The sequence below is a fragment of the Aegilops tauschii genome, chromosome 3, assembly GCF_002575655.3.
Source record: "Aegilops tauschii subsp. strangulata cultivar AL8/78 chromosome 3, Aet v6.0, whole genome shotgun sequence".
NCBI lineage: Eukaryota > Viridiplantae > Streptophyta > Magnoliopsida > Poales > Poaceae > Aegilops > Aegilops tauschii.
This window is the reverse complement of record NC_053037.3, coordinates 499,849,765-499,993,943: the sequence shown is the minus strand read 5'-3', so window position 1 is coordinate 499,993,943 and position 144,179 is coordinate 499,849,765.

Here is a 144,179-nt window from a genome sequence, read left to right as displayed (position 1 = left end):
ACCCAACAAACACCTTCGGAGATCTTTGTAGAGCATCTTTATAATCACCCAGTTACGTTGTGACGTTTGATAGCATACAAGGTATTCCTCCGGTATACGGTAGTTGCATAATCTCATAGTCGAAGGAATATGTATTTGACATGAAGAAAGCAATAGCAATAAAACTGAACAATCATTATGCTAAGCTAATGGATGGGTCTTGTCCATCACATCATTCTCCTAATGATGTGATCCCGTTCATCAAATGACAACACATGCCTATGGTTAGGAAACTTAACCATCTTTGATTAACGAGATAGTCTATTAGAGGCTTACTAGGGACACTGTGTTTTGTCTATGTATCCACACATGTAACAAGTTTCCGGTTAATACAATTCTAGCATGAATAATAAACATTTATCATAATATAAGGAAATATAAAATAACAACTTTATTATTACCTCTAGGGCATATTTCCTTCAGTCTCCCACTTGCACCAGAGTCAATAATCTAGTTCACATCGCCATGTGATTTAACACCAATAGTTCACATCTTTATGTGATTAACACCCATAGTTCACATCGCCATGTGACCAACACCCAAAGGGTTTACTAGAGTCAATAATCTAGTTCACATTGCTATGTGAACACCCAAAGAGTACTAAGGTGTGATCATGTTTTGCTTGTGAGAAAAGTTTAGTCAATGGGTCTGCCACATTCAGATCCGTATGTATTTTGCAAATTTCTATGTCTACAATGCTCTGCATGGTGCTGCTCTAGCTAATTGCTCCCACGTTCAATACATATCTGGATTGAGACTTAGAGTCATCTAGATCAGTGTCAAAGCTTGCATCGACGTAACTCTTTACTACGAACTCTTTATCACCTCCATAACCGAGAAACATTTCCTTAGTCCTCTTTAGGTACCTAAGGATAATTTTGACCGTTGTCCAGTGATCTACTCCTAGATCACTATTGTACCCCCTTGCCAAACTCATGGCGAGGTATACAATAGGTGTGGTATACAGCATGGCATACTTTATAGAACCTATGGATGAGGCATAGGGAATGACTTTCATTCTCTCTCTATCTTCTGCCATGGTCGGGTTTTGAGTCTTACTCAACTTCACACCTTGCAACACAGACAAGAACCCTTTCTTTGACTGATCTATTTATAACTTCTTCAAAAAAAATTGCCAAGGTATATATACTTTGTGAAAGGCCTATTAAGCGTCTCGATCTATCCCTATAGATCTTGATGCCCAATATTTAATTAGCTTCACTCAGGTATTTCATTGAAAAATTCTTATTCAAGTATCCTTTTATCCTATCCAGAAATTCTGTATCATTTCCTATCAACAATATGTCATCCACATATACTATCAGAAATGCTACAGAGCTCCCATCCACTTTCTTGTAAATACAGGCTTCACCGTAAGTCTGTATAAAACCATATGCTTTGGTCACCTTATCAAAGCATACATTCCAACTCCGAGATGCTTGCACAAGTCCATAGATGGATCGTTGGAGCTTGCACACTTTGTTAGCACCTTTAGGATCGACAAAACCTTCTGGTTGCATCATATACAACTCTTCCTTAAGAAATCCATTAAGGAATGTAGTTTTTGACGTCCATTTGCCAGATTTCATAAAATGTGGCAATTGCTAACGTGATTTGGATAGACATAAGCATCGCTACGGGTGAGAAAGTCTCATCGTAATCAACTCCTTGAACTTGTCGAAAACCTTTTGCGACAAGTCGAGCTTTGTAGATAGTGATATTACTATCAGCGTCAGTCTTCCTCTTGAAGATCCATTTATTTTCAATTGCTTGCCGATCATCGGGCAAGTCCACCAAAGTCCACACTTTGTTATCATACATGGATCCTGATGACCCACAAGTATAGGGGATCAATTGTAGCTCTTTTCGATAAGTAAGAGTGTCAAACCCAACGAGGAGCAGAAGGAAATGACAAGTAGTTTTCAGTAAGGTAATGTCTGTAAGTGCTGAAATTGGAAGTAGCGGAGTAGTTTGATAGAAGATAATTTGTAACGAGCAAGTAATGATAATAGTAACAAGTATGCAGCAAGGTAGCCCAATCCTTTTGAGGCAAAGGACATGATAAAACGGTCTCTTATGATAAACAAAGTGTTCTTGAGGGTACACGGGAATTTCATCTAGTCACTTTCATCATGTCTGTTTAATTCATGTTCGCTACTTTGATAATTTGATATGTGGGTGGACCGGTGCTTAGGTGATGTTCTTACTTGAACAAACCTCCTACTTATGATTAACCCTCCCACAAGCATCCGCAACTACAAGAAAAGTATTAAGAATAAATTCTAACCATAGCATTAAACTTTTGGGTCCAATCGGTCCCTTACGGAATAGCGCATAAACTGGGGTTTAAGCTTCTGTCACTCTCGCAACCCACCATCTATTTACTACTCCACAATGCATTCCATTAGTCCCAAATATGGTGAAGTGTCATGTAGTTGACGTTCACATGACACCACTAAGGGAATCACAACATACATACCATCAAAATATCGAACACATATCAAATTCACATGATTACTTGCAACATGATTTATCTCGTGACCTCAAGAACAAAAGTAACTACTCACAAATAATAAACATGCTCATGATCAGAGGAGTATTAAATAGCATCATGGATCTGAACATATAATCTTTCACCAAATAAACCATATAGCAATCAACTACAAGATGTAATCAAGACTACTAGTCACCCCCTAGCACCAATCTATAGTTCCGGTAACAAGATTGAATACAAGAAATGAACCAGGGTTTGAGATGAGATGGTACTGTTGAAGATGTTGATGGAGATTGCCCTCCCCAAGATGGGAGAGTTGTTGGTGATGATGATGACGATGATTTCCCCCTCCGGGAGGGAAGTTCCCCCGGCGGAATTGCTCCACCGGAGGGAAAAAGTTCTCCTGCCCAAGTCCCACCTCGAGACGGCGGCGCTCCGTCCCGAAAGTCTTCTCTTTATTTTTTCTAGGTAAAAATGACTTATATACCAGAAGATGGGCACTGGAGGTGGGTCGAGGAGGGTACAACCCACCAGGGGCGCCTGGGCTCCCTGGCGTGCCTGGGGTCCCTGGCGCGCCCAGGTGGGTTGTGCCCACCTGGTGGCCCCCCTCTGGTAGTTATTTGCTCCAATATTTCTTATATATTCCATAAAAAATCTCCGTAAAGTTTCAACGTGTTTGGAGTTGTGCAGAATAGGTGGCCTGACGTAGATTTTTCAGGTCCAGATTTCCAGCTGCCAGAATTCTCTCTCTTGGTGTGTACCTTGCAAATTATGAGAGAAAGGCATTAGAATTACTCCAAAAAGCATTATTATGGAAAAAACATTATAAATATCAGTAAGAAAACATGATGCAAAATGGACGTATCAACTCCCCAAGCTTAGCCCTTGCTTTTTGTCGGCGTCCAAGGAACGGGGGTGCCCAGACTTGCCTGCCTGTGGCCCACGACGTGGCTCCACCAATGGCCCGATATGGGCCAGCTTCGACAGCAACTACTCAAGACCCTCGCGAGGGGCCAAGCCTCGCGAGGCGGACGACACCAAGACCTCCCTGGGGGCGGCCTCGCTAGGCTGGCTCCCGAGGAGCGGAGATATCTATGCAGGGGGCACCTCACGAGGTTCACATGACGTGAGCCGTGACGACCAAGGCCAGGCGGGCATCATCGGGCGTAGTGTACCATTTTCCTCTTTGGTGCTAAAGGGGCAAGCGCAGGCGAGGAGTCCCGAGGCATCAGGCAAAGGTTTCCATATCGGTGCAACAAGACCAAGACCAGCAGGACGGCAGGACGGAGGTCATCGCGGAGCCCACAGCAGCGTCACCACCAGAGGCTTTGGCAGGCGAAGACTGCTTTTGTCAGGATAGCTTGTACTAGTTGTCTCCCTTCAAAACTGGCCATTGTGGGATCCCTTCCCACCTACATTTGGGAAGAGGACCAGGGCCTCTATAAATAGGACTTAGGCACCACCGTAGGAGGCATCTCATCTTGGATCGGATCCATTCCATCCTCACACACACACCTGCTCATCAGGCTCAAGAAAACCTCACCTCTTGAGGTTGTTCTTCCTCTGTACTAGTTCATCCTCAGCCCCCCGAGGCAATCCGCCACCACACTGGAGTAGGGTATTACACCACACGGTGGCCCGAACTAGTATAAACCTCTGTGTCTCGTGTTCTTCGGGTTCGTCGAGCTAGGTCATGGAATCGTTGGGTAGGCAGGCTAGGGAGAAAGAGTCCTTCGTGCGCACCCCAAAGTTCGAACCTCTCAAGGGTCCGCGGAACCATGAATCCAACATTTGGCGCACCAGGTAGGGGTGCGCTGAAGCTTTCTCCTCCATCGATCGACCCGCCATCACCCCGTGGTTCCGATATCTGACGATCCGAGGACCCATGCCGACTACTGGGCTGCCTGGCCCGCCCAGGCGCCATCGTCCGCTCAAGAAGACCTCAACTCTGCACTCCAGGCAGCCCGCGCACCGCCCAACACCCCCGGGCGCAGGCGGCGCGGACCGGCGCCCTCCGCCCTCGCGCCGCGGTGCACGCGCTCCACCACACAATCTTCAGGGTACGCTGCGGCAATGAAACCACACACCCGACGGGAGAAGGTGTGACACCCAAAAATTTTTATTTGGCTTTTTCAAACTTTTATTTGATTTAAGGGAGGTTATTTAAATTATTTTTTCTAAAGAACTCTCCCTCTCAAAAATCTTCTTTTATGACAAGTATTTTGTTTGGATTCACCCAAGACTTGATCTTTGGTCCTGGAGGCTTTTCATCTCATGTTGGCTCAAATGTTTTTCATTTGGATTTTTTTGAAAATCTTTTAAAATAGCCTATGGCATTTGGAGTGATCCTTTTCCCTTTCAAAAACTCCTCTTGCCATGACATGAGTGGAAATCCCCTCCCAAAAGCCATCTCCCATCTTTGGGTCAAGATATACTTCAAATACAACAAGTTGAACCTCCCCATGATTTTTCTTCCATTTATTTCTTATCAAAAATAATTTCTGCCCTCTACTTTGGCTCTTGGAGATTTACAAAGGAACTACCTTTTCTCCTTTGAGTTTTGCCTCCAAACCATTCTCCCTGGCTAGTCCTTAGAACCCTCAACCAAGATCCATGATGATCCACTGGTCTCCAGTTCAAATATTTCAAATTGTGCTGGCTGCAAGTTTGGACCATATTTGCCAAATTTGATGAAATTCAATTGTTTTCTCCTCCTAAAAATCTGAGAAAATTCAGGCAGCCTCTGGATGCATTGAGAGGTCACCTCACCAAGTCCCAGCTCCAGAATTTTTTTTCTCCATGCCAAATCATTTCGTCGAACACCTGAAGGGCACTGTTACTGTCAAATTCAGAAAGTTCAGTAAACAGTTGCAGAAGCTGCTGTCGTTTTCTTCAGAACCCCTTCTCGATCTCGCCAGTGGCCGCGGTGGTGCCGTGCGCCCTGTGCTTCCTTCTTATCCCTGCGCCGCACGATCGCCTGGAGGTTTGCGGGCGTCGGCGACGAGCAGGAGGAGGTGCGCCACCCCGTGAGCGATGGCAGCAGCGGCCTTTGCGGCTGCCAGAGACAGGCGCAGCATTGGACGGCACCATCCAGCGCCGCCCAAGCCACCAGAGGCCACCGCGTGGCCATCCACCCACCCGTGCACGCTGCAGTCAGTCGTCGTGAACTGGTAGGCGCGGAGCGCGCTCCCTGCCGCCGCCGTGCCCGTACGGCCGTCCCGTCGAGGATCGGCGCATTACGCCTAGCCCGACCGAGGTTTAGCGGGGGAACGGCACCAGTGATCCTCCCTGATGGTGCCTAGCCGCTTAAACCCCCTGCCCAACCTCTGCCTCGCTGTAATTGCTCGCCGGAGCTACCCGTTCACGGCCACCCCCTCGGATCGCCTATAAAAGGAGGTCCCGAGCTTGAACTCGAACCCGCACCACCTCTACACACCACCAATACCACGCCAAGCCACTGGGCAGCCCCCGAGGGAGTCTTCTTCCCCAACTCCGGCCGCCCCGACCCGCTTCGGGACCCAGCTCGATTCACCCCCGTGCGTGCACCCCTATCCCTCAGCTCTTGCCAGTAGCCTCCTAGTACATCCACTCTTCTGACCCGCGCATCAATTTGGAGTTTGCAGCACCCACCGGAGTACTCCACCATCGCCCGAACCACCGTCCGCCGGAGAAAGTGTCGCCGTCGACGTGGTGCTCTCCGACGGCCAAGTCCACCACCCACCGACGCGGAAGATCACCCTGAACCTATTGGTACCCTCCGATCTCTCTGCCTCGCCGTGGTTCAACGCCGGCGACCACCGCAGCCTTCGGGCGCCGGCGAGCTTTGTTGGGAGTTTTAAACCTGACGGGTGGGACCCCCCGTCAGCCTCTCTTCTTTCCCCCCTCGAACCGTTTTCTGATAGCGCCTTCGGGCAAAATGCGTTTTCTCTTTGGGCTGGCACATTTCATTCCGAACCGTTTTCTGTTTTCTCAAACAAGTCCCTGGATCTTTTCTGTTTCATCACAGATCAGTCCCTGGACTAAAACCCTTATATCTTTTTAATAAAAGATGATTTTTTGATTGATTCTTTTTCTGTCAGTCTTGTATTCTTGTCTAGTTTTTTATAGTATTTATTTGGAAATTTTTTGGAACAATTTTTATGCACGCAACGATTTTCACGTTAGTGTACGGTTTCGTTATACCGTAGGTTCCGGAGGAGGTGACGGAGCCGCGAACTTCGCCGAGCTAGGCTTCGACTTCTCCGAACCAGGCAAGCATGTTTGAACCTTTGATATGATAGGTGTTTTGCATGTTTGCTTGAATGGTTCATGCATGGCATGTGAACATCGGTGAGTATTACGTTGCAATGCAAGGCAACCAACCGTGTGTTTCAAAGTTACTGTGATCTTTGATGAGAGATGACCTGATCATGTGGTGACATGAAAGGTAGTAAGATGGTATTGTTGTAGCATGCCAGTCTTACGTCATCCGATAAACTCCGACGTTAACGTGGACTGAGTCACGTTACCGTTCTTCCCCTTTCGTGCTGCCACATGTCTTCTGCAAAGAATACGGTTTAGTAAGTTGTTAACCTCTTTCCTTGTACACACCAAATAGAGGGGCCAGGATGAGGGTTCCATGGCCCTGGATTAAAGCCAGTCATCCGGTCAGGGGGCATGGGTGTTTCCGGTTGGGACCGAGAGGGGGGCACCCCTTAGAGCGCGCGGTATAAATTTGATCCCATGCTACGCGAGGTTGTAGCCTCCCCGTCTCAAAGTTTTTCTTGAACGTTGCCGAGGGTGATTCCTGGCATCGGAATGTTGAATGGGTGTGTACTGGTTAGATGTGTTTCTCCTAAAACACCGTAAACGGAACTAGTCCCTTGTGACTACTGAAATCCGTTGGCTGTGGTTAAATAGTACAAACTCTGCAGAGTCAAATCCTTCCGAGTCATCGTGTCCATGGTCAAGGACCATGGCCAGTATATCCATATCTATGTCAGTCCTCGTGGTAAATCCCCGGTGAACAAGCTTGAGTGGAAAACCCGGTTGAATTGTTATTCCTGTGGATGGACTAACCTTTTATTTATCTCGTATCTGAATATTTCCCTTGCAATGATTTAAATTCATGAGCTACTGAAATATTAAGTTATGAAATATAAGCCCTTTATGTGATGTCGCTTAGACGTCCGACTGTGGCACTCTTGTCATTTACCTTCAATATAAGCCCTTTATGTGATGTCGCTCAGACGTCCGACTGTGGCACGCCCGTTATTTACTTTTGATATAAGCCCTTTATGTGATGTCGCTCAGACGTCCGACTGTGGCACGTTCGTTATTTACTTTTGATATAAGCCCTTTACGTGATGTCGCTCAGACGTCCGACTGTGGCACGCACTATTATTTATTTTTCCATTATAAGCCCTTTATGAGGTGTCGCCTTGACGCCCGACTGCGGCATTGTTATTTCATCTGTATCCTTTCGAGGAGTCATTCAGACACTCGATTGGCCTTCAGTACTACATTGGGATTTCGGGAGGACTACCGCCCGACTTCCCTTTTATTTTCCCATGCATTGCTATCTCATTCTCTGAGTGCGCTTTGTTAATCTGTTCATATGCATCATGTTTACATTTGTTATATCTTATGTCCGAACTGTCTTGCGAGTACTTTCATAGTACTCACCTGGCTTGTTGATTTGGCCAGATGTTGACGAAGGCGATCTCATGGATGAAGAGTTTGATAGTGAGTCCAACGCCTAGAGGAATCCCAGTCAGTCCCGTGCGATCCTGGATTTTGGTCACTTGTATTATATACGCTTCCGCCACCCACAATAAGAATCCTCGAGCCTCACTCCGACGCTCGAAGAGCTGTTAGATTCAGGAGTCTTGTCACCCACTTCACTGTGATATATCCACCACCGCTTTTATTGTGAGCCGGTAGTTATGCCACCCTATCCGCCTTTATGTGTAATATCGGCGTGCTTGTAATAAATTGTTGAGCCGTCTCCGCTCAACCTTGTATTATATTTAGTACTCCTGGTTTTTCTTCTGTGATCAAGAAATTGTCTGCCAGTGAGGAGGATTCTTCTCTACTGGTCCGTAAAAGGGATCGGTTTCTCAATAAATATTTTTATTGGAAAACCGGTCGTGACAGAAGGCGAACATGCGAGCCGCACTCATCGTAGCGCGGGAGCTGCTGCGATGCAGGTTGGCGGAGAGTGGCCGCGATGCACAGCTGGGGCGCGTCGCCGAACTGCTAGACGCTGCCTGCAGAGGTACGCCACCTTTCTGCTCCTTGGCCACGCCTCAGGTTGTGGCGGAAGCGCGCGCAAGGCCCCGGCGAGCTCGCGCACCCCTGGGGTGCCAGGGGGATCCGACAACACCAGCACAGACCTTGGCGCAGGCCGTCCTGCCTGGACAGTGCCACCACCAGGAGGGACAAGTGCTGGCGGTCCGCCACGAGGATGCGCTGGAATGCCACCCAGCGGCCACCAGGGCCAAATGCCATGACTAGCGCCTCAAGGTGCGGGGCACCTTGGTGACGGTTCCAGCGGGGCGGCCGCGGACGCCTATGTGCCCCGCATGGTGAACCTGGAGTACTTGCCGGGGGAAGGCCCCAACCCGTTCCCCGAACCAGGATGGGTGGGTGGAACGCCCGAGGCGCGGGCCTTCCATGAGTCGCCCGGAGGCTTCTGATACATCTCCAACGTATCTACAATTTTTGATTGTTCCATGCTGTTTTATTATTAATCTTGGATGTTATATCATTTTTGGTACTAAACTATTGACATAGTGCCAAGTGTTAGTTGCCGTTTTTGCATGTTTTTTACATCGTAGGAAATCAATATCAGACGGAGTCCAAATGCCACGAAACTTTACGATGATTTTTTATGGACCAAAAGGAAGAAGTTGGGCCTTGGTTGCACCTGGGGGGAAACCCACCAGGGCACGCTAGGAGGCCCAGGCGCGCCTTGGTGGGTTGTGCCCACCTCGGGTGCCCCCCGGACCGCCTCTTTGCTCTATAAATACCCCAAAAATCCAGAAACCCTAGAGATGTCGACAAAATGTTCATCCAGCCGCCGCAGAGTCCAGAACCTCCAGATCCAATCTAGACACCATCTCGGATGGGGTTCATCACCTCCATGGTGCCTCTCCGATGATGCGTGAGTAGTTCTTTGTAGACCTTCGGGTCCGTAGTTAGTAGCTAGATGGCTTCCTCTCTCTCGCTGAATTCTCAATACAGTGGTCTCTCGGAGATCCATATGATGTAACTCTTTTTGCGGTGTGTTTGTTGGGATCTGATGAACTTCGAGTTTATGATCAGTTATATCTTTTTATATCCATTAAAGTTATTTGAGTTTCTTTGATCTCTTATATGCATGATCTCTTATAGCCTCGTATTTCTTCTCTGATATTTGGGTTTAGTTTGGCCAACTTGATCTATTTATCTTGCAATGGGAAGAGGTTCCCGGTAGTGGGTTAGATCTTACGGTGCTTGATCCCAGTGACAGAAAGGGAAACGACACGTATGTATCATTGCTACTAAGGATAAAAACATGGGATCTATATCTATGCAATAGATTAATGGATCTTGTCTACATCATGTCATCGTTCTTATTGCATTACTCCATTTTTCCATGAACTTAATACACTAGATGCATGCTGGATAGCGGTCGATGTGTGGAGTAATAGTAGTAGATGCAGGCAGGAGTCGGTCTATTGATCTTGGACGTGATGTCTATGTAACGATCATTTCCTGGATATCATCATAATTATTTGAAGTTCTACCAATTGCCCAACAGTAATTTGTTTACCCACCGTTTGCTATTTTTCTCGAGAGAAGCCACTAGTGAAACCTACAGCCCCCGGGTCTTCTTTCTTATATATTTGCTTGTGATCTACTTTTCCTTTGCATTTTTATTCAGATATATTAAACCAAAAATACAAAAATACTTTGCTGCACTTTATTTTATTTGCAATCTATTATTTCAATCTATTACAAATTTCTGGCATCGTTACCCGAAAGGGATTGACAACCCCTTTAACACGCTGGGTTGCGAGGTGTTGTTATTTGTGTGCAGGTGTTGTTTACGTTGTGTTGCTTGGTTCTCCTACTGGTTCGATAACCTTGGTTTCATCACTGAGGTAAATACCTAACTTCGCTGTGCTACATCATCCCTTCCTCTTTGGGGAAATACCGACGTAGTCCTAGCAGACAGGAGCTTTCTGACGCTATAGTCAGGGAGAAATCAAAAGGAATTTCTGGTGCCGTTGCCGGGGAGGATCTTCAACATAACTAGGTTCCTAATCACAAATCTCATCTCCTCGCAATTTACATTATTTGCCATTTGCCTCTCGTTTTCCTCTCCCCCACTTCACAAAATTTGCCGTTTTATTCGCCTCTCCTTTTCCGTTTGCCATTTTCTTGCCGGATCTGTTTTTGCGTGCATTCTTGTTTGCCGTTATGGATAGTTCTTCCTCTACTGCTTGCACTCCAGAGGATGAGGTCCTCAACTTTAAACAAATGGGAGGAGAAAATTTAAAAGATGCTTGGTATAGAATTTGCAATGCTCATAATAGATCCATCCGTAAGCAATCTACCGTTGTGCTTCTGCGTTGTTTTATGTTGGCATCACCACTTGGTATAGATTTGTCCTTGATACGATTACCAGTGAAAATTTCTTAATGAGTCCTCCTTTTGATGCTCTTAATGCTATGGGAAATTTAGTGGGCTCACCATCTTATGGTTAATGAAACAATTTTGACTCTTGAGCATGTTATGGAAAGATTAGATGCTATCGAAAAGAAAATGCTCACTGAAGATCATATGGAAATTATACATAAAAAGATGCATAATTTTTCTACTAATCTTGGGTCAAAAGTGGGCGATATTTTTAAGTCGTTAAAAGAGAGGGGTACCTTAATCCATGAAAGAATAGAAGGAAGTCCGTCTTGGAACGATAAGTTGGAAGAAATCTTTAGTAATCTAAGCACGGCTTTTACTACCACTAAAATTATTGAGGAAACTCCCGTAAGGAGTAGGAGATCTAGGAACAAGGGTGCAACTTCTAGTAATAATGATAAGGGAGACCTTAAGATGATTAGCATCCATCCGAATTTTGTTGAAGTGATAAGAGATCCTTTTTGTAAGAATGAAATATTTAAATTTACTCTGAGGAGTATTGCTATTGAAGGTATTTATGCTAAATATTTGAAGGATTCTAAGTGCTTGATTGAAGAGTTGGACAAAGATGACAAAACTTAGATCCTTGCTTTATGCCTAGCTAAGGGCGTAAAACTATAGCGCTTGTTGGGAGGCAACCCAATGAATAAAATTTATTTTTGCTTTTTGCTTTCTGTTCTTGAGTGTTTACACAATTATGCTACTGGTATGATTGTGTTTTTATGTTTTAATTAGTGTTTGTGCCAAGTAAAGCCTATAGGATTTTCTTGGGTGATAGTTGTTTGATCTTGCTGAAAAAGATAGAAACTTTGTGATCACGAAAACAATTGTTAAAAATCACTAGAACGTGATAAAATGCCAATTCTTTTTGAAGAAGATTAATATAAAAATTACGCAGGTCGTCCTATTTTTTCAGAATTGTTGGAGTTACAGAAGTATTTGCAAATGTCAGATTACTACAGACTGTTCTGTTTTGACAGATTCTGTTTTCTTTGTGTTGTGTGCTTATTTTGATGGCTCTATGGTTTTCTTTAATGATTTTTTGCCATAGAAAAGTTGGAATACAATACATATAATACAAAAACAAAATATGAATTGGTTTGATACAACACTTATAGTAGTGGTTTGCTTTCTTTTACTAACAGATCTCACAAAGGTTTTGTTGAGTTTGTGTGATTGAAGTTTTCAAGTTTTGGGTTATCTTACGATGGATGAAAGAAGGATAGAAGAACCTAAGCTTGGGGATGCCCCGGCAATCCAAGCTATTATCCAAGAATGAGCAACCAACTAAGCTTGGGGATGCCCCCGAGTGGCATCCCCTCTTTCTTCTAATGACCATCGGTATTTTACTCGAGGCTATATTTTTATTCGTCACATGATATGTGTTTTGCTTGGAGCGTCTTGTATGATATGTGTCTTTGCTTGTTTTATTTTGTGTTTTAAGTCATGAAGCCTTGCTGGACACACCTATTTGAGTGATCCAAAATTATATCATGACTTGTTAGAATTGCTCTCTGTGCTTCACTTAAATATTTTATGAGCGAGGACTTGCTCTAGTGCTTCACTTATATCTTTTTGATTACGGTGTGCTTAGTATTTTTGAAGGAATGCTCTCTTGCTTCACTTAGATTTATTTGAGAGTTAGTAGAATTTTGAAGAAATTCTCTCTTGCTTTACTTATATTATTTTGAGAGAAAGAAATTTTTTTATGCTCATGATCTTCACTTATATTTGTTTGAGCTTATGAAAAGCAACACATGAAAATCAGTCCCAAAGTGATAGATATCCAAGAAGGATAAAGAAAAAAGAAAAAATGTCATGAAGATCATTGGACAAAATAAACTTGATTCTTAGTAATAGTTTTGAGATATGATGATGTGATATGTGAGTTATGTTGACGAGTAATTGTGCTCTAGTAAGAATATTGGTGTTAAGGTTTGTGATTCCGTATGCATGCACGAAAGTCAATAATCATGCAATGAAAATTATATCCTACTTGTGGTGCATTATTCGGTGTTAATTATGCTTAATGCTTGCTTATGAGATTATTTGTTTCTTGGTTGGTCACTTCTCAATCTTTTTGCTAGCCTTCATCTTGCACTAAGTATGACCTCTACTTGTGCATCCAAAATCCTTTGGACCAGTTTTGCCACATGAGTCCACTATATCTACCTATATGCAGTATTCTTTTGCAGTTCTAAGTAAATTTCTATGTGCCATCTCTAATTTTCAAAATAAACTTCTCTTTTGTGTGTTTGTTTCGCTCGCGGAACGGTAATGGGTGGCTAATATTTTCCATGCTGGATGTGTTATTCTCACATGAGTGTTTATTCACTTGTCATTGCACGAGAGTAAGGCAAAGGTTTTAGGGATTCCCAGTCCCGAAATGCAAAAATGAATTTACTTTATGTTGTCAAATAATAAATTCCTTGGAAAGTGTTGGTATGGAAGGCACCCGTGGATATGGTTAGCCATGGAAAGTGAAAGTATGGTGGAAAAAGGAATAAACTTTATTTTCTATTTGGGAACCGCCTATGGCATATCTAGCATGGAAAGTGTTCGTAGCTCTACGTCGTTTTTGTTGGTGGGAGGGATACACCTCCCAAAATGTTTTTATCTCTAATTTTCTCGCTTTGAGCTCTGTCACCTCTACAAATCCCTACTTCCCTCTGCGAAGGGTCTTTCTTTTACTTTATGCAATTTTTATTTTGAATTTGAGTCTCCATCTTCTCTTATAAAAGCACCAACTAAGAGGCAATATGATCATGCTTAAGTATTGGGTGTAGCTAATATTCGAGTGTGTGTCATGAATGGATCAATGTTTGAGCATGATGGGCTAGGGATAACTTGTTTTAGCGTTGATATTTTGAAAGACATGGTTGCTTGTTGATATGCTTGAGTATCTAAATTGTTATGTCAAAACTGGACTATTGCTTTGAATCACATAAAAGTCCAAATGTCCATGCTATAAAGAAAAGAATATGATATGACATGATAAACATCACTCCACATCAAAAATTCTGTTTTTATCGCTTACCTACTCGAGGACGAGCAGGAGTTAAGCTTGGGGATGCTGATACGTCTCCAACGTATCTACAATTTTTGTTTGTTCCATGCTGTTTTATTATCAATCTTGGATGTTTTATAATCATTTTATAGTCACTTTATATCATTTTTTGGTACTAACCTATTGACATAGTGCCAAGTGCCAGCTGCTGTTTTCTGCATGTTTTTTACATCGCAGGAAATCAATATCAGACGGAGTCCAAATGCCACGAAACTTTACGATGATTTTTTATGGACCAAAAGGAAGAAGTTGGGCCCTGGTTGCACCTGGGGGGAGTCCCGAGGAGGGGACAACCAACCAGGGCGCGCCAGGAGGCCCAGGCGCGCCCTGGTGGGTTGTGCCCACCTCGGGTGCCCCCCGGACCGCCTCTTTGCTCTATAAATACCCAAAAATCTAGAAACCCTAGAGACATCGACGAAATATTCATCCAGCCACCGCAGAGTCCAGAACCACCAGATCCAATCTAGACACCATCTCGGATGGGATTCACCACCTCCATTCACTACAAAAAAGACACATCCGTGACATTTTCGGCCGAACAATTTTTTTTCTGTCATGCTTATGACACTTCTATGATGATAATTGTGACAAAACCCGGTATCATCATAGATGTGGTGGGCTCCTACTTCTATGACAAAAAATCATGATAGAAAATGGGCTTTTCATCCTGGGCGGGCCGGAGAAGCAGCTGCATGACATTCTTTGGGCCGTCCATGACGGAGAAAACCGTGGTAGAAGCGAGGGCGAGGAAAATATCGAGGGAGTTCCCGGTTACGGTGGGTGGTCGGGGGCCGAGCGATGCGCGTTTCTCTCACACGTACGCGCGTGTGTGCGAGCCGTTGCGCTCTAACTGAACCCGAGTGAGGCGTTGGGCTCTAACTAAACCCGAGCGATTGCACTGCAGACTACGCGTTACTGAACCCGAGCGATCGATCGATCCCTTGTTGTTAACTGAACCCGAGTGATTCCTTCGCTACTGCTGCTAACTGAAGCCGATCGATGCTGCCTCTGGATGAACAGTGAGCGTTGTTGGGGGGGGGGGGTTGGATGAACAGTTCCCGGTGGGGGGTTGGATGAACAGGACCCCGTGGTAGTAGAGGCCGTTGCCGCTAGATGAACATGACCCCGACCGATCGAGCCGGTGGATGAACAAGACCCCGTGGAGGGCTGGTTGAACAGTAGCCGGTGGAGGGCTGGTTGTACAGTAGCCGGTGGAGGGCTGGTTGAACAGTAGCCGGTGGAGGGCTGGATGAACAGTAGCCCGTGGATGGGTGGTTGAACAGAACCCCGTGGAGGGGTGGTTGAACAGAACCCCGTGGAGAGGGCTGGTTGAACAGTAGCCGGTGGAGGAGCGCGTAGTGGAGGCTAGATGAACAGGAGCCCTTGGATGAACAGTTGTAGGTGGAGGCTGGAGGAGGTTGACGGTGGATGAACAGTAGCCCGTGGAGGCTGGAGGAGGTCGATGATGGAGATGAACAGTATCCCGTGGAGTCCCGTTTTGCAGTACGCCACACCCCTCCTGATGAACAGGACCCCCATTTCGACCGTAGCGCTCCAACACAAGTCTGTTTCCTCCGTTTTGCGGTACGCCACACCCCTCCCGATCAACAGGACCCCGTTTCGACCGTAGGAGGTCCGTTTCCTCCGTTTTGCGGTACGCCAGACCCGTCCTGATGAACAGGATCCCGTTTCCACCGTGGCCGGTCGAACACAAGGCCGTTTCCTCCATTTTGCGGTATGCCAGGCCTCGTTTCCATCGGCTGTTCTGTCCAAGCCAGTTGGCTCCCGATGAACAACACGCGTTCCGTTGGCTCCCGCTGAACACGACGCATTCCGTTGCCTCCCCATGAACACGACGACGACGCAGTTTCTCTGTTCCGACCCAGCCACAACCATGTACATGAGCCCTGGCCGTATGTATGCGCGAGTAGGTGTTCGAAACCCCGCTCGCATGTACGTACGTGGCTGTATTTACTTTCTTGCACCCTGGCCGCTATACGTACGTGTACATGGTACGTGCGCGCCTCTACTACGACACGCACGCGCCTCTACTACCACACGTGCGCGCCTCTACATCGACCAGTATGTACGTACACGTTCATGACCAGAATGACAATGCTACGTACGCTTCGACCGGGTGTGTCCCGACTGTCAGGCACTTCCTTGCGTGCGAAGATGTAGCTGGTGGGTCCCAGCAGTCGGGGGGCAAATCATTTTTTTCCTGTAATATGGACGCACTTCCTTGCGTGCGAAGATGCACTACAAAAAATACACTTCCGTGATGATACGTGTTTGTCACAGTAGGTCGCATTTTTGTCATGCATGTACATCCATGACAAATTTATGACAGAATCAAGATAGTCATACCTGTGCTGTCGTAGAAGTGTTCCATGACATTACCAAAATTATCATCACAGAAGTGTCCACTTCCATGACGATAAATCGCGCGTCACAGAAGTGCTTTCGTCAAGGGTGACCAACACGTGGCATCCACTGTAACGGAACGCCGTTAAGCTATCAGGTCGGGTTTTGGATCCGATAACCCGTTAACAGCCGCGACCAATGAGGATTTTCCACGTGTAAAATCATCATTGGCTGGAGGAAACACGTGTCGGCTCATCGTTGGGACAAATGTCATCCACTCATTGGACAGAAGGCGCCTATGATACGTCGACACGTGGCACGACCCATCAAGTTTAAATGGGCCGGCCCAACTAAAGGCCCACAAGATTTTTGCGGACCATAATGGGCCGGCCCAGCTAAAGGCCCACGAGATTTTGCGGACCATAATGGGTTGGCCCAGCTAAAGGCCCACAAGATTTCGCGGGCCATAATGGGCCGGCCCAGGTAAAGGCCCACAAGATTTGTGTGCCATAATGGGCCGGCCCAGGTAAAGGCCCACAAAATTCTTGCGGATCATAATGGGCCGGCCCAGCTAAAGGCCCACGAGATTTTGCCAACACTAATGGGCCGGCCTAGCTGTAGGCCCACAAGATTTTGAGGACCCTAGTAGGTCGGCCCATTAATTGGCTGCCATGTTTTGGGCCAAATGCCGGCCCATATTTGATCCGGTCCATTAATGGCCTGCCACGTTCCGGGCCTAATAATGGCCCATATGAGATCCGGCCCGTTAAAAGCCTCCCACGTTCTGGGCCAAATCACGGCCCAGATCAGGTCCGGCCCTTTAAGAGGCTTTGGCCTCAATTATGGCCCATATCAGATTGGGCCCGTTAACTGAACGCTATGCTTTTGGGCCCACTTGCTAAAGGCCCATTTAGTAATTCGGCCTGATATTAGTTTCGGCCTGTTAAGGGCTCGTTTAACATTTCGGCCCTATATTAATTTCGGCCTGTTAAAAGCCCGTCATATAGTTGGGCCTAACTACGGCCCGGTTTGCATCCGGCCTGCTCGCAGCCGATATCTGATTGGGCCAAACAAGGACTGAGACAAGTTTGGCCTGTTAAAAGCCCGTGATTTGATTCGCACAATCATGGGCCGGGGTCCATTTCGGGCTGCTGCCGGCCCGTGAGCTATTCGGCACGTTTCAGGCCCAACCTACTTCTCAGCCTCCTAAAAGCCCATTGAGTTTTCTTGCGAAAAGAGGGCCGGGGGTTACTCGGCCTATTAAAGGCCCGAACCTACTAGTGATGCGGACCATACATCGTGATTGCATGACGGCCCGATTATGTACCGTAATTTTACAGTTTGGCCGGTTTACTGCGAAGACAGGATATATATACAGTAAAATAACTGTAGCATCGTGAATAAGAAAAAACCTAGACTATACAATAAAGAAATTACGGCATATTACATCCACTGGGCATCAAAGTTCGCCACTATGATAATAAAGCACAAGCAGACATCAGATTACATACACTGGGCATCAAAGATTGCCACCAGTGCAAATAAACACGCCGACAAAATAATATACAAAACCGACAGCACTTCAATAGAGTTCAAGAAAGGTTAGCCCTGCTGGCGAGCTGCAGCGCAACCACCTGAGCAAGATGATGAGACTGCGCTTGTTCAACACTTATATCTTCCTCACTCTGAAAGATAAACAAGCAGACAGATGACAGGTTTTGCACATAAAAGTATCAGTGCTGACAATTCATCACATTTCTTACTGACGAATAAAGTGACACAGTTTAAAATTGCATTAACACAATATGGTATTGTTCAGGTCAAGACATGGCAGGAAATGACATTGTGAAGGAGTTGGCAGCTTCACGACACCACTGGATTACAGATCAAGAACTCATAAGTATCAATGGTTAGTGTGCTGTCAATTTATCCCATTTCAGATTGGCAAATAAAGAGACGGTTTAAATAATAGTAGAATGATATGACATTGTTCATAGTTAAGACATTGCAGAATATGACATTGTGTTGTAGTGGGTAGGTTCACCACACCACTGGATTACGGATGAAGAACAGAAGTATACATGCAGTGCAAAAGAAGATCACTTGCTCTGTATAGTTTAATTTACATGGTATGAAGAAGGAACTTGGTTGTACAACAAAAAACTTAAATTGAGAAGGACAAACTTTTGTTTATGAGCTACATAATAAACTTTAAACATGCAATTTGATGCAAACACCAAAAATAAACAGCTGTTGCAGTCATGCCTAACCAAATATACACAACAAAGTTTGAAGGCTTGAGAAGGACAAACTTACATTACTGGTGAAGACAGGCTCTATAAAGCCCTTGTCCATGCTGATGGGGGGGGGGCAATTCAAGAAGTTTACCACAGAATCTTCTTCATAAGCATTGCCTTTATTCTACATTTTGTTAAGAGTAAATATAGATGTGATAATATACGAAAAAATGGAGAATATTTAAGATAAGATGAAGAGTGATGCTACATAACCAAGTAGCTATAAATGTATGTGCAGCGATATAGGCAAAAGGCACAGCCAAGAGCAATGCACAGCTAAACTTCTTCAGTACCAACCTTATGGTAAGAGTAAATATAGATCTGATGTGTAGAAAATGGAGGGCAAAGGAAAATAAGCTGCAGAGTGATGGTACATGAACAACTACCTGTCAATATAAGTACACTGATAAAGGACAGCATGTACTTACAAGAACAATGCAGAGCTAAAAAAATTGTTGGGATTGGATATATTCTACACTAATGTAACCATTCATACAGATCAGATAATTTGGAGCAAACAATTGATAAGCAAGCTATCATGCATACTGCTGTCACATAATGAACAAGGTATGTATGCAAGTATAGTGATACAGGACAACAGGTACTAACAAGAGCAAAGCAGCGGGCAGCATATTTGTGATATCCTGTCGTTCTTTTCAAACCGGAATTCTTCTTCGAGCAGATTTCCTGCAAAAAAGATCCATAAGGCACATGCGGAAAAGTAGAAGTTCAAATTGTCATTTGATTTCATAGACAGTACCTCATCCTGGGAACGAGACCAATGCATAACAAGGTTTTTCCATTCAATGTCTTCTAAATTTAGCACAGGAGACTTCACCGGAAATTTGTTTATAGACTTGCCATCAAAGTGTGATTTCCTCAGGTAACACCGATACTGCTGCAATGCTTCCTTGAAAAGCACATGCAAGCTTTGCTCGTCATGACTATCCAGATTGACACTCGCCTAGTTACAACAATGTAATGTAAATCATTGACGTGTTCGATCAGCAGAAAACAGGAAAATAATAACCATGAATAATAGCACTTACACGTAAGTTGGACAGGAAGATGTGAAAATGGTGTTTGTCTTCACTATAATCTTCCCATGATGGGAATATATGCACGTAGTCCCGAACAACATTGAAAGCATTGTCTTTTAAACTGGGAATAAATGGAAAGGGGTTCCAATCTGCAGGAATTGGCCGTCTCTGCAGTTGGGATAGGTCTTCGGCCGGTGGACTTGCTGTACTTTTTGCTGGAGTGGGATTTTTCTGTGGTATAGCTGGTGCTATGGCAAATGAAATCGGTATACCTTTTGGTGGAGTGCAGGTCCTGTGTGGTGGGGCTAGTGGTGTGGCCAATGAAGTATGGGTACAGTCTGCTGGAGTCGGTCCTATGTTTAGTGTCACTGGTTGTACAACCAATATAAGTGGGGCGCTGTGTGATTTCTCTAGCACCACCACGTTTTTCAAGGACTTTGCTGGTGCTCCTTCAGGTTCGGCAATCACCCTCTTCCTTTTTGATGTCTGATGCACAAGAAAAACATTTGAGTGGAAAAACATGGTATGATGACAGATGGAATATGTATTGTTAATGGATGGGCATGGCATCTCGAGTTATATGATGAGTAAACTAAGCATATGGCGGTGCAACAAAGTAGAAGAAATGTAAGACAACATATGCAAGATACGTGCAATCAATAAAACCTTGCCAAATTAGAACAGGCACCTTGATGGGTGAACATGACAGGCCATCTGCCTTTGACTCCTCGAGGTTAGAATAGTCATTAGGATGATATTCTGAACAAGAATCAACAGGTGGGGAGCGTATGAGTTTCATTGCTTCCAGAATGGCACTCAATGCCTTGGTGCTAATTTTGTAAGTCATTGCAGTGTTCCACAATATTCTTCTGATGCGCGGATTTTGATATTCACTGTAATTGCGTATAATATCTGAGAACCATGAAAACATAAATAGTTGTGAGATTACCTTTGTAATGCAGATGATATTCTAATATAGGGGCGCCCATGTAAACACTTGTGTGCTATCACTGGATTCTGATGAGAGAGCTCATGTGTGCTGTAATATGGTGCGTGCATTTATATAATCTGGCACAAGTACACAAAAAATAGGCTCTAGAAGTAAGGATAGCTGGCAGATGATAGGTTCATAATATACTATATAGAGAGTTTATTGCCAAACCATGATAACAAGAGCACAGAACAACTATGAAGATCATAGTGTACATAACAGGGGAGCGTATGAGTTTCATTGCATCCAGAATGGTACTCAATGCCTTGGTGCCAATTTTGTAAGTCATTGCGGTGTTTAGCTTCAAGAGTGGACTGCTGCTAGTGCGACACAAAGCAGCTACACAGATCATAGTGTAGATATAACAGGGAAAACCGTAAGCATCAGAGTAAAATCAGCAAAGTGGAACTTGCTGGAATATATGTGCTAGTATTGCCGGTACGGCTAGAAAGGCTTCGGATACCAGCTCTATTCAAGTGAAGGTGCGGTACTGTTAATATTAGTGTTACTCTCAAAGGCAACACAACTCCCCGCATTTCCTTCCTATTCTTATAGGATTCAAGTGGGCAGGTGACTACAAATCCTATTCCTATGTTTACAAGATCCTACGAATCAAAGAGGCTCAAAGTGTCCATCACAACCGACCGTATAGACCTCTACACTGCAAAAGTCCCTGCTCATCTTCAGTACAAGGAACATACTGTACCACTATCATACTCCCTCCGTTCCAAAATATAAGTCTTGGTAGAGATTTCCACTATGGATCACATACAGATGTATCCAGATACATTTTAGAGTGTAGATTCACTCATTTTGCTCCATATGTAGTCCATGGTGGAATCTATACAAAGACTTGTATTTAGGAACGGAGAGAGTACATATTAAAGAAGAACGGAAGAGGAACATGGTAAAGAAGAGCAAGCAGATTTTGGATAATAAAATGTTGGTTGCGCAGTGCCCACACATGATGAACCAGAGCACATTAAGAATGCAACTCCCAGCTGTCTCTCGACCATTTCAGGCGGTTGGATGAAGATCCTACGTCTCCTAACCCATCTTCTTCCTCGTCTCTGATTCTTCCCATACAGAACACCGCACGGGCTGCCGGCCGGACCACCGGCCCGCCGCCTGTGTTCCTCCGCCACCCCCACCCCCACCCCCGCCCCAACCCCCACCCACGTCGAGTTTTCTTCGTTCGGCGAGGCCCCACAACCACCCGAGCCCCTTCGTTCGCACCGGCGAACTCCGGCGAGCTCTGAAAAATCGACTGACCCAATTTTGAAATTTAGTCTACTGTGATTTAACTAGTGTGGAATATAAAAGGGGAAAACCATAAGCATTGGGAGTATAGTGTTGAGCGTGCCATGGCGGATCTGAAGGTGCAAACCGGACAAAGGCAACTTCACAACCAAGACAAGAAATCGGAGTAAAGCAGTGGCGATCTATTTTCTTGCTGCGATAAATAAGTTGAGCAGATACGAAAGAGTACCGCCTCTGGTGCGGCGCCGTGTACGCATCTGCTGAGAATTTGACGGTGCTGCGGTAGCAATGGCTGTCGGCGGCGTGGAAGCAGATCTAGGAGGGTAGATGGTGGCGGCGGGGCGCGGTGGACGAGACGGTCGTAGGAGCGGCGTCGGCAAGGTGGACGACGGCGGGGATGAAGCGAGAGGACGGGATGCAAGGATCCCGGTCCGAAGCCGTGGATGAGAGAGGTCGATCTCTTGTAATGGACAGCGGCGTCGGGGTACCAGCTCCGGCATGGTGGAGGAGGACGGCGGTGGATGGGGTGGCGGACAGCGGCGGACGGAGGAGGGTGGGGTGGAGAGGGTGTTTTTGCGCCCATGGAGTACGAATGGGGAAAAGGGAGGTAGAGAGGAAGGGGGGAACCATGTATTCAGGGTGCGCTTGTCTCAAATGCGAGGAAATCTATAAACTTAGCCCCCGTTTCAAATTTCTACTACTTCACAGCAACATTAGTCGGTTGGGGATAGGACGGTAATCTCGCATACACCGAATATTTGCCGACGAGAGTTTGTTTTTGGCACCCACCGTGTATGAATATGAATCGGGGAGGGAGTCGATTTCGGCCGAGGACACACTGTGTTTTGGCGCCCACCGTGTATGAATCCGGGTGAGAGGCGGTTACGTCACGTTTGGGTGAAATTACAAACCTACCCCTATCAAAACCTATAGAAATCCAGCAGATAGGCTTTGCGTGGCAGGGATAGGCAGTAGTGATTTCCATCTCGCAGATTTTGGTTTCAGGCGGTTACTGCGACTTTCCCCGCTTCGTTCAAATTTTGTAGAGTGCACGTTTACCGTGCCAACTCAATTCGAATCCCGTTTGTATTCTATTTTTTTCGGGCGGGATCCATTTTCAATTGGAATTACATTCTATATACATCATTTTTTATGTATACTTTCAAAAGCACAACACCATTTATACATAAATATGGTTTACAAATGGCATGATCTCAGATTCATAAGGTTGTATCCATCAATTTGGATTTTCAAATATTTGAAACCACTTTATGTTGAAATCCAATGTATGAATTCCTCGCTAACTGTCTCCAATTAATGCGTGTTTCATGCGGTTTTTTTTACTTCTCAAACATGTATAATGTGTTTCACACACGCAACATATAGTGTAATCCCGTTTAGACATTAATTGCATATAAACCATGCATTGTTTGTTTTGAAGAATCTATTGATCACCAATATCGATAAACTATATAACATTACACGTGTGCCCAAATTCAAATGAATATGCATGTTTGATACACCAATTTGCGTTATGATATTATCGATGTCGTGATCTCCAGTTTAAATATTTGAATCCCCTTTAATCCAGATATTCGTCTCATATAGCTGTCACTCATGCTTATATAGGACTATCTCTCTGGACTTATACGCGTTCATCGTCTCTCAGGTATCTCTCGTGCTACCTGTATGTCGACAATGATCTTTTATCTTCGTAACACACTGACGGTACTCTCTCCCTCGACCTTCATCACTCTATCTCTCTCTAAGTATATCTCGCTCCCTGCTATGTGTCTCTAACTATGATTCTCCATGTGGAATCTCTTTCTCTCACACAAACACAAAACTTTGTCTCCCGGGGTCTCATTTCTCTCTACTATTCCCATGTGTGCCACTCGCACACCCCTCATACAGAGATGTCTTTCGCTCCTTAGATATGAGAACCTACGACTCTTCCTCTTCAATGTCTCTTTCTCACACACAAACACAAACTCTATCTCCCAGGGTCTCATATTTCTCCATTTTTCTCTTGTATGTCGCTCACACACACCCTCTCTCCCTAGAGATATCTTGCGTTCCCTCGTATGTCTCTCTAGCTATAACTCTCGTTGTGAAATACCTTTCTCTCTCGCAGACACAAACTCTGTCTCTCTGGATCTCATTTCTCTCTGATATCTGTTTGTATGTGACTCACATGCACCCTCTCTCTATCTCTCTCACACCCACACACATAACCCAGCCTTCTGATCCACTCGACTCCTATCTCTAACGTACACTAGCTAGCATCTTTATCTTTCTATTTATCTGTTTCCCCATCAACCTTCTTTCTCGCCCTCACTCTTGATTCCTATCATGCACACTACATATGTTTCTCTCTACATGCAGTCAAGTGCCCTCTCACACACATATATAACTTCACCCTTGGAACCACCCGACGGTCATCTCCAACACCCAAACTAGCGGATGTCCCTCTAGCTAGCATCTCCATCTCTGTATCTATCTGTAGTTTCTCCGTCAACATTTCTTTCTCGCACGGAGTCTTGCTTCATATCACCCACACTATATATGTCTCTCCATACATATGCATTTATAGGTTGGTATCTTTTGCACAATCGTTGCGCCTCACTCCCTCTGCTCGCCATAGATGCATGCTCCTGCCCACGCCACTATCTCTTAAAGACAAAAACACATGCTCAATTGTCGGGCCTTCTTCCCTGCATTCTCACATGCATGCATATTGTCATACCGATCCGTCTCTCCCATGTCGTTGATCTTATGACTTATGTCTTCTTTCTTTTATCTCGATCATGCGCGCGCGCACACACACACATCCCACGTATACATGTATACCTCTCACACATGCACGTTCAAGGTCTCTATGTCTCCATATGTAGTTAATTACCCTCAATCCTAACGCCACATCGAATCGTTCTCCTCTTTTGTGCACATAACTTCCGCCTGGATGGGTTAAACACACACTCACACTTAACAATCTCCTTCTAGCTACCCCCCCGCCTCTCACTCTTCCCCTATATCCCCGAAACCAATAAGACCATCCCTTTGTTTAATTCCCGCCTACATGCACCATCGATATATAGTAGTCTTCCTCGGTGTCTCTCGAACAAACACGTTCTCTCGATGTCGACTCCTCTCACGCGCACACACCTTCTCTTCCCTCTCTACGGGCATTTTATCTCTCGCACCCCATCGTTGGTGGCCTCTGCCATACACATCACCTCTCTATGATGAAGCCATGCACACTTAAATTACATCCGCCACAGAGGACCCCGCGACACACACACACACACACGCACACACACACACACACACACGCACGCACCCCCCACACACACTAAGACTCCATCTCTCTCTCTCTCTCTCACACACACACACACAAACACACACACACACGCACGCACACCCCCCCCCACACACTAAGACTCCATCTCTCTCTCTCTCTCACACACACACACAAACACACACACACACACACGCACGCACCCCCCCCACACACACTAAGACTCCATCTCTCTCTCTCTCTGTCAGACACACACACAAACTATGACTCCATCTCTCTCTCCTCTCTCTCTCTCTCTCACACACACACACCCCACACACACACACTAAGACCCCATCTCACACACACATGCTCTAGGCGGAGCATTTGTTCCTACCACCCTTCATCCAACCTTACCCGTATGATAAACAATCACCTTTATTTACTTGCATAACATGGACAAATTCCACTTTACTTTAGTAGTCAGCAAACTTATCATCTGTACCCTTATAAACAAACGAGTTGGCGGTGATGGTGTGCCTGCCATCTTGTAATACAGACCGTATGATCTATATCTAAGGATAGAAAGCAAACTATGATAATTTTACAAAAGATACCCGCACCTCTCTCCACATCATTATCTCCCGCAACCTCATTGCTCAGCAACTAAAAAAGGAATATGTCTCTGGAACAATCTAGCATGCATGGTGGCCGCTGCTGCCTGCCGGCGCCGTCCATCCCCATGCCTCCGCCCATTCCAACCACCAGTCACCACCACGCTCCACTCCTCCTCGCCTTATCTCTCATCTTTCATTTTTTCGATGACATTCTCGAGATACCAGTTTTCCGATAAAATTCTCGAGATATCATTAGTTTTTACACATGGGATTACTCCTGCATGGGTCAATCACAACAGGTGTTCTGTAAAAAAATGCATATTGATGTTCCGTGCAATGCACGAGAATCTTGCTTGTAATTATATAACGCAAATCACGAGCAGGAAGTGACATTTTTTTGACACAACCACGTTAACATGGCCACGTAAATCACTAGCTAAAGTAAATACCATTATACTTATATCCCGATGCAAAAGGTTGAGTACATGTCCGAAGAGTAGAGTCGCACACACGCACTCTGTCTCTCAGAATGTCTCTCACACACACACCAGTTACGTGACGCCCACTTAAGCATACACGTATGTTACAATTTGTGCACCCGCGGGTACACGTGATGCTGCGCATTTATTTAAGCCGGAAGGCGAACCCAAATAGTAGCTGCATTCATTCCCCTCCCGCCGCCTCTTCTCTGGTCGCCGTCGCCCGGTAGCCATGGGCCGGCCGAAGGTAACAACATACGCCATACTCCCGCCGGAGCGACGCTTTAATATGGAAATTTCAGTGGTCATGCATGCATCTTTTTGTGCTAGCACTCCTATATAAGGGTTGACCGGTCGCTTCCCGCGGACGTGCACAGGCGGTGGAAGAGGAAGGAGAAGGGAAGCGGGCTGTGGAGTAATCTTTTTACCACAATTTCTTAGGAAACTGAGTGCAATAATTGAGTAGTTTTGCAAACTACCAGTACTACACCTGAAACGGTTCAAAACCTATACTCCCTTGCCAGCGCGCGCTTCCCGCGTGAAACGGTCAGCGTCGCCCTGGAGCGTCAGTGCCGCATTAATGCCCGGCTAGAGCGGAGGTGACCTCTCACTGCCGCCGGCTTTGAAGTGGCGCGACGGCCGAGAGAGCGCCGCTTCCCGGTGCACGCGACTGCTCCGCGTCGAGACTGGCCATAGGCCTGTTTGGATCCATGGGTTAGAGTTAGTTTGAGCTAGTTGGGGCTCAAATAGCCCTAAAGTATCCAAGCATGAGGGTTTAAATTGGAGCAAGTTGCACCGAACCCACAAAAAAAAAATCCCACCCAAGAGGTGCTAACTGGAGATAGTTCTCATTGGGACCACTGAAAAATCACTTTTCTCTCTCCATGAAGTGCATTTATTGTCAATCTAACCCTGTCACCCAAACACCTCTTTGGCTACAGTTAGTTCAGGGTTAGTCATGAGTTAGTCTAACCTCTAGCTAAGTTAGAGTATCAAACAGGAGCAGTATAGGACATGCAAGTTGCTCAAAGCATACAGGCAAATTCGTACGTGAAAGGATTTTTTTCTTTTTGAAAATGGAACGTGAAAGGAATTTTTTTTAGAATGCTCTTGGAATGTCACTAACATGTGATAGTTAACCGACCTCAATAGACGGCAGAAATGCCAGCCCGCCGCGCTTTGATAGATACGAGGAGGGAGAAGCGATACAGGCTGCTGGATTACTAGAGATAGGTGTCACACGGAAGCCAAGAAATATGGTGATAGCGTGGGTTAGCCATGTACTAGTATGATGTAACTACACTGGGCTGCCGTGTTTCGTACTCTTCCAGTCCACTGTGGAGATGATTGGTTAATTTTATATCGCTGAATAATATTAAATATTATGAGTGCAGACGCTCCACCACGAGGTTCCTTGCTCCTTCTTGGTTGTCCGGAATCTATGTTCTTCCACTCTATCTTTTTACGTGAGCTTTGTTCATCCTTTTGCCAACACGCGAGACATCTAGCATCAAGGTGCACGTGTTATGCAAGGATCGTTCCATCTATATGAAGAACACGTGGGACTGGAACTACGAGACGGACATGTACCCAGGAGTGGACGTACGAACCCGAGTAATGTAGCGCAGTAAGTGAAGTAGAAAGGCACAAATGGTATGAACATGCGTGGCATATAGGGTCTGTTTGGTTGCGTTCTCATCTCAGCATAGTCGTTCCCTCTTCATGCATGCTCTCTTCATGCATGCTTCTAGTGTACTAGTGTGGACTCATGCACCCTCCATACACTCTACCAAACACCCAAAAGTAGGTCGAGAAGGGAACTCTTGGGCGACATTTGTCTCTTACTACGTACTACCACTAAATGTTGTACGTGCAATGCACGGTGATGTTATGGAGTACGTGCCTAAGTACTCTACTACTACTATATTAGTTGGAGGCACATATTAACTTTTATATTTGTTTACGTGTATGCCCCGAGACCTTCCAACTAGACGTGTCTTTCTCTCCAGGTCGCACTTTGTATCGTTCATACCACTAAGTACTACTACGTGTGGTCTCCGACCCAGAAGTGGAAGAAGTGGAGACGCTCTACCATGCTGTTTTTTTTACGCTGGGCTCTACCACGCTATTCATGTCCCACTCCTTTCGCTGACGTGTGGGACATCAAGCACGTGCCGTTTTTGGCACCCTTCGTCGTAAGAGTTGAAACGCTAGCATTCATCAGAAATAAAAAATAATTATAAATCGGCAGTGATACTATTTTTTGCGAACCAATCATCAGTGATACTATACCACGCGGTTTCCTTGCTCCTCGATATCGGAAAGAATACTTCTGTTCGCCAACATGTGGGACGTCGACCATCCTGGTCCACTTGCCATGCACGCAGAACTCCAAGGGAGAGTCACCCAGGTCGTCGCTCCGCAGTAACAATGACTAATGAGCTGTCAAATCACAGGCCCACTTCCCACTTTGAAGTTGCTCGGACGAAGGAACCATCATGACTTCGTTGAATTCCGCTTCGTGAAGAAAACTACTGTACCAGCAGTACTGCTAGCTACAGTAGTTACTCCAACAGAGGCCTCCTTTCGTTCATAGGATAGGAATATGAAAATCATAGGAAGTGAGATGACATGCATCTCAATTCCTATAGAGAAAGAGATGCCATTTGATGCTTAGGATAGGAATTTTTCCATTTAGTCTAGGCTAATGTACTGGTAATTTGCTCTAAAAACTACAGTAGTAACTAGTAGTATTGGTACATGCTCGTACTCAAACACAGACACACACACTAACTACTAGTACTACTACTTCTCACATGCTGGCCAGACGCCGTCGTTCTCCTTCCCGGCTTTGTCGGCGACACCCCACCGTGCTTGGATCTCCGCCGACCTCTCTGCAGCAGCGCGTGCGTCCTTTTATTTCTTGCGGTGGCGGGCCTCTCTTTTCTTGAGTGCTTTCTGACTTTTCCGCTCCCTCTGTGCGGCTTTGGCCGCCTCTTGCTGTACCGCCCATTCGGCCTTGGCATCTTCAAATTCCTCCCACATAGTTGTGAGGTCGCGAGCGGTGATGAACTCGGCACATCGGGATGCCATCGCTTCCCTACCATTTTGTGTGCGGTCGTGGGCGGTGAGGAACTCGGCGCGGCGGGATGCCATCGCTGCCTTACCGGTTAGTGTGCGGTGCGGTGGCATGAACGACGCTTGGTGAGTGCTCTGGGGTGGAGTGGCCGGACAACCGTATAGTGCATTGGTTTGTCAAGAGCTCAAGGACGGAAGACGAAGCAAATTTGGATTCCCCTTCAATCCTGGTCATTTATTACCGAGTAAAATGCATTGCCGGTCATCGAACTTGTCTTGATAGCTCACTTTGATCATTGTATACGAGATATGGTGATTATACAGTCACTAGCTCAGCGTATAGCTCCGTATTTGTCTGGTTGACCAGTCAAACAGTCCGCATGCGCCTCATCAGCTCGTGTTCTTTATCTATCTATGCGGGCCTACCTGTCAATGGAGAAAGAAATACTGTAAAAACCAAAATTATGCGTATGTGGGTAATCAAACCACGGACTCGTCACTGCAACGCACCCTCGTCAGCCAAATGAAAATGAAATACTTCGCGTCAGACACTCACGCTCACGCTGTCAAAGCATGCTAATGCATGCACGTCGCCCTCTAAATCAAAGTCCTGCTCATGGCGCAACGCAAACGGCGAGCCCATCACCTGCGTGCCCCGGCGGTGCCTGACATTACTGTTTAGACGTTTGATGGAGGCCTACGCGAACGCTGAGCATGTATTCACCTGGCTCAACACCAACGGTCATACTCGGACCGCCTTGCTCATGTATATCGTCCATCACAACGACAATCTATAAAACAGCCTAAGCTAGAGAGGGTACTATGGTAGTATGGTACGGAGTATGTACTATCGTGAGCGACCGATCTTAGTGCCACTGCACACCGAAACCCCTTCCATCGCTAGCGTGCGCTTCCCGCCTGAAACGGTCACCGTCTCTCTAGAATGTCAATGCCGCATTCACCGGACTTAACTGCAGGTGCAATTGGTGTGTCACTGACATGCGGGCCAGATGCCCGTTGGGCCCACATGTCAGTAACCCAAACACATCTGCAGTTAAGTCACTGAAGCAGCGTCCGCATTCACGCCCGACGAACCTACTCCGGCGCCAGTTGTCCGTCCGTCTGCCGCGGCTCATTGCCATTCGCCCGCTATATTAACTTGAGCCCCAGCTCCCAGCCATAGCCAAAGACCCACACTTATTCTCCTCCAGTCCCTTCCTTCTGTCGGCACCACTTCAACCATGGCCTCCTGGCGCTCCGAAGCTCTCTTGGACGTACTGTCGCAGGAGCAGACGAGGGACATCGGCGGCTCCGCTCCGGGCGCGCTCCAAAGCTCTCTTCGACGTACTGTCGCAGGAGCAAACGAAGGAGATCGCCGGCACCCCCCCGCCCGCCCTCCGCCGCCATGACCACGAAGCCGGCGCGCATGCGCGGGCACAGCCGACAGCGAGGAAGAGTAGTACACGGTAGGTCGCCGCCGCTCTGGAGGAGGAGGTTATCGAGGCGGATGAGGAGGAGGCAAAGGCAATGGCCGGCTTTCTCGGGTTCATGGCCGGACATGGTGGTCGGGCGCCGGCGATCGTTTAGATTAGGTTTACAATAGATTTTAGTATGGTTTGTGCGAAATATGTAATGAATTTCGTCCAGTTTGTAGGAAAAGTTTTTGAAATGTAATGAATTTCATCCGGTTAATTTGAAATTTGCTTTGTTTGCACGAATTTCGTCCGGTTAGTTCATATAGTTGTCGAAAGGTATGCGGGCAGCATCGGATGGCATCCATCAGTGTCCTCAGACAGATGCCGGTGTAAATTTGTGGGCCAGCGCTGGAGATGCCCTAACTATCATGCTATAATCGCTAACAATCCTCCATTATTTGGCAGGGAACAGTTATCCCTCGATCAAAATCAGATCCGCGGTGTTTCGCACTCCTCCAGCGTACGAGTGTAAAATCTTGCTTACATAAAAATGGAGCAAGTGGACGGCACTATAGCACGTCATATCACTCGAACTAGCCCGCCTAACGAGCGGGAAAGCACCGCCCTCGTCATTTTGTTCTGGATTTCTATCGATCGATCGCGCGAAAATGTTACGCTTCGCAAGTTCTAAAGGAAAAGGCGGCACACTTACGACTCGTACGCGTCGCAACCCCGACAGTCCGGCTCGCACGCCGCTCACCAGAGGGGACACGCGTTGTCTTGCAATTTCACTGACATGTGGGACTGTAATTGAATAAACCGTCGATAGCCGAAATCTAATCGCTCGGCGGGCGTCGGCTGAGAAGAGAGAAACGGGGGAGGGAGAAGAGATCACCCGCCCGCCGCGCACGGACTCCAAGAAATATATGGTGATAATGTGAGGTGGGCCATGCTGGAGTCCGGACCGCTTCCGGAGCCCGCTCTCACCGCCCTGGCCCCTCAAGATGCCAGCTGCCCGCCGCATGCATGCATAGCAAGTAGTACTCCTTATGTGGAGGAGAGAGAGGCATTGACAAAGTCAAGGAGTGGGCTCTGCAAGAGCCTGTCTCTACACGTGCTCCTAGGTATAAAGAAATAATTCTAAAAAAAGGCATAAAAACAATTGTGTCTTAAAAAAGAAAGGTAAAAAACATTTGAGAGGAAATAGATAGAGAGAAAGTGAGAAAAAGCTGTAACCTGGGCATTACATGAGGAAGGAGGGAGTGGTGCCAATGCCAAGTTCACTGGGCTGCCGTGTTTCACACTCCTCCGTCGTAACAGTGGAGACAATAGCTTTCATCAAAAATAAACAATGAATACTCGTTGCTCGTCCTCTATATCGGAAAGAATACTTTCATTCGCCGACATGTGGGACGTCGACCATCCTGGTCCACCCGCCATGCACAAAATTATCCTGGTCTACCCCGGTCGTATCGCAGGCCCAACCTTTCCACTGTAAGTTGTTCAGACGAAGGGGCCATCATGACTTCGTTGAATTCCGCTTCTTCAAGAAAACTTACTGTACCCGCAATACTGCTACCACACGCGAAGACTGGACGACACTGTACCACGTCATATCACTGAAACCCACTAGGCCAAACTAGCCCGCCTAGGTCATCTATTTTGGAACGGAGGGAGTACGTCTCTGCACTGCTATGATTTTGTGTTGCACGTTCTCTGTACTTTTGCTACGATTTTCCTACCCTATGAACCAAATGAGGCCTGAATGTATGTCGACTATTGTCTGATCGATCGCTAAGCCTACAATTTTAGGAGCTAGGGCTATTGGTCGATCGACGAGGGATAAGTATAAGCGTACCACGAGCTCATCAGCCCCAACGTTTCTCTTCGGTGAGTGTTTTGCAAGTACTATAGCTCGCACAGTAGCTAGCCTACTAACACCAAGAATCATCAAACAAGCCCTGCTGATATGATAAACAGTTCAAACTTACATCTAAGCATGCCATATATTACATCAAAAGCTGGTGAGGATACATCTGTTTCCATAACTCGGAGAGGGTTCGCATGATTCATCGCATGATTCACTATCAAACAAAAATTAATGCATGAGTTTAATTAGGGTAGTTTTGTAAAGTACGAGATACATTCCTCCAATCGCAAAATGCCTTGGTTCATGAGATTTGAGATTTGAGCCCTATAAACCGGAAGGGAAGGAGTACTGCACACGGTGTAGTCTAGTCACTTGTTGAAATCTCTAGAAAGGAAAATACTCCTTTCCGGTTTACAGGGCTATACTACTCCCTCCGTCTAGGTGTATAAGTCATCTTACGAAAACCAAATAGTCCCAAAACACTTAGGCGCGGTGCATTAACTTCTACCTTGTTTCTTGTTTCTTGACATATCAACCAATAAGAGATGAGAGGTGTGCATGCTTTTAATGACTTGCAATGGCTAGTTCATTGCATGCAATGCTATTAATTAGCAAATAAACATTGGTGACCCCAGGAGGAAACGGTGCTAAGCGCGTGGACCTATGCAGAATGAGTATCAACCAATGGATAATGGAGTTTAATTGTTAAACAATAGCAATTTTGTCTCATGCAAGAGCCTGGCTAGTACTCCAAGGAACCGCACCACGCGAGCGTTCGCAACTGCCACGTTCGTGTTGCGCTTGGCTCTTCGCCTCTTCGAGAAGACGAACAATGATGTTACTCCTACTTCTACAGTATCGAATCCACTGCTGCATGTCCGTCCACCTCGTGCGGGAGGGATAGCGTGTAGCGGAAGCTTCTACTTACTGCTCTTGCTTTTGCGTCTATGACAGGTGGGCCCAACAGGTGGTTGGCCCTCCTGTCATGCAGCCAAAGGCAGGTGCAGTTAAGGCACTGGATCTCAGTCCGTGAGGGAGAGGGCGTTGTAGTAATCAAATTTCTCGGTCTTGTACGAGTTGACACGACAGATCAAAGCACTGCACTCGATATAAGTCTTTTTACACATTTAGAATGGGCTACTTCGTATGTAGGAGTAGACATATTCTGCTTCGTATGTAGTCACTTGTTGCAATCTCTAAAAAGACTTATATTTGGAAACGGAGGGAGTACAACGCATGCATGCATGCCGTGACTTTCCTTTTGATACTTGCATGTGTTGATTTGATGCACCTTGCCAAATTTTGACTATAAATTTAACTAACCAAATTTTCATGCATGTCACAAAAAATTACGGGGCTGTTTGGATTGTGACTATGTTTGTCTTATGTTGCCACATTATTTTTCCCACACTTGCCTAACCTGAGTTGCTCAAATTGTTAGACACACTTTGGCTTGCCTAAGGGAATATTGCCACAATTTTTGTGTCTATGACATGTGGGGTTCACTGCTAATAAAAAATTCTTGTCTGAGGTGTGGCTTATAAAAAAGACTTATATTTAGGAATGGAGGGAGTAGAAAATATAAATAATAATGCATGTTGGGGCAACCCACGTTTCCGCTAATTTTAGCCGTGGGCTTGTTCACAATTTTTACGAGGGGTTGGTTGTTCATTTAATGGAGGGACTTGTAGTACCAGACTTGAACGATACAAAGTGCGACCTGGCACACCGTAACACCACTTCGAACAAGCGGGTAGCTATCTCAAAAAACAATCAACAACTAAAAAAAACCACGACCTGGCATGTAGTAGTACACAATTTTAAACGATTGTTTTGATGGAGTGAAAAAGGAAAACTACCCCACTACGTATATATAGGCCGGAGCCTCCGTGCTTGCTTGCTAGGGTTGCTCTATTCACACACTCTCATCCTCTCCAGATCTAAACAAGATAGGGGTCGTAACACTGTCTTTCTCCCTTCAAAAAACACTGGCTTTCTATCCTCACCGCTGGTTACAGATCCGGACGTATCCCCCTCCGTCGGTGAAGGGGATGAGGGGCAGCGTTTAGGCCGTCGTCGACAGCGAGGGAGGAGACCCACTGCCGGCCGCACCATTATCTCTGGCCGAGCGCCAGCGCGGGAGGTCCTCCGATCCCTTCGTCGTTGCCTGTGGGCGGATCCGGCCTCCCGCCGCCCACCTATCCACATCCCGACGACCTTCAGGTATATCTTTGTTTGAAACCGCCTTAGCTCTACTTCCCCAGATCACTATGTCGCTGCATGTGCATCATTTTCTACCTCTCAGCCCCTCTCGATCGGATGGTCCAACGTCACATATTTTTTTCTTCTATTGTTAGAGGTAAAGCTACTTCATGGAGTCGAATCTTGTACTCCCTCCGTCCGAAAATACTTGTCATTGAAATGGATGTATCTAGATGTATTTTAGTTCTAGACACATCCATTTTGATGACAAGTAATTCCGGACGGAGGGAGTACTTGGTTCAAACAAGAAATAAAGTGGGGGTGGGGGAATTTAGTATGTACTCCCTCCGTTCAGAATTACTTGTCTCGGAAATGGATGTATCTAGAACTAAAATACATCTAGATACATCCATTTCCGCGACAAGTAATTCCGAACGGAGGGAGTACATCAGACTTGGTACAAACAGGAAGGAAAGGGAGTGAAAGTAGTACAGACTGGTCATCCAACCGGTCTCTTGGTCGAAAAGGGAAATATAGGGGTAACGCTGTACACAGTGGTATGACCAGGACTAGATTTGCTATCCACACATAGGAGTAGGTGGCTAGAGTGAACAAAAATGGGACCAACCCAGATATGTTTCTTGGATGTTTGTTTCTCGGGGCAACAAACTATGAATCACCACTTTATGCCCCTGTTTACGTACATGGTGCTGGACTGCTGGTGCACCCACTGTCCCATGCCCTTATACCAAATATTTAGGCTCCGTTCGGAATAAAGGGGCATAAAACATAGGTCTTGATGAAAATAGAGGAATAGGAAAGTAATGTAGGTATAAAACTATGGAACAGCGAACCGGAGGAAACTCTCAAGAGAATGTGTTCGAATGGACTACGAAATGTACAGATTTGTTTTTTTAGAGTAGCATGCTTGGCAGTATGAGATGCTATTTGTTTATTCAGCTGCACAGTGACTACTCCTGTCCTCACCTCACGTACCACACATAGGTTGATTTTTTTATTCCGGCCACACAGCACAGCAACCTGTCTAACGCATGGCAGCGAGCGCGTGCCTCGGGCTTCCGCCCAAAAAATGAGCAGCGCGTGGATGGTTCTAATCCTATTGAATCAGTACTACCAGACCAGCTTTCCTATGAAACACTATTCACCTTTCCCGTGTTCCGAACGGTTGGAAGGGAAAGAATACCGTAGGAATTGTGTTCCTACGAAAATCCTGCACCAAACCTGTGAACCGAACGCAGCCTTAGCTGTTCTTAATCTAATGTCCCTGGTAAAAATGAAGCCATGCCACTGTTATAAGCCATGACAAGTTTAGCCAAATGTTTTTGCCTGTATTTGTTTGAGACTCTGACTGTTTCCTCTGTGCCTTTTTGTGCAAACAGGGATATCCGATTCACCTGGTTGCTGTTGTGACCTTTTGGTGCACTGCACAAAACTCTTCTTAAAAGAAGTGACTTTTGTGCTGTTTAACTGGAATGTCAGAATGGAACAGTTGGTTCATTTTGGTGGACCTGCACAAAGGGAGATCTGTGTTCCAATCCTCATCATCCATATTGGCGCCATAACCTTCCTTTAGGTAAGAATGATATTTAATGCATGTGTTCATCTCTATTTTTCGACTGCCATGAGAAAATAATGCTGTTTTTTACTAGTACACTTGTACTCCCTCACTGACAAAACCAATTCTGAATTAGAAGGCCAATCATGTACTTGGTTTCACCAACTGGTGAGGAGAAAGAGAAACAGAGCATGAAGAGGAAGAAGAAGAAGAATAAACAGTGCCAAGGCGATTTTGCTGAAGCCAGAGGCCTCAGTCGAGGCCATTCAAGGGCTCCGGCAACGACTTCCTTACATGTGAGATGATCCTCCAGGGAGCCCTTTCACTTCTGCTGTCTCACTTAATTAATTAGGAGTACTTAAGTACCACTAATTTATTACTGCCTAATTTTCCTGTTGGAGTTAAACAAATCTTTAGTAGGACCCTATGCTGAATCATGTACGTGTGTATGTTTGTCTATGGAGGTGAATCATGTGGTGGAGCAGGGAGGGAATATTATTAGTGTCATGACATAATAGTGCTATTGTTTTGCATGTCAATTTATTGCCATTGGTTCAATGAGGCAATGTTTTGCGTATTGTCCATCATGAATTTGATGCTACTGTTTGAGTAATATGCTAATGTCTTCCTATCCTTTCTCACTAAGCTAATGAAGGTTTCACCTTGTTCCTACTTGTGCGAACAGGGATCATGTTGTGCCAATCATACATTTTAGTGGAACTACACAAGACAATACAATGAACTGTATCCCAGCCAGTGCTTTAACTCTGCTGGAAGTTCTTGATAATCTTTCGATATAATCTCAGCACTGGTAAACAAGAGTGATTTCAACCATACATTTGAAGTGCACAAAAATATATGCTATTGTGTGATTCCAGTGAGTGCTTTATCATCTCTTATGGGACTACATGAATAAGCTTTTTTTCTCAGGTTGGTACGGGCCTAAGGCCTTCATCCATATTAGTTTGCTGTCATCTCTATTTATATCGTGCTACTATCATGAGAAACTCCTTTATCTTTGCACGTTAAAGTTTTGCAACCTATGATAAATGGCAATGCTTTGAGTGTTGAGTTGAGCTAATTGGCACCGATTAAATAAACTAATACCTCTCTTTAAGCAAGACTACTATGTTGCTAACTTTACCCATTAAGATAATGAGGGTGCTTCTATTTGTTAGTGTATGTTTCATCAACTAGTCCCACTATTACAGTAATCTCACTCTCTCAATATATGTGCCAACAGGGATGCTCGATTTTGGTGGAACTGCACAAAAACTTTGGGGTGCTTCATTGCCTCGACAGCTTCCGTCCTTTCCCGTCAGTCGCTAATCTCCGCTTGCTTTCTTCCTTTGCTGTCAGTTGCTTGGCTTATCTCGGCTTCCAGTCAAAGGAAATAGTAATTGATATGCTACCTCACACAGGTTGGTACTGATCTTTATCCTGATTATTGTGCCTGTCATATGTATTGGTAATTTGGTATTGTGCTACTGTTTGCTGATTTCATAAAGGAGTAATTTGGAGCCTAAACTCGCAGGCAAATCATTACATTGGGTGATTTCAGTAGAACTGCACAAAATGATCACATGGACAGGTACTTATGCTGCTGCTATGTACTCCAAAGTTCACTCAGACAAGCATCGATGTTGACAAGAAGTGCCTATATTCATTTGAGTATCAACCGGCGTCAACCAATTGTCAAACTCCAAGTATTAGGAGAGTGAACGCCAAAAATATTGCTTGGTGCATAGCCCAGAAAAACGCAGTCCAGTCTTTGGTCCCAACTTGTGCCTTTTGGTTATCGGCACATATGGTAGCAAACTATATGGCATGGAGTCTAAAGATTCCAGACAAGTTGGTTGACGCGTATATTCATCTGGCACTTAATCAGTCTGCACGCCAAGGATGTTCCATTTCAGTTGAACTGCACAAAAACTTTGGGTGATTCATTTTCTCAACCGCCTCCTTTCTCGTCTGCAATGTAGAATTTTGGCGAGATACAGGACCAAGACGAGCCAGTAAACTAGTTGGATGAAAGGAGTGGCCAAGTTGCTCAAACCTCCCTCGGCACGAGGCCACTATTTGAGGATAAACCTACAAGCAAAGTTCAGATTGTCTGTGCTGCCTCTTATGTACTCGAAAGTTTACTCGTACAAGAACTAATTTTAGCAAGAAGTACCTCCGATTGAACACCATTTACCAGTCTGTACCCTAGGTAATTAAAGTTCGTCCATGGATCATATTGGCTGTGATCTCAATCATTTGGATGCATAAACATACTGAACATGTGTATATCTGAATCTTTTTGTGAATTATGTATGAATATTGTCGTGTGATCTATCAATCATTTGGATGCATACATATGCTGAGCTTGTGTATATATGAATCTTTTGAGTTGTTCATAGTGAATGTTGGCTATGAATATGAACGTGTCCTGTGAACCTGAGTTTGATGTGAATGTTTACCTTTTCTGTTGTATTTGTGTGTGAACTTGTTAGTTGCCTACTGTGGGGTATAAAACGCAGGTCTCTTATAAAAGTAATGCTGTGTCCAATTTATGTTTTCCCTTCTAACCACATTATATATATTTATATTATTACTATTATCGTATATTTTATAGAGACTTATATATACATTATAAAAACATCCCACGTGTTATTAACTTATAAAAGTAAATGTTTAACGGAAGTTGGCAAGGAAAATCCTGGTTGTTTTTGACTCACAGGCAAGGAAAATCCTGGTGATTACGTACAAAAGCTTGCGAAGATTTTAAGGACCAATTTAATTATAACACGCTCATTTTTATTTTGAGCAATAACTCGCTAATTTCTTAATTATATATATATAAATGTGCCTCTCCGGTTTATTCTTTGATATTAATTGCTCCTTCTAACATAACAATATATATATATATATATATATATATATATATATATATATATATATATATATATATATATATATATATATATATATATAACGAGCCCACCTAATACGTGTATTTCAAGGAAGTGCAAATGGGCCGGGTTTTCTTAGAAAATATAAATGGGCCTGATTGACGCGAAATTATTTGTTCACCCAGCCCAGCAAATGGACTGTACATTCTAGAAAACATGGGTTAAATATATGCCACATTTTTGCAGGCTGACATGTGGGCCAATAGGTCGAAGCCTACGCAGGGCGTTGTCAACTTGGTCAACAAATGATTGTGTCATCCACAGCCATTGGATTTATATCCAACAGCCGGCATGCACCTTCAATCTCTCGTCTTCTTCCTCCAGCGTCGCCGGGACCGCCTGGTCCGGCCTCCGGCGGCTAGCGGCTCTGCTTAGCACGCATCGCTGTGAAGCGCTACCCCACCGCCGGCCAGGCTATCCATTCACCCCTCGACACCTCCTGTTATTCTCCACAGACTACAGCCCCACGCCTCAACAGAACCAGTTATAACCCTTCTCCTCCTCTCAATCTGTGACTCCACTGCCGCGTTTTCCCATCTCCGAGTCGTTCCCGTCCGGGGCCTCGCCGTCGTCCACCGCCTCGCTGCGTTCGGTGCGGCGTGGTCAACAAACGAGAGTCATCGGAAGAGGACTGTACGTGGAGAGCCTGACGGCTGGGACCCACAAGGTCCATGGTCGCACGCAAGGAAAGTTCCTCCTTATTAAGCTGAAAAAATGTTTCCTCCACCTGACAGCTGGGACCCACTGGCTGTATCTTCGCACGGAAGGAAGTGCCTCCTTGTTTTGCGAAAAAAATTATTCATCCCGTTGACAGCTGGGACCCGTCAGATTTGGTGACTGACTTGTGGGCCTACTAAGCAGACGTGTACGCACAGCTTTGTCAACTTAATCAACAAATGATTCTAGCAGCTGGACCGTTGGATGTTAATCCAACAGCCGTGCTCCTTCTTCAACCTCTGTTCTTGCTCCTGTCTCCCGTGGGCGGCACCGCGGCTGTGCTGCCGCGCACCCGAACCAGTGAAGTTTCCCACTCCTCTCCATCTGCGATGCCACTGCCCCATCTTCCCCATCTCCGGGTCGTTCCAGTCTGGGTGCGCTCAGCACGGTGTGGTCAACGTGGTCAACAACCGAGAGTCATCGGAAGATGACTGTACGTGAGAGGCTGACAGTGGGGACGCACCACGCCCATGGACGCATGCATGCAACGGAACGCGGCGAGGTCAACGTGGTCAAGGAACGACTTCCATCGGAAGTATACTGTACGTGGAGAGTCTCAGCTGGGTCCACGGCCGCAGCAACTAAGTGCCTCCTTATTACGCGGAAAATAATGATTCCTCCAACTGACCGCAGGGATCCACTGGACGGGCCATCGTATTTTGCAAAAAAACGTTTGCCCCCTGACTGCTGGGACCCACCTGATGGGCCACTGTATTTCGTGAAAAAACGTCCCCCCCCGCTGTCAGCTCGGACCCACGGAAGTGCCTCCTTATTACGCACAAAAAAATGAATACTCCCCTGCTAGCTGGGACCCACCTTGGTGGGAGGCTGACTTGTGGGCCTACTAAGTTGACGGGGACGAAGGGCTTTGTCAACTTAGTCAATATGAACGATTCTAGCTCCAATGACCGTACGATGTCCATCCAACGGCTGTAGTGCTTCTTCAACCTCTGGTCTTCTTGCTCCAGCCGCCCAAAGCAGCGTCGGTCGTGCCGCATGCTCCTGCCTCCCGTGGCCGGCTGTGCTGCCGCGGAGGCCTCACCGCCCCCTACTATTCCCACCGCTGGCCAGGCCCTGCGGCGACGGCAGCCTCGCACCGTAGCCGAACCAGTGAACCCTCGTACTCCTCTCCGCGTGGGCTTCCACTGCCGCGTCTTCCCTGGCTCCGCGTCGTCCCCTTCCTAGGCCTCGCCGTCGTCCACCGCCGTGGTGCTCTCCGCGTGGCGTGGTCAACGTGGTCAAGGAACGACTTCCATCGGAAGAGTACTGTACATGGAGAGGCTGACAGCTGGGTCCACGGCCACAGCCCAGTTTTTTTGTGATTTGCCAAGTAAGTCACTTTGTCAGGCCTATTGGGCTGCAAATCTTTTAAGACGAGGAGAGCTTTCATTCGGCTGGCCGAGAAAATGACCCATCAGTAATGAGAAATGGGATGTACATTTTTAAAACACATCAAACTGGCAATTAGATTCAAATATGTTTTTTTTTCATCTCGAGATTTTAAATTACATTAATTTTTATGCGTGGAGAATTTGTTGGATTTTATATTGATATACATTTATTTTTAAAATCAGTTTGAATGTGAGTCGAAATTTTGGGATTAAAAACAGTTCGGACCGCACCAAAATATGCAAAATTTCGTATAATTTTGTAACCGTGGCCACAATATGGGCTGTAATGCTAACAAAAAGAATATGGGCTCCAAAAAAACCTTAATAATTAGCAAATGGGCTGTATATTATTAGAAATAATGGCAGATGGGCTGTATGCTGTTTTCCACAGATTTGAGGCTTTCCTAAAAAAAAGGTTGACGCGCAAGCAGTGACTGTTGGATGGCCATCCAACGGCCGTCGTGCTTCTTCAATCTCTGCTATTCTTGCTCCAGCCGCTCAAACAAGCGCCGGCGGGACTGCTTGCTCCCTCCTCCCCACGGCCGGCTCTGCTGTCGCGCAGGCCTCACCGCCCCACCGTACTCCCATCGCTGGACTAGCCATCCGTCTACTCACTCACACCTGCTGTTATTCTCCGACGACGGCAGACAAACCAGTAAACCCTCGTACAGTCGTACTCCCCTCCGCGTGGGAAACAACTACCGAGTCTTCCCTGTCTCCTTGTCGTTCCCTTCCTAGGCCTCGCCGTCGTCCACCGCCCTGGTGCTCTCGGCACGGCCTGGTCAACATGGTCAACGACCGACATGCATCTGAAGTGAACTGTACGTGGAGAGGCCGACAGCTGGGTCCACGGCCGCACGCAAGGAAATGCCTCCTTATTACGCGCAAAATAATGATTCCTCGACCTGACATCAGGGACCCACCGAAAGGGCCTCTGTATTTCGCGAAAAAAACGTTACCGCCGCTGACAGCTCGGACCCACCAGCTATATCTTCGCACGCAAGGAAGTGCCTCCTTATTACGCACAAAAAAATGAATACTCCCCCTGCTAGCTGGGACCCACCATGGTGGGAGGCTGACTTGTGGGCCTACTAAGTTGACTGGGACGGGGGCCTTTGTCAACTTTAGTCAATATGAACGATTCTAGCTCCAGTGACCGTACGATGTCCATCCAACGGCCGTAGTGCTTCTTCAACCTCTGGTCTTCTTGCTCCATCCGCCCAAAGCAGCGCCGGTCGTGCCGCATGCTCCTGCCTCCCGTGATTGGCTGTGCTGCCGCGGAGGCCTCACCGCCCCCTACTATTCCCACCGCTGGCCAGGCCCTGCGGCGACGACAGCCTCACACCGCAGCCGAACCAGTGAACCCTCGTACTCCTCTCCGCGCGGGCTTCCACCGCCGCATCTTCCCCGGTTCCGCATCGTCCCCTTCCTAGGACTCGCAGTCGTCCACCGCCGTGGTGCTCTCCGCGCGGCGTGGTCAACGTGGTCAAGGAACGACTTCCATCGGAAGAGTACTGTACGTCGACAGGCTGACAACTGGGTCCACGATCACATCCCAGTATTTTTGTGATTTGCCAAGTAAGTCGCTTTGTCAGGCCTGTTGGGCTGCAAATCTTTCAAGACGAGGAGAGCTTTCATTCGGCTGGCCGAGAAAATGGCCCATCAGTAATGAGAAATGGGCTGTACAGTTTTAAAACACATCAAATAGGAAATTAGTTTCAAATATCTTTTTTTAATTTCGAGATTTTAAATTACATTAATTTTTATGCGTGGAGAATTTCTTGGATTTTATATTGATATACATTTATTTTTAAAATCAGTTTGAATGTGAGTCAAAATTTCGGGATTAAAAACAGTTCGGACCGCACCGAAATATGCAAAATTTCGTTTAATTTTTTAACCGTGGCCACAATATGGGCTGTAATGCTAACGAAAAGAATATGGGCTCCAAAAAAACCTTAATAATTAGCAAATGGGCTGTAAATTATTAGAAATAATGGCAGATGGGCTGTATGCTGTTATCCACAGATTTGAGGCTTTCCTAAAAAAAAGGTTGACGCACAAGCAGTGACTGTTGGATGGCCATCCAACGGCCGTCGTGCTTCTTCAATCTCTGCTCTTCCTGCTCCAGCCGCTCAAACAAGCGCCGGCGGGACTGCCTGCTCCCTCCTCCCCGCGGCCGGCTCTGCTGCCGCGCAGGCCTCACCGCCCCACCGTACTTCCATTGCTGGCCTAGCCATCCGTCTACTCACCCACACCTGCTGTTATTCTCCGGCGACGGCAGACGAACCAGTAAACCCTCGTACAGTCGTACTCCCCTCCGCATGGGAAACAACTGCCGAGTCTGCCCTGCCTCCGTGTCGTTCCCTTCCTAGGCCTCACCGTCGTCCACCGCCCTGGTGCTCTCGGCGCGGCCTGGTCAAAGTGGTCAACGACCGACATGCATCTGAAGTGGACTGTACATGGAGAGGCCGACAGCTGGGTCCACGGCCGCACACAAGGAAATGCCTCCTTATTATGCGCAAAATAATGATTCCTCCACCTGACATCAGGGACCCACCGAAAGGGCCTCTGTATTTCGCGAAAAAATGTTACCGCCGCTGACAGCTCGGACCCACCAGCTATATCTTCGCACGCAAGGAAGTGCCTCCTTATTACACACAAAAAATATGAATACTCTCCCTGCTAGCTGGGACCCACCATGGTGGGAGGCTGACTTGTGGGCCTACTAAGTTGACTGGGACGGGGGCCTTTGTCAACTTTAGTCAATATGAATGATTCTAGCTCCAGTGATCATACGATGTCCATCCAACGGCCGTAGTGCTTCTTCAACCTCTGGTCTTCTTGCTCCAGCAGCCCAAAGCAGCGCCGGTCGTGCCACATGCTCCTGCCTCCCGTGGCCGGCTGTGCTGCCGCGGAGGCCTCACCGCCCCCTACTATTCCCACCGCTGGCCAGGCCCTGCGGCGACGGCAGCCTCACACCGCAGCCGAACCAGTGAACCCTCGTACTCCTCTCCGCGCGGGCTTCCACTGCCGCGTCTTCCCCGGCTCCCCGTCGTCCCCTTCCTAGGCCTCGCCGTCGTCCACCGCCCTGGTGCTCTTGGCGCCGCGTGGTCAACGTGGTCATGGAATGACTTCCATCGGACGTGGACTGTACGTGGAGAGGCTGACAGCTGGGTCCACGGCCGCAGCAAGGAAGTGCCTCCTTATTACGCGGAAAATAATGATTCCTCCACCTGACAGTTGGGACCCACCAGACGGGCCACTGTATTTCGCGAAAAAATGTTTCCCCCTGACTGCTGGGACACACCAGCTACATCTTTGCACGCAAGGAAGTGCGTCCGGGCAAAAAAAAAAAAACGATTCGCCCCCCTTACTACTGGGACCCACCAGCTACATCTTCGCAGGCAAGGAAGTGCCTGACAGTCGGGACCCACCTGGTCGAAGCATACGTAGCATTGTCATTCTGGTCGCGAACGTGTACGTACATACTGGTCGATGTAGAGGCGCGCACGTGTCGTAGTTGAGGCGCGCACGTAGCATGTATACGTACGTACAGCGGCCAGTGTGCAAGAAAGAAAATACGGCCACGTACGTACATACGAGCAGGGTCTCGAACGCCTACTCACGCATACGTATGGCTAGGGCTCGTGTACATGGCTGGGTCAGAACGGAGAAACAGCATCATCGTCGTGTTCAAGGGGAGCCAACCGGCTGGGTCGGAAAAATGCGTCGTCATGTTCATCGAGAGGGCTTGGACGGAACAGCCGATGGAAACGAGGCCTGGCATACCGTAGAACGGAGGAAACGGCCTTGTGTTCGACCGGCCATGTTTGAAACGGGATCCTGTTCATCGGGAGGGGTTTGGCGTACCGCAAAACGGAGGAAACGGACCTCCTACGGTCGAAACGGGGTCCTGTTGATCGGGAGGGGTGTGGCGTACCGCAAAATGGAGGAAACGGACTTGTGTTGGTGCGCTACGGTCGAAACGGGGGTCCTGTTCATCGGGAGGGGTGTGGCGTACTGCAAAATGGGACTCCACGGGACAATGTTCATCTCCACCATCGACCCCCTCCCGCCTCCACGGGCTACTGTTCATCCACCGTCGACCTCCTCCAGCCTCCACCTGCGACTGTTCATCCACGGGCTCCTGTTCATCCAGCCTCCACCACGCGCTACTCCACCGGCTACTGTTCAACCAGCCCTCTCCACGGGCTCCTGTTCAACCACCCCTCCACGGGCTACTGTTCATCCAGCCCTCCACCGTCTACTGTTCATTCTGCCCTCCACGGGGTGGTCCTGTTCATCCTGCCCTCCACGGGGTCCTATTCATCCAGCCCCAACCGGCTCGATCGATCGGGGTCCTGTTCATCCAGAGGCAACACTACGGGGTCCTGTTCATCCACCCCCACCGGGAACTGTTCATCCAAACCCCCCAGCAATGCTCACTATTCATCCAGAGGCAGCATCGATCGGCTTCAGTTAGCAGCAGTAGCGAAGGAATCGCTCGATCGGGTTCAGTTAACGGCCATCGATGGATCGCTCGGGTTCAGTAACGCGTAGCCTGGAGTGCAATCACTTGGGTTCAGTTAGAGCCCAACGCCTCGCTCGGGTTTAGTTAGAGCCAATGCCTCGCACACACGCGCGTGCGTGTACGAGAGAAACGCGCATCGCTCGGCCCCCGACCTCCCACCGTAACCGGGAACTCCCCGAAATTTTCCTCGCCCTCGCTTCTACCATGGTTTTTTCCGTCATGGACGGCCCAAAGAATGTCATGTAGCTGCGTCTCCGGCCCGCCCAGGACAAAAAGCCCATTTTCTGTCATGATTTTTTGTCATAGAAGTAGGAGCCCACCACATCTATGATGATACCGGGTTTTGTCACAATTATCGTCATAGAAGTGTCATATGTATGACAGATTTTTTTTCATTCGGCCCAAAATGTCACGGATGTGTCTTTTTTTTGTAGTGTTGTAGCTAGTGGGTCCCAGCAGTCAGGGGGAGAAAACATTATTTTTCAGGGTAAAAAGGATGCAGTTGCATGCATGCGTCCATGGGCGTTGTCGTGGTGGGCGCACGGCAGATGCCAAGCGATGGCTAAAGAGAGGAGGAGGCTCGAGGGCGCTGGTGGACTCCAGAGGCGAGGTTGGCATGAGCGGGCGCGGGACGCCGGGCATGCCCAGGTTCGGGGCTCTGCGGAGAGATAATACCCCTAGTCCTGCCGAGTGTAGTTGGATGATCGATAGTACAATGTTGCTCCTGGAGCTGTATGGAGGAGGAAGGAAGCTGGCCAAGGCTTGGGCTGCTCCTTCTCTCCGGTGTTGCTGTTTTGTGGCTAGTCCTCTCGCTCGCCCCCCGAATGATCATGGCCTCCCGGGGGGTTTTATAGTCCAACCCCCCGGGGGTACAATGGTAATGTTACAAGTCGGTGGGTCCGTATTGTCGGTGTCCGGGGACCCGGGCTGGGTCCTGCTGAGGGCTTGTGGTTCGCCGGGTTCCCCTAGGTGCGGGCCCCGCAAGCCTAGGGGGACTGTGCGCCGTCTTGTCGATTGTCAGGGCGTGGCCGAGTTGAGTCGCGTACAGTGCTCTCCGTCAGGTTGCCGCTTGCTGTCGCCAGCGTTGAGGGCGGGGGCACTGTAGCCACGCCGGCCCTGGTCAGCGGGTAGGTGAGGGGCACTGTTGCCACATTCCTGCTGACCAAAGGCATGGGCGGGGCACTGTTACCTCGGTCATCGTTGATTGAAGTCTCGTCCCCATCATATGGCCTGGATGGGACGGGAGTTGACCCGCGGCTGGATTGCGTAGCACGCTATGGGTAGCGCTAGCTTGTTGAGGAGGCTTTGGCCGTGCTGGGTTCGGCTGTCTTGCGCTAGTTGTTGAGGCCGAGTCAACGTGGCTTGCTGGGTCGGCTAGTCTGGCCGGCTTGCGGGGCTTGGCCGGGTCGAGCGACCCGGCCAAGCGCGTGCCGATATTGAAGGGCGGTGCCAGCCCCGTTGTTTTTTGAAGGGGATCCGGGTTCCGTTGCCTGCCCGGGGTCCATCCCCCCGACAGTAGTCCCCGAAGCTGTGAAGGTCCGCCGTCTTCGGATGAGTGGGCCTTCGCAGTTTCCCCCTTAAGCAAGGTGGATTCTGCGAGCGCCGGGTCCGGCAACACCCACTGTGTGCCGGTTTTCTCGGAAACCGGATCGTGGCATCCCGGCCGTGGCGGGGACCGAGAAGTCTGCCGAATCTTGGGGCAATCCCTCGGGCTTTGCGCGGGCACCACGTGGTGCCCGGAAGTCGGAAGGGCCTGACAGGCCACGCGCGTGATGGGACCGGGCGACGGGCTGGGGCCCACCGCCGCGCGCCCTCGGCCCAAGCGCGCGGATTTATTGCGGCATTCGGGGGCCGGTTGCTCTTCCCCTGGCAGTTACTGCGCATGTACGTGCGCACTTATTGCGGGGTAGTGGAACGGGCGCATGCAGACGATCCCACTTCCCCACATTCAAACCGAGGGTTATAAATCGGGGGGCGGCGGACATTATTCTCGCTCGTGCCCTCCTGTCCCTTTGCACTCGCTCCGCTCTTTGCAACTGACGCACTGCGGCGCCCCCTGCTCCGAGCAGAACTCCTTCGCCGTCCATCTTCCTTCTTCTTCCTTTGATCATGTCGCTGCCATCGGGCTCCTGGATGGTTTCGAATGTCACCTCCGAGGACATCACCCAACTCCGGGCGATGCGGCGCCTGCCGCGGGAGACGGACGTCGGCGTCCGCCTGCTGCGTGGCGAGCAGAGGCCTCGGCCCGAGGGGCAGGAGCGCGTGGTCTTCCTCACGCACTTCGAGTGCGGGTTCGGGCTGCCGGCGAGCACCTTCTTCCGCGCGTTCCTGGAGTTCTTCGGGCTCCAGCCGCATCATCTTGGCGCCGACGCCATCCTCCAGCTCTCCGGCTTCGTCACCCTCTGCGAGGGGTACCTGGGGGTCGAGCCTACGATCGACCTCTGGGCGCGCTTCTTCTCCTTGAAACAACAGGGCCCGTCGGCCGGGGAGTTCGCCGATTGCGGCGCCGCCGTCATCTCGAAGCGGTCGGGGGCGGATTTCCCCAAGATCTCGCTGGAGGATTCTGCCAAGAAGTGGCTGAACTCCTTCTTCTACGTCCTCAACCTTGGTGCGGATCGGATCAACCTTCCGTTCTTCGCCATCACACCGCCGCGGGCGAAGACGAATTGGGGCTACTCGCCTAGGGGCCCGTCGCAGGAGATCGTCAATCTCTGCGAGCTGGTGACGGTGATGAGGATGCAGGAGGGGCTCACCGGCACCGACCTCCTCGCCGCGTTCATCATGCGCCGGGTCCTTCCGCTTCAGGGGCGCTCCTGCCTCATCGGCGAAATGGTCGGCCTTCAAGACCCCAACCGCATGGGGTCGACGTGGCTGTCCGCCGAGCAGGTCGCGCGCGGCGTGAATGACATCTCCAAGGCCAACCTTGGGGAGAACTTGCGGTTCGGCAAGGCGCCGTACAACCAGTCGAACCCGGCGCCGTAGGTGAGTGTCTGGTCTTCTTTGCTGCCGCACACCTTCTCATCCGTCCCGACGCGACGCAGGGGGTACTTCTGAACGCGATTCGGCATCCTTACGCCCGGGCCCCGTCGCAGGTGGAGCCGGTGGCGCCAGAGGAGCCCGCGGCTCATGGCGGGGAGGAGGAGGCCGAGTCCGATGCCGGCGCTGGGCGTCGCGCGGGTAAGTCTTGTGTTTTTCTTCATGTGTCTTGAATTGCTGACCGTGGCACGGAACGGTCGGTGCTGACGCCAGTTGTCGGTGTAGTGGCGCTGGGCGGGGGAGGCGGTGACGCGGGCGGAGCCGGGTCCCCGCACGGGCCGGCGCCGAGCCGCCCGCATGGGAAAGACAGCGTCGCGCCGCGACCCCGGGCCCCGAAGCGCATGGCGGACCCGGCCGGGGCCGGGAGGCCGACCAAGAGGAAGCGCGGCGGCGGGCACGGGAGGCCAACCCCGGTCCCGGTCTGGGCGGGGTAAGCTTCATCTCTCATTTGCGCTCGGATTTTTTTCTTGAGCTAGTCTTGTTTCTTTTCTGCTCAGTCTGTCTTCTTCTCCAGGTCGCCAATCGCGCTGGCAAGGGCGGCGGCGGAAGCCGCGACCATCAAAGGGGCCGCGTTCCGCAGGAGCCGGCCCGACCTCGCCGACCAGGCTGAGGTAGAGGGACGGGCCGACTCGGACCTCGGCCTGGATCCGAACGACGCCGAAGCCTTGGCCTGGCGGGCAGGAACCGGGCCGAGGCGGAGCTGGAGGCGCCGTCGGTCCGCGCTTGGACCGATGCGGCAGCGGCACGGGCGCGAGCCGGCGCGGAGCCGTCCTGGCGCGAGATGCCGGAGGGCACGGTGGTGGCGGCGACGGTCTTTGAGCCGTCGTCGGTGAGGGAGCGCGGCCGTGGAGGCCGGGCTGAGGTGGTGATCCCCGACCGGGAGGTCGTCGAGGTGGAGGATGACACCCCGCCGCGGGCCGACGTGGTCGAGCGAGCGGGGACTGATGGTGGTGGAGGCAGCGTCGTTTTGGAAGAGACGCTGCGGGCGGCGGTGTCGGAGGCGCCGCTGGTTTTGGAGGAGGCACCGCAGGCGGCGGTGCCGGAGGCCACCCCAGCAGCTGGGCCGGAGACGGCGACGCAGGGCGTCCCGGCGTCCGGGTCAGAGACGGCGACGCAGGGCGTCCCGGCGTCCGGGTCATCGTCGGCGCTGGGAGGGGCGTCGGACGAGGTGCTGGCCGCGTCGCGAGCGGCCAGCGGGGAGTACGCCTTGGTGCCCCGGCAGGGAGGGCGCCGAGCTGCCGTGCCCAGCCGGCACAGAGCGGGGGCGCCGTTGTCTTCAGGCCTCAGACCCAGGAGGAGGCGGCGCTGGACGCCGTCAGTCGCCGCCTGTGAGGCCGGACGGAACGGCTCGAGGCCTTCACCCAGGCCGAGGTGGAGCGGTCGCGCGACCTGGAGCGCGCCGTTCTGGTATGTCTTCTTGTAATTTCTTCTTTGTGGGGGCGCACCAGCGCACCCACTGGCTGTAGCCCCCGAGGTTCGGGCCAACTACGTAGTAGTTGGGTCGAATCTTTAGAGTGTTGGCCTTGGTCTGCTTTCTGCTTTCTTCAGCGTCTCGACGCCTTCCGGGTCGCCGCCTACAATCGTCTCCTGGGCAAGCACCGGGAGCTCATGGAGCAGCTTGCCACCAAGGAGGAGGAGCTCCGCGTCGCCGCAGGTATTCTTGTGCTCTTTTCTAGTGGGGGCGCGCTAGCGCACCCACTGGGTGTAGCCCCCGAGATTTGGGCCAACTGTGTAACAGTTGGGCCAAATCTTAAGTCTTGCTTTTTTCTTCTGCCGAGTCCTTTTTCGCAGCCGAGGTGCTGTCCTGGCGGACTCGTCTGCTCCGGGCCGGTCATCACTACGACCGGCTCGTTGCCGACACCGGCCGTCTTGGCGTCGAGGCGGCGTAGGCAAGGGCGGAGGCGGCTGCGGCTCGGGGGTCTCTCGACGAGGCCAACCGGCTGCATGAGCAGCTGGCGGGTCACAAGAGCCGCCTCGAGCGCGTAACCACCCGGGCTCGGCATGACTGCCGGGTGATCCTCCCGGGTCCAGGTGATCGATCGATCCGACCAATGCATGAACTCCGGCTTGGCCGGGGCGACGGTGTTCACCTCCTACCGAAGGAGGCGCTCGCTGCGCTTGTCGTCGCCGAGGCTGGTGAAGACGACGTAGGCCGCGCTCTGGTCCGGGTAGGCGTCATCGCGCCGCCAGCTGGAGGCGGCGGTGGAGGCGGAGGCGGCTGTCCCGTGCCTGGAGCCGGAGCCGGAGGGGGCGGGACGTCGCCCCTCATGATGCGCTTGGTGATGGCGCACTACCGAAGCGTGTGCGTGGGTCTTGCGCCACTATGGTGCTTGCGGGGGCGTCGAGCATATGCTCGAAGCTCATGGCAGGTTGCCATGCCATCTTGCCGGTTTGCCGGCGCTTCGCCGGGTCCGCCGTGGGCTCGGTGGCCGCGACGAGCCGGTTGTCGTGACGCGGCGCCGGCTGGTCGGCCTTGCGCTTGTTGTTCTGGTGATGCTGCTGCCGGCTGCTTTCGCCGGCCGGCTTCGGAGGGGGAACCAGCTTCGCCTTGCCGGCTTCATCCAGCGCCACCTGGATCTTCATGGCGGAGTCGGCGTTGGCGTACTTGTCCGCCGTCACCATGAGCGCGGCCATGGTGGCCGACTCGGAGCGTAAGAGCTTGTGCTTGAGGAGGGTGCCATCTCGGCACCCGCTGACGAAGTACTGGATCGCCTGGACTTCATGGACGCCCTCGCAGCTGGTCCGGAGCTCGGTCCAGCGTGCGAGGTTCTCGCGACCGGTCTCCATAGGCCCTTGCACGCACATGGCGACCTGGCTAGGGCGGCCGGGTCGCTTGTAGGTCCCCGTGAAGTTGCGGACGAAGGCTTCCTCGAAATCCACCCACGTGTTGATGCTGCCCATTGGCAGGCTGTTCAACCATGTGCGGGCCGACCCTTGGAGCATGAGCGATGCGTAGCACACGGCGAGACGACGATTGGCACCGGTGATGCCAATGGCCGTGGTGTAGTCGGTGAGCCAGTCTTCTGGCTTCACCGTCCCGTTGTACTTGGGGGTGTCGCGGGGGAGCATGAATCCTTTGGGGAAGGGCTCCTCCCGGATGCGCGGGCCGAAGCACGCCGGCCCGATAGCGTCGCTCTCCTCCACCTCCAGGGAGCGAGCGAGCTGATCGAGGCAGTGGCGAGCGTCGGCGTTGTCGATGGCGCGCGGGCCGAGTCGACTTGCGGCCAGGCCACGGGGGGCCGGGTTGGTTGGAGCCGGACGCCGACCATGCTGGCCGGGTCCACGCTGGATCTCTAGGACGGGCTCATCGCCCAATCTGCCGGCGGCTGTAGCGGCCGGGTCGCGCCGAGTCAGGACTCGGCCGGAGTGCGCCTCGCCGGGTGGCGAGGAAGTGATGTGCAGAAGTTCGCCAGGCCCGCCAAGGCGGGCGGAGCTGGATCCCGCCGGCTTGGCGAGCTGGTTGAGGCGGTCCTGCTGGGTGTTGGCGGCGTGGAGGAGTTCACGCATCCGCCCGATGCGCTCTTTCAGCTCCTCACCCGTGAGCTGGTCCAGGCTGGCTGCGGTCGCCTGGGCAGCGTACATGTTCTTCGCTGGGGTCTCGTAGACGGTTGGGACGGCGCCGAGGGCCCGGCCGATCGCTCCTCCCCGGGCACGCACATCGGCGACCCGGCTTGGCTCGACCGCGGCGGGCGTGAATCCGTAGGTGGCGTCGCGCTCCAGCTGAGCGGCGTCCAGGCGACGCTGAGTGGCGGCGAGCATCTCAGATAGGTCCAGCATCTGCTGGCGCCTTTCCTCGAGCTGGGTTCGGGCCTCAGTGACGTTGGTGGCGTCAACGTCGGTGCCGATGGGGGTGCAGAGGCTCTGCATCGCGGCGCGCAACGGATGGGACGGCTCGATTCGATCCACTGTGGCCCTGGCTTCGGCAGCCTTCCTCGTCTTGCTCGACGAGGAGGAGGCGCCGTCGCCGGTGACAAAGACCTCCACAAGGACGTCCATTGCCCCGGCGGAAACGCCGCCGCCGAGGGAGAGGGGAGAGTCGGAGTAGCTGAGCACCTCACTGGGGTACTCGTCGGCCACGAACACATCGAAGATGCGCAGCGCGGCGAAGGAGGCGGCAAGCGCACCGACGACGTCGTCCGCCAGCGCGACGGATTCGTCGGTGTAGGAGAAGGGCCCCGTCTGAAGCATGCTCCCGGCCAGCTCCTCGAGCTGCCCCACGGTGGGCGCCAACTGTCATGGTGGGCGCACGGCAGATGCCAAGGGATGGCTAAAGAGAGGAGGAGGCTCGAGGGCGCTAGTGGACTCCAGAGGCGAGGTTGGCATGAGCGGGCGCGGGACGCCGGACATACCCAGGTTCGGGGCTCTCCGGAGAGATAATACCCCTAGTCCTGCCGAGTGTAGTTGGATGATTGATAGTACAATGTTGCTCCTGGAGCTGTATGGAGGAGGAAGGAAGCTGGCCAAGGCTTGGGCTGCTCCTTCTCTCTGATGTTACTGTTTTGTGGCTAGTCCTCTCGCTCGCCCCCCGAATGATCGTGGGCTCCCGGGGGGTTTTATAGTCCAACCCCCGGGGGTACAATGGTAATGTTACAAGTCGGTGGGTCCGTATTGTCGGTGTCCGGGGACCCGGTCTGGGTCCCGCTGAGGGCTTGTGGTTCGCCGGGTTCCCCTAGGTGCGGGCCCCACAAGCCTAGGGGGACTGTGCGCCGTCTTGTCGATCGTCAGGGCGTGGCCGAGTTGGGTCGCGTACAATGCTCTCCGTCAGGTTGCCGCTTGCTGTCTTCAGCAGTGAGGGCGGGGGCACTGTAGCCACGCCGGCCCTGGTCAGTGGGTAGGTGAGGGGCACTATTGCCACGTTCCTGCTGACCAAAGGCATGGGCGGGGCACTGTTGCCTCGGTCATCGTTGATTGAAGTCTCGTCCCCATCATACGGCCTGGAAGGGACGGGAGTTGACCCGCGGCTGGATTGCGTAGCACGCCATGGGTGGCGCTGGCTTGTTGAGGAGGCTTTGGCCGTGCCGGGTTCGGGTGTCTTGCGCTAGTTGTTGAGGCCGAGGCGACGTGGCTTGCCGGGTCGGCTAGTCTGGCCGGCTTGTAGGGCTTGGCCGGGTCGAGCGACCCGGCCAAGCGCGTGACTGTATTGAGGGGCGGTGCCAGCCCCGTTGTTTTTTGAAGGGGATCCGGGTTCCGTTGCCTGCCCAGGGTCCATCCCCCGACAGGCGTGGTGCGTCCCCACTGTCAGCCTCTCACGTACATTCATCTTCCGATGACTCTCGTTTGTCGACCACGTTGACCACACCGTGCCGAGCGCACCAAGGCCGGTGGACGACGTCGAGGCCCCAGACTGGAACGACCCGGAGATGGGGAAGACGTGGCAATGGAGTCGCGGATGGAGAGGAGTTGGAAACTTGACTGGTTCGGGTGTGCGGTAGCACTGCCGCCCACGGGAGACAGGAGCAAGAACAAAGGTTGAAGAAGGAGCTCGGCTGGTGGATTAACATCCAACGGTCCAGCTGCTAGAATCATTTGTTGATTAAGTTGTCAAAGCCCTGCGTACACGTCTGCTTAGTAGGCCCACAAGTCAGCCACCAAATCTGACAGGTCCCAGCTGTCAATAGGAGGAATAGTTTTTTCGCATAACAAGGAGGCACTTACTTCCGTGCAAAGATACAGCAGGTGGGTCTGAGCTGTCAGTGGGAGGAACATTTTTCAGCTTAATAAGGAGGAACTTTCCTTGTGTGCAACCATGGACCTCGTGGGTCCCAGCCGTCAGGCTCTCCACGTACAGTCCTCTTCCGAGGACTCTTGTTTGTTGACCACGCAGCGTCGAGCGCAGCGAGGCGGTGGACGACGGCGAGGCCCCGGACGGGAACGACCCGGAGATGGGAAGACGCGGCAGTGGAGTCGCAGATTGAGAGGAGTACAAGGGTTATAAGTGGTTCTGGTGCGGCATGGGGCTGCAGTCGGTGGAGAATAACAGGAGGTGTGCAGGTGTGGAGGGATAGCCTGGCCGGTGGTGGGGTAGAGCTTCACAGCGATGCGTGCTAAGCAGAGCCGCTAGCCGCAGGAGGCCGGACCTAGCAGTCCCGGCGACGCTGGAGGAAAAAGACGAGAGATTGAAGGTGCATGCCAGCTGTTGGATATAAATCCAATGGATGTGGATGTTATAATCATTTGTTGACCAAGTTGACAATGCCCTGCGCAGGCTTCGACCTATTGGCCCACATGTCAGCCTGCAAAAATGTGGCATATATTTAACCCATGTTTTCTAGAATGTACAATCCATTTGCTGGGCTTGGTGAACAAATAATTTCGCGTCAATGCGGCCCATTTAATATTTTCTAAGAAATCCCAGCCCATTTGCACTTTCTTGAAATACACGAATTAGCTGGGCTCGTTCTATATATAGTATAATGTTAGGTTAGAAGGAGCAATTAATATAAAAAAATAAAGCATTGCGACAAATTTTTTATATATAAAATTAACAAATTAGCGAGTTATTGCTAAAAAAATGAGCGTGTTATTATTACATTGGTCCTTAAAATCTTCGCAAGCTTTTGTATGCAATCACCAGGATTTTCCTACCTGTGAGTCAAAAACAACCAGGATTTTCCTTGCCAAGTTCAGTTAAACATTTACTTTTATAAGTTAATAACACGTGGGATGTTTTTATAATGTATATATAAGTATCTATAAAATATACGATAATAGTAATTATATAAATATATATAATGTGGTTAGAATGGAAAACATAAATTGGACACAACATTAGTATTCTTATATATAGATAAATAGAACAGAGATCTGCGTTTTATTAAGAAAATACATTGGGCTGCCGATCTTTAAGAAAAAGTAAAACCTACGCTGGGAGGCCCATAGGCCGGTATGGACCTAAAAAAATAAGTTGAAACCACTGTCTCCGTATGTCGTGGGCTACGCATACCTAGGCCTAGCTGATACTTGTTCGCCCTCTGGAAAAAAATGATACCAGCTAGATCCCCGAGCGAACTAGATTAAAGAGGGGGCCGGCGGCGCGACTGAAGAAGCACATCAGACACAAATTTTTTTCTTCAGTGGATGGCTCTCGATGATGTTTTTTTACTTGCCTCCGCACCATACAACTTGTATTTTTAGCCTCCCAGCCCGTGGTGGACCAGCAGCCCATTTGCTGGGCAGGCCAACCTACAGAAACTAGCACTCGATTTTTCATCAAGCCCCAAAAACAACGCAGTACTATGCTTGTTTTGAGGCCGAAAACATTACGACATGGGTTGAGCGGGGGAGGGGGAAAGACAGAGCAAAAATATTGAAAAGAGCTAATGCGCCGTTGCTACCCTAACAAAGCAGGTGCAATTCTTCTCGGGAAGAAGGTGTGCCGTTGACACCCACACGTCACAAATCCCACAGTAGACATACTAACAAGTTCACACACAAGTACAACAGAACAGGTAAACATTTGTATCAAACTCAGGTTCACAGGACACGTTCATATTCATAGCCAACATTCACAATCAACAACTCAAAAGATTCATATATACACAAGTTCAGCATGTCTATGCATCCAAATGATTGATAGATCACACGACAATATTCATAGATAATTCACAAAAAGATTCAGATATACACATGTTCAGTATGTTTATGCAACCAAATGATTGAGATCACAGCTAATATCATCCATGGACGAACTTTAATTACCTAGGGTACATACTGGTAAATGGTGTTCAGTCGGAGGTACTTCTTGCTAGAATTAATGCTTGTACGAGTAAACTTTCGAGTACATAAGAGGCAGCACATACAATCTGAACTTTGCTTGTAGGTTTATCCTCAAATAGTGGCCTCGTGCCGAGGGAGGTCTGAGCAACTTGGCCACTACTTTCATCCAACTAGTTTCTGGCTCATCTTGGTCCTGTAGCTCGCCAAAATTCTACATTGCAGACAAGAAAGGAGGCGGTTGAGAAATGAACCACCCAAATTTTTTGTGCAGTTCAACTGAAATGGAGCATCCCCTGCGTGCAGGTACTTCTTGCTAAAATTGATGCTTGTACGAGTAAACTTTCGAGTACATAAGAGGCAGCACAGACAATCTGAACTGTGCTTGTAGGTTTATCCTCAAATAGTGGCCTCGTGCAGAGGGAGGTTTGAGCAACTTGGCCACTACTTTCATCCAACTAGTTTACTGGCTCATCTTGGTCCTGTAGCTCGCCAAAATTCTACATTGCAGACAAGAAAGGAGGCGGTTGAGAAAATGAACCACCCAAATTTTTTGTGCAGTTCAACTGAAATGGAGCACCCTGGCATGCAGACTGATTAAGTGCCAGATGAATATACGCGTCAACCAACTTGTCTGGAATCTTTAGATTCCATGCCATACAGTTCGCTACCATATGTGCCGATAACCAAAAGGCACAAGCTGGGACCAAAGACTGGACTGCGTTTTTCTGGGTATGCGCCAAGCAATATTTTTGGCGTTCACTCTCCTAATACTTGGAGTTTGACAACTGGTTGACGCCGGTTGATACTCGAATGAATATAAGCACTTCTTCTTGTCAATGTCGATGCTTGTCTGAGTGAACTTTGGAGTACATAGCAGCAGCATAAGTACCTGTCCATCTGATCTTTTTGTGAAGTTCTACTGAAAGCACCCAATGTAATGATTTGCCTACGAGTTCAGGCTCCTAGTTACTCCTTTATGAAATCGGCAAACAGTAGCACAATACCAAATTACCAATACATATGACAAGCACAATAATTAGGATAAAGACCAGTACCAACCTGTGTGAGGTAGTATATCAATTACTATTTCCTTTGACTGGAAGCCGAGATAAGCCAAGCGACTGAAAGCAAAGGAAGTAAGCAAGCCCAGATTAGCGACTGACAGGAAAGGAAGGAAGCTATCGAGGCAATGAAGCACCCAAAGTTTTTGTGCAGTTCCACCAAAATCGAGCATCCCTGTTGGCACATATATTGAGAGACTGAGATTACTGTAATAGTGGGACTAGTTGATGAAACATACACTAACAAATAGAAGCACCCTCATTATCTTAATGGGTAAAGTTAGCAACATAGTAGTCTTTCTTAAAGAGAGGTATTAGTTTATTTAATCAGTGCCAATTAGCTCAACACTCAAAGCATTGCCATGTATCATAGGTTGTAAAACTTTAACGTGCAATGATAAAGGAGTTTCTCATGACAGTAGCACGATACAAATAGAGATGACAGTAAACTAATATGGATGAAGGCCTTAGGCCGGTACCAACCTGAGAAAAAAAGCTTATTCATGTAGTCCCAGAAGAGATGATAAAGTACTCACTGGAATCACTCAATAGTATATATTTTTGTGCACTTCAAATGTATGGTTGAAATCACTCTTGTTTACTAGTGCTGAGATTATATCAAAAGATTATCAAGAACTTCCAGCAGAGTTAAAGCACTGGCTGGGATACAGTTCATAGTATTGTCTTTTGTAGTTCCACTGAAATGTATGATTGGCACAACATGATCCCTGTTTGCACAAGTAGGAACAAGGTGAAACCTTCATTAGCTTAGTGAGAAAGGATAGAAAGACATTAGCATATTACTCTAACAGTAGCATCAAATTCATCATGGACAATACGCAGAAGTGGAAGGGCTCCCTGGAGGATCGTCTCACATGTAAGGTAGACGTTGGCGGAGCCCTTGAATGGCCTCGGCTTCAGCAAGATCACCTTGGTACTGTTTATTCTTCTTCTTCTTCCTCTTCATGCTCTGTTTCTCTTTCTCCTTACCAGTTTGTGAAACCAAGTACATGGTTGGCCTTCTACTTCAGAATTGGTTTTGTCAGTGAGGGAGTACAAGTGTACTAGTAAACAATAGCATTATTTTTTCATGGCAGTCGTAAAATAGAGATGAACACATGCATTAAATATCCTTCTTACCTAAAGGAAGGTTATGGTGCCAATATGGATGATGAGGATTGGAACACGGATCTCCCTTTGTGCAGTTCACCGAAATGAACCAACTGTTCCATTCTGACATTCTAGTTAAAAAGCACAAAAGTCATTTCTTTTAAGAAGTGTTTTGTGCAGTGCACCAAAAGGTCACAACAGCAACCAGGTGAAATGATATCCCTGTTTGCACAAATAGCTACAAAGGAAACGGTTAGAGTCTCAAACAATTACAGGCAACAACATTTGGCTAAACTTGTCATGGCTTCTAACAGTGGCATGGCTTCACTTTACCAGGGGCATTAGATTAAGAATAGCTAAATATTTGGTATAAGGGCATGGGACAGTGGATGCACTAGCAGTCCAGCACCATGTACCTAAACCGGGGCATAAAGTGGTGATTCAGAGTTTGTTGCCCCGAGAAACAAACATCCGAGAACTATATCTGGGTTGGTCCCATTTTTGTTCACCCTAGCCACCTACTCCTATGTTTTTTTGGAAATGGAGGCGTGCCCTCGGCCTCTGCATCATAATGATGCATGCAACCATCTTATGTTGTGATAGCAAATCTAGTCCTGGTCATACCACTGTGTACAGCGTTTCCCCTATATTTCCCTTTTCGACCAAGAGACCAGTTGGATGACCAGTCTGTACTACTTTCACCCCCCTATCCTTCCTGTTTGTACCAAGTCCGATGTACATACTAAATTCCCCCACCCTCACTTTATTTATTGTTTGAACCAAGTACAAGATTCGACTCCATGAAGTAGCTTTACCTCTAACAATAGAAGAAGAAAAATACTCCCTCCGTGCCAAAATTCTTGTCTTAGATTCGTCTAGATACGGATGTTTCTAATACTAAAACGTGACTTGATACATCCGTATTTAGACAAATCTAAGACATGAATTTTGGGACGAAGGGAGTATGTGTCGTTGGACCATGCGATCGAGAGGGGCTGAGAGGTAGAAAATGATGCACATGCAGCGACGTAGCAAGCTGGGTGATGACCCACAAGTATAGGGGATCTATCGTAGTCCTTTCGATAAGTAAGAGTGTCGAACCCAACGAGGAGCAGAAGGAAATGATAAGCGGTTTTCAGCAAGGTATTCTCTGCAAGCACTGAAATTATAGGTAACAGATAGTTTTGTGATAAGGTAATTTGTAACGGGTAACAAGTAACAAGTGTAAATAAAGTGCAGCAAGATGGCCCAATCCTTTTTGTAGCAAAGGACAAGCCTGGACAATTTCTTATATGAAGGAAAAGCTCCCGAGGACACATGGGAATTATGGTCAAGCTAGTTTTCATCATGCTCATATGATTCGCGTTCGGTACTTTGATAATTTGATATGTGGGTGGACCGGTGCTTGGGCGCTGTCCTTACTTGGACAAGCATCCCACTTATGATTAACTCCTATTGCAAGCATCTGCAACTACAAAAGAAGTATTAAGGTAAACCTAACCATAGCATGAAACATATGGATCCAAATCAGCCCCTTACAAAGCAACGCATAAACTAGGGTTTAAGCTTCTGTCACTCTAGCAACCCATCATCTACTTATTACTTCCCAATGCCTTCCTCTAGGCCCAAACAATGGTGAAGTGTCATGTAGTCGACGTTCACATGACACCACTAGAGGAGAGACAACATACATCTCATCAAAATATCGAACGAATACCAAATTCACATGACTACTTATAGCAAGACTTCTCCCATGTCCTCAAGAACAAAAGTAACTACTCACAAATCATGTTCATGTTCATAATTAGAGGGGTATTAATATGCATAATGGATCTGAACATATGATCTTCCACCAAGTAAACCAACTAGCATCAACTACAAGGAGTAATCAACACTACTAGCAACCTACAAGTACCAATCTGAGGTTTTGATACAAAGATTGGATACAAGAGATGAACTAGGGTTTGAGAGGAGATGGTGCTGGTGAAGATGTTGATGAAGATTGACCCCCTCCCGATGAGAGGATCGTTGGTGATGACGATGGCGATGATTTCCCCCTCTCGGAGGGAAGTTTCCCCGGCAGAACAGCTCTGCCGGAGCCCTAGATTGGTTCCGCCTCATGGCGGCGGTGTTTCGTCCCGTAAGCTTGCTTATGATTTTTTTGACTGGAAACTGTAGGGGAAACCCCCACAGCATATCTTCACTTTATTAAGTAAAAGATTTACAGTACAAGTACAAAGGAGGATTACAAGAGGTAATCAAAGTAACTAGGGGAAGAAGGAGAAAAAACAAGTTAAAAGGTACAAGTTAAAAAGATACAAACTATTGGCCTCAAGGTGGCAGAAATGAAATCCAGCGAAGGAGATCATCTTTGAAGGCAGCTTTCACTCTATATTGCATTAAAGTGATGTCATGGATGAAAGCAGATCTCCATCTATTAAATCTAGCCCTCTCATGCCTGAAGACCTTAGCATTCCTGATGATCCAGATATTCCAGCAAGCAATGAACACCACTTCAGTGAAGAAGGGCTTCCTAAAACTCCTGCTAGCATTAAGAACCAGATGAGCCATGGAGTCACCAGAAGCCCAATCAATTTGTAGATAGTTCCAAACTCTGACACTAAAGTTGCAATTGAAGAACAGATGATCCCTGGTTTCCCTAGTCTGCAAAGGACAAAGAACACAGTTTACTCCATCCTCCAAATGCCAGTGTCTCCTATCCACCATGTCCTTGGTGTTCAACCTGTCCATAATAAGCATCCAAGCAAAAACTTTGATTTTCATTGTACAAGAGGACTTCCAGATCCAAGCAGTCAAAGGGTTGAAAGATGCTGAAGCAAAAGTGTGAGAGTAAAACAACTTTGGTGAGTATCCCTTTGCAGTGCCCTTCCAAAACCAAATATCCTTGGACCCAGGTGTTCTATTAAGGCCACCCAACATGGACTAGAGAATATTCAGATCATCAAAAGCCTGGTTGGACAAAGGAAGGTGGAAGTGCTGGAAAATGTCCTGAGAGTCCAAGAACTCAAGAATAGTGATCCAGGGGTCCTTAACATAGGAATAGAGCCTGGGAAATCTGTGTTGGAGGGTAGACACCTGACCATCCAATTGCAAATTATCTGACCACATCAGGGCAGTGTCCCCTGCATTAATCTGAACCCAAGCACACTCCCTAAAATGATGCATGACCTTGCAAATATTGTTCCACCAGAAAGATCCACAATCAGAAGTTCCCTGGGGGACCCTATTATGATAGTAGGAATCCCAAATCAAAGAAACCCAAGGGAGCTCCTTTTTATTAAGGAAGTTATTCACATGTTTGATCAAAAGAGCAACGTTCTGAGAGCCAAGGTTGAGAATATCAAGACCTCCCCTGTTTTTTGGCCTGCATATAAGGTCCCACGCAGCTAGGGATGGGGCAGGCTGACCCCTATTCCTCCTCCAGAGGCATTGTCTCTGGATTCTCTCCAATTGCTTAAGGATTCCAGCTGGGACAGCCAAACTGCACAGGAAGAAAATTGGCATAGATGACAGAGCAGAGTTAAGAAATTGCAGCCTTTCCCCCTGATTCAAAAAGGATGAGCTAGCTGTCATTCTCCTCTCCATGCAATCAACTAATGGCATAAAATCCACCATTTTAGGCCTAGTAGTTCCCACTGGCAACCCAAGATAAGTAAAAGGCATTTTCCCAATCTGGCAGCCAAAAGCAGAAGCTAATTCAGTCAAGGCAACAGTGTCCAGATTGATGGGAATAATGAAGGATTTATGATAATTCACATCCAGACCAGTGGACACAGAAAAGACCCTGAGCATGTCCTTGAGAGCTATTAGATGGTCCTTGACCGCAGGCAAGATGATAAGAGTGTCATCAGCATACTGAATCACAGGGTAATCCTGATCATGACAAGGAATTGGTAACTGAAGAATGCCCCTTCTGAACATGTCATTAATTACAGTCTGCAGGAGATCAGCAGCTAGGACAAAAAGGAGGGGAGAGACTGGGTCACCCTGTCTGACACCCTTTTTGCACCTGAACTTCCTACCAGGGACTCCATTTAGCAAAACTGATGAGGTACCTGTGGATAGAAGTTGCTTCATCCAGAGGATCCACTTGTCATTAAAGCCCTTATATTTCAAAATTTGCACAATGGCCTCATGCTCAAGGGAGTCAAAAGCCTTTTCAAAATCCAACTTTAGAATCACAATAGGTCTCTTGGACTGGTGGCACTGGTGCAAATATTCAAAGGTCCACCCAATACAATCTTGAATTGTTCTGCTTTTTATGAAACCATATTGGTTCTTGTGAACACACTTCATAATCACCTCTTGAAACATATTGGCAACCATCTTAGACAAGAACTTAAGACTCATTCCAGTTAAGGAGATAGGTCTGAAGTCACCCACCTCCTCAGGGGAGGGCTTCTTAGGCACCAGAGTTATGTAAGAGTCATTGATATTTTCCAGATGAGAAGTACCCTCAAAGAAAGCCTGGGCCAGTTCATAAAAATCATGTGAAATAATGTGCCAGCACCTTTTGAAGAAAAGACCATTAAAACCATCTGGACCTGGAGCTTTATCAACTGGCATATGCTTGACAATCAAGTCCATTTCCTCCTTCTCAAAAGGCTTAGTGAGAGTATCCAATCCCACAACTGGTTCAATGAGGGAAGAAAGATCAAAACCCATATTAATTACCCTGGAAGAACCCATTCTGTTCTTAAAACAATCCCAGATAATACCCTCCATTTGTGAATGATCAGTCACCACCGTACCATCAGACAATTTTAGGCTAGCAATAGAATTCCTTCGATACCTCTCTGTGGCCATAGCATGAAAGAATTTGGTGTTCTCACCACCCAATTTTATGTATCTGATAGTACATCTTTTCTTCCAATAGAGGCATTGAAGGTGAAGTAATTTCTCAACATGGGTTTTGACCACTATCCTGAAATTAGATTAATGTCTGTAGAGAGGTCTATATTCCTCAAGCTCATCCAAGAGCAAGATAACACTATTGCATTTACAAATTAGAGTTTTCAGTTTGGAGATGTTCTTCTGCCATCTCTTTAGACACATCCTCAAGGACTTAAATTTGTCAGCTATCCTGGCAGTAATATGGCCCTTTCTGGAGTGTTTTTGCCATGAGGAATCAACACAGTCCATAAAACCCTCCAACTCCAACCAATAATTCTCAAACCTAAAGATGTTAGACTTGGGAATAGAAGTTTTGATTGTAACCATACATGGCACATGGTCAGAAGCAGTTCTGGCAAGAGGTATCACTTCAGTCATGGGATAATCAGATATCCAATCGACAGAAGTAAAGAACCAATCAAGCTGCTCAAGGAGTGGAGAATCCTGCATATTGGACCAAGTGTAAGACCTGCCTTTGATGGGCAATTCCAAAAGGCCGAGGTGTCCAATAATCTCATTAAAGATGAACATGTCATTCAAATCACCACCAGGTAGATTTCTGTTATCCATAGAACGTAAGAAATTAAAATCCCCCAGTAACAGCCAATTCTCATCCACAGGAATGTTCAGGTGATACAGCCAGGATACAAAATTGTCCCTAGCCTCCCCCTGACAAGGACCATAGACCACCACAAGAGTCCACCGCTCATTGTTTTGCCTGGAAACAAACTCGATCACCACTGCAAATTGCTGGACTTGCAATAAAGTCCCACCAAAAATAGCCGAGTTCCAAACAACTAGAATTCCACCAGAGGACCCCAAGGAAGGAGAGAAAGCAAAGCTGTCAAATCTCTTGGGGCAAAAACTTTTAAGCATTCTGGAATCGAATGAAGCACATTTAGTTTCTTGCAGACAAGCAATAGCACAGTGACTTTCGTCAATCTTTTGTCTAACAGCTCGTTGCCTAGCCTCAGAGTTTAAATCCCTGATGTTCCAGCACAGGACATTCCAGTTTCTACAGTGATTATTCATAAAGGAATAACATAAACAAGTCTCCCATGCATATGACACACAGTGTCAGAGGCCCAAAAGCACATAAAAGTTCCGAACCGACATTATTACATATCCAAGGATCAGAAAATGAAAACCAAACGCATAAAGCAGATTTATGGGCTTGCCAGACCCAGCAGAAAAAGAGCACACTATTCATTGGAAGCTTGAGTTGCAGCAGCAGCAGGGTCCACCATAAGTGCATCCTCCGATAGCAGTGTTGCATCAATCTCCAGCTCCTTGCCAATAGCTTGTAAATGACTGATGGGAGTAGGTGGAGGAGCATCTCCAAATGCCGGGTCATCAGACATCTCTGCAGAAAGGGGCTTGGCCTTGGGCTTCTTCTTCTTGGGCTGCAGAACTAGCTCATGGAAAGTGGGCTTAAACCCATCCCGCTGGGCCGAACTTCTGGTACACCTTCGAACAGATGTATCAACAAGAGGCGTTGGCGCCAGAGTTTTGCGTGGCCTCCTCGTAGGTGCACGCGCAGAAGGAGAAGGGACAACGGGCGCAACAATATCAGCATCATCAACAAACAAAGCTCTAGCCTCAGGTCGAGCAGATGCCGGCTCCTTCCAAGTCAGTAAAGGAAGATCATCCTGCTGGAACGCAAAGTCCCAGTTTCTCTTGGCCAAAATTACAGGCGATAGGGGTTTGGGCAGCAGAGGTTTTGGCACCTCGAACAACAATGGAGCATTCAGCAGGTTTTCAAATGAGTGCCTCCAAATCATTTCAGGGGGCAGAGGGGGACCAAAGGGGATCTTAACCACAGGCGGATCCAGAGCTTGGACATCAAAAGGAGGGGGTTGATAAACCACAATAGCCCAATTACTAGCATCCTCCAGGTCTGGTGCAACCTCCATCAAATCATACAGGTTCTCCTGTGGAGACCCATCAATGAGAACAATAGGTGCAGGGGGCACCTGAGGTTGAGCTTCAGAACTTTGGTGAGCAGAACTGGGTTGAGCCGAGGCATTCAACACCACAGATTCTTGATTGTCGACTGCAGGCACAGCAGCAGGTTCCTCCCAGTTTCCCCAATTGTCCTCATGCACCTCATTATGTGCAGGTTCAGGCGGAGGTGGCGGCACATCATTCCACCCCAGAGCCGGGAATGGAGGCAGAATAAAAGGTGGCATCTCCGGGAAGGGAACACCAGGCAGAGGATGAGGATTGCCATTGATGGGCATCTAGTCTTCATCTTGGGGCATCTGTTCAGCAAAATTGGCTCCAAGGATATACAGAGGCACCGTCCAAGACACCCGAGCACCACCCCAGGCAGCATAGTCCATGAACACTACATCTCGTGGCACCAAAATATCTTCTGGAAAAGATGCAAAGACCAGAGTGCGCACAAGGTATGGATCCTCACTAATCCAATGATGAAACTTCCCAAAAGTGTTGACCGCTGCCCGAATGCTATCCGTATTGCGAAGATCAAGCGGGATCCCCAAGAACATGAGCAGACCCTGACGGAAACCCTGAGCACCTCTAAAAGATTCCCCCTCATCATGTTTCATAAAACGCACAAAACGATCGTTGCCAATAGGTTGGGGCGGCATCTGAAGAAGAGAAAACCTGACCGCAGCATCCCGAAGCTCAAAAAGACCCACCGATCTAATCCAAGGCTGAGCAGACCTCACCAAGACCCCATGAGCTTGCAACCATTGAACCACTTCCTCTCTAGCAGCACCAATCTGATCGGGAGGGGGGATGGGCATTACCTCAGCAAGCATAAATTCCTCATGGCGGCGCACAAGTGGGGTATGTGGCGTCACGTAGGTCCGAGGAAAACGAGCATCTCCACCATCCACAATGTGATGGCCAGCCGGCACATACAGCAAGGGGTCAATAGGGAAGTTGGCCATCGGAGGGGAACAACCCGGGCTGGAAGCAGACGGCGAGAACTCCGGCGGAGGAGGGGTCTCAGGCGGCGCGGTCGAAGGTGTTTTGGGACCAGGACTGATGGAACAAGGCGAAGGAGTAAATGCGGAAGTGCAAGAGGAGTCCAAGTTTGGTAAAAGCTGTGTCAGAGAGATATTCTCGGTGGAAGCTGGGCGATCCTCGGAAGTTGCAACGTTACCGGGTTTTGGTTTCCAAACTAGACCCAAAATCCTTGCAAACTTGTTACAGTCCTTTTTACCATGCCCCACCCGCAAACAAGAGGTACAACGTAGTTTAGACGTGCACGCCACAGCAAAATGACCCTTAGCCAAGCAAAACTGACACGTTAATATTTCGTCCACCATACCCGATACCAAGTTATCAGAATCTTCTTCAGCTTGCTGAGAGGAAGGAATGGAAGGCCCATAAGATAAGCCCGGCTCCTCCAGGACCGAGGAACGTGAAGAAGACGGCCCAACATGGGATGGCACATCCACATTCGGAGAGCCAAAATTTCCGCCCGAGATAGATGGCGACCCATCCGCAGCTGTTGGAAGATCCCTAACCGTTCCGAAAGAAATGGAGGGGGTAGTCGACGTCCATCGGAGTTCAGCCGGCGGCGGGGGGTGGATGACCACCCTCTCATGCGCCGAAAGCGTGTACCCCGCCTCCTCAACAGTCTGGATGCAATTTTGCATGGCCGGATAACGATAACCACGACAAGCAGGATAATTCTGGAACTTTGAAAAAGATAGCTTCTTGGCAGGGGCATGGGATGATCTTATCGAAGATTTACGCGGCTTGGAGTGGATAGCCAACATGCCAAGGGTAGCTCGACGTTTGGAAGGACTAACAATGATCCATTCAGCATCACATTCCAATTTCCAAAGTTTAAACTCACGGCCCCAATTTGGGCCACCATTACCCCAAAGATGAAAGAAACATTTAAAATGATCACAAGAGAAAGAACGGAGCTTGAGAATGATCAAAGCCACAGCCTTGCACGAAACTTGAAAACCAAAAACCCTATCCTTGATCATAAAAACCATGAACTCAATAGCAGAACATCCAATGGCCGCCTCAAGTGCCGCTGCCACCGAATCCTCAGTCAAACGAAAATCATGCCGACCAAAAGAAATTACCATGGTGAAGAAGCCCGTGTCATCCATGGGGTGCACCGGAAAACCCGTAGATTGAAAAACCTTTTCCGCGAAAACCAAACCCTTGGAGAAGTCCAAGCCAAGGGTGGATCCATCAGCAGAACCCATTGAAATGGGTATTAGAACGTAGATCTCAGAGCGCCGGAGAGATCTATTGGAGAGGAAAGGAAACTTGGTGGCTAGGGGAGGAGATCACCGGAGGAGGTGGCGATCGCCAGGGTGGGGGTGGGAGCGCCTATCATCTAGATGTAGCTCCAAGTCCCTGCTTATGATTTTTTCCAGGGTAGAAGACACCATATAGCCAAAGATGGGCACCGGAGACCTGCCAGAGGGCCCACGAGGCAGGGGGACGCGCCCAGGGGGTAGGGCGCGCCCCCCACCCTCGTGGCCTGGGTGTGGGCCCCCTCTGGTATTTTCTTTGCTAAGTATTTTTTATTAATTCCAAAAATGACTTCCGTGGAGTTTCAGGACTTTTGGAGTTGTGCAGAATAGGTCTCTAATATTTGCTCCTTTTCCAGCCCAGAATTCCAGCTGTCGGCATTCTCCCTCTTCATATAAACCTTGTAAAATAAGAGAGAAAAGACATAAGTATTGTGACATAATGTGTAATAACAGCCCATAATGCAATAAATATCGATATAAAAGCATGATGCAAAATGGACGTATCAACTCCCCCAAGCTTAGACCTCGCTTGTCCTCAAGCGGAAGCCGATAACGATAAATATGTCCACATGTTTAGAGATAGAGGTGTCGATAAAAATAAAATACGGACATGAGGGCATCATGATCATTCTTATAACAGCAACAAATTTATATTTTGTCATATGATTTCTTATGATAAAGTAACAAACTATTCACAATGTCAAGTATGAATCAGAAACTTCATTGAAAACTAACAAGCTATAATCTCAGTCATTGAAGCAATTGCAATTTATCATAACCTCGGAAAGAGTCTATGTAAGAGCTTTTCAGCAAGTCCACATACTCAACTATCATTTAGTATTTCACAATTGCTAACACTAACGCAATACTTATGGGTATGGAGTTTTAATCGGACACAGAGAAAGATAGGGGCTTATAGTTTCGCCTCCCAACCTTTTACCTCAAGGGCAATGTCAACAATAATAGCTCATGCTAACTCACATCCAATTGGATATATATCAGGATCTTTCCAACACAAGGTGCTTGCCAAAGGATAAAATGTAAAAAGGAAAGGTGAAGATCACCATGACTCTTGCATAAGGGTAGAAGACAAAAGTAAATGATAGGACCTTCGCAGAGGGAAGCAGAGGTTGTCATGTGCTTTTATGGTTGGATGCACAAAATCTTAATGCGAAAGAACGTCACTTTATATTGCCACTTGTGATATGGACCTTTATTATGCAGTCCGTCGCTTTTATTTCTTCCACATCACAAGATCATATAAAGCTTATTTTCTCCACACTAATAAGTCATACATATTTAAAGAGAAATTTTTATTGCGTGCAACGATGACAACTTACTTGAAGGATCTTACTCAATCCATAGGTAGATATGGTGGACTCTCATGGCAAAACTGGGTTTAAGGGTATTGGAAGCACAAGTAATATCTCTACTTGGTGCAAAGAATTGGCTAGCATGAGGAAGAAAGGCAGGCTCAACATGTTGGATGATCCATGACAATATACTTTATTTCAGATATAAGAAAACATAACCCATTACGTTGTCTTCCTTGTCCAACGTCAACTCTTTAGCATGTCATATTTTAATGAGTGCTCACAATCACAAAAGATGTCCATGATAGTGTATTTATATGTGAAAACCTCTCTTTCTTTATTACTTCCTATTAATTGCAATGATGACCAAAACTATGTTTGTCAACTCTCAACAACTTTTAATCATCATACTCTTTATATGTGAAGTCATTACTCTCCATAAGATCAATATGATCTCTTTATTTCTTTTTATTCTATTCTCTTTCTTTTATTCCCTCAAGATCATAGCAAGATAATCAAGCCCTTGACTTAACACTAATCTTTATTATATATAGCTCACGGACTCGATTACATAGAGGGATCATAAAGCAAAACTCACAACTAGATAATACTAAAACTTTATTCTACTAGATCAAGATATTACCAAAAGGATCGAACTAAGAAAAAGGTAAAGATAGGAGTGTGATGGTGATACGATATCGGGGCACCTCCCCCAAGCTTGGCAGTTGCCCAGGGGAGTGCCCATACCCATGTGATTATGTCTCCTTTGCTGGTGAAGAAGATGGTGGTGATGATGGATAGTCGCACATCGAGCGTAGGAGATCTTCCAATTTGCGGATAATGCCCTTGAGGCGATGATATGCTCCTTCAACAAAATATTTTCACGTGTGAGATACTTGTTTTGTATACGAGCTAACTCAATCATCTTGAAAGCTTGAATCTCAATTGGGGTAAGGAGATTGCGATGAGGTGGAAGGATGTCTTCTTCTTCTGCTGCCAGAGTTTGATCCTCCGTGGCCTCTTGATCCCATCATCCTTGTTGATCTCCCCGGGTTCTTCTCTCTTCAGCTCTATCTTCATTAGCCAAGCATCGTTGCCCTAATCATTGGAGGAGGGGGATGACATGATGCCTGGCCTTCACGACTCTGACAGAAAACAACTCGAAACAAGAACAGAGGATATTTACGTGATACAGGGGTCAAAACCTTGGGAGATTATATAATGAATTTTTACCGACCAAAAGAAGTATTGTGCAAGAAAACGGAGTCCGGAGAGCGCACGGGGTGCCCACGAGGCATGGGGCGCGCCCAGGGGGTAGGGCACGCCTCCCACCCTCGTGGAAGCCTCGTGTCCTTGCCGGACTGCTTCTTATTTTCCTATTTTCTTAAATATTCCAAAACGGTGAAAAATTGCCATTAGAACTGTTTTGGAGTCGGTTTACTTACCGTACCACGTACCTATTCCTTTTCGGAGTCTGAGACGTTCTGGAAAGTGTCCCTTATGTACTCCTCCGGTGTTACGGTCTCAATAACATTGGTTTCAACATTGATTGGATTACCTGAGCTATAATGTTTAATTCTTTGACCGTTCACCACCTTCGGATTTGTGCCTTCGAAGTTGTTGATTTTTATGGCACCAGAAAGATAGACCTCCTCGATAACATAAGGGCCTTCCCATTTAGAGAGAAGTTTTCCTGCAAAAAATCTTAAACGAGAGTTGAATAGCAACACATAATCACCTACATTAAACTCACGTTTTTGTATCCTTTTGTCATGCCATCTTTTAACTTTTTCTTTGAACAGTTTGGCATTCTCATAGGCTTGGGTTCTCCATTCATCAAGTGAGCTAATGTCAAATAACCTCTTCTCACCGGCAAGTTTGAAATCATAATTGAGCTCTTTAATAGCCCAATATGCCTTATGTTCTAGTTCGAGAGGTAAGTAACATGCTTTACCATAGACCATTTTATATGGAGACATACCCATAGGATTTTTATATGCAGTTCTATAGGCCCATAATCAATCATCAAGTTTCTTGGACCAATTCTTTCTAGATCTATTAACAGTCTTTTGCAAAATTAATTTGAGCTCTCTATTGCTCAATTCTACTTGACCACTAGACTGTGGGTGATATGGAGATGCAATTCTATGATTAACGTCATACTTAGCAAGCATTTTACGAAAGGCACCATGAATAAAATGTGAACCACCATTAGTCATTAGATATCTAGGGACTCCAAACCTCGGAAAAAGGACTTCTTTAAGCATCTTAATAGAGGTGTTATGATCAGCACTACTAGTTGGAATAGCTTCTACCCACTTAGTAACGTAATCAACATCAACTAAAATATGTGTATACCCATTAGAGGAAGGAAACGGTCCCATATAATCAAAGCCCCAAACATCAAATGGTTCAATAACAGGTGAATAATTCATAGGCATTTCTTGATGTTTACTAATATTACCAATTCTTTGACATTCATCACAAGACAAGACAAACTTACGGGCATATTTGAAGAGAGTAGGCCAATAAAAACCGGATTGCAATACCTTATGTGCAGTTCTATCTCCAGCGTTGTGTCCTCCATAAGCCTCGGAGTGACACTTGCGTAGGATCTGTTCCTGTTCATGCTCAGGTATACAACGCCTAATAACACCATCTACTCCTTCTTTATAAAGATGTGGGTCATCCCAGAAGTAATGTCTCAAATCATAGAAAAACTTTTTCTTTTGCTGGTATGTGAAACTAGGTGATATAAATTTAGCAACAATGTAATTAGCATAACCAGCATACCATGGAGTGGTACGAGAAGCATTTATGATAGCTAATTGTTCATCCGGAAAGCTATCATCAATAGGTAGTGGGTCATGAAGAACATTCTCTAACCTAGACAAGTTGTCTGCAACGGGGTTCTTAGCTCCTTTTCTATCAATAATATGCAAATCAAATTCTTGTAGCAAGAGAACCCATCTAATAAGTCTAGGTTTAGCATCTTTCTTTTCCATAAGATATTTGATAGCAGCATGATCAGTGTGAATATTTACTTTAGAATCAACAATATAAGGTCTGAACTTATCACAAGCAAATACAACTGCTAAGAATTCTTTTTTAGTAGTAGAATAATTTCTCTGGGAACTATCTTGAGTTTTACTAGCATATTGGATAACATTTAGCTTCTTATCAACTCTTTGTCCTAGAACAGCACCTACAGCATAATCGCTAGCATCACACATAATTTCGAAGGGTAAATTCCAATCAGGTGGCTGAACGATAGGTGCAGAAATCAAAGCTTTCTTAAGTATTTCAAATGCTTCTACACAATCATCATCAAAGACAAAAGGTATATCTTTTCGTAATAGATTAGTCAGAGGCCGAGAAATTTTTGAGAAGTCCTTAATGAACCTCCTATAAAAACCGGCATGACCAAGGAAACTTCTTATACCTTCGATGTTCTTAGGACACGACATCTTTTCAATAGCATCAACTTTAGCTTTATCAACTTCAATACCTCTTTCAGAAATTTTATGCCCCAAGACAATGCCTTCATTAACCATAAAGTGCCATTTCTCCCAATTCCAGACAAGATTAGTTTCTTCACATCTCTGCAAAACTCGATCAAGGTTGCTCAAGCAATCATCAAAAGAGGATCCATAAACAAAGAAATCATCCATGAAAACCTCACAAATCTTTTCACAAAAGTCAGAAAATATAGCCAGCATGCATCTTTGAAAGGTAGCAGGTGCATTACATAAACCAAAAGGCATATGTCTATAAGCAAAAGTACCGAAAGGGCAAGTAAAAGTGATATTTTCTTAATTCTCAGCTGACACAGGTATTTGAGAGAAACCAGAGTAACCATCTGGAAAGCAAAAATGTGTATGTTTGGATAATCTTTCTAGCATGTGATCAATAAAAGGAAAAGGGTAATGATCTTTTTTACTAGCTTTATTTAGTTTGCGGAAATCAATTACCATCCTATAACCTGTAATAATTCTTTGCGGGATCAATTCATCTTTATCATTAGGAACGACAGTAATACCTCCCTTCTTAGGGACACAATGGACATGACTTACCCACTGACTATCAGCAACGGGATAAATTATACCTGCCTCAAGGAGATTTAATATTTCCTTTCTTACCACTTCTTTCATCTTAGGATTTAGCCGTCGTTGGTGATCAGTAACTGGTTTGGCGTCTTTCTCCAAATTTATTTTGTGTTGACATAGAGTGGGACTAATGTCCTTAAGATCATCAAGAGTATATCCAATAGCAGCACTGTGCTTGTTCAGAGTTTTCAATAATTTCTCTTCCGCCTTCTCTGAAAGGTTATCACTAATAATAACAGGATATATCTTCTTTTCATCAAGATAAGCATATTTAAGAGTATCAGGTAATGGTTTAAGCTCAAACACGGGACCACCCTTGGGTGGAGGAGGATCCCCTAGGATTTCAACAGGCAAGTTGTGTTTCAGAATGGGTCCCTGTTTAAACAATACTTCATCTATTTCCCTTCTTTCATTCATAAACATATCATTTTCATGGTCAAGAAAATATTGTTCTAAGGGATCATTAGGAGGCACGACAATAGAAGCTAGACCAATAATTTCATCTTTACTAGGCAATTCCTCATCACGGGGTTGTCTACGAAATTTAGCAAAGTTAAATTCATGAGACATATCTCCCAAACCAATAGTAACAATATCCTTTTCATCCTAGCTTTAACCGTGTTCAAGAAGGGTCTACCAAATATAATGGGACAAAAGCTATCTTGTGGGGAACCAAGAACAAGAAAATCAGCAGGATATTTAACCTTCCCACACAAGACTTCAACATCTCTAACAATCCCAATCGGTGATATAGTATCTCTATTGGCAAGCTTAATTGTAACATCAATACCTTCTAACTCAGCGGGTGCAATATCATGCATAATTTCTTCGTATAAAGAATGAGGTATTGCACTAGCACTAGCACCCATATCACATAAGCCATGATAACAATGATCTCCTATTTTAACAGAAATAACAGGCATGCCTACAACAGGTCTATGTTTATCTTTAGCACCAGGTTTAGCAATTCTAGCAGTTTCCTCATAGAAATAAATAACATGCCCATCAATATTATCAGCCAAGAGATCTTTAACCATAGAAATATTAGGTTCAAATTTAACTTGCTCAGGGGGTTTGTGTGTCCTAATATTAATTTTGTTGACTACAGTTGAAGCTTTTGCATGATCCTTTATTCTAACAGGGAAAGGTGGTTTCTCAACATAAGCAGTAGGAACAATAGGATCATTATAAGCGATAGTCTTTTCTTCAACTTTAATAGGTGCAACTACTTTTACTTCAATGGGGGGATTATATTTAAACCACTTCTCCTTAGGGAGATCAACATGAGTAGCAAAGGATTCACAGAAAGAGGCTACTATCTCAGAGTCAAGTCCATATTTAGTGCTAAATTCACGGAAAGCATCGGTATCCATAAAAGATTTAACACAATCAAACTTAGGTGTTATACCTGACTCTTTACCTTCTCGAGGTCCCAATATTCAGAGTTGCGTTTAATTCTTTCCAATAAATCCCATTTGAATTCAATGGTCTTCATCATAAAAGAGCCAGTACAAGAAGTATCGAGCATGGAGCGATTATTGAGAGAAAGCCGAGCATGAATTTTTTGAATAATCATTTCTTTTGAGAGCCCATGATTGGGGCATGAATATAACAATGACTTAAGCCTCCCCCAAGCTTGAGCGATGCCTTCTCCTTCGCGAGGCCAAAAATTATATATATAATTACGACCACGATGAACAAGATGCATAGGATAAAACTTGTGATGAAATTCCAATTTCAATCGTTTGTAGTTCCATGATCCCATATCATCACATACCCTATACCATGGCAATGCCTCTCCCTTCGAAGATAAAGGGAAGACCTTCTTCTTGATAACATCATCGGGCATACCTGCAAACTTAAATAATCCACAAACTTCATCCACATAGATTAGGTGTAAATCGGGATGCAATGTTCCATCTCCTGTAAAAGGATTAGCTAGCAGTTTCTCCATCATACCCGAAGGAATTTCAAAGTAAACATTTTGAGTAGGTTCGGTAGGTTGAGGAGCAACTATTTGCTCTACCGGTCGGGGTGAGGATACCCCGAACAAGCCCCTCAAAGGATTACTTTCCATAGTGACAAGTGACAGTAAATTTCAGCACACTATATAAATTTTTCCTTACCAAATTCCACTTACCAAAGGCGCTTCTCTCCCCGGCAATGGCGCCAGAAAAGAGTCTTGATGACCCACAAGCATAGGGGTTCTATCGTAGTCCTTTTGATAAGTAAGAGTGTCGGACCCAACGAGGAGCAGAAGGAAATGATAAGCGGTTTTCAGCAAGGTATTCTCTGCAAGCACTGAAATTATAGGTAACAGATAGTTTTGTGATAAGGTAATTTGTAACGGGTAACAAGTAACAAGTGTAAATAAAGTGCAGCAAGATGGCCCAATCCTTTTTGTAGCAAAGCACAAGCCTGGACAATTTCTTATATGAAGGAAAAGCTCTCGAGGACACATGGGAATTATCGTCAAGCTAGTTTCCATCACGCTCATATGATTCGCGTTTGGTACTTTGATAATTTGATATGTGGGTGGACCGGTGCTTGGGCACTGTCCTTACTTGGACAAGCATCCCACTTATGATTAACTCCTATTGCAAGCATCTGCAACTACAAAAGAAGTATTAAGGTAAACCTAACCATAGCATGAAACATATGGATCCAAATCAACCCCTTACGAAGCAACGCATAAACTAGGGTTTAAGCTTCTGTCACTCTAGCAACCCATCATCTACTTATTACTTCCCAATGCCTTCCTCTAGGCCCAAACAGTGGTGAAGTGTCATGTAGTCGACATTCACATGACACCACTAGAGGAGAGACAACATACATCTCATCAAAATATCGAACGAATACCAAATTCACATGACTACTTATAGCAAGACTTCTCCCATGTCCTCAAGAACAAAAGTAAATACTCACAAATCATGTTCATGTTCATAATCAGAGGGGTATTAATATGCATAATGGATCTGAACATATGATCTTCCACCAAGAAACCAACTAGCATCAACTACAAGGAGTAATCAACACTACTAGCAACCTACAGGTACCAATCTGAGGTTTTGATACAAAGATTGGATACAAGAGATGAACTAGGGTTTGAGGGGAGAAGGTGCTGGTGAAGATGTTGATGAAGATTGACCCCCTCCCGATGAGAGGATCGTTGGTGATGATGATGGGGATGATTTCCCCCTCCCGGAGGGAAGTTTCCCCGGCAGAACAGCTCTGCCAGAGCCCTAGATTGGTTCCGCCAAGGTTCCGCCTCGTGGCGGCGGTGTTTCGTCCCGTAAGCTTGCTTATGATTTTTTCCAGGGTAGAAGACACCATATAGCCAAAGATGGGCACCGGAGACCTACCAGAGGGCCCACGAGGCAGGGGGCCGCGCCCAGGGGGGTAGGGCGCCCCCACCCTCGTGGCCTGGGTGTGGGCCCACTCTGGTATTTTCTTCGCTTAGTATTTTTTATTAATTCCAAAAATGACTTCCTTGGAGTTTCAGGACTTTTGGAGTTGTGCATAATAGGTCTCTAATATTTGCTCCTGTTCCAGCCCAGAATTCCAACTGCCGGCATTCTCCCTCTTCATATAAACCTTGTAAAATAAGAGATAAAAGGCATAAGTATTGTGACATAATGTGTAATAACAACCCATAATGCAACAAATATCGATATAAAAGCATGATGAAAAATGGACGTAGCACTGGGGAAGTAGAGCTAGGGTGGTTTTGAAGGAAGATATACCTGAAGGTCATCGGTTTGTGGATAGGTGGGCGGTGGGAGGCCGGATTCGCCCACACTAGGGCAACGACGAAGGGTTCGGAGGACCTCCCGCGCTGGCACTCGGCCAGAGATAACGGTGCGGCCGGCAGTGGGTCTCCTCCCTCGCTGTCGACGACGGCCTAAACGCTACCCCTCCTCCCCTTCACCGGCGGAGGGGGATACGTCCGGATCTGTAACCAGCGGTGAGGATAGGAAGACCGTGTTTTTTGAAGGGAGAAAGACAGTGTTACAACTGCTATCTTGTTTAGATCTGGAGAGGATGAGAGTGTGTGAATAGAGCAACCCTAGCAAGCAAGCGCGGAGGCTCCGGCCTATATATACGTAGTGGGGTAGCTTTCCTTTTTCACTCCATCAAAACAATCGTTTAAAATTGTGTACGTGCCAGGTCGCCGTTTTTTTTGAGTTGTTGATTTTTTTGAGATAGCTACCCGCTTATTCCAAGTGGTGTTACGGTGTGCCAAGTCGCACTTTGTATCGTTCAAGTCTGGTACAAGACCCTCCATTAAATGAACAACCACCCCCTCGTAAAATTTGTGAACAAGCCCACGACTAAAATTATCAGAAACGTGGGCTGCCCCAACATGCATTATTATTTATATTTTCTATGTGGGAGTATCCTCAAAACAAAATGTGAGAGTACAATATGTATTGGGCCCCTTTGTAATTGGTGCTAAATTTTGACCAAAGATTTAACTCACAAAATTTTAGTGCATGTTAACAAAAATTATATCGTTTGGTTCGTATTTGAACATAGTTTTCAATTATGTAATTTTTTGTGACATGCATGAACATTTGGTTAGTTAAATTTATAGTCAAAATTTGGCAAGGTGCATTAAATAAACACATGCAAGTATCGAAAGGAGAGTCACGGCATGCATGCGTTGTAATTAATGCATCGGTAAACATAAATTATTGAAATATATCGAGTGCAGTGCTTTGATCTGTCGCGTCAACTCGTACAAGACCGAGAAGTTTGATTACTACAACGCCCTCTCCCTCGCGGACTGAGCTCCGGCGCCTTAACTGCACCTGCCTTTGGCTGCATGACAAGTGGGCCACCCACCTGTTGGGCCCACGTGTCATGCATGCAAAGGCAGGAGCAGTAAGTCAATGAAGCTGCGTCCCTCCCTCGCCCATGAGCGTGGTGGCTGGCAGGACTAGGAGAAGCTTTCATTGGCTACACGCTCTCCCTCCCGCACACGGTGGTCATGCAGCAGTTCAATCGGTGTCAGATGGCCAGAAGCATGCAGTAGTTCTCCATCATTGTTTGACTTCCCGAAGAGGCGAAGAGCCAAGTGCAGCCCGGACGCTCGTGTGGCAGTTTCATGTGTAGAGTAGTCTAGGATAGCATGTACCGTGCCTGTAAGCTTAAAATCGTTGGGGTCGGCTCCATGCTTTTTTTGATTAAAATAATCTTCTGGCCCTACCTGTCATCCTGGTGATTGTAGTTTGCACGCTCATCTGGTCAAGACAGGAATATATATTTTAATTTGTGGTGGGGTAAATGTTAGAGGTTGCAGCAAATGGAGTATTGTACACCGCGTGTCTTTCAGCCAAGTTTAGAGACAACCATGTGGGGACAGTGCTATGATGCGTCACGTCAACTCGTACAACGAGGAGAAGCTTAATTTTACTACTACACGCCTTCTCCCTCACCCATGTGCGCGGTGGCTCGCAGACGAGGACAGGCTATTGCTTAGGCTGGTCGTAATGGAATACTAGTATCATGCATATGATACTAATGTATGATACTACACATCCGTAGTGCATAGTATCATATGTTAGTATCATCGATGACTTCATTTATTAGCATGCATGACACATAGTAGCACAACATTTAATATGATACGGTATCATGATATGATACTCAACCCTCTCTTTCTTCATTTACTTCTATGCCACCTCATCAAATTTGCTTAGTTGGCATGCATGATACTCCCCCGTTCCTAAATATTTGTCTTTTTAGATATTTCAAATGGACTACCACATACGGATGTATATATATACATATTTTAGAGTGTAGATTCACTCATTTTGCTCCTATGTAGTCACTTGTTGAAATCTCTAGAAAGACAAATATTTAGGAACGGAGGGAGTACTACCTATGATACTCCCATTACAACTAGCCTTATAGAGTACTACAACAAGCTATCCCCCCCCCCCCGCACGCGGTGGACGGACATGTAGCAGTGGACTCGATACTGTAGAAGTAGTAGTAACATCATTGTTCGTCTTCTTGAAGAGGCTAAGAGCCAAGCGCAACCCGAACGTGGTAGTTGCGAACGTTCGCCACAGTGTGTTTGGTTGCATTCTCATCTCAACATTGTTGTCCCTCTTCGTGCATGCTCATCCCAGCACCCCTGTTCATGCATGCTCTTCTCATGCATACTCCTAGTGTATTTGTGTTAAGCTAGTGTGTACTCATGCACCCTTCATACACCCTACCAAACAGCCAAAAGTGGGTCGAGAAGGGCTTGGAGAACGCATATAGCCAGGCTCTTGCATGAGACCAAATTGCTATTTGAGCCCACTATTGTAGTACTACTTGCTAGTATACCTTTGTAAACCGGAAAGGAGTATTTGCCTTTCTAGAGATTTCAACAAGTGCTACACTACACCCTAAATGAGTAGTACTAGAGCAAAATGAGTGAATCTACACCATAAATAAATGCGTAGTTCTCTCGTTTTTCTCTCCGCCTTGGTCGCGGTGCACAATATTGAGTACTCCTATATGACTAGCCGCTCTATCTACATGCGGGACATCAAAGCATCCGGGCCCGCGTGCCATCCACCAAATCACAGTGACGTGCTATAGTCAAGACTCACCAGCCACCCAGGTGTGGACTCGAAGTGGCCTCGAAGTTGGACTGGACGAAGCAACCATCATTTCACTGGAACGCTCGTTGAAGCCCTTTCTCCCCTTTCTTGAAGAAAACCTCACTCCAGGCTACTCACTTCTGTCATTTTTCTTTTGTACCGACGAAGGAAAGGTGGGCGAATCAGTGATGCTACTATATTTTCATTCCAAGAATCTTCTTTTTGCGAAGCACCGACCGATTCTCACAGCCTATTCTTTTCCCGTTTTCATTGCGATTGTGGTTTCCTTTCGATTGCTTTTTGTTTGTCAGTTCATTGATGGATCCTGGAGCTCTAGGCAAAGAGTTGCCGGCGGACAACCCACTGGAGGCGAGCACCGACCAACGAGTTGACCATGTTGGCGGGCCAAACCATGGAGACAAAGAACTCCAAGAAACAAGCACTAGCCAAAGAGTTGACGACGTTGGCGGACGGACTCCTCAAAGAAAGTTGGAAGAACAGCAAGGGCCCCACCGTGCCTACCCCAGAAACTCTAATGGCCACCTATACGAGGCACAAGGCCGAGTTTGAGGAGATAGTCGCCGTTGAGAAGCAGTATTCCCCTGGCAAGGTGATGGCCCCCATCGAGGACGAGGAGATGGCCCCCGGAGGGATGGGATCCCCCGGTGAGCTGCACAAGGTAAAAAAATAATGGCTTACCATAGTTGTGGTTTTTGATTATTTGCAATGTGCTTGCTAATATGTTAGGGTTGTGCAAGTGCCGGTGGACGTCCTTCATGATTCCGATGTCGCCGCCCGTCCTGTGGACAATGCTCCAGAGATCGTTTTCGGTATCGCGGTCCGTCCTGTTGACATCGCCCCGGAGATCGATTCCGATGCCGCTGCCCATCCTGTGGACATCGCCCCTAAGATCGATTCCAAAGTCGAGGTGGACATCACCCCAGAGATAGATTCCCATGCTGCTGTCCGTGCTGTGATCATTGCCCGAGAGATTGATGACAAGAAATAGTTGGTCACGCTAATCCTTCAGGGTAGTTTGCATTGTGTTTAATTACCAGAACGATGCGTGTTATCAAACCATCTTAGGGCTAGTGCACTGTCTTGTGTGGGCGGTACTTGCTACTTTTGTTTGATAGTGAATCGTGCGAACCCTCTCCGAGTTGTGGAAACAGATGTATCCTCACCAGCTTTTGATGTAATATATGGCATGCTTAGATGTAAGTTTGAACTGTTTATCATATCAGCAGGGCTTGTTTGATGATTCTTGGTGTTAGTAGGCTAGCTACTCTGCGAGCTATAGTACTTGTAAAACACTCACCAAAGAGAAACGTTGGGGCTGATGAGCTCGTGGTACGCTTATACTGATCCGTCGTCGATCGGCCAATAGCCCAAGCTCCTAAAATTGTAGGCTTAGCGATCGATCAGACAATAGTCGACACTAATACATTCAGGCCTCATTTGGTTCATAGGGTAGGAAAATCATAGCAAAAGTACAAAGACGTACTCCCTCCGTTCCAAAATAGATGAGTCAACTTTGTAATACTAACTTTAAAACGGAGGGAGTACAAATCCTAGGCGGGCTAGTTTGGCCTAGTGGGTTTCAGTGATATGACGTGGTATAGTGTCGTCCAGTCTTCGCATGTGGTAGCAGTACTGCGGGTACAGTATGTTTTCTTGAAGAAGCAGAATTCAACGAAGTCATGATGGTTCCTTCGTCCGACGAACTTACAGTGGGAAAGGTTGGGCCTGCGCTACAACCGGGGTGGACCAGGATAATTTTGTGCATGGCAGGTGGACCAGGATGGTTGACGTCCCACATGTCGGCAAATGAAAGTATTCTTTTCGATATAGTGGACGAGCAACGAGTATTCATTGTTTATTTTTGATGAAACCTATTGTCTCCACTGTTACGACGAAGGAGTGTGAAACACGGCAGCCCAGTGAACTTGGCATGTGCACCACTCCCTCCTTCCTCATGTAATACTACCATAGTGTTGACTATAAGGTTGGCTATAAGGTTACAACTTTTTCTCACTTTCTCTCTATCTATTTCCTCTCAAATGTTTTTACCTTTCTTTTTTAGATAGAATTGTTTTTTATGCCTCTTTTTTAGAATTAGTTTTTATACCTAGGAGCACGTGTAGAGACGGGCTCCTGCAGTTCCCACTCCTTGACTTTGTCAATTCCTCTCTCTCCTCCACATAAGCGGGCTTAGGGCATGGACAATGGTTCTATTGTAGGGATGCCACATAGGATAAATGATGAGGTGGAGGAAAGAGAAATCATAAGAAAAGGCTTGTCTTCTCTTATTTAAGAGAAATAAGAGAAGACAAGAGATGATCTCTTAGCACAATATGTTTCACCATGTTTTTAGGAATAACTAGTTATTGAAGATAAGGCTAAGCGATGATCCATTATACACATGTTTTTTGTCATCTCTAAATTACATGCAAGACTTATGATAAGACTATCTTATCAACCATTGTACATGCCCTTATAGCCCAGAATTTTACTGGTACTACTTGCTATGAATGCGGGCAACTGGTGTCTGAGGGGGGAGCGCGCGCGGGGAGGTGGTGGGGTGGGGGGGTGTTCTGGTGGGCCGGGGCGGTCAGAAGCGGGCTTCGAAATGGTCCGGACTCCCGCATGGCCCACCTCACATTATCATCATATATTTCTTGGAGTCCGTGCACGGCGGGCGGGCGATCTCTTCTTCCTCCCCCGTCTCTCTCTTCTTAGCCGACGCCCACCGAGCGATTAGATTTCGGGTATCGACGGTTTATTCAATTGCAGTCCCACATGTCAGTGAAAATGCAAGACAACGCGTGTCCCCTCTGGCGAGCAGCGTGCGAGCTAGACTGTCGGGGGTGCGACACGTACGAGTCGTAAGTGTGCCGCTTTTTCCTTTTGAACTTGCAAATCGTAACATTTTTGTGCGATCAATCGATAGAAATCCAGAACAAAATGATGAGCGCGGTGCTTTCCCGCGCGTTAGGCGGGCTAGTTTGAGTGATATGACGTGCTACAGTGCCGTCCACTATCTCCATTTTTATGTAAGCAAGAGTCTACACTCTTACGTGGGAGGAGTGCGAAACACGCCGAATCTGATTTTGACCGAGGGATAACTGTTCCCTGCGAAATAATGGAGTACTGTTAGCGATTATAGCATGATAGTTAGGGCATCTCCAGCGTTGGCCCTCAAATTTACACCGGCATCTGTCCGAGGACACTGATGGATGCCATCCAATGCTGCTCGCATACCTTTTGACAACTATATGAACTAACTAGACGAATTTCGTGCAAACAAAGCGAATTTCAAATTAACCGGATGAAATTCATTACATTTTGAAAACTTTTCCTATAAACTGGACGAAATTCATTGCATATTTCGCACAAACCGTACTAAAACCTACTGTAAACCTAATCTAAACGATCGCCGGCGCCCGACCACCATGTTCGGCCATGAACCCGAGAAAGCCGGCCATTTCCTTTGCCTCCTCCTCATCCGCCTCGACAACCTCCTCCTCCGGAGCACAAGGTTATGATGATTTCTGCCTCCACGTCACTGTCAAGCGGCTAATCATCCGCCGATGTTTATCCCACCAAGCTTGGCGTCGACTGAGTGGAGGAGCGGTGACCTTCCTGGGACCAGAGCGGCGGCAACCTACCGTGTACTACTCTTCCTCGCTGCCGGATGCGCCCTCGCACGCGCGCCGGCTTCGTGGTCATGGCGGCAGAGGGCGGTCGAGGGGGAGCCGGCGATCTCCTTCGTCTGCTCCTGCGACAGTACGTCCAAGACAGCTTTGGAGCGCGCCCGCAGCGGAGCCGCCGATGTCCTTCGTCTGCTCCTGCGACAGTACGTCCAAGAGAGCTTCGGAGTGCTAGGAGGCCATGGTTGGAGTGGTGCCAAAAGAAGGAAGGGACCTCAGGAGAATGAGTGTGGGTCTTTGGGTATGGCTGGGAGCTGGGGCTCAAGTTAATATAGCGGGCGAATGGCAATGAGCCGCGGCAGATGGATAGACGGCTGGCGCCGGAGTAGGTTCCTTGGTAACCGCGTGTCATTAATGTGGGCGGCAGACGGAAGGATGACCGTGGTGTCATTAACGCGGAGCAGTCGCTTGCACCGGGATGCCGCGCGGGTGGTGCTCTCTCGGCCGTCGCGCTACTGCAATGCTGGCGCTAGTGAGAGGTCGCATCGTGCGTGAATGCGGACGCTGCTTCAGTGACTTAACTGCAGGTGCGTTGGGTCACTGACATGTGGGCCCAACGGGCATCTGGCCCGCATGTCAGTGTAACAACTGCACCTGCAGTTAAGATCGGTGAATGCGACATTGATGTTATGGAGAGACGGTGACCGTTTCAGGTGGGAAGCGCGCACTAGCGATGAAAGGGGTTTCGGTAGGCCAGGGCGGTCAGACGCTGGTGTGGTGGTAAAATGTGAACTCATGAATGAAGAGCCTTTGAAGCGTATGCGGCACGCATTGACAACCAGGCGTCGATGCAACTGCTCTTGTCGCCAGCTAGCCTTCGGCGACCACCATTAGACACCACACAACCATGCATAACTTACGGATAATGGACAAATCGATCAGACACACACTCATGTGCAGTGGCACTATGATCGGTTGCTCACGATAGTACATACTCCGTACCATAGTACCCTCTCTAGCTAGGCTGTTTTATAGATTGTCATTGTGATGGACGATATACATGAGCAAGGCGCCGTGTCACGAGTATGATCGTTGGTGTTGAGCCAGGTGAATACATGCTCGGTGTTCGCGGAGGCCTCCAACAAATGTCTACATAGTAATGTCAGGCACCGCCGGGGCGCGCAGGTGGCGGGCTCACCATTTGCGTTGCGCCATGAGCGGGACTTTGATTGAGAGGGCGACGTTCATGCATTAGCATGGTTTGACAGCATGAGCGTGAGTGTCTGGCTGTCTGCACGCGTACATGCTACTTGCCTCTATGGACGGTGTGCGCTAATGTGTGCATCACGTATAATATAAAAAATCCGTTTGTGCATTTAACGCAAAGTATTTCATTTTCATTTGGCTGACGAGTGTGCGTTGCAACGATGAGTCCGTGGTTTGATTCCTCACATACGCATAATTTTGGTTTTTATTTCTTTCTCCACTGACAGGTAGGCCCGCATAGATAGATAGATAAAGAACACGAGGTGATGAGGCGCATGCGGACTGTTTGACTGGTCAACTGGACAAATACACAGCTATACGCTGAGCCAGTGACCGTACAATCACCATATCTCATATACAATGATCAAAGTGAGTTATTAAGACAAGTTCGATGACCGCCAATGCATTTTACTCAGTAATAAATGACCAGGATTGAAGGGGAATCCAAATTTCCTTCGTCTTCTATCCTTGAGCTCTTGACAAACCAATGCACTATACGGTTGTCCGGCCACTCCACCCCAGAGCTGTCACCAAGCGTCGTTCATGCCACCGCGCGGCACACTAACCGGTAAGGAAGCAATGGCATCCCGCCGCGCCGAGTTCCTCGCTGCCCACGACCGCACACAGAATGGTAGGGAAGCAATGGCATCCCGCCATGCCGAGTTCATCGCCGCTCGCGACCTCACACCTATGTGGGCGGAATTTGAAGCTGCCAAGGCCGAATGGGCGGTAGAGCAAGAGGCGGCCAAAGCCGCACAGAGGGAGCGGAAAAGTCAGAAAGCACTCAAGAAAAGAGAGGCCCGCCGCCGCAAGAAAGAAGAGGACGCACGCGCTGCTGCGGAGAGGTCTGCGGAGATCCAAGCACGGTGGGGTGTCGTCGAAAAGCTGGGAAAGAGAACGACGGCATCTGGCCAGCATGTGAGAAGTAGCAGAACTAGTAGTTAGTGTGTGTGTCTGTGTCACCCGTATGTTTGTTTAATTAATTACGAGCATGTACCAGTACTACTGTAGTTACTATTGTAGTTTTTAGAGCAAATTACCAGTACATTAGTGATACGTCTCCAACGTATCTATAATTTTTGATTGTCCCATGCTATTATATTGTCCATCTAGGATGTTTTATATGCATTTATATGCTATTTTATATGATTTTTGAGACTAACCTATTAACCCAGAGCCTAGTGCCAGTTTCTGTTTTTTCCTTGTTTTTGAGTATCGCAGAAAAGGAATACCAAACGGAGTCCAATTGACCTGAAATTTCACGGAGATTGTTTTTGGACCAGAAGAAGCCCACAGAGTACCCGAGATGGACCAGAAGAGTCCCGAGGCCACCACGACGGTGGGGCCGCGCCCTACCCCCCTGGGCGCGCCCCCTACCTCGTGGCCGCCTCGTGGATCCCCCTGACTTGTTCCCGACGCCAACACCTCTTATATATACCCAAACTTCCAGAACATAACCTAGATCGGGAGTTCTGCTGCCGCAAGCCTCTGTAGCCACCAAAAACCAATCGGGACCCTGTTCCGGCACCCTGCCGGAGGGGGGATCCCTCACCGGTGGCCATCTTCATCATCCCGACGATCTCCATGACGAGGAGGGAGTAGTTCACCCTCGGGGCTGAGGGTATGTACCAATAGCTATGTGTTTGATCTCTCTCTCTCTCTCGTGTTCTTGATTCGGCACGATCTTGATGTATCGCGAGCTTTGCTATTATATTTGGATCTTATGATGTTTCTCCCCCTCTACTCTCTTGTAATGGATTGAGTTTTCCCTTTGAAGTTATCTTATCAGATTGAGTCTTTAAGGATTTGAGAACACTTGATGTATGTCTTGCACGTGCTTATCTGTGGTGACAATGGGATATTCACGTGATCTACTTGATGTATGTTTTGGTGAGCAACTTGCGGGTCCAGTGACCTTGTGAACTTATGCATAGGGGTTGGCTCACGTTTTCGTCTTGACTCTCCGGTAGAAACTTTGGGGCACTCTTTGAAGTACTTTGTGTTGGTTTGAATAGATGAATCTAAGATTGTGTGATGCATATCGTATAATCATACCCACGGATACTTGTGGTGACATTGGAGTATCTAGGTGACATTAGGGTTTTGGTTGATTTGTATCTTAAGGTGTTTTTCTAGTACGAACTCTAGGATAGATCGAACGGAAAAAATAGCTTCGTGTTATTTTACTACGGACTCTTGAATAGATCAATCAGAAAGAATAACTTTGAGGTGGTTTCGTGCCCTACAATAATCTCTTCGTTTGTTCTTTGCTATTAGTGACTTTGGAGTGACTCTTTGTTGCATGTTGAGGGATAGTTATATGATCCAATTATGTTATTATTGTTGAGAGAACTTGCACTAGTGAAAGTATGAACCTTAGGCCTTGTTTCAACACATTGCAATATAGTTTGTGCTCACTTTTATCATTAGTTACCTTGCTGTTTTTATATTTTCAGATTACAAAAACCTATATCTACCATCCATATTGCACTTGTGTCGCCATCTCTTCACCGAACTAGTGCACCTATACAATTTACCATTGTATTGGGTGTGTTGGGGACACAAGCACTACAAAAAAGACACATCCGTAACATTTTGGGCCGAACAAATTTTTTTCTGTCATACTTATGACACTTCTATGACGATAATTGTGACAAAACCCGGTATCATCATAGATGTGGTGGGGTCCTACTTCTATGACAAAAAATCATGACAGAAAATGGGCTTTTCATCCTGGGCGGGCCGGAGGCGCAGCTGCATGACATTCTTTGGGCCGTCCATGATGGAAAAAACCGTGGTAGAAGCGAGGGCGAGGAAAATATCGGGGTGTTCCGAGTTATGGTGGGTGGTCGGGGCCTAGCGATGCGCGTTTCTCTCGTACATGCATGCGCGTGGGTGCGAGGCGTTGGGCTCTAACTGAGGCCGGGCGATTGCACTGCAGGCTACGCGTTACTGAACCCGAGCGATCGATCGATGGCTGTTAACTGAACCCGATCGAGCGATTCCTTTGCTACTTCTGCTAACTGAAGCCGATCGATGCTGCCTATGGATGAACAGTGAGCGTTGCTGGGGGGGTTTGGATGAACAGTTCCCGGTGGGGGTGGGTGAATAGGACCCCGTGGTGTTGCCTCTGGATGAACAGTGAGCGTTGCTGGGGGGGGTTTGGATGAACGGTTCCCGGTGAGGGTGGATGAACAGGACCCCGTGGTGTTGCCTCTGGATGAACAGGACCCCGATCGATCGAGCCGGTTTGGGCAGGATGAACAGGACCCCGTGGAGGGCAGGATGAACAGGACCACCCCGTGGAGGGCAGGATGAACAGTAGATGGTGGAGGGCTGGATGAACAGTAGCCCGTGGAGGGGTGGTTGAACAGGAGCCCGTGGAGAGGGCTGGTTGAACAGTAGCTGGTGGAGTAGCGCGCGGTGGAGGCGGCATGAATAGGAGCCTGTGGATGAACAGTCGCAGGTGGAGGCTGGAGGAGGTCGACGGTGGATGAACAGTAGCCCGTGGAGGCTGGAGGGGGGCGACGGTGGAGATGAACAGTATCCCGTGGAGTCCCGTTTTGCGGTACGCCACACCCCTCCCGATGAACAAGACCCCCGTTTCGACCGTAGCGCTCCAACACAAGTCCGTTTCGTCCATTTTGCGGTACGCCAGACCCCTCCCGATCAACAGGACCCCCGTTTCGACCGTAGGAGGTCCGTTTCCTCCGTTTTGCGGTACGCCAGACCCCTCCCGATGAACAGGATCCCGTTTCGACCGTGGCCGGTCGAACACAAGGCCGTTTACTCCGTTCTGCGGTACACCAGGCCTCGTTTCCATCGGCTGTTCCGTCCTAGCCGGTTGGCTCCCATGCGTTCCGTTGCCTCCCGATGAACAAGACGCATTCCGTTGCCTCCCCATGAACACGACGAAGACACAGTTTCTCCGTTCTGACCCAGCCATGTACACGAGCCCTGGCCGTACGTATGCGCGAGTAGGCGTTCGAGACCCTGCCCGTATGTACGTACGTGGCCGTATTTTCTTTCTTGCACACTGGGCGCTGTACGTACGTGTACATGCTACGTACGCGCCTCTACTACGACACGTGCGTGCCTCTACATCGACCAGTATGTACGTACACGTTCGCGACCAGAATGACAACGCTACGTACGCTTCGACCAGGTGGGTCCCGACTGTTAGGCACTTCCTTGCCTGCGAAGATGTAGCTGGTGGGTCCCAGCAGTCAGGGGGGCGAGTCGTTTTTTTTGCCCGGACGCACTTCCTTGTATGCGAAGATGTAGCTGGTCGGTCCCAGTAGTCAGGGGAAACATTTTTTCGTGAAATACGATGGCCCGTCTGGTGGGTCCCCGCTGTCAGGTGGAGGAATAATTATTTTGCGCGTAATAAGGGGGCACTTCCTTGTTGCGGCCGTGGACCCAGCTGTCAGCCTCTCCACGTATAGTCCACCTCCGATGGAAGCCGTTCCTTGACCACGTTGACCACGCCGCACCGAGAGCACCGGGGTGGTGGACGACGGCGAGGCCTAGGAAGAGGACGACGCGGAGGCGGGGAAGACGCGGCAGTGGAAGCCCGCACAAAGAGGAGTACGAGGGTTCACTGGTTCGGCTGTGGTGTGAGGTTGTCGTCGCCGCAGAATAACAAGGGGTGTGGGTGAGTGGAGGGATGGCCTGGCCAGCGGTGGGAGTAGTAAGGGGCGGTGAGGCCTCCGCGGCAGCACAGCCGGCCACGGGAGGCAGGAGCACGAGGCACGACCGGCACTGGTTTGGGCGGCTGGAGCAAGAAGACCAGAGGTTGAAGAAGCACTACGGCCGTTGGATGGACATCGTACGGTCACTGGAGCTAGAATCGTGCATATTGACTAAGTTGACAAAGCCCTCCATCCCCGTCAACTTATGTCGGGTGGTAGGTGCGACATATGCCAACGGGTGCCTTATCATTGTGGGAGCCAGTAAGACATCGCCGGTGCCTGGAAACGGATAAGGCGAAGACATGCACGCCGGCGAATCTTACCCAGGTTCGGGGCTCTCCGTGGAGATAACACCCCTAGTCCTGCTCTGCGGGGTCTCCGCATGATCACTAGATCAACACAAGTGGCTACAAGTGGCTTCTTGACCTGTTTGGCTGGAGGGAGAAGAAGGGAAAGGCTACCTCTCCTCTTATCTCTATGTGGTGTCTAAAACTCTAAGAGATCAGCCTTTTGCATGGGTGCCCTGGGGGGTTTATATAGGCCTACCCCCAGGGGTACAATGGTAATCCGGCTGGATGCGGGTCCAGGCCGTCAGTGTCTGTATCCGCCGGCTTCTCCGCCGGCCGCTGGGGCCCACCGACTGGTGGGTCCCGCCGGCTGCCGGCCTCTTGGCCAACAGGCCGGCCCCACCGCCTGGGGGTCTTGCCGGCGGCTGGTTACTGTAGTCTCGCCCCTGATGACGAGGGCTTTGCCGAGGTAAGCATGGCTACAGTGCCGCCGTCTGGCGGGCTCTCACTGTAGCCTTACCTCGTCTCGTCTCCTTAATGATGCACATACTTCGAGGGAGTGAGGTAGTCGGCTATTAGGAGCCAGCTACACCCCAGGCCGACTAGGGGAGGTTTGGCCGCCTTCGAGCGTCTCTCTAGCTGAAGGGGCCCGTTGCCCGCGGGCCGTACTGACAGCCTGTCGTGAGTGGCATCATGGTCAACATGGAAACAGTGCCGTGCCGGACGGGGGATGGCCGACCCGTATGGCGCAATGTGGCCATGCGTGCTCTGGGATTCGGGGGGTGACAGGCTTTACTGTAGCCACGCCCCGTCTCGTCACCGTTTTGTGGGTGCAGCCCTTGAGGGTGCAATCTTGGCCGCTTGCCGGGAGCCGGCCCTCTTGTGGCTGGCATCTTGGAGTCGGCCTTCTTGTGGCTCTCTTCGGGAGGGTTTTTTAGGGCTGGCCGCCTTCCAGTAGTCGGCCTGTGAGATAGCTGGCCAGGGGAAGGCGGCCCTGTGCTTTGGGTGCTTGAAGGCTAGATTGGCCCGATAATTTTTTGAAGATCCAGGGGGAGTCGGTTAGGCTACCCGTGGCCATTTACTCCGACAGTAGTCCCCGAAGCTGGTTGGGCTTCGTGGCTGAAAGGAGGACGAGAAGCTCAATCAGCTTCCTATCTTGAAGAACCAGCAGCTAGAAGCCGGCTTTGATCAGGTGTGCCGTCTTGGTGAGGCCTTGAGGTTTGAAGGCAGGAACCAGCTGGCGCGCACGCCAGGTTGCGGGCCGGCCGCTTGCCGCCCACGCGCCATGTGGCGCCCCCCAGCTGGAAGAGCCTGCCAGCCCACGCGCGCGACGGGACGCCGCCGCAGGCCGGGGCCAGCCACTTCCACGCCTAGGCCTAGGTGTGGATCTTCTGTGGCCCAAAACGGGCCATTCGCCTTCCAACAGGAGTTTCCGCACGCTGTTAGGGCGCAATAATCGCGGGACGTGGGGGAGTGGGCGCAGTTAATCCCACGTCCCCTACACCTCGCCTCCTCGGCTATGCCGCACGAGGCTATAAATAGGGGGAGGAGGTGGAGCAGCAAACGCTCGAACGCTCGCCCTCGCTCCGCCATCTTCTTCTTCTTACTCTCCATTGCTGTTGCCCCTCGCTGTCTCTCCAGTCATCGCACTACCCCGTAGCTTCGCCGCCGCGCCTTTTTCATCGGCTTCTTGCCCTCATGTCGCACGGTGGAGACTAGGACGGCTCCAACGTCCACGCGGACCACATCGACTTCCTCCGCAACACGCGGCGGTTGCCCAACAGGGATCATGTGCGGGTCCGTCTCGCGCCGGAGAGGGAGATCTCGCCGGCGCCGGAGGAGGGCGAGCGGGTAATATTCCGCTGGCACTGCCTGTGGGGCCTCGGCCTGCCTGCGAGCGGCTTCTTCCTTCCTTCCTCGAGTTCTACCAGCTCCAGCCGCACCACCTCACTCCAAACACGGTGGTGCTGCTCTCTGCCTTCGTCACTTTGTGCGAGGGCTTCCTCGGCGTCCTCCCCACCCTCGAGCTCTGGGGGGAATTCTTCCAGACCAAGCTCGGCACCGCCATGAGGGGTGTGCCGGCTCAGAGTGGCGCCTTCATCGCGATGCGGAGGTCGGTGGCCGACAATCCCTTTCCTCCCATCACGCTGATCCAGTCGGTGAAGCTCTGGCAGCAGCCCTATTTCTATGTGAAGAACGTCGCTTCGCAAGGCGACTTCGTCAACTTGCCGGCTTATGTAGCCAGCCCGCCGGCTGGGAGGCGGCCCCAATGGTCCTATCGGGCCAAAATGCTGACGCCTACTGGAGCCGCCGCTGTCGCGCGACTCCGGGTAATGGTCCAGTCGGAGGGCCTAATAGGGACCGACCTGCTGGCCGCCTTCGTGGCGCGCCGAGTTCTCCCGCTCCAAGGCCATCCTCATATGATTCGTCAAATGAGCGGCCAACTCGATCCGAGTCGGCTGTGTACCAAGGAGATGCCTCATGCAGAGGTAGCTCACATGGTGAACTACCTTGCGAACTGCAAGCTCACCGACGAGTGGCAGTTTGGCAAGGAGCCATACTCCCGTGCCAATCCCCTGCCTATGGTAAGCTTTCTTTTTCTTCTCTTCTTTACTTTTGTCACCAAGTTTCTCTTGGCCGACTCTAACCAGTCGGTTTGTCTTGACAAAGCCTCCTCCTTCGACCGGCTGCCGGGGCAGCGGGGGTGGAGCGCCAATATCTTCCCGACCGGACGACGCACGACTTGGACGACTCCGACTTGGGGGCGACCGCTCTGGACGTCGACACCGTGGGGGGAGGCGGCGAGGCTGGCGGTTACGGGCTTGGAGCCAGCTTCGACGACTGGCCGGATGATGACGAGGCGGAAGTCGTCCCGCGCCGCCAGCCGGCGTCCGACCATCATGGCGCGGGTTCATCTGCCGCGCCGGCTGTCCGAGGCGGCGCGCAGAAGCGCCGGGCCGCGCCGAGCCTATTCGGCAGTCGGTCCAAGAAGCCCAAGAGCGCGGCGGCGGCGACCAAGCGGGACGAGGCAGCCGCGAAGGCTGCCTGCTTCCGCTAGGTGGTGAAGCAGCCGCAAATGGTTTCGGCGTAAGTGTCAATTCTCTCACGTATTCCTTCTTCTTTTTTGTTGATATTCTTCTGAGTCCTTGTCTTGACTTCAAAAACAGGGCTCTGCTTTCTCTTGAGCGGACCGCCGCCGCCTCCGTGGTTGGAGCGGCGGGAGGATCTGCAAGCGCCCGCCGCGTGGACCGCCGTGCCGAGCTTCAAGCAGCGACGGAGCGGAATGCGTAGGAGGCGCGGGAGGAGTGGGATGCGGAGGATGTGAGGGCGTCCGCTGCCAAGGCGGCGGAGGAGACGACGGAGGAGTCGGCGGAGGCACAAGCCGACGCAGCGGCCAAGGCTTAGGCGGAGGCTGCAGCCGCAGAGAGGGCGGCGGAGGCCCTGCGTAACCGGCCTCCGCAGCTTGTCGTCCCCCTGCACGCTGTGGCACCCGAGATCCCGGAGCCCCCGCCGAAGGAAGCCGGTGGCGACCAGCCGGGGATGGAGAGGGAGGAGGACGACGTCGTCGTCTGGGAGAGGGAGGCGGCACCGCCATCGTCGACTGGGGTGGACTAAGGCAGCCGGCCTAGCGCGCCGCCCGTGCAACCGGCTGGAGGCGAGCCGGCTACGAGGGCGTACCTTGTGGTCCGGTCGCCATCGCGCCAGCGCGCAGGGAAGGCGACTTCGGCGCCGGACCCGCAGAAGGCAGCGGGCTCTAGCTCGTCGGCCCAGGATCTGGAGACGGCCAGCACCAGCTCGGGGTGGACGCCGGGTGGTGGGACGGCCGTGCTGAACGTGGCGGCGCAAGAAGTCCGAAACCGGCTTCAATCCCAGGCCACCGTGCTGAAGCAGTATACCCAAGAGTTCCTCGCGACGCGGACGACCATTCGGGTGAGTCCTCCCGCCTTCTTGTTCTTGATTTCTTCCGTGGGGGCGCGTCAGCGCACCCACTGGGTGTAGTCCCCGAGTTCCGAGTCGGATGCTGAGCAGGCGGCTTGGAACTTCTTAGTAGACTTCGACTGCTATCTTGTTCTTATTCGCTCCTCTGTCCTATTTGCAGGACTATCACAACCTCCACGCGGCTACCTTCAACTCCCAGGCCCGGGAGCTAAACCGGAAGACCATTGATCTGACTGAGAGCCGGAGTAAGTGCTTCATCTTTTATCTCACGTGGGGGCGCTGTGGGAACCAATATGAGCATCCAGGTTCCGCTATTGGTTATTGACCGGAGAGGTGTCTCGGTCACGTCTACATAGTTCTCGAACCTGTAGGGTCCGCACGCTTAAAGTTACGATGACAGTTATATTATGAGTTTATATGTTTTGATGTACCGAAGGTTGTTCGGAGTCCCGGATGTGATCACGGACATGACGAGGAGTCTCGAAATGGTCGAGACATAAAGATTGATATATTGGAAGCCTATGTTTGGACATCGGAAGTGTTCCGGGTGAAACCGGGATTTTTCCGGAGTACCGGGAGGTTACCGGAACCCCCCGGTAACTTAATGGGCCTTAGTGGGCCTAGGTGGAAGAGAGGAGAGGAGGCCAGGGCAGAGCCGCGCCCCTTCCCCCTAGTCCGAATAGGACAAGGAGAGGGGGGCGGCGCCCCCCTTCCTTCCTCCCCTCCACCTCTTCCCCCTTCCACTCCTAGTCCAACATGGAAAAGGGGGGAGTCCTACTCCCGGTAGGAGTAGGATTCCTCCTGGCGCGCCTCTACCTCCTAGGCCGGCGGTCTCCCCCTTGCTCCTTTATATACGGGGGCAGGGGGGCACCTCTAGACACACAATTGATCAACGATCTTTTAGCCGTGTGCGGTGCCCCCTCCACCATATTACACCTCGATAATATCGTAGCGGAGCTTAGGCGAAGCTCTGCATCGGTAGAACATCAGCATCGTCACCACACCGTCGTGCTGACGAAACTCTCCCTCAACACTCGGCTGGATCGGAGTTCGAGGGACGTCATCGAGCTGAACGTGTGCTGAACTCGGAGGTGCCGTGCGTTCGGTACTTGATCGGTCGGATCGTGAAGACGTACGACTACATCAACCGTGTTGTGTTAATGCTTCCGCTTTCGGTCTACGAGGGTACGTGGACAACACTCTCCCCTCTCATTGCTATGCATCACCATGATCTTGCGTGTGCGTAGGATTTTTTTTGAAATTACTATGTTCACCAACAGTGGTATTAGAGCCAGGTTTTATGCGTTGATGTTATATGCACGAGTAGAACACAAGTGAGTTGTGGGTGATATAAGTCATACTGCTTACCAGCATGTCATATTTTGGTTCGACGGTATTGTGAGATGAAGCGGCCGGAACCGACATTACGCGTACGCTTACGCGAGACTGGTTTCACCGTTGCGAGCACTCATTGCTTAAAGGTGACTGGCGGGTGTCTGTCTCTCTCACTTTAGTTGAACCGAGTGTGGCTACGCCCGGTCCTTGCGAAGGTTAAAACAGCACCAAATTGACAAACTATTGTTGTGGTTTTGATGCGTAGGTAAGAACGGTTCTTGCTAAGCCCGTAGCAGCCACGTAAAACTTGCAACAACAAAGTAGAGGACGTCTAACTTGTTTTTGCAGGGCATGTTGTGATGTGATATGGTCAAGACATGATGCTATGTCTTATTGTATGAGATGATCATGTTTTGTAACCGAGTTATCGGCAACTGGCAGGAGCCATATGGTTGTCGCTTTATTGTATGCAATGCAATCACCATGTAATTGTTTTACTTTATCACTAAGCGGTAGCAATAGTCGTAAAAGCAAAAGTTGGCGAGACGACAACGATACTTCAATGGAGATCAAGGTGTCGCGCCGGTGACGATGGTGATCATGACGGTGCTTCGGAGATGGAGATCACAAGCACAAGATGATGATGGCCATATCATATCACTTATATTGATTGCATGTGATGTTTATCTTTTATGCATCTTATCTTGCTTTGATTGACGGTAGCATTATAAGATGATCTCTCACTAAAATTTCAAGATAAAAGTGTTCTCCCTGAGTATGCACCGTTGCGAAAATTCTTCGTGCTGAGACACCACGTGATGATCGGGTGTGATAGGCTCTACGTTCAAATACAACGGGTGCAAAACAGTTGCACACGCGGAATACTCAGGTTAAACTTGACGAGCCTAGCATATGCAGATATGGCCTCGGAACACGGAGACCGAAAGGTCGAGCGTGAATCATATAGTAGATATGATCAACATAGTGATGTTTACTATTGAAACTACTCCATCTCACGTGATGATCGGACATGGTTTAGTTGATTTGGATCACGTAATCACTTAGATGATTAGAGGGATGTCTATCTAAGTGGGAGTTCTTAAGTAATATGATTAATAGAACTTAAATTTATCATCAACTTAGTAACTGATAGTATCTTGCTTGTCTATGTTAATTGTAGATAGATGGCCCGTGTTGTTGTTCCGTTGAATTTTAATGCGTTCCTTGAGAAAGCAAAGTTGAAAGATGATGGTAGCAATTACACGGACTGGGTCCATAACTTGAGGATTATCCTCATTGCTGCATAGAAAAATTACGTCCTGGGTGCCAGGCCTCCTGCAAGAGCAACACCAGAAGTTATGAACGTCTGGCAGAGCACAGCTGATGACTTCTCGATAGTTCAGTGTGCCATGCTTTACGGCTTAGAACCGGGTCCTCAACGACGTTTTGAACATCATGGAGCAGATGAGATGTTCCAGGAGTTGAAGTTAATATTTCAAGCAAATGCCCGGATTGAGAGATATGAAGTCTCCAATAAGTTCTACAGCTGCAAGATGGAAGAGAATAGTTCTGTCAGTGAGCATATACTCAAAATGTCTGGGTATAATAATCACTTGATTCAACTGGGAGTTAATCTTCCGGATGATAGCGTCATTGACAGAATTCTTCAATCACTGCCACCAAGCTACAAGAGCTTCGTGATGAACTATAACATGCAAGGGATGAATAAGACAATTCCCGAGCTCTTCGCAATGCTAAAGGCAGCGGAGGTAGAAATCAAAAAGGAGCATCAAGTGTTGATGGTCAATAAGACCACTAGTTTCAAGAAAAAGGGCAAAGGGAAGAAGAAGGGGAACTTCAAGAAGAATAGCAAGCAAGTTTCTGTTCAGGAGAAGAAACCCAAGTCTGGACCTAAGCCTGAAACTGAGTGCTTCTACTACAAGCAGACTGGTCACTAGAAGCGGAACTGCCCCAAGTATTTGGCGGATAAGAAGGATGGCAAGGTTAACAAAGGTATATGTGATATACATGTTATTGATGTGTACCTTACTAATGCTCGCAGTAGCACCTGGGTATTTGATACTGGTTCTGTTGCTAATATTTGCAACTCGAAACAGGGGCTACAGATTAAGCGAAGATTGGCTAAGGACGAGGTGATGATGCGCCTGGGAAATGGTTCCAAAGTCGATGTGATCGCCGTCGGCACGCTACCTCTACATCTACCTTCAGGATTAGTTTTAGACCTAGATAATTGTTATTTGGTGCCAGTGTTGAGCATGAACATTATATCTGGATCTTGTTTGATGCGAGACGGTTATTCATTTAAATCAGAGAATAATGGTTGTTCTATTTATATGAATAATATCTTTTATGGTCATGCACCCTTGAAGAGTGGTCTATTTTTAATGAATCTCGATAGTAGTGACACACATATTCATAATGTCGAAGCCAAAAGATGCAGAGTTGATGATGACAGTGCAACTTATTTGTGGCACTGCCGTTTAGGTCATATCGGTGTAAAGCGCATGAAGAAACTCCATACTGATGGACTTTTGTAATCACTTGATTATGAATCACTTGGTACTTGCGAACCGTGCCTCATGGGCTACATGACTAAAACACCGTTCTCCGGAACTATGGAGAGAGCAACCGATTTATTGGAAATCATACATACAGATGTATGTGGTCCGATGAATATTGAGGCTCGTGGAGGATATCGTTATTTTCTCACCTTCACAGATGATTTGAGCAGATATGGGTATATCTACTTAATGAAACATAAGTCTGAAACATTTGAAAAGTTCAAAGAATTTCAGAATGAAGTTGAAAATCATCGTAACAAGAAAATAAAATTTCTACGATCTGTTCGTGGAGGAGAATATTTGAGTTACGAGTTTGGCCTACATTTGAAACAATGCGGAATAGTTTCGCAACTCACGCCACCCGGAACACCACAGCGTAATGGTGTGTCGGAACGTCGTAATCGTACTTTACTAGATATGGTGGGATCTATGATGTCTCTTACTGATTTACAGCTATCGTTTTGGGGTTATGCTTTAGAGACGGCTGCATTCACTCTAAATAGGGCACCATCAAAATCCGTTGAAACGACACCTTATGAACTATGGTTTGGCAAGAAACCAAAGTTGTCGTATCTTAAAGTTTGGGGTTGCGATGCTTATGTGAAGAAACTTCAACCTGATAAGCTCGTACCTAAAACGGAGAAATGTGTCTTCATAGGATACCCAAAGGAGACTGTTGGGTACACCTTCTATCACAGATCCGAAGGCAAGACATTCGTTGCTAAGAATGGATCCTTTCTAGAGAAGGAGTTTCTCTTGAAAGAAGTGAGTGGGAGGAAAGTAGAACTTGATGAGGTAACTGTACTTGCTCCCTTATTGGAAAGTAGATCATCACAAAAACCAGTTTCTGCGACACCTACGCCAATTAGTGGGGAAGTTAATGATAATGATCAGGAATCTTCAGATCAAGTTATACTAAACCTCGTAGGTCAACCAGATTAAGATCCGCACCAGAGTGGTATGGTAATCCTGTTCTGGAGGTTATGTTACTAGACCATGACGAACCTACGAACTATGAAGAAGCGATGGTGAGCCCAGATTCCGCAAAATGGCTTGAGGCCATGAAATCCGAGATGGGATCCATGTATGAGAACAAAGTATGGACTTTGGTTGACTTGCCCGATGATCGGCAAGCCATTGAAAACAAATGGATCTTCAAGAAGAAGACTGACGCTGACGGTAATGTTATTGTCTATAAAGCTCGACTTGTTGCGAAAGGTTTTCGACAAGTTCAAGGGATTGACTACGATGAGACCTTCTCACCCGTAGCGATGCTTAAGTCTGTCCGAATCATGTTAGCAATTGCCGCATTTTATGATTATAAAATTTGGCAAATAGATGTCAAAACTGCATTCCTGAATGGATTTCTGGAAGAAGAGTTGTATATGATGCAACCAGAAGGTTTTGTCGATCCAAAGGGAGCTAACAAAGTGTGCAAGCTCCAGCGATCCATTTATGGACTGGTGCAAGCCTCTCGGAGTTGGAATAAACGCTTTGATAGTGTGATCAAAGCATTTGGTTTTATACAGACTTTTGGAGAAGCCTGTATTTACGAGAAAGTGACTGGGAGCTCAGTAGCATTTCTGATATTATATGTGGATGACATATTGCTGATTGGAAATGATATAGAATTTCTGGATAGCATAAAGGGATACTTGAATAAGAGTTTTTCAATGAAAGACCTTGGTGAAGCTGCATATATATTAGGCATTAAGATGTATAGAGATAGATCAAGATGCTTAATTGGACTTTCACAAAGCACATACCTTGACAAAGTTTTGAAGAAGTTCAAAATGGATCAAGCAAAGAAAGGGTTCTTGCCTGTACTACAAGGTGTGAGATTGAGTAAGACTCAATGCCCGACAACTGCAGAAGATAGAGAGAAGATGAAAGATGTTCCCTATGCTTCAGCCATAGGCTCTATCATGTATGCAATGCTGTGTACCAGACCTGATATGTGCCTTGCTATAAGTTTAGCAGGGAGGTACCAAAGTAATCGAGGAGTGGATCACTGGACAGCGGTCAAGAACATCCTGAAATACCTGAAAAGGACTAAGGATATGTTTCTCGTTTATGGAGGTGACAAAGAGCTCATCGTAAATGGTTACATTGATGCAAGCTTTGACACTGATCCGGACGATTCTAAATCGCAAACCGGATACGTATTTACATTGAACGGTGGAGCTGTCAGTTGGTGCAGTTCTAACCAAAGTGTCGTGGCGGGATCTACGTGTGAAGCGGAGTACATAGCTGCTTCGGAAGCAGCAAATGAAGGAGTCTGGATGAAGGAGTTCATATCCGATCTAGGTGTCATACCTAGTGCATCGGGACCAATGAAAATCTTTTGTGACAATACTGGTGCAATTGCCTTAGCAAAGGAATCCAGATTTCACAAGAGAACTAAGCACATCAAAAGACGCTTCAACTCCATCCGGGATTTAGTCCAGGTGGGAGACATAGAAATTTGCAAGATACATATGGATCTGAATGTTGCAGACCCGTTGACTAAGCCTCTTCCATGAGCAAAACATGATCAGCACCAAGACTCCATGGGTGTAAGAATCATTACTGTGTAATCTAGATTATTGACTCTAGTGCAAGTGGGAGACTAAGGAAATATGCCCTAGAGGCAATAATAAAGTATTATTTATTTCCTTATATCATGATACATGTTTATTATTCATGCTAGAATTGTATTAACCGGAAACATAATACATGTGTGAATACATAGACAAACAGAGTGTCACTAGTATGCCTCTACTTGACTAGCTCGTTAATCAAAGATGGTTATGTTTCCTAGCCATAGACATGAGTTGTCATTTGATTAACGGGATCACTTCATTAGGAGAATGACGTGATTGACTTGACCCATTCCGTTAGCTTAGCACTCGAACGTTTGCTATTGCTTTCTTCATGACTTATACATGTTCCTATGACTATGAGATTATGCAACTCCCGTTTAGCGGAGGAACACTTTGTGTGCTACCAAACGTCACAACGTAACTGGGTGATTATAAAGGTGCTCTACAGGTGTCTCCAAAGGTACTTGTTGGGTTGGCGTATTTCGAGATTAGGATTTGTCACTCCGATTGTCGGAGAGGTATCTCTGGGCCCACTCAGTAATACACATCACTTTAAGCCTTGCAAGCATTGTGACTAATGAGTTAGTTGCGGGATGATGTATTACGGAACGAGTAAAGAGACTTGCCGGTAACGAGATTGAACTAGGTATCGAGATACCGACGATCGAATCTCGGGCAAGTAACATACCGATGACAAAGGGAACAACGTATGTTGTTATGCGGTCTGACCGATAAAGATCTTCGTAGAATATGTGGGAACCAATATGAGCATCCAGGTTCCGCTATTGGTTATTGACCGGAGAGGTGTCTCGGTCATGTCTACATAGTTCTCGAACCCGTAGGGTCCGCACGCTTAAAGTTACGATGACAGTTATATTATGAGTTTATATGTTTTGATGTACCGAAGGTTTTTCGGAGTCCCGGATCACGGACATGACGAGGAGTCTCGAAATGGTCGAGACATAAAGATTGATATATTGGAAGCCTATGTTTGGACATCGAAAGTGTTCCGGGTGAAATCGGGATTTTTCCGGAGTACCGGGAGGTTACCGGAACCCCCCGGTAACTTAATGGGCCTTAGTGGGCCTAGGTGCAAGAGAGGAGAGGAGGCCAGGGCAGGGCCGCGCCCCACTTCCCCCCCAGTCCGAATAGGACAAGGAGAGGGGGGCGGTGCCCCCTTCCTTCCTCCCCTCCACCTCTTCCCCCTTCCACTCCTAGTCCAACATGGAAAAGGGGGGAGTCCTACTCCCGGTAGGAGTAGGACTCCTCCTGGCGCGCCTCTACCTCCTAGGCCGGCGGCCTCCCCCTTGCTCCTTTATATACGGGGGCAAGGGGCACCTCTAGACACACAATTGATCAACGATCTTTTAGCCGTGTGCGGTGCCCCCTCCACCATATTACACCTCGATAATATCGTAGCGGAGCTTAGGCGAAGCCCTGCGTCGGTAGAACATCATCATCGTCACCACGCCGTCGTGCTGACGAAACTCTCCCTCAACACTCGGCTGGATCGGAGTTCGAGGGACGTCATCGAGCTGAACGTGTGCTGAACTCGGAGGTGCCGTGCGTTCGGTACTTGATCGGTCGGATCGTGAAGACGTACGACTACATCAAGCGCGTTGTGTTAACGCTTCCGCTTTCGGTCTACGAGGGTACGTGGACAACACTCTCCCCTCTCGTTGCTATGCATCACCATGATCTTGCGTGTGCGTAGGATTTTTTTTGAAATTACTACGTTCACCAACAGGCGCGTCAGCGCACCCACTGGGTGTAGTCCCCGAGATTCGGGCCGACTGCTGAGCAGTCGGGCCGGATCTTTCCTGGTGACTTCTTTCTTATTGCTTTTTTCTTCTTTACCACATCTGCAGAGGCCAATGCCGACCTGAGGGAGCAGTTGGGTGGGGCCAAGACCGCCCTTCGCGCCAAGGAAGCCGAGTACAACGCCTTGGCTCAGGAGCGTGACCGCTTGGTCAAGAAGCTGGCCGACCAGGAGGAGAGCCATAAGGCGGCCCTGAAGGCGGCGTAGGACAGCGAGGCCGCCCTCCAAGCCGAACACGAGACTGAGGCGGCGAGCTGGGCTGAGGCAAGGCAATCGCTGAGCAATGGCTACGGCCAGATCGAAGATTTGGTTGACGGTAGGCCGCCTTCTTCTTCGTTCCTTTGCTTGCCGCCTGCCAGTTGGTCCATTTTATGACTTTGTGTTTTTTCTCTTCCTTTCTTACTTGTGCAGAGTACTTCCCTGGTTACTCCGTTGCCGCCAGCCAAGTCATCGAGGCCCACCGCGAGGCGCAAAGGCAGTCTGGAGCTGAGATCGCGCCGGATGCTTGCCGGTCGCTTGAGGAGCAGCTTCTAGTGATCCAAACCCGCCTCCAGCCGGCTCACCGCATGCTCCGCCGTCTTCAGCGCGTTGGGGCGCAAGTGCTGGCCGCCCTCTGGCCCAATGAGGTGGTTCCCTGTACCCCCAGTCGGACTGCCGACTGGCTGGAGGTAGCGGTTGGCCGCTTCGAGGCCTGGAAGGCTTCTGCAGCTCGGTCAGGCACCAGGCGGGCGCTGGAGTTTTTCCGAGCTTGGTATCCTGGGCTGGATTTGGACCAGCTGGCCACTTGGCGGCAGGAGGCCGACGAGGAGCTGGAGGCGGTGCGGCCGGCTATCATCCAGCGCGCCTCGGCGATCGCCGACTACACCGACACCAGTGCCTTTGCCCCTGAGGTGGATGATGACGGCGTTGCTCAGCCGGAGGAGTGGTTTGGGCTGAACCCAGCAGATGGTGAGGACTCGGCGGAGGACATCGACTCCAGCGACGAGGGCGAAGAGGAGGAGGGAGAGGATGGTGAAGACGCCGTGCCAGACGGTGGAGCAACCGGCCAGCCTCAGCTTGATCGTGCCTCCAGCCACGAGGCGCGTGCGAGCGAGCCGCCTGCAGCAGGTGATGATCAAGCCGAGAGTCGCCAGCCCGCCACTCCTCCAGCCAGCACTGCCGTCTCCACTGATCTGCCTGGCTCGCCTGTTGCACCTTTGGCCTGATCCGCCACCTTTGCTTTCCTGTTTATTACTCTTTGAACAGTATTTGTTAAGTTTGCGCAGTTCCACCCACTGGGGGTGTATTCAAACTATGTTGAATGCTGGCCTTTCGAAGGCCTTTTGTGTAAATATAATCATGCATGTGCTTGGCTTCCGATTGTATTTGCTTTTCATCCTTTTGGCCGTTTCCTTTGCCGCCCTCCCTTGGTCGCCGCCTTCCCAGCCGGACAGCTGCTCTGCAGTCTGTGGCTGGGAAAGGGCTTGGCCGTTTGGGAGGGCAAGTACTCAAGCTTTCTTAGATTGTAGCAAGGTGAATGGGAAGCCGGCCAGCCGGCTGTTCCGACAGCCGGTTGGCCGGGTGGGAGGCCGGCTTGTGTTATATAAGTTCGTTAGTCCTTAGCCGTTTTTCATGTGGGCATCCTTTCCTGCCTTTTACTCTTGCCAGTCGGACAGTCGATTCTTCGAGCTGCGACTTTCAACAAGAGAGGGCTTGGGTGCTGGCACACTACTTGTCTGACTGCAGGTAGAACTTTAATATAACTCAAGGCGGCAAGTCCCCGGGCCGACTGATCGAACCCGATGCCGGACAGGAAAACAAATGTAGTAATACATTCATAGTATGACACTCATCATACATAGATAAAAGATGGTAGTCCCCGAGTGCTCCTCGGGGGGCCCGTTGTCTTGTACTTAATACAAAAGGTGGCGTGGTACGTACTGCATTTAACTGTAAAATCTTCGGAGGAGATTGGCGTTCCATGGTCGTTCCGACTCCTTGCCGGAATCATCTCTCTTGCGTGCCTTCGGCTTCTGTGCATCGATCAGGTAGTAGGAGTTGTTGCCTAGGGCCTTGCTGATGACGAAGGGTCCTTCCGAAGGGGCCGAGAGCTTGTGCTGGCCGGTTGTTCACTGGATCAGCCGGAGCACAAGATCGCCTTCTTGGAAGGATCTTGGCTTGACCTTCCGGTTTGGTAACGGCGCAAACCCTGCTGGTAGATGGCGGACCGGCTGAGTGCTAATAGCCGGCCCTCTTCCAGCAGGTCAACGCCGTCTTCTCGCGCTTCCTTGGCCTCCGCCTCCGTGTACATGGTGACCCGAGGTGAGTCGAACTCAATGTCAGTTGGGATGACAGCCTCGGCACCATATACAAGGAAGAAATGGGTGAAGCCGGTTGACTTGTTCGGGGTAGTACGCAGACTCCAGAGGACGGCCGGCAGCTCGTCGAGCCAGCAGCCGGCCGAACGCCCTAGTGGTACGAGCAGTCGGGCCTTGATGCCGGAGAGGATGAGGCCGTTTGCTCGCTCGACTTGGCCGTTTGACTGCGGGTGGGCAACGGACGCTAAGTCCAGTCGGATGCCCTGTGTTGCACAGAAACATGCCAGTGCTCCTTTGGCAAAATTCGTGCCGTTGTCGGTGATGATGCTGTGTGGTACGCCATACCGGGTGGTGATATCTGCGATGAATGTCATGGCAGTCGGCCCGTTCAGCTTCTTGATTGGCTTTGCTTCAATCCACTTGGTGAATTTGTCCACGGCGACAAGCAGATGTGTCATGCCGCCGCGCGCCGTCTTGAATGGGCCCACCCTGTCTAGTCCCCAGACGGCAAAGGGCCAGGTGAGGGGGATGGTCTTGAGTGCAGAAGCCGGCAGGTGTTGCTTGGAGCTGAAGACTTGGCACCCTTTGCAGTATTTGACTAATTCCTTGGCGTCTTCCAAAGCAGTCGGCCAGAAGAACCCATGGCGGAAAGGTTTGGCGACAAGTGATCTTGAGGCCGCGTGGTGGCCGCATTCGCCTTGGTGGATGTCCTTGAGGATTGCTATGCCCTTCTCTGGCTCGACGCAGTGCTGGAAGACTCGAGTGACGCTGCGTAACGAGTTCTCTGTTTACTATTGTGTATGCTCCGGCTCGGCGTTGAACTTGTCTTGCCGAGATCTCGTCAGTCGGCAGCTCCCTGTTTACCAGGAAGTTGAGGATGGGTTGGGCCCAAGATGGAGCTGTGACTTCTTCTATTGCCAATATGGCTACTGCGACCAGGGTGGGTGGGTTGGGTGGTAAAGAGTTGGAGTCGGCCACCGCTGTTGCGTTGTTGCAGTCCCCGGGCCGACTGCTGCAGTCCCCGGGCCGGGTGCGACTACGGCAGTCCCCAAGCCGCCTGTCGAAGTCCCCGAGCTGCCTGCTGGGTTTCCCCAAGTCGGATCCGACTGCATCAGGGTTAGGCGGTACGAAGATGGAGTCTGATTCTGGAGACGGCTTGACAGACGGTTTGAGGAGGCGTTGGAGAGAGACTCCGGTTGGTATAGCTTGTCGGGTGGAGCCGATTCGTGCGAGGGCATCTGCTTGCTCGTTGTTGGCCCGTGGCACGTGGAGGAACTCGCATCCTTCAAAGTATCCGCTGATTTGCTGAACGAGGAATCGGTAGCTCGCCATGTTTGCGTCCTTGGCGTCCCAGTCGCCAGATGATAGTTGGACTACCAAATCCGAGTCGCCATAGCACAGGATCCGGTGGATGCCGAGCTCTTTGGCTAGCCGGAGCCCATGTATGAGCGCCTCGTACTCGGCCACGTTGTTGGAGGCGGAAAAATGAATTTGCAATGTGTATCTGAGTTTGTCGCCCTTGGGAGAGGTGAGGACGATGCCTGCTCCCAAGCCGGTGCGCATCTTGGATCCATCGAAGTGCATCCGCCAATGAGTGGAGTCGGGAGCCGGCGGTAGGTACTGGGTCTCGGCCCAGTCGACAAGGAAGTCGGCCAATGCTTAGGACTGGATGGCGGTGCGAGGCTGGTAGAAGATTGTGTAAGGAGCCAGTACAATGGCCCACTTGGCCACCCGGCCGGATGCATCCCGGCTGCCTATGATCTCGGCAAGCGGAGCAGTACATACGACCGTGATGGGATGCTCTTGAAAGTAGGGCTTCAGCTTCTTGGCGGTGAAGTATACTCCATAGCACATCTTCTGGTAGTGCGGGTAGTTTTGCTTCGAGGTGGACAGTACTTCGCTCAAATAATACACCGGCCTCTGGACTAACTGAGCCCGGCCTTCTTCTGGGCGTTGGACCACAATAACTGTGCTGACCACTCTGCTAGTCGTGGCAATGTAAAGGAGCATGGGCTCTTTCTCAGTTGGCGCTGCCAAGACAGGTGGCGTGGTCAGCATCTTCTTCAACCCGTGAAAAGCTTGGTCTGCTTGGCCATTCCACTCGAAGTGGGTAGACTTTTTCATGAGTCGGTACAGGGGGAGAGCCTTCTCTCCTAGCCGGCTGATGAAGCGGTTCAGGGAGGCCAGGCACCCGGTAAACTTTTGGATGTCTCGCGGCTTGGTGGGAATCTCCATTCTCTCTATGGCCTTGATTTTTACTGGGTTGCACTCGATGCCGCGTTCGGAGACCAAGAAGCCTAGAAGCTGGCCGGCTGGTACTCCGAACACGCATGTCTCAGGGTTGAGCTTGATCTGAAACCGGCGCAAGTTGTCAAATGTTTCTCTGAGGTCTTCCAGCAGGGTGCCGCGCTTCTCCGTCTTCACCACAATATCGTCTACATAGACGTGGGCATTTCTGCCGAGTTGCTTGAGGAGGCATTTCTGCATGCAACGCTAAAAAGTGGCACCGGCATTTCTCAAGCCGAATGTCATAGTCAGGTAGCAGAAAGCTCCGAATGGTGTGATGATGGCGGTTTTCAGGCGGTCGGCTAGATCCAACTTGATCTGATGGTAGCCTGAGTAAGCATCCAAGAAACTCAACAGCTCGCATCCGGCTGTGGAGTCTATCACTTGATCGATTCGAGGTAAGGCAGACAGATCTTTGGGGCAGGCTTTGTTGAGGCTGGTATAATCTATACACATGCGCCATTTATTGTTTTTCTTCAATACAAGGACCGGGTTGGCAAGCCATTCTGGAAAAAACACCTCTATAATGAAGTCGGCTGCCAGAAGGCGGGCTATCCCTTCTCCTACAATCCTTCTCTTATCTTCCGACAGTCGGCGGAGAGGTTGTTTGACTGGTTTTGCGTCTGCTCGGACGTGTAGCTTGTGCTCGGCGAAATCCTTCGGAACACCCGGCTTGTCCTTTGGGACCATGCGAAGATGTCTCGATTCTCACGGAGGAAATCGACGAGCTCGCCTTCCTATTTGCTGTCCAGGTTTGCTCCAATGACGGCAAACCTGTCCGGGTTCTCTGGGTCCAGAGGTATCTTCTTTGTTTCCTTGGCCGGCTGGAAGGAGCCTTGAGCATCATATTCCTTAGGGTCAGGGGACAGGGCTGGCTGCTTGCCGGCCATGGCCACGACTCGGTCCAGCATCTTTTTTTCTTCAGCATTCACGAGGGACTCGGCCAGCCGGCTGTTGGCTGCAGCACACTCAGAGGATTTCTTTTAGTCTCCGGCTATGGTGGTGATCCCCTTTGAACTTGGCATCTTCATCTTGAGGTAGGCGTAGTGGGGCACAGCCATGAACTTGGCCAAGGCAGGTCGGCCAAGCAACACATGGTAAGGGCTCTCTAGATCCACCATTTCGAACCATACTGCTTTTCGGCGGAAGTGATCCTTGTCTCCGAAGAGAACATCTATCTTGATTTTGCCGATTGGTGAGCAGGACAGGCCGGGTACGATGCCATGGAACACAGTCCGGCTTGGCATGAGTTGCTTTGTCTTGATGTTCAGTTTCTCCATGGTGTCACGGTACAGTATGTTGATGCTGCTCCCACCGTCAATCAGTACACGGGAGAAACGGGCAGCTCGCCTTTCTGTCATGAGGGTGGCGTCCAACACCAATGCATAAGAGCCGGGAGTTGACATCACCTCTGGGTGATCGGCCCGGCTCTAGCTGATAGGCTTCTTAGACCAATGCATAAACTTTGGGTTGTTAGAGGCGACCGCATTGACTTGTTGGTGTTGTCGGCGCCAACTGCGTCTGTCTTCAGTTTGGCTTGTAAAGACGACGTAGGCGGCGTGCTCGTCCGGGAACTCGTCTTGAATGGCTCCGACTGCTGGTCGAGCAGCCGACTGCTGAGGGGCTGGAGGTGGCTGGCCAGCAGGTGGAGGCGGCACCAGCCCTTCGCCTTTGGAGATCTGCGTGAGCCAATGACACTTCCGAGTCGTCTGGTTGGACGGCTTCGCGCCGCTGTGGAACTTGCAGGGGGCATCAAGGGTTTGCTCTTAGGAGAAAGCCGGCTGCCAAGCCGGCCTGCTGCCCTTCTGCTTCTTGGGAATGGGCCGCCCTTCAGGTTGTTCGTCTTTGACTGTGGCTACTTGCCGACTGGTGGAAGGCGGCATAGGGGCCTTGCGCTTGTTGTCGTTTGGGTAAGGGCATCGATTGGAGTCACCAGCCGGCGTCTTGGGAGCCGGAGCGAGCACCTTTCGAGAGGCATCCACTCGAAGCTCGGTCTTCATTGAAGAGTCGGCCGTGGCGTACTTGTCTGCTATGATCAGCAGCTCGTCGAGGGTAGCCGGCTGGCCGTGGCGTGCTTGAGGAGTGTGCCCTCTCGGCACCCGGCGGTGAAGTACTCTATGGCTTGAACCCCGTGCACCCCTTCGCAGGAGTTGCGGAGCTCGGCCCAACGCGTGAGGTAGTTGCGAGTTGATTCGCTGGGCCCTTGGACGCACAAGGAGAGCTGGCGGGGCTTGGGAGGCCGCTTGTACGTGCTGGTGAAATTGCAGATGAAGACTTCAATGAAGTCTAGCCAGCTGTTGATGCTGTAGGGTTTGAGGCTGTTCAACCAAGTGCGTGCCGTGCCTTGAAGCATGAGCGGGACGTACTTCACGGTGACGCGCCTGTTGCCATTTGCTATACGGACTGCGGTGGAGTAATCGATCAACCAGTCTTCCCACTTCACGGAGCCGTTGTATTTTGGCGTGTCTCTTGGGAGTGAGAACCCTCTGGGGAAGGGCTCGTCGCGGATGCGGGGGCCGAAGCAAGGCGGGCCGACATCATCTTCTTCTTCTAGCGCCAGGGATCGCGGTAGGCGGTCGATCTGGTGGCGGGCGTCATTCTCGCCGACTCCTTCGCGGTGGCCTAGTCGGTCGCTGAGAGTCGGATGCGTAACTGGCGGCGGGGTGGGATATCTCTCCCCACGAGGCGGGGGAGGAGGCGGATTGCCTCGTCGTTCCACAGCTCGGGGGCGGCCTTCTGCGTCGCGCTCGATGGTGAGCCGAGTCCGACTGCGGCTAGCAGCCGGCTCCTTGTCTTTTCTCATGCGGGCGCCTTCTGCAGTCGGCGTCCGGGATGTCGCGCTGTGCTCTCGGCGTGGGGGAGGACTTTCAGCGCGGGCGCTGGCTTCGTGCCGCTCTGCGGCCGCGTCGATCAGCTGCTGGATGCGTCTAGTCATGTAGGGGAGCTCGTCGGCCCTCAGCCCGTTCAGCTCGTCTACGGCCGGCTGAGCGTCACGCAAGTTCTTGAGTGGCGTGGCGTAGACTGGGCGGTCTGCTCCCAGCATGCTGGCGATGGCCGTGCCGCGCTTCTTGACGATGCCGGCTCGGCTCAGCCCGCCAGGAGGCGGCGTACCAAAGGCGGCGCGGTCGACTTCGCGCTGGTGAGCCTCAGTGAGGCGTCTCATGGATGCTATCTTCTGGCCCTCCGCGATGAGGGCGAGGCGGCGTGCCTCCAGTGTCTCGGCGTCGGCGTCGGCCGGGATGGGGGCAGACAAGTCGTGTAGCGCCGCTTGTAGGGCGTCGTGGGCGTTCTCGCCTGAGGCGGCGCCGTGGCTGATGACCAGCACCTCAGTGACAGCGCTGCTGCTACTGTCGGCTTGAGGAAGAGGGTCGTCGATGATCACCACGTTGGTGGGGAAGGCGTCAAGCGATGCCGTGTCGGAGTCGACAAGCATCGGGTCAGTGGAGCCGACCGACTCCAAGTCCGCAGCAGGCTCGCTGGAGACGTGAAGCTGGTCGAGGAGGCTGACGAGGCGGCTCTCGGGGCAGTCTGTGCCCGCGTCGGACGCAGGCTCATCGGAGATGCGAGCCTCGCCAAGAAGATCGGCGAGGCAGCTCGTCGCGCAGGCGTCGTCGACGCCTTGCAGCGCGTCGGGGCAAGCGCCATCGGGCGTGCCGGGCTGGCTATGCTCGCTAGGAAGGAAAAGGGTTCCCGTCCAGAATAGGTCTCCGGACGACGGTGCACCTGGCCCCACGGTGGGCGCCAAATGTCGGATGGTAGGTGCGACATATGCCAACGGGTGGCTTATCATTGTGGGAGCTAGTAAGACATCACCGATGCCTGGAAACGTGATAAGGCGAAGACATGCATGCCGGCGAATCTTACCCAGGTTCGGGGCTCTCCGTGGAGATAACACCCCTAGTCCTGCTCTGCGGGGTCTCCGCATGATCACTAGATCAACACAAGTGGCTACAAGTGGCTCCTTGAGCTGTTTGGCTGGAGGGAGAAGAAGGGCAAGGCTAGCTCTCCTCTTCTCTCTACGTGGTGTCTAAAACTCTAAGAGATCAACCTTTTGCATGGGTGCCCTAGGGGGTTTATATAGGCCTACCCCCTAGGGGTACAATGGTAATCCGACTGGATGCGGGTCCAGGCCGTCAGTGTCTGTATCCGCCGGCCGCTGGGGCCCGCCGACTGGTGGGTCCCGCCGGCTGCCGGCCTCTTGGCCGACAGGCCGGCCCCACCGCCTGGGGGTCTTGCCGGTGGCTGGTTACTGTAGTCTCGCCCCTGATGACAAGGGCTTTGCCGAGGTAAGCATGGCTACAGTGCCGCCGTCTGGCGGGCTCTCACTATAGCCTTACCTCGTCTCGTCTCCTTAATGATGCACATACTTCGAGGGAGTGAGGTAGTCGGCTATTGGGAGCCGGCTACACCCCTGGCCGACTGGGGAAGGCTTGGCCGCCTTCGAGCGTCTCTCTGGCTGAAGGGGCCCATCGCCCGCGGGCCGTACTGACAGCCTGTCGTGGGTGGCGTCATGGTCAACATGGCAATAGTGCTGTGCCGGATGGGGGATGACCGACCGGTACGGCGCACTGTGGCCATGCGTGCTTCGGGATTCGGGGGTGGCAGGCTTTACTGTAGCCACGCCCCGTCTCGTCACCGTTATGTGGGTGCAGCCCTTGAGGGTGCAATCTTGGCCGCTTGCCGGGAGCCGGCCCTCTTGTGGCCGGCATCTTGGAGCCGGCCTTCTTGTGGCTCTCTTCGGGAGGGTTTTTTAGGGCCGGGCCGCCTTCCAGTAGTCGGCCTGTGATATAGCCGGCCAGGGGAAGGCGGCCCTGTGCTTTGGGTGCTTGAAGGCTCGATCGGCCCGATAATTTTTTGAACAGCCAGGGGGAGTCGGTTAGGCTACCCGTGGCCATTTACTCCGACAACTTAGTAGGCCCACAAGTCAGCCTGCCACTATACTAGGTCCCAGCTAACAGGGGGAGTATTCATTTTTTGTGCGTAATAAGGAGGCACTTCCTTGCGTGCGAAGATATAGCTGGTGGGTCCGAGCTGTCACCAGCGGTAACGTTTTTTTCGCGAAATACAGAGGCCCTTTCGGTGGGTCCCAGATGTCAGGTGGAGGAATCATTATTTTGCGCGTAATAAGGAGGCATTTCCTTGCATGCAGCCGTGGACCCAGCTATCATCCTCTCCACGTACAGTCCACTTTAGATGCTTGTCGGTCGTTGACCACATTGACCAGCCGCGCCGAGAGCACCAGGGCGGTGGACGACGGCAAGGCCTAGGAAGGGAAAGACGTGGAGGCAGGGAAGACTTGGCAGTTGTTTCCCACGCGGAGGGGAGTACGACTGTACGAGGGTTTACTGGTTCGTCTGCCGTCGCCGGAGAATAACTACAGGTGTGGTTGAGTAGAGGGATGGCTAGGCCAGCGATGGGAGTACGGTGGGGCGGTGAGGCCTGCGCGACAGCACAGCCGGCTGCGGGGAGGAGGGAGCAGGCAGTCATGCCGACGCTTGTTTGAGCGGCTGGAGGAGGAAGAGCAGAGATTGAAGAAGCACGACGGCCGTTCGATGGACGTCCAATAGTCACTGCTTGTGCGTCAACCTTTTTTTAGGAAAGCCTCAAATCTGTGGAAAACATCATACATCCCATCTACCATTATTTCTAATAATTTACAACCCATTTGCTAATTCTTAATGTTTTTTTGGAGCCCATATTCTTTTTGTTAGCATTACAGCCCATATTGTGGCCATGGTTAAAAAATTATACGAAATTTTGAATATTTTGATGCGGTCCGAACTATTTTTAATCCCGAAATTTCGAGTCACATTCAAACTGATTTTAAAAATAAATGTATATCAATATAAAATACAACAAATTGTCCACACATAAAAATCAATGCAATTTAAAATCTTGAAATGAAAAAAGAAATTTGAAACTAACTGCCGGTTTGATGTGTTTTAAAAATGTACAACCTATTTCTCATTACTGATAGGCCATTTTCTCGGCCAGCCGAATGAAGCTCTCCTCGTCTTGAAAGATTTGCAGCCCAACAGGCCTGACAAAGCGACTAATTGGAAAATCACAAAGAAACTGGGTTGTGGCCGTGGACCTAGCTACGGCCGTGGACCCAGCTATCAGCCTCTCCACGTACAGTACTCTTTTGATGGAAGTCGGCCGTTGACCACATTGACCACACCGCACCGAGAGCACCAAGGCGGTGGACGATGGCGAGGCCTAGGAAGGGGACGACGCGGAGCCGGGGAAGACACGGCAGTGGATGCCCACGCGGAGAGGAGTACGAGGGTTCACTGGTTCGGCTGCGGTGTGAGGCTGCCGTCGCCGCAGAATAACAGGGGGTGTGGGTGAGTGGAGGGATGGCCTGGCCAGCGGTGGGAGTAGTATGGGGGCGGTGAGGCCTCTACGGCAGCACAGCCGGCCACGGGAGGCAGGAGCAAGCGACACGACCGGCGCTGCTTTGGGCGGCTGGAGCAAGAAGACCAGAGGTTGAAGAAGCACTATCGCCGTTGGATGGACATCGTACGGTCACTGGAGCTAGAATCGTTCATATTGACTAAGTTGACAAAGCCCTCTGTCCCCGTCAACTTAGTAGGCCCACAAGTCAGCCACCCACTATGGTGGGTCCCAGCTAGCAGGGGGGTATTCATTTTTTTGTGCGTCATAAGGAGACACTTTCTTGCGTGCGAAGATATAGCTGGTGGGTCCGACCTGTCAGCGGGGGGACGTTTTTTCGCGAAATACAAAAGCCCTTCCCGTGGGTCCTAGCTGTCAGGTGGAGGAATCATTAGTTTGCGTGTAATAAGGAGGTATTTCCTTGCGTGCGGCCGTGGACCAAGCTATCAGCCTCTCCACGTACAGTCCACTTCCGATGGATGTCGTTCATTGACCACGTTGACCAGGCCGCGTCGAGAGCACCAGGGCGGTGGACGACGGCGAGGCCTAGGAGGGGAACGACACGGAGCCAGGGAAGACTCGGCAGTTGTTTCCCACGCGGAGGAGTACGAGGGTTTACTGGTTCGTCTGCCATCCCCGGTGTGGGTGAGTAGAGGGATGGCTAGGCCAGCGATGGGAGTACGATGGGGCGGTGTGGCCTACGTGGCAGCATAGCCGGCCGTGGGAGGAGGGAGCAGGCAGTCCCGCCGGCGCTTGTTTGAGCGGCTGGAGCAGGAAAAGCAGAGATTGAAGAAGCACGACAGCCGTTGGATGGACATCCAACAGTCACTGGTCTCGTTTGGATTATTTCTAATAATGTACAGCCCATGTGCTAATTCTTAAGAATTTTTTTGTAGCCCATCTTCTTTTTGTTAGCATTACACCCCATATTGTGGCCACGGTTAAAAAGTATACGATTTTTTTGCATATTTCAGTGCGGTCAACTGTTTTTAACCCCGAAATATCGATTCACATTCAAACTATTTTGAAAAATAATTTATATAAATATAAAATCCAAATAATTGTCCACGCATAAAAATCATTGGAATTTAAAATCTTGTAATGAAAAAAAATTGAAACTAATTCCCGGTTTGATGTGTTTTAAAAGTGTACATCCCATTTCTGGGCAAACCGAATGAAACTCTCCTCGTCTTGAAAGATTTGCAGCCCAGCAGGGCTGATAAAGCAAGTAGGCCTCGTGTGGGTATTTCTTTTAAAAATTAGAACTGGGCTAGCCATTTTCAGCAAGAAAAAAACACAACTGGGCTCATGATGTGGTAAACATAAATAAAACCCTGGCTTGGCGGGCCACAGCACCCGCACAGCCCCGTTGTTACCCTGATCCGTCGCTAAAACTAGTATAAATAACAACTGCTTGTTCTTAAAAAAAGCTGCGCGACCTGCTGGGTCCCTAGTGTCAGCCGCTTGTAGTGTAATTCTTTCGTTTATTGACTACGTTGACAATGGCGTGAGCCCTAGATGTCCAACCATTAGGAGGAACCATATTTTTGGGCTTGTAATATAGAGGCACTTGCTTGCGTACTGCCATGATGCTGGTGGGTCCCTACTGTCATCCTCTCCACGTACAGTCATCTCCTTGTTCCTCTCGGTTGTTGACGACGTTGACAACGCAAGAGGACGGCGCACCGCGCATGGCGAGCGAACCAAGGCCGCAAGGCAGAGGACGACGGCGAGGCCTCAGACGGAACGAACAGGAGTCGTGGAAGATGCGTCGGTCCAGTCGCAGGCGGAGGGGAGTACAAGGGTTGACTGGTTCGGGTGCAGGTGCGTGTTGGGGCTGACATCGCCGGAGAATAACATGACGTGTGGGGGAATAGAGGGAGGGACAGGCCAACGTTGGAGGGTACGTATGGTAGGGCGGTGGAGGCGCAGCCAGCCATGGGAGGCGGGAGCAGGCGGAGCCGACGGGGTGGTTTGGTTTGGGTGGCTGGAGGAAGAAGAAGACAAGAGATAGAAGATATATACACGACAGATGTTGGATGTCAATCCAATGGCTGGTAGGCAGAATCGTTTGTTGACTCGCTAGTAAGTCGACACCACCTTGGATAGGCTATTTCCTCGCGGGTCCCAAATGTCAGAATCCAAATCTGTCACGGTCATGCAACCCTTCCTATGAAAATTTACAGCCCACTTGATGTGCTAGTTGGAAATAAGTTTGTGGGTGCTGGTGGGGGCTAATCACTTGGCTTCTGTAATGCACAGTGAGCTCAAGCAGCCGGCGAGAGTGATGTTATTTCCCTTGGTTGGGATTTGTTAGTTGTTACAATATGTCACTCTAATTTAAACGACTAGCAAGCCATTTGTCTTGCTTCAAAGAAAATATGACAGTCACAGCCGAGCTGAAAAGGGCAAGAACATCTAACTCCAGCTTACAAACTGTACAAAAGCACGAGGGTTAATTGTTCATCAGGTTTACAAAAAAACCTAGGTTGAAAAGGGCAACAACATCTAACTCCAGCACTGTTTTTGGCAGTCACAGTCAAATGGATCGGTCAGGTCCATAGAATGAACATCCTGGGTCGTAAAATTTACCGGATTATGACCACAATATGTTGTAAATAGAAGCCCGACACGTTCAGAAGCTCTTTTGCCCACCTGAAACTCCTTTTTTGCTCTTCCACATACCCATCCGTCAAAACCATGCTGCTGATAAACTTAAGCCTGATGGACAATAGTAACCTCGCATTCAGCAGGAAGAATGTGACAAATCTAGTGTTTGCACGGTTGGCTACATATCGTTCTAGCGTTATTGTCTTCAATCGAATCTCATGAGAAGTGAGAAAATCCTGATGCTTACGATCCACCGATTGGTTATAACTTTCTTACCCTGTCCTGTTGCCTAAATAGACATGCAGATTGAAAACAGTTAAGGTCTAAAAAAAGAGTGTCGAAAGAACAACATCTGAACGGTTAATTCTAGTACACTATATGCGGGCTTCCAATGTGCGTGAAATTATCACCTTTATATACAACTTCTCCAGACATGGAAAGCATTGCAGCAAGCCAATAATCTTGTTCAGATCAAAACTATTCATTTGGATATATAAGATCTTGACAGAATCCAGCACCATTGATAGGCCATCCATGGAGAAACTCTTCATTGAGCATAGAACATAATATTAGTACAAAATGTGTACTCCAAGATGACATATATAACTTATGCGCAGAAATTTAAAATGCAGCTTATGGTTACAAGTGTAGATGATAATGTAAAGTACATGAAGAACTGTGGAGCCAAACACCATATTGAAATGAGCACAGAGATCATGTATTACACCCAAGGTCTCCAGTTTAGGCGCAGAGAGGACGGTTATTTGCAACGGTGAATAACTAGAATCAAGGATCAACCTTTGAAGTGAAGGGGCATCTTGGATGATGAGCTGCCTTCCGTCAAAACAAATTCCAATTCTTACAAGGTTAGGCGAATTTATTTGGGGACAACCGATTCTAACTGTGAAAACAAGCACTCCAGGGCAGGGCAACTTGAGTGGATGATTCTGTGCAATGAGGCCTCCGATATACGAACCCGCACAAGTGAAAGTTTCTTGAGAAATGGGAGTCAAAGGTTTAGTACAGATTGTCTGGTAGGCCGCACAGCGCAAAGGTGGCGGTGTAGAGAGAGGAGGAAAACCGCGAGATGGACATCAGTGCTGAGGGCATAGGTAGATGGCGTTCGGTATCTGGTAGGTGATTTCCAGGGGAATAGGTAGAACTCAAGCAGCTATTGTTCTGTGAATTTAGGGGATTTCAGCCAGGTGTCCACCGTGCAGGGCATGGTATGCTTGCTCAGGTAGCATGACGGGATGCAGAGGCTTTGAACGGAGCCCTTGTGGGAGGAGATGATGGCTCTTGGGATTTCAAAATCATTGAAGAGAGATAGCTGACGACGGTCGAGATTAAGGGGCACGGCACACCATAGAGGGCGCCACCTAATTGAGAGGACTTGGGTGCGGCAGCAATCCTTGGTGGGGAGAAGCGAGATGATCTCCCCAAGGACGGCGTCCGGGAGATCGCTGATGCGGTCCACCTGAGATTCTACGGGTTCCTGGGATCCGGTGGGGGCGGGGTCGCCGCTTCTCCCCGCGCTGCTGGGTGCGGGATCTACAACAGGCGTCGCCGCTGACGGGAGCCTCATCTTCTTGACGCTGGGGTCAGCCGACTCCATTTTCCTTGAGGGCATCGCGTCGCGCTCACCGATTTGCGCAGAGTAACGAATGACGAGCCTAGTTGTAGTGCGAGTGAAGAAGAAGGGGAGCTGGGGTTTTTCTGTAGTAGTGAGGAAGAAGGGGAGCTGGGGTTTTTTGTAGGAGTGAGGTGAGGAATTTGGGGGTACGAGTGGAGCGAGCTGACGTGAGGTGGGTGGGAGTGAGGAGGAAGAAGAACACCCAGGTTTTTGTGGGGGGCGGTGTGCTGGGTGTGGGTAGCGCCTCTCATTCAGTAAATATATGGACTTTTGAATTGATTTTACTATTTACTAGGGTGGATGGGCTGTTTTGTCTTGGGCCTAGAGAAACAATTACTACTAGTACAGTGGAGACACTCTACAGCTACCCAGAAAAACAATTACTACTAGTACAGTGGATACAATACCGCTTCTGGCTCCTCCTAGGTCATCGAAATGTCTCCCTCTACTGAATGTCATTATACTTTTGTTCACCGACATGCGGGCCATGCAGCGCGCGGGCCCAAATGCCATCCACCAAATTAGAAGGCAGTATGCAGGCGGAAAGTCACCCCGGTCGTAGCGCGGCAATAACGAGCCGTCATATCACAAAACCCCACCTCCCCGCAGTCTAAGTTTGACGGACGAAGCAACCATCATTTCACTCTTCGCTCAATCCCCTTCTCCCTCACCGTCTTCAAGAAAGGCAACACTCGCATCTGCCACTGTTCTTCTCTCCCAACGAAGGGAAGGTAAGCGGATCCGTGATGTTGGTATATTTTCGTTCAGAGAAAAAAAAGAACTTTTGCAAAGCAGTAACCGATCCTCACTCTCTTTTTTATTTCATTGTCATTGCGATTGTGTTTTCCTTTCAGTGGTCTCCTAGTATTCGTCAGTTTCATGATGGACCAAGGAGAACCAGGCAAAGATCTGCCGATATTGGAGCAGACGCGGGAGGCTGATCCCCACGAGACAGAGAGCTCCAAGAAGATGGAGGCAGCCACCGAGCCGACCCCAGATATGCTCACGACCACTACTGAGATGGTCAATCCCCCGTTTGAGGTTACAGCCCCCGTGGCACTGCAGGAGCAGTTTTCCCCCTTCGAGGATGTGTCCCCCCCGCTGAGCTGCCCAAGGTGATTTTCTTCTTTGCCGATCTCGATTGTGGTTTTTCATCTAAGTATGTGGTGATGAATAATGCAAAATTTTATTAGCTTCGATGCCTTGCTATACATAGTGGTTTAAATAACTTGTGTTTCTTATACTAGAAAGTAATTCAGAATTTGTTTCTGTTTCAATTAGAGCCCTGATGCAGACAAGGATTGTGTGGTTGTACATGTCACTCGCTATGAGGCGGATGACCTGAATATACGCACTGGGAAAACAGAGTTTTTAGGCTGTTGGATCCTGGAAGCCATTTGCGCTTATACCAATAAAGAGTTGTATTCCAGCCTCACTGTTGTCAGGCATGTTGTCCAGGGTGTACTGAAGCACAAGAAGTTCAAAGCTACTCCTTCGTTTGTGAGGCATACTGTTCTTGTCAAGCTTACGCAGGAAGATGACGTGGCATGCCTCCACAAACAAGTTTATGAGTGGCAAGGCCACAAGGTTGTCTTCATGAAGGTTCACAGGATTGAGCTGCTGCCGGACGTCCTCGATGATGTTCATGGCAAGGTCCGTCTTGTGTCCATCCCAAATTAGATCGAGGCATGAAATACTTGCCCCAGCTAGTGTTTAATAGTAGTTTGGATTCTGTCTAATCATCCGAACCTTGCCTGTTATCGAGCCCTCTGGGGCTAGTACTCTGTTTGAATCCGTCTATGGGAACTGCTGCTACTTTTGTGTGCCCGTGAATCATCGTAATTGTTGCCGAAACAGATGCGTCCTCACTAGTTTTATCATACGAGCAGTGTGTGTTTTGATGAAATAGAGTACTCGTTCGAGAACTGTGCGCCGACGTATACATAAGTACTTGTAAACACTGTTGGTGCTACCCCACTTGTAAGCAGTTGTGCAAAACACGGCACATTGGCTCAGCTTGCTTCAACACTAGGCTATTGACCAGCTAACAGTCAACAATCTTCTGTCTGACATATAAGAAACTATGTATCTTGTTACAGTGGTTCATGCAGTTAATTGAGGCCACAATGTAAATTCCAAACGTTCACACGCTAGTCCAGCGTTCATGTGGAACACTCACATTAAACTCGGCTTCATAAAACACTTGAAAAGCATAAGTTAAGCAATTTTATACATCTCAATGATTCATAGAACATAAGAAACATATACTAGTTAATAGCAAAAGACAAAGTTGTGAGAAGGTTTACAAATCAGGTAAAAACAAGCAAGGCTTCTCTGAGCAAAGGGCCTCCCGGCAGGCTTAAATTTCCTGGAGTTCACTTTGGTTTTTTCTTGTTGCCACCATCCCGGGTTAGGATCTCTCATTCCAGAATAACCAATTATAATTGTGTTCTCAGCTGGAATGCTGAACTGAACCATGTAGTGTACTGACCAGCTGAAAGTCTTGTGCATTCCACTAAATTTAAGCGCCGCTATTTGCAGAAATAAGCAGACCACAATGCCTCTTGTCCGCGCACCTGTCCCAAAAACCTCCGTGCAGCCGTGCCAACTTGTCGTCAGTCCATGGATGAACTGGAAGAAAGTGCATTCCGGACTAGGATGCAGATGTTTTCGCTCGTCCCTGCACTGCAATCAGGAAGTAAAACATATGAATCAGCTTCTTTTAGATTGCGTTGGTCATTCTACCTAGTAACTACCAATGTAGGAATACCTGGAAGACGGGTGGTTAGACGACGACAACGAGGGATAGCCATCTCATTTTGCGCAGTTCTACTAAAACTGAGGTCTGTGCTTTTGATTGCGCGGATAGAAACGATACGGAGACAAACATCCCGAAATGATATAGAGACAGACATCCCTGTTTGCGCAAATTCGAAATCTGGTTATTTAAACAGTTACAGATATTTGCAGTGGCGTATGATTAACAACAGCATCTATTGTGTTATAATTGGCACTAGATGGATAGTATGAAAGTGTCCTTAAGTAAGTAGCATCACATCACATCAACACTGCCACTAGATTAACATGCAGAACAATAGCATTAGTATTACTGTCATGAGAGTAGCACATGGTCAGTAAATGTGCAATCAAATTTGTGCAGTTCCACTGGGATGAAGCAATGTTAGCGGTGTGAGATTTAAGTGTAACTGCAAAAACACAATTCATGGGAAATAAAGCAAGACGGAAGCACTTCATAAAATGGTGGTGGCATTGCTTCAATTTATCGACGGCACTAGACCATTACTTATAGTGACATTAGGTGGCATTGCTTAATGCTTCATGTGATTTTACATTAACAGTAGCAATGTGGGCGTAGGGACAGCAGAGGCATAAAGTGGTGAGGCAGATGTGGTTGCCGAGAGCGGCAAACACTCAGGCAGCATGTCTGCATTTGTCCCATTTTTTATCTCCTCGGCGACATTTTCCTATGTGAGCACAGGAAATCTAGACCTGCTCATTCTCATTTGCGTTGTCCCCCAACACCCGTCACTTTCTTTCATTTTTCAACCAAGAGATAGGTCCACTTCCCCCCACTCTTCGCCATCCACCATGCTTTCTTCATCTTTTCAACCAAGAGACCGGTTGGGTAGCCAGTATCTACTACTTTCCCCCGTGTCCTCTTAGAACCAAGTCCTAGATTCATGCTACAGCTTTCCCACTTTCTTCCCTGTTTGAACCAACTCTTAGAGTTGACTGTATGAACTAGCTTTACCTCTAATAATAGTAAAAGTCTAGGTGGCTTTGGAACAGCGGACGGAAGTAGAAAAAGATCCACACGAAGCCAAGTGGGGAGCTGGGGCAGTAGAGCAAGGCAGGTTTCGAAGGAATATATACCTGAGGGTCGTCGGCATGTGGCAAAGACGGCGTCGGGAGGCCGCATCTTGGCCACAATACCGCAGGGAGGAAGAAGGGGTCGGAGGCCCTCCGGAGCCGGTGCTCTCTCGGAGAGAACGGCACGGCCGCCGATCAGGACACGCGGGCAGCCGTTGGTCTCCTCCCTCGCCGATGACGACAGCGTGAACGATGCACCTACACCCCTGCCCCGGTCGAGGTTGTCCGGCCGGATTTGTGACCAGCCGTGAGCTGAGAGAGAGTGTGGGCACCTATGTCTTGCTTAGATCTGGAGAGCATGAGAGAGTGAACAAGACGAACCCTAGTAAAGCAAGCGCTAAGGCTCCTGCTTATAGATGTAGTGGAGTGATTTTGTTGTACCAGCTTCAAAAAAATGTGCTCCTCGTGTACCCGCGAGTGGGTGTGAGAGAACAGTGCGTGCGTGCACCGCTTCTCTTCGTGAGAGTACAATATACTATGCCCAAAGAACGTTCGCCACAAGAGTAATAGTATAAGTGTGTGACGTGTGAGCTAAAATAAAATGTGCGCGACGTCTTTTGTTTTTTAGAAGTTCTGAGGGTAGGGTGTGAAGAGCACATATGTGTGTGACGTCTACCTACAGATAGACGGTGGGTGCAAGAGTACTCGGGAGGGTGCGTGTGCGTGAGAGAGAGGGGGGCACGTCTCAATGCAATGCATGTGTCCGTAAATCATTATCCGACAAACGTTCGCCACAAGCCTTTTCCTGACGAACGCCGTAAGAACCTTTAGATCGGCCTCCGACAGTGTCAGTTTTGCCATGTCATTTAACAGAATAGCCACTCCTCCCACACGCAAATCTTCCACGTGAGTGTTAGCAACTGCCGTATGCTCCCTCCGTTCCAAAATGCAGTGCATATAGCTTTATTGAAAATTCGAACCTCGCAAACTTTTACCGAGTTTTCGTGTACCAAATTGCACATGTAGAATACCCTGTATATATCATTTCATTCATCTTCGAGAGGTAACTATAAACATGGGGGAGGAGTCTACAAAGAAAGACCATCGTATCACCTGCAGCAATTTCAACCATCCTTTGGTGTGGAGGAATATCATAGGAACTCTATTTGATATGATTTTTATAGGATTTTTTCCTTTAGAGCCAATTGGTTCATAGGAATAGATTCATATACTCCACATTTCAAAGGAAATAAACATGATATCATTTCCATAGCTTTAGAGCCACTTGGTTCATATGAATGGATTCCTATACTCCCATAATTTCAAAGGAAAATAAACATTAGCGTATATTCAATAGAAAAGTTCCTATGATATGAACCAAATTACATCTCTTTTATAATCCCTCCTCATAGGAATTGAGATACATGTCATCTCTAGATTCAATAGAAAAGTTCCTATGATGTCAACCAAATGACATCTCTTTTCCAATCCCTACTCACAGGAATTGAGATATTCCATGTCATCTCTTTCCCTACAACTTCCATGTATACATCTTCTATTCCTAAATAGCTAGTACAACCCACTAGTAGCTTTTTTCCAAGACATGCAACTATGGCACAAGAACTATATAGTGTGCCAATAACTTGAAAGCTGGTCGCTGGATGAAGCTAATCCGACAGAGCAGAGATGGCAAATCCGAGCACTACTGGTCATTGGATATCATCAACATTCCACCAGATCTGCCACATGTACAATTTAGAAGACTCCATGGTTGATCTTAAGCATAATGCAGAAACCTCAAAACACAAGCACTTCTCCTTTGTTCTAGAATCTTCCGTATCATAATTGATTTTTTTCTAAATGAATTGCCATTATCTGTTTTTTACTTTATGCTTTACAATGCACAACCCCATGAATCTTAACATTTTTATAAAACTAATTGATTTTGAATGAGATGAACTATAAGAACTAAACAAACATCTACATCATGCATATATGACTCAAAGCTTTACATGCTATAGTGTGTATTTATTCATAATTTGGTTTCAAAATCTCATGCGTTCAATGCATGTGTACCTTACTAGTTTTGAGTAGAGTAGCAAATTTCACGCGGCCCCGGGTATATCAAAATGCAGGGCCCATGCATCATTGCCTTTCGGCCGAACATACGTCCACAATTTTTTGTACGTACTATATCTCCACTGGTCCTCGAACCCAAAATGCTACCTCGTTCCCCTAAAACCAAGCAGCCCACACATATTTAAGGCGTCGACTCGAACTCAATCCCTCTCCCGTTTACAATGACATGGCCCCGCACGCCCTAGTAGTACTCCTACAAACCCTACCGCTGCACGCATCATCGGTTTTCTTCAAGAGGACGAGGGAGAAGCCGGTTTGTAGTGGAGGCGCTTTCAAAAAAAATGATCTGTAGTGGAGACCCCTACCCTAGGGTGCCCTAGGTAGCTGCCGCACGCATCATTGGTTTTCTCTTTTCTTTATTCTCTTGCGCCCTAGAGTGAAATGATGGTTGCTTCGTCCGTCCATCTTAATGCACGAAAGGTGGGGCTTTGTGATTTGACCCCTCATCGCTCATTTTCTACTACTGCGGCACTACGACCGGGGTGCCTCCAATTCTAACCGCTGCTCCGAACTGTAATTTGGTGGATGAGCCACATGTCGGCCAAAGGGGTCCTGTTAAGTGTGTCACCATTTCGTGTGCGGACTGACCCTGCTTGAGTCGCTACGTCAACACGACAGGTGCAGCCTACCACTTGGTTTTGCTCCTTGGTGAATCCCGACTATATTGATCTAAAAAGATACATACTGAACTACCCTCTCCGTCTTGTTTTTTTAGACGTCTCAGTTTATAGGGCGTGCACGTAGTTCTAGGTCATCCATTTGACTAACTAAATCTGAGTTACTATGTCACAAAAAGTATATCATTGGATTATTAAGCGGATGTAGTTTCTAAACATATACTGTTCATCACATATATAGCAGTTAAATTCTCAACCTAGAACCACGTGCATGCCATGTAAACCGATACGGAGGAAGTATAGTAGTAAAAATGAGGTGATTTTACCGAGCGATCGGCGGGGGAGCATGGCCTGTCATGCGGTCCCACGTGTCATGATGTACCAAGGCGATGCACGTGTCCCTCTTGAGGCAGAAGCAATACTACGTGGTTTGAGATGATGGCGAACCGAAGTGTGAAATAATGGTTGCTTCGTCCGTCTGGGAAGGTGTGTCATTGTGATTTGACGTCTCATTGCTCATTACTACTACTACTACTGGGGTGGTATGACTGGGTGCGTCCCCCTACTGTTCTACACTGTTATTTGGTGCTTGACACGTCGACCCGGTTGCTATATGTCCCACATGTCGGCGATAGGAAGTACAACATTCATGAAAGCGAGCGTCGACGGAGGAGTACAAGACACGGCTTGGGTTTTTGCCGCTTCAAGCGATCCATCGATACAAACCCAACTAAAAAAAGGCGAGGGCGGGTCTTTTCCTGCGCGGCAGGCAGGGGAGTTTAGCATAGTCTATTCGAGGCAAGGAGGCAGGAAGGGAAACAAGCAAATAAAGGTTGAGCGACTTAGTTTTGGGAAATCCTGATTTTACGGAGTACGTACCCACTAGGGTTTATAGGGCTCATCTAAAAAACATTCGTTTTTCCGTTTTATAAGTCTCAATTCTACTACTAGTAGTAGTACCATCACATGTTGGATTTCGAGGTGCGTTAGATCACCCGATGCAAGCAGTGTCAAGAGAAAACTCACCAATGCATGTAGAAGTTCAAGGAAATTTAGTGGTCATTCATGCATTCATTCTAATCAATGCCTCGGTAAACATAACTTCTTGAGAAAAACGAGCGTACTAATTACTTGTGCAAACTAGGAGTACGAAATTAATTCGACCACTCACCGTCTACCATGGTTGGAGAGATTTTGAAATTGAGCCATAAACTGGAAAGGAGGGAGTAGTAACTTTTGTCTCGATTACTATTTGTGGCCTTGTATAGATGCAAAATGTATTTTTTATAGTGGCCTTGTATAAGTAAATGGAGGGAGTCCTAAAGGACATATATATTCCAAACAATATGACAATCTCTCTAACCAAGGTAGTAGGGACGAGGAGTAAACGGAGGGAGTACTAGAAATTTTTTCTCCTCGTCCTGCGAGCCACCGCGCGCGTGGGCGAGGGAGCGGGCGTAAGGCGTAGTAAGCAAGCTTCACCTAATCCTGCGAGCCACCACGCCCGTGGGCGGGGGAGACGGCGTACTAAGCAAGCTTCTCCTCGTTCTGCGAGTTGACGGGACACATCAAAAGTACTCCAGTGCATAGAGCCTTGCCTCTAAGGTAGGCCCCACATGGTTTGCCTCTTTTTTAACATAACGCGTCAAGTTGCAATTTGTTTGTTCACCCATGGTAGACGATCCTCCCTCCATCTAGTGGACAACCAGTACACATGTCAAGTTACCACGTGGGCTGCCTTTTCGTATAGAAATGAGCTCCACCGTGTACCCGCGCGGGTGTGGTTGGGAAAGAGACGGGAGTACGTGCCCGTGCGTGCACCTCTTCTCTTCATGCACGTCCCCCACCTACGTGGGTGTGTGTGAGAGGGACTATAGAGATACAAACCTAGACATAATGCACCGTCCATCCCCATGCCTCCGCCCAATACGACCACCAGTCACCACCACGCCCCACTCCTCCTCACCTTATCTCTCATCCTTCTCCCTCCATTTTTATATACAAGGCCACTATCAAAATTATAATTTGCAGATATACAAGGCCACTAACACTAATCGATGCAATATTAATGATGTTTGCCTCGTAGTACTACTAGCAAAGGAGGACATTAATTATCCCTTGCATGCATGCGGGAGTGTGAGCATTGGCTTGATGTGCATGAAAGAGAAGAAGACACATTAATTTACACGGCAAACAAGGAAACAAGGTGGCTTGCAACATTGAGTTAGAAGACATTAATTTTTGCCTTGGTACCTGTAATATGGGTTTGTGGCCTTGTATACAAAAATGGAGTCCGATAAAATGCTCGAGATACCATTTTTCCGATAAAATTCTCGAGCAATCATTAGTTTTTACAAAATGGGATTACTCCTGCATTGGTCAATCACAACAGGTGTTTTGTAAAAAAAATGCATCTTGATGTTCCGTGCAATGCACGGGCATCTTGCTGGTCCATGAAAACAACACATGGCAAAATTCCACGGCGAACGAGGGATTTGAATCTGTTGGGAGGGGCTGTTTGGATCTTGCCCGGGGTAGCCAAAATATTGGCGACCCTTTTGTCCACCGGTGCCTTTTCCACCGATGAACGAGGCACTACTAGAAAAAGGGCTATAGATGGGATTGACACTAATGGCGCACCTGACAAGCGGTGCGCCATTAGTATATACTAATGGCGCACCACCTTCTGATACGCCATTAGAGTTGAAACTACTAATGGCGCACCTGGCCCAGGGTGCGCCATTAGTATGAATTTTTTTTTAACTAGTGCGCCTGTCCAAACATACTAATGGCGCATCCAGACACAGTGCGCCATTACTAGTTGTAACTAGTAATGGCGCACCTGGCCCAGGGTGCGCCATTAGTATCAAATTTTTTTTTAACTAGTGCGCCTGTCCAAACATACTAATGGCGCATCCAGACACAGTGCACCATTACTAGTTGTAACTAGTAATGGCGCACCTGGCCCAGGGTGCGCCATTAGTATCAAATTTTTTTTAAACTAGTGCGCCTGTCCAAACATACTAATGGCGCATCCAGACACAGTGCGCCATTACTAGTTGTAACTAGTAATGGCGCACCTGCCGGAAAGTGCGCCACTAATGTTGTTTTTTCTATTATATTTTTTATTCCCTTTTTTGAAAAATTACTAATGGCGCACTTTTCCACCGTGCGCCATTACTAGTTTAAACTAGTAATGGCGCACTGTGGAACAGTGCGCCATTAGTATGTTTTTTTTGCAAAACTACTAATGGCGCACCACCAGAAGGTGCGCCATTAGTAACCTGGATTACTAATGGCGCATTTAGAGTTGGTGCGCCATTAGTAAGTGGGCAGCAACAAGATATTTTGGACAGCCTCTCCTACCCACACTCACTTTCTCCCCACTTCATTCTCTCCACCTCCTCCTTGTCTCGGGTGCCTCCTCTTTTTCACCTCATTTCCACCATAGATTCATTCAATTGAAGTGGTTAAATTACCTTGTTTTGATAGGTAAGTAAGGGGGGAAGCTATATTTATGTTGTTCTCCCTACAACAATGTGCACATGCACTTTTTATGGCCTAGCTAGATCTATGTATGTTCGTGGTGTTGCATATGTTTGTGGTGTTGCATATGTGTTTGTGTTTGGAGGTGTACCGGTATTTGAAATGCGATAGTTGCCAATATTTTGCCGGAATGTTGATTCATTTCCGTTTCGGCGAGAATTTTGGCATTAAGCATTCTTTTTGGTCCTATTTTTAGGGAAAGTCATGCCAAATTTTTTCTTGGTTCTAAAATATCGTTTTGCTCTACCCCGCAGGCGACCATGGTCCGCATGATGACCGAAGGCATCGTGAATAGGTTTTTGAGGTCCGCGAAGGCCGAGATGCTTCAAAAGAACGAGACGGAGATAAGATGTCCGTGTCGAAGATGCAAGCTGAAGAGCCTTATTGCGGACCCGGAATCCGGGCAGGTGCGGGACCACCTGCTCTTGCGTGGTTTCAGTGATGGCTATCGGTGGCAAGGTGATGAAGATGACTACGAAGTCGTCCATGAGGGCCGGGCAAGAAATGAGGAAGGGCAGCAAGACAACCACCACGGCTCGGGTGGGCGAGAAGACGAAGAATCCCCAGGAGATGATCACGACGGTGATGCTGTACACAGTCATCATGTAGAAGATGCAGGACATGATGATGAGGAAGATGCCGGAGCAGACGACGGGCATGATCATGAAGATGATGATGCCGGCGGAGCAGACGACGCTGGACCATCGATGGGCTGGGTGCAGGACCCTCATATTCAAGAGCTGCTTCTCAAGCAGACGGATAACGCAAGAGTTGCCGCCCGAGAGAAAGCCAATATGGATCCACTTGAGTTAGACGCGGTTACTCCATTGTATGGAGGATGCAGGCCCGAGGATACCCGCCTGAAAGTAACGCTCATGGCTCTGGAGATGAAGGTAAAACACAAAATGACCGACGCATGCTTCGACGAGAACATGTCATTCTGGCACGAACGTCTTCCCAAGGGGAACAAGTGCCCGACCAGTTTGGAGGAGGCGAAGAAAATCGTGTGTCCTCTGGATTTACCGCACGTGAAATACCATGTGTGCATGAACAATTGCATCATTTATCGGGGCGAGCACGCGGAGTCTACCATATGTCCGGTGTGCGGCGTCACTCGATACAAGAAGAGGAAGAAAGCTCCTCGAAAAGTGGTGTGGTACTTTCCGATCACTCCTCGTCTGCAGCGGTATTTCGCGGACCCTAAGATAGCAAAGCTCCTGCGTTGGCACGCGGATAGGGAGGAGAAGAAGCGAGAAGATGACGCAAATGATCCGGAGATAGATAAAAAAGACAAGATGCTGAGTCACCCTAAGGATGCAAGCTAGTGGCAAGCGTTGAACTTCGAAGACCTAGAATTTGGGAACGATCCAAGGAACATCGTGCTGGGCGCGAGCACCGATGGAGTCAATCCGTTTGGCAGCCAGAGAAGCACACATAGCACCTGGCCTGTGTTTGTGTGGATGTACAACCTTCCCCCTGGTTGTGCATGAAGAGGAAGTACATTCACATGAGTATGCTAATTGAAGGACCGAAACAACCAGGGAACGACATCAATCTGTATCTGGGGCTGCTGAAAGAAGAGCTTGACATGCTGTGGAAAACGCCAGCCAATACGTGGGACGCCGCAGAGAAAGAATATTTCCCTATGAGAGCCGCGCTGCTCACGACGGTGCACGACTATCTCGGTTATGGATATGTCGCGGGGCAGGTGGTCCACGGATTTTCTGGATGCGTCAGGTGCATGGATGACACAACGTATCGCCAGCTAGATAGAGATCCCGGGTCTTCAAAAACCGTGTTCATGGGACATCGAAGGTGGCTTCGCGACGATGACCCGTGGAGAAAACGCAAGGATCTATTCGATGGTGAAACCGAACCCCGAGGACGCCCGAGTACGAGGAGCGGCGAGGAAATAGACGAGCTGTTGAAAAATTGGAAAGACTGCCCACTGCCGGGAAAGAAGCAAAAGGCGCCAGAGCCGGGAAAGAAGCGAAAGGCGCTAGAGCCGCTGCTGAAGGTATGGAAAACGAGGTCTGTTTTCTGGGACTTGCCGTAGCTACTGTCAGATCCACCGTGTGCCTCACAGCCTTGATGTCATGCATATCATGAAGAACGTGTGCGAGAGTCTTCTTGGTACCCTGCTCAACATGCCAGAGAGGACCAAAGATGGGCCGAAAGCAAGGGCAGACTTGAAATCAATGGGCATCAGGCAGGAGCTTCACGCTATATATGATGATGATGATGATGAGGCGAAGCAGGACACGGAAAGTCGTCGCAAAGGCAAAAAGTCCAAGAAGACCGGAAATGACTACCCTCCCGCGTGCTTCACTCTAAGTCAGGAGGAGATCGGGCAGTTTTTCACCTGCCTCGTAGGAGTAAAACTTCCTTACGGTTACGCGGGGAAGATAAGCAGATACCTAGACCTAGCGAAGCTGAAGTTCAGCGGGATGAAGTCTCACGACTGTCACGTGCGGATGACGCAGATACTTCCAGTTGCAATCCGTGGGATCATGGACGCGCACGTCCGTGAAACGCTATTTGGCCTATGCAACTTTTTCGACGTCATCTCTCGGAAGTCTGTTGGCGTGAGGCAACTCAGAAGGCTACAGGAAGAGATCGTGGTGATACTATGCGAGCTTGAGATGTACTTCCCGCCCGCATTCTTCGACGTTATGGTGCATCTGCTGGTCCATATCATGGACGATATCATCCAACTCGGGCCGACGTTCCTGCACAGCATGATGCCGTTCGAAAGGATGAATGGTGTCATCAAAGTATACGTTCGCAACATGTCACGTCCAGAGGGAAGAATAGCCAGGGGCTTTCTGACCGAAGAGTGCATCTCCTACTGCACGAATTATCTAGGCATCGAGAACCCCGTTGGTCTGCCCGTCAACAGGCACCTCGGCAGGCTTGCTGGATGGGGTCACCGTGAGGGTCGCCGCGAAATGCATGTCGACTTCGAGGGTCGACTCGCCGACTTTGAAAGAGCAAACCTAGTCGCGCTACAACACATAGACGTGGTCGATCCTTGGGTGGTAGAGCACAAAACCTTTATTAAGAAGCGTACAATGACCGAGGCCAACAGAGGACGGACGGAGATATACTCAAAGAGCACAACTCATGTTTCACGCGTTGGTTCAAGCAGAAGCTTCTGTCGTACCCTTTACATGAGGATTCTTCCGCGGAAGAACAACTCATATTCGCCTTGTCACAGGGCGCCGAGCACAACCTGATGACCTATGAGGCATACGATATTAACGGCTACACATTCTACACCGAGGCCAAGGACATGAAGAGCGATGGTTATTAGAACTCCGGGGTAACGATGGAATCCTACACCGGTAACGACAAGGACAGATACTACGGAAGGATCGAGGAGATCTGGGAGCTGAGCTACGCTGGAGAGAAGGTCCCGACGTTCCGTGTCAGATGGGCCAAGAGCGTCCTAAAAGAAGACCGGTATTTCACCACCATGGTTATACCCGAAGCCAAATCCAAGACCGCGGGCGCAAACGTCACCGCGAAAAATGAGCCATGGGTACTGGCTTCCCAAGTGGACCAATGCTTCTTCATTACCGACCCGTCAAAGCCCAGTCGTGTTGTCGTGAGGAGAGGCAAAAGGAAGATCATCGGAATGGATGGAGTAGCCAATGAGCAAGACTTCGACAAGTACGGCGACCCGAGAATCGAACATGACGACGATGATGAAGTAGCAGCATACACCACAAGAAGAAGCAGGACCACCCTACCTAAAGGACGTCCGTTCCACAGAAGAACTCCATTTGCGAAAAAGAAGGGCAAGAAGATTGTGAACAGATAGCTAGCTAAGATCGATTGTATTTAAATCGTAGCCTTCATTTCTCGATTGTATTTCATGGGCACTTTTTGAACTATCATGAATATTTTTAAATTTCACGGACACTCGATCTCGATCCCCCTCCATCTCGATCGCTATCCCACCTCGCCAGATCCGGTCCCCCTCGCCGCCGAGCACCCCCCGGTCCACCGGCCCCCCGCACCCCGCGCACCCTCCCCCGCTCCACCGGCATTACTGTTTGATGAAATTTTTTAAAAAATTATTACTATCTTATAAAAAATATTACTGTTATGATTTAAACAAGTTTGAACATATTTAAACACAAATAAATATCAAATAGCATTTTAAATGCATAAAAAAATTGTGGAGCCAGTAGAGGGAATTTGGTGTGGATCAGGTCAGGTGGAAGATAACCTGTTGGCTCGAGCAGAAAACAAAAAAAAAACTAATGGCGCACCAGGGTGAGGTGCGCCATTAGTATGGATGTACTTATGGCGCACCAGGGTGAGGTGCGCCATTAGTATGGATGTACCTGTTGGAAGATAACCTATCCCCTCTCTCTCCCTCGCCCTCGCCCTCGATCCCCTTCCCCTCTCCTCTCCCGACGCCGCTGCCCCGCCGCCTCGACGCCGCCCTGTCGTCCTCGTCTCCACCCCGACGCCCCGACGCCGCTGCCCCTTCCCCTCTCCTCTCCCGACGCCGCTGCCCCGACCTCCTCCTCGCCCCTCGACGTCGCCCTCGATCCCCTTCCCCTCTCCTCTCCCGACGCCGCCGCCCCGTCGTCCTCGTCCTCGCCCTCCTCCTCGTCCGCGCCACCGGCGCGCCGCTCCGACCTCCTCCTTGTCCCCTCCGGCCTCCTCCGCCTCCTCAGGTACTGCCCCCACCTCTCCCTCCCCCTCCGGCCTCCTCCTTCCCCTTTGTAAATTTTAGGGTGTAGGGTTTGCAAATAATCAATCTTCTGTATGTTCTACACGGTTCCAGTCTGAAACTACTCGGTGTATGTAAGCACCTAGCATGTACATGTGAACTCATGAATTTTACACGAAGTTTCTGTTTGTGGTTGTTTGGAATTCCTTTGAGAAACAATGAGAGTTCACTAACTGAATGGATTACATCGGCTTGTAATTTGTCTGTAACATCATGGCCCTTGCGCCAGTTTGAGTAATATATATAGGTGGCAGTGGCGTAGATTGAAAGAAATCTTAGGAGGGCGAAGATACATTTATTAGTCCCTAATGGTATGGATTAAATCACTTATACTTGAAGTGTCGATCTTGTGTACCATAAACTTTGCAATTCTACAAAAGGGTCTGCATAAGGCCTGCTTCAAATCTGCTCGCCACACATCATCGCTTTGATTAGGCAGATATTGCCAAATATGTGGACACAGTGTTGGATACCGTTCCAAGAATTCAATCCCTCAGAATAAGACTTGAATTGTTTGAGTTTGATGTCATTGTTCTTTATGACTTTGATGTTCAAACTGGAGTAACAAGAGAGGAGGCCGAGCATTCATTAGCTTCACCACATTCACCTCTATTTCTTTTGTATAAAATGAATCAACAGTACAGTAGCATTCCCCTGAACCATGGCTAGCTTCGGTCCTTTATAATTAACCGAGTAGCAAAAACAGTAGCAATTTAAAAAAACAGTACCAAAAAAATTAGGTATAAAAACAGTAGCAAATAAAAAATATTAGCAAATATAGCTAGGATAATTTTGTTTAGGTATAAAAAACAGTAGCAATTTTAAAAGAATAGTAGCAATTTTAAAAACAGTAGCAAAAAAATTAGGTATAAAAAGAGTAGCAAATAAAAAAAGAGTAGCAAATATAGCTAGGGAAATTTTGTTTAGGTATAAAAACAGTAGCAAATAAAAAAAGCAGTAGCAAATTAAAAAAACAGTAGCAAAAAATTAGCTATACAAACAGTAGCAAATATAGCTAGGGCAATTTTGTTTAGGTATAAAAAACAGTAGCTACAATTTGTAAAAATCATGAGCAACTGAAAAATCATCCTGAAATATAGCTAGGACAAACTTCAGTCTTTTTTTTGTTTGTAACAGAAACTACAGTAGTAAATATTTCCTGAAGTAAATATTTTCAGTCATTACAAATATGATGATGCACCCTCAGGTTTGTCAGGGTTTGAGTGTGATTTCTGAAATTTCGTGCTTGGGATGATGCAGTGTGCTTGGACGGGAGCGCGCCGGGGTACCATCTGCAGAGAGGGTCAGGGAGTGGGTCTCAGAGCTGGCTCATCCACTTGGAGGTATGCAGATTATCATTACCAAATTCTGGTACAGAACCATGAGTTTTCTTCGAAGCTTGGTGTTGGTCAGTGCTCAGCTTAGCTTGGACAATGCAAGCTTTCTGCATTTGAAATCTAGATTACATGAATTCGCTGATGACTTGTTTGGATTGGTAGCCCCTGAAGAAGTTGTTCCATGTCCCAGCAGTGATAGGACTGTGCATGTAGATTAGGACAGTGTTGAAAAACAAATAGGCACTATTTGGATATCTTGGAAACATATCGTTGGGTACATACATCATTAGTATATAGTGATTTGACTTTCATGTGGATGATGACACCACAATGGTTATTCATCTATATTGGAACATATAGATGAACCCAGAGGGAACCCTCACTTGCTTAATTTGATGCACTCAACTGTCAGTTACTAGTTTACACAGTAGTTTATGGCGTTAGTGGTTGTTTGTTTGTTGCCATTGGTTGTCCCATGGTAATGCTTTCATGTTCTTAGATTCTCTATGTTGTATGAGCATCAGGGTGGAGGCTGGTGCCATTAAAAATTTACTGCCATTAAAAATGTGATTACACAAGGTTTTTGGATTCTTCCCACAAGACCTGCATCCTAAATTTACTGCCATTAAAAATTTACTGGTATACAGCAGCAGTGCTCATTCATTCATTGCCTGCCAAAATGGACAGTTTTTTCATGTCACCCACCCTTCCGCGTGTGTTTTACCTTGAGAAAATGCATTCCACTCAAAGACGGCCCATTTTGTACACTTTTTCGTTTGATAGATCTAAGGAGGCAGAAAAGTTCTCTTTTAGTCATCTTTATTGCAGTCAATGTCTCCACCACTCTGATATCCTCAGTATCATGGTTGTGCTCTGAATCTCCAAGCAAATCATATTGGTTGTGATGATTCACTGAAACATAAGAAGTTTTCAGGTGGTTGCATTGTTTCTTGCTACCAACACCCGTAGTTTCTTTCTTTGTTTCAGTCTATTTTTCTATTTCTGCTTTAACATAACGGAATAACTAATGGTGGCTGCCTAATGATGACAGACTAAGTTTCTGATTTATTTTGTTATAGAAGTGTAGATTCATTGGTAGCAATTGTTTTCAGTGTCTCATGTTGCTTGTAGTGTTTTGTCCAAAATGTTGAATGATACTGCTTGGAGATGCATATATTGTTTCACCTCTTCACATGCCAATGTATTTTCCATGTTGTGATGGAGGCCTTTTTTGCCTTGTCCACCCGAGAGGCCCTTGAGTTTGCCGGAATGTCGATTAACTTCCGTTCCGGCAAATTCGGGTGCTCCATATGTCCTATTTTCAGCAAAGGTCATGCTGAAATTTTCCGTGAATTTTAGCATGACTTTGCTAAAAATAGGACATATGGGGTACTTGTGACTAATGCATGGGCCGGGGTATCTTAGTAGTTAATTAAGTAGGATCAAGTGCCCCGGCGTACTTGTGACTAATGCATGGCTTTTAGGGTGCCTCGGTGTTGATAAAAACCAAAATGATGAAAGCTTAGGCTTTTAGGGTGCCTCGGCGTCGAAAAACCCTCAATGATAAAAGCTTAGCTTTTAGGATGCCTCGGTGTCGAAAAACCCTAAATGATGAGACCATGATCTTGTTCCTTGACAATAACCAACTTTTTGACCAAACTTTGTTCCTATTTAGAGAGAAACATGGCCAACAACGATGAGGCCGGGGGTTCGGGCGTCGACAAGCCATTCTGGAAGCTGTCCCAGGAGATGGAGGAACAACCTCACTTGTATGAGGACGCCGCCTTCCCCACCGATCCTGAGACCACTGATGGTACCGCCGAGGATGACCCCACTAATGCCACCGCTGATGGTGCCGCCGAGGATGCCACCACTGATGATGGCGGCGCACGCACAGATGGCAGCCAACCGAAGAGGCAACAGAAGGACCGGCGCCCGACCGTGCTCCGCACCCTCAAGGAGGAAGTTACTGAAGTGGACTCCGACGGGAATCCAACGGCGCCCGAACGAATGGTCAAGGGGTACTCGCTTCAGCTCGGGTGCATTCTCCGGAGCACCATCTCGATCAACACCAAGAACCTGAGGCATCCTGACCGAGGGAATTTGCGCAACCTCCTCTTCACGAAGCTGCACGAACGATACAAGTTCCCCGCTGAATTTGAAAACACAAGCCTCAAAGGGAATAAAGTGAACAATGCTGCCCTCACGAAGATGAGCAAGGCCCTGTCTACTTGGAAAAGCAATGTGAAGAGAATGATCGAGAAAGGTGAGAGTTATGAGAAGATCAAGGAGAAAAATCCTTCGATCACCGAAGATGACTGCAACGACTTCAAGATCAATTGCTCGAGCAACGCAAACTCCGAATCAAGTAAGTGGGGGAAAGAAATGCGGGAGCTGAACTTAGGGGAACAAACACTCGGTCCCGGCGGTTACAGAGTGGCGGAGCCTATATGGGACAAGGAGGAGGCGGACCGTGCCGAGCAAGGCCTACCGCCCCTCTTCGATAAATACGGTGACAAGCAGACCAGGAACTTTGTCAGGGCCCGGTACAATAAGGACCCGAAAACAAAGGAGCTTACCACGGATCCGAAGACCAGGGCGCTTGAGCTTGTTCTGGTAAGGAATACACCCCCGCGTAATTAGCTCCATATGGTTGCATTCTAATTAATGAAGCCAAATTTCTAAATGGTTCACATTCCTTCCGCAGGCGACTGAAAGCAGTAGCGCGGGGTCGACTAAGAGCAACCCTTGGGACACCACTCTAAATAGGGCGTTGAATGTAATGAAGAACAAGGATAAGCTCAGTAAGCCGACGTCAGCTGGTCGTGTGGCCGGCAAAGGCTTGTCGACAAAATGGTCGTCATACTATAACACTGCTGGGCGAAAGGAGAAAAAGACCAGCTCGGAAAGCCAGGCGCGCGAGGTTCAAGAACTCAGGGCACATGTGGCGCAGATTCCGGAGATTGTCCAAGAGCAAGTGCAACAACAACTCGGAGCGACGATCACCGCCATTGTGCCTACCTTGATCCAGGGGATTAGTGCGTGGATTGCGGGCGGCCAACAGGGGCCGCCCCCGATTCCTAGCTTCACGGCCAGCAACTCGCAGAACGCGATGGCGGGGCCATTGGTGTCTCCGGCGGAGGCGGCATTGGTGTCTCCGACGCCGGCACGGGAGCTTAATGCACCCGGGTGTACGCCGGCCGGCACCTCTGCAGCAAGCGGCCCCTCCGTCAACTGCACGCCCGCCGTCGGTGGTGCCTCGACATTAGCCGAGCTCGACGCCATCATCACAGTAACTAATTAAGCCTCTCTCGGCCGAGGACTTCATCTCCTTGCCTTTGACTGGGCCTCCCTAACGCCCTACATGTTTTCGCAGGGCGTCGCCGACGTTCCGTGCACTCTCCTGCACTTCGTGAACAACAAGTTGGTCGATGTCGCCAAGGGCAAAATCGTTCAACCGGGCAACCCCTTGTTCCACGGTACCCAGATTCCACCCAACTTGTTTAGGGTTCAACTGGTTCGGGTGCTGCCAGGCTGCGACGAGTTGATACCTCCGATTCGACCCATCGGGGCCGACGATGATGACGTGATGACCCTCAGCGCCTGCCTGAGCTGGCCCTGCTTTGGCCGAAGAGCCAGAGTCGTTTGGGGGCGGGGGACACCACCCCAAAGACAACACCGCCAGTCGTGCCGGCGCCAAGTCGGCCCCATGGCAAGACCGCCGCAACGGTGCCGGACATCCCTATGCCACTGGATCCAAAGATGCATATGGCACAGGATCAGAACGACGACGATGACGATACATTTGCCAACGTCGATCAGTACTTTGCCGATCATGGGGACGGTGGCGACTTCATGGGGCCTCCTTCTCAAGAACCCAACCGAACAAAAGACGTGTGCGATCTAGCTGGTACCGCGGAGAAGCCAAGTTGCAACAGGCGTCGTCTGTAGTTCAGCTCTCAGGAGACGCCTCCAGCTGCCGACTTCACCGAGCCTCAGATAGGCGAGGTGCGAAATATGATCAGCCCGAACACACTCAAGAAGGCGGTCTGTGAACAGAACTTGGTCCCATTACAGGAGAAGAAGAAGGCATGCAAAAGAAAGACTAACAAGGGTGCGGGCCAGCCGGCACCGAGTACGATCCGTGCTCAGGACGGGCCACCTTCAACTGCGGATATCTCGAGGAGGGTGCATGTGGCGGGTAGGCCGAAACCCGCTGCACCACCTGGGCCGCAACTGCCGAATTCCGCTCCGGTGCTCCCATGCGACTCACCTCCTGGGTCGAGAAGAGTCCGGACTAGTGTTCACCTGATGAGCTGATAGCGCTGCAGACGCGCGTTCAAAGCGTGGTAACCAAGAACGTCAAGCTCGTTGAAGTAATCCAGGTGATGCTAGTTCGCCGGATTCTCCCATGCCAGCGCCGAAGCCGCCCTCTGTGGGAGTTCAATCCGGAGAAGCACCAGACCCTGGTGAGGCTCTTCGAGACTACTCACGAAGGTGCCTGGAAGTTGCTCTTTAAGGGCAACGAGAAACCGCCGGCCACAGATTCAGACCGCGGGCACAACGTTAAACACTTCGCCAGCGAGGTATATCATTTTTAACGTACCCCCAACTTGTTTGTTTCAAGGATGACGCCTGAGCTCTTATTATTGCTTTTTAGGACTAGACGGAAAGGGCGAAGCGGATCCAGTGTCCGGCTACGCTGCCCGAAGAACCGGTCATCCCGCGTCTGGCGAAGATGCTGGTGCCGGCACCATACAAGGCGCCGGAGAAGAAAGCCAAGAAGAAGGCCAAGGGGGCCAAAAAGGGCCCCCGCCGCAAGGGTACTTCGGACGTGACATCCGGAGATGAAGAGACCCATTCCTCCGTTCCTGAGGAGGACGACGAGGAAGAGGAGGAGGAGGAGAGGACAACCCTCCCCCTGAGGAGGGAAGGAAGAAGAGGGCGGCTTCCGCGTATCTGGGGGCGGAAATGCCCAAGAAAGGGAAGGGCGTCCCAGTGGTCAGCACCGCGTGGGACGCTGACAGCAGTCCGAAACAACGCCCTCGCACTAAGCCCTAGGCCACATCGTAAGTATCATGACTCGTATATGCTTATATCCGGCCCTTTCTCTTCTTCATCTTGATATAGTTAACTGTACTGTTGTAGTCCGGCCCGCGACCTCATCCAGCGATCCTCATCTGGAGGTTCGTTGGATCCGGCGGAGATGGCCAGCATGTTGCCACCGCCCGCTTATTCCCCCCGGGCCAGGGACGACACCGAAGTGTTGTGCCGAAGGACCGCTCCGAGCTGGGGAGGAGCCCAGGACACTGTTCGGGAGGCGCCACAAGGCGAGACCTCCACTGCCGGAGACATGGGGGAGCAGATCCCCATGGAGACTGGCGAAGAGGGCCGTATGCAGTTCGGCCCTCAGCTGAATACGATTCCGGAGACCCATATGGCTCTGGAATCGGGCGAGCAGCCCCCTTCGAAGGAGGGGGGGTGCGTCGATTCCACTGGTGGACCCTGTCCAACTAGGGGCGCCAGATAACCTGATGGAGGCGCTACGAGGCACCTCCGTTGTGGAAGAGCACTGTGTCCTTATGGGTGCGGTGATCGAGAAGGTTCAGTCCGCCAAGAGTGGACTAAACGAAGCCTGTAGCAACCTGTTGACAGGTTTCGAGGTAAGTGGCGCGGAAAAAGAACCCCATGTACACAGTAGCCCCTGAGACACTGTCCGGTGTTCGTCGAGAAGAACCGGACAGCAGATCAATCTTTTACTATAGGTACTAACTTGATATGTATGAATGAGCAAGCGTCGCTGTTGGTTGCAACCTCGCATGCTGCCAAAGTCTCTGAACTGAAGCAGAGGGTGGAGCAGACCGAGAACGAGCTCGGCGAGGTGAAGACTCGACTCCAGGAGAAGCAATGTCGGAGTAAATGGCCACGGGTAGCCTAACCGACTACCCCTGGTTCTTCAGAAAAATTATCAGGCCTTTGGGCCTCCCAACGCTCCAAGCATTGGACCCCCTACCCTGGCCGGCTACCTCTGAAGCCGACTCACGGAAGGCGGCCCAGCCTCAAGCGACCTCCCTCCCCAAGGCAACCGCGGGGTGGCCGACTCCAAGTAGCCGGCCTCAAAGAGCGCCGACTCCAAGAAGCCGGCCGAGACCACAACCACCAAAGCTACTTTCACATAACAGTGATAAGACGGGGTGTGGCTACAATGCGGCCCACTACCCCCGAAGCCCGAGGCGGGCATGGCTATAGGAGGCCGTACGGGACGGCCGTCTCCCGTGCGGCTCGGCACTGTAGCCATGCGAGCCTCAATGTCATCCACGACAGACTCCCGTACGGCCCACGGGCGGCGGACCCCTTCCGCCAGAGAGAGGCGTGAAGGCGGCCCGGCCTTTCCCAGTCAGCCAAGAGCGTAGCCGGCCCCCAGAAGCCGGCTACTCCCTTCCTCGAAGCAGGAGCCCCATTAAGGAGACAAGACGAGGTAAGGCTACAGTGAGAGCCCCCGAGGCGGCCCACTCTAGCCACACTTACCTCGACAAAGCCCTCGTCATCAAAGGCGAGGCTACAGTAAGCAGCCGCCGACAAGACCCTAGGCGGTGGGGCCGGCCTGTCAACCAAGAAGCCGGCAGCCAGCGGGACCCACCAGTCGGCGGGACCCAACAGCCGGCGGAGAAGCCCGCGAGCGTAGACACTGACGGCTGGGACCAGTGCCCAGCCGGATTACCATTGTATCCCCGGGGGGTAGGCTTATATAAACCCCCCGGAGCACCCATATAAAGGGTTGGCTTCTCAGCACAGCACACACACTAGAGATAGAGAGAAGTTAGAGCTAGCCTTGTTCTTCTTCTCCCTTGAACCCAAACAGCTCTAAGAGCAATTGTAGCTACCTTTCCTGATCTAGTGATCATGCGGAGACCCCGCAGAGCAGGACCAGGGGTGTTATCTCCTCGGAGAGCCCCGAACCTGGGTAAGATCCGCCGGCGCGCATGTCTACGCCTCATCCCGTTTCCAGGCACCGGCGACGTTTTATTGGCACCCACTATGATAAGCCACCCGTTGGCATATGTCGCACCAACCACCCGACATTTGGCGCCCACCGTGGGGCCAGGTGCATCGTCGTCCGGAGACCTGTTCTGGACGGGAACCCTCTTCCTCCCCCGCGAGCGCAGCCAGCCTGCTGCGCCCGATGGCGTTTGCCTCGACGCGCTGCAAGGCGTCGACGACGCCTGCGCAGCGAGCTGCCTCGCCGATCTACTCGGCGAAACTCGCATCTCCGACGAGCCTGCGTCCGACGCAGGCACGGGCTACCCCGAGAGCTGCCTCGTCAGCCTCCTTGACCAGCTTCACGTCTCCAGCGAGCCTGCTGCAGATGTGGATTCGGTCGGTTCCACCGACCCGATGCTTGTCGACTCCGACACCGCATCGCTTGACGCCTACCCCTCCGACGTGGTTGTCTTCGACGACCCCCTCCTTCGAGCTGACAGCGGCAGCAGCGCTGTCACCGAAGTGCTGGTCATCAGCCACGTCGCCAACTCGGGCGAGAACGCCCACGACGCCCTGCAAGCGGCGATGCACGACCTCTCCGTCCGCATCCCGGCCGATGCCGACGCCGAGACCCTGGAGGCACGCCGCCTCGCCCTCATCGCGGAGGGCCAGAAGATAGCCTCCATGAGACGCCTCACCGAGGCCCACCAGCGCGAAGTCGACCGCGCCGCCTTCGGTACGCCGCCGCCTAGCGGCCCGAGCCGAGCCGGCTTCGTTCAGAAGAGCGGCGCGGCCGTCGCCAGCATGCTGGGGGCAGATCGCCCCGTCTACGCCACCCCGCTCAAGAATTTGCGAGCCGCCCAGGCGGCCGTAGAAGAGCTCAATGGGCTGGGAGCCGACGAGCTCCCCTACATGACAAGACGGATCCAACAGCTGATCGACGCGGCTGCAGAACGGCACGAAGCCGGCGCCCGTGCTGATAGTCACCCCCCGCGCCGGGAGCACGCCGCGACGTCCCGCTCGCCGACTACGAGCGGCGCACGCCAGAAGAAAGACAAGGAGCCGGCTGCCAGCCGCAGCCGAACTCGCATCACCATCGAGCGGGACGCGGAGGTCCACCCTCGAGCAGTAGAGCACCAAGGAAATCTACCTCCTCCCCCGCCTCGAAGAGAAAGACGCCTCACTCCGCCGCCTATCACACACCTGACTGTTGGCGACCGACTCGGCCGCCGAGAAGGAGTCGGCGAGAACGACGCCCGCCATAGGATCGACCGCCTTGCTCGATCCTTGGCGTTAGAAGAAGAAGACGATGTCGGCCCGCCATGCTTTGGCCCCCGCATCCGCGACGAGCCCTTCCCCAAAGGGTTCTCGCTCCCCAGAGACACGCCCAAGTACAACGGCTCAGTGAAGCCAGAAGATTTGCTCATCGACTACTCCACGGCCGTCAGCATAGCCAACGGGAATCGGCGCGTCGCCGTGAAGTATGTCCCCCTTATGCTGCAAGGCACGGCGCGTACATGGCTCAACAGCCTCAAGCCCTACAGCATCAACAGTTGGCTAGACTTCACGGAAGTCTTCGTCCGCAACTTCACCAGCACCTACAAGCGGCCTCCCAAGCCTCGCCAGCTCTCCCTCTGCGTCCAAGGGCCCAACGAGTCGACCCGCGACTACCTCACGCGGTGGGCCGAGCTCCGCAACTCCTGCGAGGGAGTGCATGAGGTCCAGGCCATCGAGTACTTCACCGCCGGGTGCCGAGAGGGCACCCTCCTCAAGCACCGACTCCTCTGCGACGAGCCGGCTACCCTCGACGAGTTACTGGTCATCGCCGACAAGTACACCATCGCCGACTCCTCAATGAAGACCGAGCTCCGAGTGGACGCCTCGGGGAAGGTGATTGCTCCGGCTCCTAAGACGCCGGCTGGCGACCCTAATCGGCGCCCCTACCAGAACGACCACAAGCACAAGGCCCCCTTGCCGACTTCCTCCAGTCGGCAGGTGGCCACCGTTGAAGATGAGCAGCCCGAAGAACGGCCCGCTCCCAAGAAGAAGGGTGGCCGGCCGCCTTGGCAGCCGGCTTTCTCGTACGAATAGGCTCTTGGTGCCCCCTGCAAGTTCCACAGCGGCGCGAAGCCGTCCAACCACACAACTCGGAAATGCCATTGGCTCACCCGCATCACCAAGGGCGAAGGGATGCTGCCGCCTCCGCCTCCTGGCCCGCCGCCTCTAGCCCCCCAGCAGCCGGCGGCTCGGCCGGCAGTCGGCGCCATCCAAGACGAATTCCCCGAAGAGCATGCCGCCTACGTCGTCTTCACCAGTCAAGCCGATGACAAGCGCAGCCGACGCCGACATCATCAAGAAGTGAATGCAGTCGCCTCCAGCACCCCCGAGTTCATGCACTGGTCAGAGAAGCCGATCAGCTGGAGCCATGCCGACCACCCAGAGGTGATGCCTTCGCCTGGCTCCTATGCAATGGTCTTGGACGTCACCCTTGCAACGGAGAGGCGAGCTGCCAGATTTTCCCGCGTCCTGATAGACGGCGGAAGCAGTATCAACATACTGTACCGCGATACTATGGAGAAGCTGAACATCAAAGCGAAGCAGCTCATGCCGAGCCGCACCGTCTTCCATGGTATCGTCCCCGGCCTGTCTTGCTCCCCAATCGGCAAGATCAAAATGGATGTTCTCTTCGGAGACAAAGATCATTTCCGCCGAGAAGCAATATGGTTCGAGGTAGTGGATTTGGAGAGCCCCTATCATGCATTGCTTGGCCGACCTGCTCTGGCCAAGTTCATGGCTGTGCCCCACTACGCCTACCTGAAGATGAAGATGCCGAGCTCGAAGGGGATCATCACGGTAGCCGGCAACTACAAGAAGTCCATCGAGTGCGCCATGGCCAGCAGCCGGCTGGCCGAGTCCCTCCTGGTGGCAGAAGAGAAGAAGATGTTGGAACGGGTTGTGGCCATGGCCGGCAAGCAGCCGGCCCTGTCCCCCAACCCCAAAGATTGTGATGCGCAGGGCTCCTTCCAGCCTGCCAAAGAGACAAAGAAGATACCTCTGGACCCGGAGAACCCGGAGAGGTTCGCTGTCATTGGGGCGAACTTGGACAGTAAATAGGAAGGCGAGCTCGTCGACTTCCTCCGTGAGAATCGAGACATCTTTGCATGGTCCCCA